Source organism: Bombyx mandarina, chromosome 19, assembly GCF_030267445.1.
Source record: "Bombyx mandarina strain Sakado chromosome 19, ASM3026744v2".
NCBI lineage: Eukaryota > Metazoa > Arthropoda > Insecta > Lepidoptera > Bombycidae > Bombyx > Bombyx mandarina.
Window position 1 is genome coordinate 1781123 of NC_143225.1, and position 121896 is coordinate 1903018.

The 121896-nt window shown below is 38.8% G+C and overlaps 5 protein-coding genes across 14 annotated transcripts; 3 read left to right on the forward strand and 2 right to left on the reverse strand.

Moving 5' to 3' along the window:
- The first annotated feature begins 16149 nt into the window (after positions 1 to 16149).
- Positions 16150 to 18585, forward strand: LOC149500792 (uncharacterized). Its single transcript, XM_089735494.1, has 2 exons — positions 16150 to 17926; positions 18305 to 18585. Exons 1-2 carry the CDS (start codon positions 16150 to 16152, stop codon positions 18583 to 18585), a joined length of 2058 nt encoding a protein of 685 aa, XP_089591620.1.
- Positions 18586 to 29484: 10899 nt separating this feature from the next.
- Positions 29485 to 72574, forward strand: LOC114244630 (alpha-2-macroglobulin-like protein 1). Its single transcript, XM_089735204.1, has 28 exons — positions 29485 to 29895; positions 35825 to 36000; positions 38380 to 38452; positions 38647 to 38809; positions 43313 to 43483; positions 44046 to 44161; positions 44612 to 44813; positions 45312 to 45437; positions 46172 to 46336; positions 47417 to 47596; positions 49145 to 49597; positions 51555 to 51780; positions 52727 to 52902; positions 53386 to 53532; positions 54395 to 54502; positions 55707 to 55897; positions 56413 to 56495; positions 57344 to 57462; positions 58157 to 58295; positions 58568 to 58692; positions 59411 to 59533; positions 60342 to 60699; positions 61200 to 61345; positions 62915 to 63098; positions 64705 to 64865; positions 65404 to 65521; positions 65988 to 66178; positions 66618 to 72574. Exons 1-28 carry the CDS (start codon positions 29789 to 29791, stop codon positions 67311 to 67313), a joined length of 5223 nt encoding a protein of 1740 aa, XP_089591330.1. The 5' UTR covers positions 29485 to 29788; the 3' UTR covers positions 67314 to 72574.
- A 3701-nt stretch (positions 72575 to 76275) lies between these two features.
- Positions 76276 to 78248, reverse strand: cpa (F-actin-capping protein subunit alpha). The gene has a single exon (XM_028176541.2). It carries the CDS (start codon positions 78155 to 78157, stop codon positions 77291 to 77293), a length of 867 nt encoding a protein of 288 aa, XP_028032342.2. The 5' UTR covers positions 78158 to 78248; the 3' UTR covers positions 76276 to 77290.
- A 943-nt stretch (positions 78249 to 79191) lies between these two features.
- ND-B14.7 (NADH dehydrogenase (ubiquinone) B14.7 subunit) lies at positions 79192 to 81159 on the forward strand. The gene is made up of 2 exons (XM_028176525.2): positions 79192 to 79771; positions 81034 to 81159. The coding sequence occupies exons 1-2, from the start codon at positions 79270 to 79272 to the stop codon at positions 81045 to 81047; spliced, it is 516 nt and encodes a 171-aa protein (XP_028032326.2). The 5' UTR covers positions 79192 to 79269; the 3' UTR covers positions 81048 to 81159.
- A 967-nt stretch (positions 81160 to 82126) lies between these two features.
- On the reverse strand, positions 82127 to 118799 carry RIC-3 (RIC3 acetylcholine receptor chaperone). 10 transcript variants are annotated; one of them, XM_028176479.2, is made up of 13 exons: positions 118215 to 118767; positions 116772 to 117086; positions 107610 to 107737; positions 97854 to 97991; positions 96848 to 96953; positions 96686 to 96706; positions 96302 to 96393; positions 90277 to 90909; positions 89877 to 89987; positions 87821 to 87940; positions 87098 to 87170; positions 85990 to 86045; positions 82127 to 85300 (listed from the first exon to the last, which is right to left on the reverse strand). In XM_028176479.2, the coding sequence occupies exons 1-13, from the start codon at positions 118369 to 118371 to the stop codon at positions 85154 to 85156; spliced, it is 2097 nt and encodes a 698-aa protein (XP_028032280.2). In that variant the 5' UTR covers positions 118372 to 118767; the 3' UTR covers positions 82127 to 85153. The 10 variants fall into 10 exon arrangements, with proteins under 10 accessions (XP_028032280.2, XP_089591331.1, XP_028032277.2 ...); XM_089735205.1 differs by lacking the exon at positions 96302 to 96393 and adding an exon at positions 94497 to 94576 and having other exon boundaries at positions 107568 to 107737; XM_028176476.2 differs by having other exon boundaries at positions 107568 to 107737.
- Between the last annotated feature and the right edge of the window lie 3097 nt (positions 118800 to 121896).

Sequence of the window (121896 nt, forward strand, 5' to 3'; positions counted from 1 at the left end):
TGTAAGAACTCAACAATTCAACAATTATTAGGTACTGTTTTACTTGTTAAAGTTGAATTTCAAAGTATGTTTTCATTAGGTATTCTTTTTATTTTTATTATTTTATTCCATCTTCGAGCCGATGAATTGCCAATGTTATGTACACCATTACTGTCACATGCATCAAGCCATAAATTAAATAGTTTAAGTTATTTTCAATGTTAAATTTATTTATTTTTATATTTAAAAACAATCTGGTGGGATCTGAGCTCGTCCACCCATCTAAGCAATAAAATATATATACATATATGTATGTATAACAAAACTGTTACAAGGAATTGGAATCGATGGATTGAGTTAAAGAAAAAGACGCCTTACTGTTCCCCCCAAGGTATTCATAGAAATAATTGTTTTGCGAAAACATAATCCGATTTCTGAAATGATAAGTGCGACGGTAATCACGTACGCCAAATAACGCTAAATATCTAACAAATACACTAAGTTTAAAACTGTTTCATTGCAATTACTATCTAGGTCATGCTAGAACGATTTCGTAGCTCGAGAAAACAGCTTTAAGCTAACATCGAACTAAACAAAGCGAGCACAATCGTTGAGAAACTTAAGTTCGTGTAGAAAAGCTGATCTTGCACTTTTAAACGGTTGCGGGAGTTTCGTGCTTCCTAATGTGTGTGCTATTGTGTTGCTTCAACACTAGATTTTATTATCTAATTTGTGATTACCAATAATGACGTGAAATCTTATTTAAATTTTAAAATCGAGGACTTTGCGTTTTAATCAGGGGTTCTTAGAGAAATCTTTAAAGATAATCTGTCCGGATTCAAAAGCTACAAATTAAACTACGCCAAAATTAAATTTATATAATAAAATATGTCGGCGCAACGTCATTATTTAGTTACCTAACAATAGTTAAAGATAACTGTTACGCATGCCAACAACTGTTTAAGACGGTATACAAGATGAATTTTTAGACTAAGCTACCCCCACTTTCTACTATAAATGCGAGTATTGTCGCACAAAACATTCCGACTCGAGTAGCCGACACAGGCGGAGCTCTCTGTTGTTATCATTGTACACTTCAAAAGTAATGAATGGAAAAGTGAATCTTAATTACTGTCACTATGGAAGGCAATGATAATGATGAAGAGAATGGAGTCAGCAACGCTGACGTCATCATTTTAAAAACACCATAGAACCCGCCTCTCGGCCATATATAAATTATGAAAAAAGATTTGTGCCTCAAGACGTGTTTAGTAAATAAATTCCTTAAGCGCCCAACACGACTGTTTATCATGTAATCCCGCAGAATTCTCGAAATCTTCGGACACATTGCCAAATAAAGCGACGGATTATATAACTGTGAAACGTGCCAAATAACAGGAGAGAAACATTGTGGCCGCGGTAACTTGAGACGCTGGAATCTAGCACATTGTAACGTGAAGTTATCCCCACCGCAGATGATAGAACTAGATAGAAGAATGTAGAACATGATAAAGTTATAGTTAAAAGCTATACCTTATTTAAACTGAAAACGAATTATCAAGTGGGAGGACTTGATAATTTCTTCATATTCTCCAATTACATTAAGTCAACAGGAAGTAATAAGCTAATTAAGAGCTACGTAAAACCGTGTTATCTGAAGTCTATAACGGAAAGAAGTCGGTTCAGAAATAATTGGTTGTGGGGTTTGTATGTGAAATAAGAGATGGGGAGACGAGCTCACAGCCCACCTGGTGCTAAGTGGTTACTGGAGCCTATAGACATCTACAACGTAAATGCGCCACCCACCTTGAGATATAAGTTCTAAGGTATCAGTATAGTTACAACGGCTGCCCCAACTATCAAATTGAAACGCATTACTGCTTCACGGCAGGAATAGATAAGGTGGTGGTACCTACCCGTGCAGACTCACAAGAGGTCCTACCACCAGTAAAAATGTACACAATGCTCATTACAATTAAAGGACAATCATTAATGCAGAAGCACGATAAGTGTAGCAATATGCACTACACACACTCTGCCAATTTAAAATATCAAAAAAAGCGCCATTTTGTAATGAATGTTAAAGCTATTTTCATAAAAGATTTATTAAAAAGTTATTAGCCTTTAGCTATAAAAGATGTTCAATATCTTCCTTATGAAGCATCCGTAATATCAAATCGCCTTTCGTTTTTAAATATTTATCCCTATTAAAGGGTTTTTCTTAGCTTGACCTGTTTTGTGTCTAACAAAATCTTTTAACGTAATTTTCACCTACATCAATACGTCCGATTAATTTGAAAAGTTGCGCATGAATCAAGGACCGATGACAGCACAATAATTTAACTTTGGCCCAAAACAACCAGGATAATAAAAACAACTGTTTGAATGTTTACTTAAGCCTGTCAATAAGCCTATTTGTTTAGTTTTGCGCCCAACTTTTATTTGTCATAAGCTGAAGAATTTATTAGAGTAAGAACATATGTATATAATATTCGATCACATTAACTGATTTCTCAGGGTTAAAAATATTAATTTGAGTCTATATAAGTGCTTTTCAGCAAATACATATCGACGCTTGAAAGGCAAACGTGACTAAGCGACAATAACTGCTTTGTACATAAATGATAGGCAATAACCATATTCGATGCGCAAAAAAAATATATTTCTAAGTCTATTAAAATCATTTCAATCCTACAGCTACTAGCTAGATTCTACTACAGCTAGATTCGTTAAAATAAATTTTGTTTTCAGGTATTTCAACTTTAAATTAGTCCATTGTAAAGTTCACGCATTGTCGCTTAAGGCAAATTTACATTACGAAATTAGCGGCATGAAATTAATTTCGTGACATTAGTTTTACCAACAGTTTCACGTGTAATTTAATACTTTCGTAATGCATGCATTAATTTCATGCATGCAAATTAGTTTCGTGCCCTGCGCGATTTTTTGGTGAAATTAGTGTCATGCAACTAATTTCATAGTGTAGACGCGACGTGAGTCAGGTTTGCCTTTCAAGCGTCGATATCTATTTTACAAGGACCTCATTTTTTTTCATACACTGGAAACAACTACAAATTAAAATAAAATTATATAATACGTGTCATCACGCTTATTTAACTAATGGAAAACTACGAGTAAACAACAATCAATTTTCGAGCTTATTTGCTTTCAATTTCCACGGATAATCCGACCAATATAACTTTAATCACGACATGTTCATATCTAGTTACTTTATAGAGCGGAAAGACTCGACCAACCTACGTATGTTGATTCAACGCAACTCGAAACACCTCTGAACACCAAGATTAAAACCAAAGGTTACAAGCGAATACTATTTAAGCACGTGTACAACTAAATTTTAGGTCAAGTCCGTCTGCGGTCGGATCAGTCAACTGCAAAGAGATTTCACCTTTGACACTCGGCCAGTAAGAACTAAATTACGATGCACATTGTAGCCCATTAAATTTTTAGATGCTTTCAACGAATGCGTGCTTAGACTTGCGTGGGCAATTTAAATTGAGGGGTCAATTTTAAATGTGATAGAAAACTTTATGGAAGCGAAATCTTTGTGTATTTGTTTGGCGCTCGGCTGCTGGTAATCAACTCAAGTAACCGTCATCGTCATCATCAGATGCGCTGTGTTAAACTTTATTTACGACTAGTAAATAAGTAGTGTAAGTCTTTGGAATGGACTCTTTAAAAACATATTATTTTATTTTAATACAAAGTACTATAGGAAAAAGGCCTCAGGGCCACAGCCCAAGACGTTGATCCGACCAGATCCGCACCGCCCTTGATTCCACAGCTCATAACGTCTTACACACAACCAGATACAGAAGCAGATGGAGAAAGATCGTCCGAAAGAAAGGTCACATTATCGATAATCCCATTCTCATGGACCGTTTAGAACCTCTGGATCTACTGAGAGACTTCGGCTCACTCTGTATTTTGTACCGTATGCTCTATGGGGAGTGCCCGGAGAAATTGTTTGAGATGATTCCATCAGCTCGTTTTTACCGTCGCACCGCCCGCCACCGGAGTAAAATTCATCCGCACTACCTAGAACCACTGCGTTCATAAGCTCCCCTCTACGGTGTTTTCTAAGCGCTATGACATGTCCTTATTCAAACGAGGCGTCGTGGCCTAAAGGATAAGACGTCCGGTGCATTCGTATGTAGCGATGCACCGGTGTTCGAATCCCGCAGGCGGGTACCAATTTTTCTAATGAAATACGTACTTAACAAATGTTCACGATTGACTTCCACGGTGAAGGAATAACATCGTGTAATAAAAATCAAACCCGCAAAATTATAATTTGCGTAATCACTGGTGGTAGGACCTCTTGTGAGTCCGCACGGGTAGGTACCACCACCCTGCCTATTTTCTGCCGTGAAGCAGTAATGCGTTTCAGTTTGAAGTAGGGTGGGGTAGCCGTTATAACTATACTGAGACCTTAGAACTTATATCTCAAGGTGGGTGGCGCATTTACATTGTAGATATCTATGGGCTCCAGTAACCACTTAACACCAGGTGGGCTGTGAGCTCGTCCACCCATCTAAGCAATAAAAATAAAATAAAAACAAGGCTTGTGAAGAGTATCAAACGGTAGGCAGCGGCGTGGCTCAGCCCCTGGCATGACTGACTTCCATTAGCGAGGGTAACCACTTACCATCAGGTTGGCCGTATGCTCCTCTGCCTACAAGGCATAAAAAAAAGCACTAGAAACAGGGTATACAGATTTGTTTGCTCCTAAGCTCAAAGTGCGATAATTTTAAAATAATTCGACAGCTTTTTTAAGCCTTTCCAGCGAATATCTTTGGAGTCACGTACAGAACGATGTTGAACATCAAACGATACGAAAACAAATGAATAACTAATTTCGAGCCAGAATAAATTTTGAAATATAAACATGAATTGGGAATAAATTAAAACAAACTCCTGATATTAGAATTAAAAGTTGGCAGCATTTTAAATCAAATTTGTCATGGAGAACATAATTCTTCGGACGCTTAGTTTAGGGTCTTAAATATCATCTTTGGGCCCGCTATCCACTCCCAAGATCTGCGGACCGTCCAGTCCCAAATACCTCTATATATATATATATATATATATATATATATATACCATATATACATACCAGATATTCCTTGTAAGAAGTTCGAACTAGGGATGGCGATTCTTTCCAAAAAAGATCGATTTTTAAATCGATTCGAATCGTAACCTGATAAATCGATTCATAAAAAAATCGAGGTCTAATAAATCGATTTCTAAAAAATCGATTTTTTTTCAAATTTGTATTTACAATGTAAATATAAATCCATTTTATGAAAAGCAAAATTAGATACCATAATAAACAATCTCTGGGATCTCTTATCAGTAAAATCAGGAATTTATTAGTTCAGGGAATTCGATAATTACAATTATTTTTATTACCATATCAAAATATGAGATCAGATAATATAAAAGAAGACATTTATTTTCTAAATGTATTTGTTACATTAAAAAGTTAAGAGAGTAGATAACAATAGCTTATAGTTCCCAATGCTTCATATCTAAGCTTTTTAAAAACAACAATTTGTCAAGTCTAATGGGATCCAAGCGGTTCGGCTCATCACTTGCGATGTTGCCGGCAATCGAAAAAAGGCGCTCACAGGGAACAGATGATCCTACGATACTCATATACATCACGGCTATTGAGTGAACATGGTAATAAATAGAGTTTTTTTTGTTCTTGCCAATAAAGTATAGGATCATACTTTAGGTGCACAACTGCCTGTGATAAATAGTGTTTAAACTCTTCGTTTAAGCCTTGACTTTCCAGTGCAAGTGTATTACATGTAGAGAGTTGCTTTTTGACAAGCAACTTATGAAAATCCCAAATTCCTTTTTCTAAATCAGTCCCTTCTATTGCGTCGAATTCTTCACTATTATTTTGTGGAAGTTGTTGCTGTGATTGAATATCTAAAATTGAAGTATTTATTCTATTTATTGCTCGAGAACAGGCTACATCGTCAGTAAAATGAATTTTTATTCCGTAACAAACACTACATAGAAATAAATATTTATTTCCCTAATCACAGTATGTATATTACAACAATCAGCCAATCAAGGCATATATATAAACAAATGAATGAATAATAACAAGACAAAACAATGACGCAATATCAATCAACAAAGTCAAAGATTACCAACGTAACTTTTTTTTTACTAAAGAGAAGCGACGAAAACTAAACATACCGCCATCTCGCGAGTTTTTAAGTAATTAAACATTTAACTGGCAATGCCGTAATATTGTGAGTACATTCAGCTAATTCTAAATATTTTTTTTTTTACCAAAACAGAAAAAATCGAAAGTCGATTTTCAAGGGTAAAATATCGATTCACTGAATCGATTCAGTACGACATATCGATTTAAAAAATCGATTTATTTGGTCCGAGAAATCGATTCTTCGATTAATCGATTTGAGATCGCCATCGCTAGTTCGAACCCCAGCACAGAAAAAAACCAGCTCTGTAGCCTGTATGTAACATTCTTCATCATTCCCTTGTCCTACATCATGTAGGGTCAGCGCAGTATGTCCTCTTCTCATATTGCATAGGGATTTGGTTTCAGTTTTTCAACCAGCTGTCTACCTGACTTCAACCCTTCTTGAAAAGCCTATTATTGGCATAAGATGGTAACCAGAAGAGTTCCTTGATCGCCTGTTGCGACACCCGCGGATAGATATGGATCAGTCCAATTCTAAGCCGGGAATCGCATGTCCCTGATGCCTATAAGAACACTTAATTAATTCCCAAATTCCCAAAAATATTAACAAACGTAGTGTAAGAGATACTTATTATGAATCAAAGTATATCGTGCTATTTCATTCGTATTAAAAGCTCCAAGCACGAAAGCACGATTGAAAGATACAACACGTAATGTAGGAACCAAGGAATCTCAGATTCTAATAGCACCATTGGACTCTCCGCGACTATTCTTTTTTTTTATTGCTTAGATGGGTGGACGAGTTCACAGCCCACCTGATGTTAAGTGGTTACTAGAGCCCATAGACATCCACAATGTAAATGCACCACCCACCTTGAGATATAAGTTCTAAGGTCTTAAGTATAGTTACAACGGCTGCCCCACCCTTCAAACCGAAACGCATTACTGCTTCACGGCAGAAATAGGCAGGGTGGTGGTACCCACCCGCGCGGACTCACACGAGGTCCTACCACCAGTAATTACGCAAATTATAATTTTGCGGGTTTCATTCATGTTCTTAAGGAATCACACTATAAATAATTATCGAAAGGCCAAAGGTCGCGACAAGAACCTAAGTGAGGGGGCTTAGCCCGGATCGATGATACGACCAAGTCTCAATCACTCTCCCAGTGCCCAGTCTCCAATCCTTTGCCAAAGATCGTGCGACTTGTCAATAAATAATTCTTTGTTTGCAATGAAACACGTGATCTTAATAAACTATGGATTTATTATATTTGACAAAGCCACAACACTAAGACGCGGTTGAGACCTAAAAATGTAACTTTTGATATATACTGTTGCCACAGAAATAATGACCAACTAAAAAAAATTTGTTTTCAAAATACTTCCATTAATAAAAAAATCACATTAAATTAACACAATTTATGTCAATGAACATTAAATTAAAACTTTTTTTTATTGCTTAGGTGGGTGGACGAGTGCAAGGCCCACCTGGTGTTAAGTGGTTACCGGAGCCCATAGACATCTACAACATAAATGCCGCCACTTACCAAAACCACCACCTTCAGAAGTGGGACACAAGTGCTCTTCAACACAATCCAAAGTTCCACCTATGGTATGGTAATCATTCTATACTATGTACATGAATAGTGATCTCATAAAAAATACTTTATTTCTCGAAAATCATGAACTTAAGGAAAAAACCGTAATGAATAGAAATAACGTTTTTGTTTTTTATTACCTTTGTCACCAGACAAGCAAACGGCCCAGCTGAAGATAAGTGACCTCTATCGCTTAAAGACATTAGCGATGCCATGGTCGCAGGCAAGTCGTTGCTAACAAAAATCAATTATCGTTTTATCAAGTAATTACTTTTTTTTATATATGTAAATAATGTATAATTTGATTCACATCAAAATAAAGTTTAGCCTAGTAAAACTATAGCACAAATTGATTTTCTCCATGAAGAGAAACCACATTTAAAGCTATTGCTTCACCAGTTTTTTATGTTTTTTATATTTCAATAGTCAAAAATCTATACTAATATTATAAAGAGGAAAGATTTGTTTGTTTGTTTGTTTGTTTCGAATAGGCTTCCAAACTACTGAACCGATTTGAAAAATTCGTTCACTGTTTAGGAGCTCCAGTATTTCCGAGTGACATAGGCTAAAATATTTTCTGAAAAAAGTTAGGGATCCTTACTAAAACTCCAATAATGTAACCCAAGATGTAAAAAAATCACCTAAAATATTCTTTACATCGCGTGCCCTGCGAAAACTATTGATGAAAGAATAAAGTAATCTATACTTCTATACTAATATTATAAAGAGGAAAGATTTGTTTGTTTGTTTGTTTCGAATAGGCTTCCAAACTACTGAACCGATTTGAAAAATTCTTTCACTGTTTAGGAGCTACAGTATTTCCGAGTGACATAGGCTATAATATTTTTTGAAAAAAGTTAGGGATCCCTACTAAAACTCCAATAATGTAACCCAAGGTGTAAAAAATCACCTAAAATATTCTTTACATCGCGTGCCCTGCGAAAAAAGTTAGGGATCCTTACTAAAACTCCAATAATGTAACCCAAGGTGTAAAAAAATCACCTAAAATATTCTTTACATCGCGTGCCCTGCGAAAACTATTGATGAAAGAATAAAGTAATCTATACTTCTTACTTCTATACTATATAATCTATAATAATATTATAAAGAGGAAAGATTTGTTTGTTTGTTTGTTTCGAATAGGCTCCGAAACTACTGGACCGATTTGAAAAATTCTTTTTCCATTAGAAGCCGAAATTGTCCCTGATGAACATAGGCTCCTTTTTTATTTATTTTTTGGTTTCATGTGTGTTTTAATGTTTCCGAAGCGAAGCGAGGGCGGGTCGCTAGTGTTTTAATATTTCTAATTGTTCCTTCTTCTAATGTTTCAATATTCAAATTATCATTTATGTCACCTTTATAACATATTAAACTCTTTTAAGATTTATGTCATAAATGATTTAGAGGTTACATATATTATATCTGAAATACATTATTATCGTTCAGACGACAAAATAAACAAACAAGTACATATCGCTCTCAATCAAATGTCTTTAAGAAAAATACAGTCGAGCAATCTCGTTTAATATTCTGGATAAAGATTCCGAAGCTGTACACGGAATAAAAGTTAAATACAAATTTATGACGAGCTAAAAACCCGGGTATGATAAAACAATTATGACCGAATAAACGGGCGTGACAACCGGTTCTTGTATTATAATTGTGCTCGCGCTGTGTTCAATGCCACTCAGCACGTAATTTGCGGCAACTCGCCCGAGCAATTATAACCTGAACCGGTTGAAAGTTGCCAGTTTAAATATTTTTGTAATTCTAAAAAGGTTTGTCGAAAATTAATTTAAACGTAATTTTTATTTCAAACGCCTTTTTATCTATAATAACTTAAGTATATGTACAAAACGGGATAATATTTTCTTTATACTGAAGTACAGAATTGATGTGTAAAAGCATATTTTGTTTTTTTAATATGTTTTTAGGTCGTTTTTAAAGGGGGAAGAGGTCGACCGAAGAAGACATGGATGGAGTGTGTGAATGACAATATGAGAGAGAAAGGAGTGAGTGTTGAGCTGATGGCTGACAGAAGAGAATGGAAGGGAAAAAGAAAAAGAAGAAGAATACGTTTTAGGAAATAAGCCACGGATTTGGTAATTTTTATTCTATATAATTTTAGACAAGTACACGGCTAACCTATGACTTAGTGCTTAGGTATAGGGGTTATAGACATCGCAATGGCAATTGGAAGATACCATAATTGTTATAAATTATATTAATTGTTTTTCAATTAAATTGCGTTTATATTTTGTCATGATTTTGTAAAGCCCGTTATATATTTGAGTAATAAAAAAACCATTATCTCGTAAACATGTGACTAGGAGATGTATGGAAATGGTAGTGCAAGGTAGAGGGGGAAGAGGTCGACCGAAGAAGACATGGATGGAGTGTGTGAATGACGATATGAGAGAGAGAGGAGTGAGTGTTGAGATGACGGCTGATAGAATAGAATGGAAGAGAAAAATTAACTGTGCCGGCCCCGCCTAGTGGGATAAGGTGGAGAAAAAGAAGAAGAATACGTTTTAGGAAATAAGCCACGGATTTGGTAATTTTTATTCTCTAGAAGTTTAGACAAGCACACGGCTAACCTGTATTTTTTTTTATTTCTTAGAAGGGTGGATGAGCTCACAGCCCACTTGGTGTTAAGTGGTTACTGGAGCCCAAAGACATCTACAACGTTAATGCGCCACCCATCTTGAGATATAATTTCTAAGTTCTCAGTATAGTTACAACGGCTGTCCCACCCTTCAAATCGAAACGCATTACTGCTTCACGGCAGAAATAGGCAGGGCGGTGGTACCTACCCGCGCGGACTCACAAGTGGTCCTACCACCAGTCCTACCATTAATACCATAATGTTTAATTTTAGCTATACAGACGGGACTGTGGTATAATAGTGGTTTATAATGGTGGTATATAATAGTGGTATAATAGACGGGACTGTGGTATCGAGTACGTGCCAGCTCTAATTAAAAATTATGCTACATATCTCCCTCAAAGTATTCACTTTCCGAGGCAAGTGGAATTTAATCAATGCGCTGAATTCCCTGATCCGATCTTAATCCCTCTCGACATCCTCCGCTCGTGAAAAACGTTGATACATTTAACATCAAAATTTCAATATTTATTTTAAAAAGGCTTAAACTGCCGTTCCTATTCTGAAATACCTCTGCCATTGCGGCTTAATAAAGAATTAATTAAAAAAAGAAAATTTAAAGCTGTAATATAAATGTAATGCTACAATGAAAAAAGGTAATGGTTAGTAAACGATAATAATCACTAAGTATGTACATATTTGCTAACTATAAAATATAGTTATAATCGCAATGAGATACTGAGTGAACCATGTCTTGTCTGCTGGCGAAAGAGCGCCATCTAGTTTAAAAGTAGGGTAATTAAATCGAATCATCGAGAACTTAACAGAAAAATAGCCTCGTGATAATAGACAGGTTGAAAAGATTCTGTATGCTGGAAGGGTTGCGCGTAACATCTTATATCTTTAAACGAGCAATTCTTGTATTTATATAATCTGAATCTCGGAAACGGCTCCAACGATTTTCATAAAATTTAGTATACAGGGGAATTCGGGGGCGATAAATCGATCTAGCTACGATTTATTTTCAGAACATGTTGTTTTATTCGTGTTTTCAATAATCAACTCTTCCCGACATCTATTGGCGAATAATAATACTATTTTTCTTAATTGAGGGCAACTAACCGCTTTAAAGACACAACAAGATGGCGTTATCAAAAAAAAAAAGTAGCAAAGCTCGGTCATCATCTAGTATAGAATTAAACGCGACCGAGATGTTTGATATTAAAACTTGAAGCGACATAAACAATGCGAAGCGAATATTTTTTATACCTATTCACTGGTAGACTAAGGGGCTATTCCAGGTTCTCGTGGGCGGGGGTAGGTGAGCTCATGGGCTCAATCTAAGAGAATTTGCTAACACTAGCCAGAGCAATGCTTCCCAGAATTTACCACCGGATCGGAAACGCGACCCACAGAGAAGATCCGGCGAGAAACTCAGTGGGCTGTGTCTATCGGGCGAAGCGATGGGACCAATCAGGAGTGCCGAAAATAAAGAAAGGATAATTTTCGATGCGGAAAATTAAATAAAACACATGAACGATTGAAACTATAAACGTATTTTTGATCTTATAGACACGCTGACAACGTCATTATTACATACAACCATAAACAGGAACCAAATCAAAATGCCTCATACTTAACTTCACCATCGACTCGGAATGCAATATCTGCACTGACAATAATAGGATAGGATTGAAAATGTCGTGAGCGAGATTCAGGCATCTGGCAAATACCTTGTGTTCTATGATGGCTACTTGCCACACTCATATGCCCTTATTACAAATAATACTAAAATAAATTAAAATATTATTCAGCGTTCGAGGTAATCATCCCCTCTTCTCATACCGGCAACCTCCGGGCTTAGTGAATTCAAAACTAAGTTACGAAACACAAGTCCAATTAATTATTTCGCTAAGAAACCTGACATATTGAGAAACATTATTAATTTCACGTCACCCGTGCGCAGAGGAGGAGCAAACACATTACTTGAACGTGGAAAAATCGAATTACACGCGCCGTGTGCGTTGGTAGCCTGAGACGCGAAGGCTAGGGTTGGTACGCGTTATCAAATAATATTTAATTCAAATGCAAGGTTTTTTTTTATTCCTTTGATGGATGGACGAGCTCACAGCCCACCTGGTGTTAAGTGGTTACTGGAGCTCATAGACATCTACGACGTAAATGCGCCACCCACCTTGAGATATCAGTTCTAAAGTATCAGTATAGTTACAACGGCTGCCCCGCCCTTCAAACCGAAACGCATGAAAGAAGAATAGAATGAATTCCGGTTTAGATGACGTTGAATTAATGTATCGAAAAAACAAACTAAAATAAACACGCGTTTCATTCGTGAACCAAATTTAAATAATAACTAAATAATCAACGAGGTAACGCAGCCGGTATCTTGGGAACTATGCCTCCTTTAAGCGCATTAGAAGATTTGTTCTACTGTATGAATTGATTTATGTTAAATTATTGAATAATATTATATTTTTTTAGTTAAAAAAAAAAATACAAATCTAATGTAATTATTTGGCTATAATTAATTCTAATAAAATTCAGTTACAGTTTAATAAAAAAAAACTAAATAATAATAAGCTTAAATTGCTCAGAGGCAGATTTGAGAAGGTAATCGAGAGGCTATTTAGCTTAAGCGACATTTCGCCTAATACTTAATACGTTTAATACGTTACTGGTGGTAGGACCTCTTGTGAGTCCGCGCGGGTAGATACCACCACCACCCTGCCTATTTTCTGCTGTGGAACAGTAATGCGTTTCGGTTTAAAGGGTGGGGCAGCCGCTGTAACTATACTTGAGACCTTACAACTTATATCTCAAGGTGGGGTGGCGCATTTGCGTCGTAGATGTCTATGGGTTCCAATAACCACTTAACACCAGGTGGGTTATGAGCTCGTCCACCCATCTAAGCAATAAAAATTTTTTATAATAATACACAACATTTATCTTTGTAATTTAAGATGCGTTTTATTTGGTATTAGCAACAACAGTTGGATATTTTTAATTGAGCTTCAATTAAGTTTACTCCTTTAAAATAGCCGAAGAAGTTTTTTGTTGTGATATTTTTTTTCCAAATATTAAACTTTAAATGGCCCTTCACTAAAGTTACAAAAATATCGCTTAAACTAATTTCTTTCAGCTCTCGTTATGTGCGTTGAACTATGAAAGTAAAACCTTCTTAAGCGCTTTACAATCATCACGACTATACCTCAAATACAGAATGCAGTTACACCACTGACAAGATACCACATAAGGGTTACACGTACACATAAACATACGTACGTACTTCTTAAATAATATACATTAATGGATGTAAGGCTATTTTGTATAAGCGACATTTTTACAGCTTTACAGGAGAGCCATTTAAAGTTTAAAATTTGGAAAAAAATATGCGAAATAAAACGCACCTTTAATTAAAAAGACAAACCAAAGAGCCTTTTTTAGCCCTCGATATTACGTTTTCCTATTGATATTGTTACGCCGGTACGAGTAACCCGCCATCTATCGCCGAATAGTCGAACGAATATCGACGAATTAGTAGCACCTAGAACGCTCGAGAAGTACAACGCCATCTATTGTCAGATAGCGGAAACACAATACTAGAAATGTGTGGAATATTATCGATAATTCTAGGCATGAGGTATCGACTACAAAAGCGTGGCAGGGATGGCACGCAGTCAGTCAGTAATCGGAACTACTCGAAGCGAAACACCGACCGGATCGCCTGAAGCGAAGCGAAAGACGCGAATTGAGAGTTTTAAAAGTATAGTGACTGTTTTAAGTGTTGAATACAGTTTTTAGTTGTACCTTGGTGGAATATTATTTATCCCGAACCGCAGCGCGTAACAATATTCTTACGACTGTACAGCCCTAGCCATATCGGCCCAGTGCAGGTGGTAAAGCGACCGTTCGGAAAATTTTCAGTAACACGGCGCTAGGATCCACACGGATTCGCACGTCGGAAATATTCCAGTGCTATTCCCGTCTACCATCTACTGAGTTGTAACGAGGCTATACAATAATAAAAACTAGTGGTCCCGCAGTAGTGGAGATTCCACTATAATTAATTGTAATTATAAGTACTAGAGGTCCCGCAGTAGTCGAAATTCGACTATAATTAATTAGAATTGTAAGTTTGTACACCATTATGACTGTATTTTATACTTCTATAATCGCAAATTTCTATTAAAAATATTAACCAAGACAAACAATATTTAATCTATTCTCAATTTGACCACAGATGTCAAGAACAAAAGTTTGACAATACATAGTATGCATGCGTGTGTGCGTCAAATACATGGTATGTAGTGTGTGTAATGTTTTTGATTTAATGTATCTTTTATGCATTATTTAAAAAAAAAATTAGCATTGTGCACTTCTTCTCTATATTCTCTATAAGTGTGGAAAATTTCATACTCCTCGGTCCGCGTAATTTTCGTAAAAAGGGATACAAAGTTTTTGCTTCACGTATTAATATATAGATTAACAGTATTAAGGTTCTATTGTCAAAGACTATCATAGACCTCTATACCTCTATACCCTGCCTATTTCTGCCGTGAAGTAGTAATGCGTTTCGGTTCGAAGGGTGGGGCAGCCGTTGTAACTATACTTGAGACCTTAGAACTTATATCTCATAGTGGGTGACGCATTTACGTTATAGATGTCTATGGGCTCCAGTAACCACTTAACACCAGGTGGGCTATAAGGTCGTTCACACATTAAGCATTAAAAAAAAATTCACCAAGCCTTTTTTTTTTTTTTACCAGACGTCAAATCCCGGATGAGGTAGGGGGGTTACCGCGGTCAACACTACAACCAGACGGCGCGGCTCACCCCAAGGACGCCCAGCCGACGGAGCCTTCAAGGCGACTACCTACAGATAAATAAAATTGAAGACGAACAATATTAATCTATTCTCAATTTAACCACAAACAATAAACAGAAAAGTATCTATGGTGTGTATTATTGTGTGTACATGAAAGTGTGTGTAATGTTTTTTTTATTCGATCGATCGATCTGGATCGAACGATCTCGATTTCGATCCGGCGAAGCACGGCTCTTGCTAGGGTTCGTGTCAGCAACATCGTCAGGTTTGAGCCCCGCGAGCTCACCTACTAGCCCGGCGACGACGACATGGCCTCTGTAGACCATAAGCTTAGGTAGGGAAAAAAAAGGTATAACTTCTTCTAACAATAAAAATAATACATATTGATTTGTTTTTCCAATACATATCAAATGATGCAACTGACATATGCGAATAGTGAATGTCGTTTTGCTATTATTACGATTCTTCTGAGCGTTTCATGCCTATCTACCTTTGGAAGCTACAGCTCTAACATATGGGTGCTTGTAATTCGTCACGTTTGCTGTAAATACGTAATTTTGTAAGTATGTATATATATGTGGGAATATTTAGGTGTAACCATTGGCCACACCGACCTGACAGATGACAGATGGTGCATGAAGTATAAGTGACAGATTGATGAAGACGAAATAAGAAAAGACGTATATTTTTGTGAACTGATGATTAAATAAAATTTAACAAATTCGCTAATTTCATTGTGCACCGCGATCCCACAAAACTTTGGGGGCTCGTCCGGGATCGAAATCGACATCAAGATCGGTGATCAGTGTACAAAAGTTGCGAACAAAGACTACGCACACGGGAAAAAGTGAGGGTATTTTCACATTTCAAATTTCACGTGAAGACGTTTACAAAGAATTCTATTGATAGTAAAATGCCTCGGAAGGGTGCTAAAGAAGACGAAGAATGCTTTGCTGAACCTGCTCCACAAATTTCCTTCTGCGAATTAGAAAAATCTATGACTGCATTTTCTGGTGACGATGCATACGGCGTGGATACGTTTATAAAGGATTTTGAAGATATCGCTAATCTCATGCAATGGACAGGCATTGAAAAACTGATCTACGCAAAAAGGCTTTTGAAGGGGACAGCAAAATTGTTCCTGAGATCTTTGACTGGTACGACTACATGGGAACTCTTGAAAACGGGATTAAAAGAGGAATTTGGACTACATCTGAACAGCGCAGCCATTCACAAGACCATATCAAATAGGAAGATGAAACCAGGTGAAACCTACCAACAATATTTTATGCAACTCAAAGAACTAGCAGTACTCGGAAATATTGAAGATGACGCCCTAATGGAATACATCATTGATGGCATCCCTGACAATGAAATGAATAAAACTATACTATATGGAGCTTCCAACATCAAAGAATTTAGGAAAAAACTTGATTTATATGCTGAAATAAAGAAGAAATGTCGAACGTCAAACAAAGCTTATAATCAATCAACAACATCCAAGCCTACAAGATCTGGATGGAAGAAACCATTACCTAAGAAGAGATGTTTCAACTGCGGAGACCTAGATCATGAATCTTCAGGCTGCTCTAAAGGAATAAAGTGCTTCCGTTGTAATGACTTTGGTCATAAGTCAACTGACTGTCCCAAAAATATAAAGAAGACTCTAGAAATAAAATGTAACAAGAAGAATGATAGCCAAACACCCTACAAAGAAGTTATGATCAATAATGTTATGGTAAAATCACTTATTGACACTGGCAGTGATGTGAACCTAATGAATGAATCTACATTTACTCAAATACATGGTGACACTTGTAACTACCACCCTGATTTAGTACAAAGTCTGACAGGCATTGGTGACTGTGAGGTGCATACAAGAGGCTCATGTACTCCGAGAATTGAGATTGATGGTTGCCAATGTGAAGCAACGTTCTATATAATTGAAGATGACAAAATACCAGTTGATGTAATAATAGGGAACCCAATATTACAGGACATAGAACTCAGTTTTAAGTCTGGTGTTATTTCTGCTAAAAGAATTTTACAACTCACAATGTTAGAGGATCAGACTGAGGAACCAATGATTATAGGAAATTTCAAATATAAAGATCAGATTGAGAAAATACTGACAGAATATGACCCTGGAAAATGTTGTAAAGAATCCAAAGTTGAATTAAAGGTATTAGAAAAAGAACATTATGATGACTTTATGATTGAAGCTGGAATATTATGGAAAATAAAAGATGGAAAAAAATTAATGGTGGTACCTAAGAAAATGCAGAATGAAATTGTTAGAAAAAATCATGACAAGGGACATTTTGGATTAATTAAAACAGAAGAGTTGATTTCCAGAAACTATTACTTTGAAAACATGAAAGATAAGATCAAATCAGTATTAGAAAACTGCATAGAGTGTATTTTAATTTCACATAAAAAGGGAAAATCCGAAGGTTTTCTGCATGCCATAGACAAAGGAGACATACCACTATCTACTTACCATATTGACCATTTGGGACCGTTGACATCAACAAATAAGAATTACAAGTACATATTCACAGTTGTAGATGGGTTCACAAAATTTACATGGATTTACCCAACAAAGACTTTGTCCACTGATGAAGTTATTGACAAACTGAAGATTCAACAACAGACTTTTGGTTCACCACAGAGGATTATTAGTGACAGAAGTACCTCCTTTACATCCAACACTTTTAAAGAATTGTGTGAAACTGAAGGAATCTTACATCACATTATTACTACTGGCCAACCTAGAGGCAATGGTCAGGTTGAGAGAGTCCATCAGATAATAATTGATGCTCTAAGTAAATTATCAGCAGATGATCCCACCAAGTGGTACAAACACATCAGTAATATCCAAAGATGCTTAAATGGTTCATTTCAAAGAAGCATTAAGATGTCACCCTTTGAATTACTGACAGGAGTCAAAATTAATAATAAAAATGAAGCTATCTACAATTTAATTAATGAAGAGAATCTTAAATTTTTCTGTGATGAAAGAGAAGACTTGAGAAAGAAAGCAAGGGAGAACATACAAAAAATTCAAGATGAGAATAGAAGAAATTTTAACCGAAGACGAAGAAAACCCAGGGAATATGAAGTAGGAAATCTTGTTGCTATCAAGAGGACACAATTTGTGCAAGGCTACAAACTGCATCCAAGATACTTAGGACCTTATGAAGTCATGAAAAAGAAGAGGAACGACCGTTATGATCTCCAGAGGATTGGTCAAGGTGAAGGACCCCATCACACCAGTAGCTCCGCTGATATGATGAAACCTTGGGTTGCTGATGCTGTCGAGTACGAGTCATCTGGGACAGACGACTGAGCAGGACGGCCGTGTGGGAATATTTAGGTGTAACCATTGGCCACACCGACCTGACAGATGACAGATGGTGCATGAAGTATAAGTGACAGATTGATGAAGACGAAATAAGAAAAGACGTATATTTTTGTGAACTGATGATTAAATAAAATTTAACAAATTCGCTAATTTCATTGTGCACCGCGATCCCACATATATATATTTTATTCCTTAGATGTGTGGACGAGCTCACAGCCCACTTGGTGTTAAGCGGTTACTGGAGCCCATATACATGTACAACGTAAATGCGCCACACACCTTGAGATATAGTTCTAAGGTCTCAGTATAGTCACAACGGCTGCCCCACCCTTCAAACCGAAACGCATTACTGCTTCACGGCAGAAATAGGCGGGGTGGTGGTACCAGTAAAAAATATTTATAGGTATTTAAACAGTCTAAGTTCTTAGATAACTTTAAAACAACTTGGGCAACTACCATCCTACTGTACGTAATATTATCTCTATTCACAAAGTTAACCGGAAGAGATTGCTCCTGGAGCAAAATTGAAATATTAATTTTGCCGCATTTGCTAATTTAACTCAATCATTTCAACTTACGAAATCTTTCCAAGTTAGTAAGTAGTACCATCAATAAAGTTTTCTTTGCAAAATGATGAATTACAATTTTACGTTAACCAAAAATAGCGTTTAATGGATTAGTTAAGAAATATATTTCTTTGTTTAAATCTGCTTAAAAGCCGTAGCGGCGGCTCGTCAAAGGCCCTGTCATTAACAGGTTCAGTTCCTTCGACACGGCTCGATTCATTTCCTGGTTGGGAGACGCTTAGCGAGCACAAAATGCACCTTGCGCAGGCAGCGCTGAAACAATTTCCTACGACTACTCAGCCGGGAAATGGCGACCGACACCGATACTACAGGCACGAAATGAGGCTGATATAAAATTAAAAAAAAACATGTGTGGCACTCGGGGACTGCCGAGGTAAAGTTATTGCATAGAATTTTTTATCAATTTATGCAATTTTAATTAGACGATAATAATTTAATATTAATACAATAATAACATAAGACCGCGCTGTATTTATAAATATTAAACAACGCAAAACATTAACTGTCCCTTTCACACTCATAAACTAGACCGCGCGAGAGAGATATGGGCAGACTTTTCATGATGCGCATGCAGTGCGACGTCACGCCGCGCGCTTATTCACAACCACTACACAAGCGCAATGAAGTGTGAATGTGTTGAACGGGAGGTACATGGTAGGCGGAGTGGGTGTGTTAGGTTTTATTTTCGTTACGGAATTTCTTGATTCGGTCGCCGCGCTCAAAGCCCGCGATAAAAGCTATGCAATAGCTTAAAATATTAAATTATGTCGTGTCTGAATGAATGAATTCTTTAAAGCGGAGCTGCGAAAAACGCAATCCGAAAAACTAATAAATAGTATGTTGTAGTAAATTTTGAATTAACTAAATTCGACCCTGTAAACAGGTTTACGGATATCTCCGAACCGATGCTACTAGCAAAACGTATCGACAAGACTCAGTAATTCTCAGATTAGTAAGCCTTTAATGCGCCAGGTCAACGGTCGACAACCTTGTCAACCAAAAGGCCCAAATATAGATTAAACGCAATTTAAATTTATTCAAAGAGACATTTTTTAACATATTATTATATATTTATAACCTTGTATTTCAAAACTTACTCGTCTTTACAAGGCAAGGTAATAAGTAATATTTTGTAGTAGGTCTTGCGTTGTAGTACGTCTCGCGTTGTAGTAGGCCTCGCGTTGTAGGAAGTCTCGCGTTGTAAGTAGGCCTCGCGTTGTAGGAGGTGTCGCGTTGTAGTAGGTCTCGCGTTGTGGTGGGCCTCGCGTTGTAGTAGGTCTCGCGTTGTAGTGGGTCTCGCGTTGTAGTGGGTCTCGCGTTGTAGTGGGCCTCGCGTTGTAGTGGGCCTCGCGTTATAGCAGACCTCGCGTTTTAGTAAGTCTAGCGTTGTAGTAGGTCTCACGTTGTAGTAGGTATCGCGTTGTAGTAGTTCTCGCGTTGTGGCAGGCCTCGCGTTGTAGGAGGCCTCCCGTTGTAGTAGGTCTCGCGTTGTAGTAGGCCCCGCGTTGTAGGAGGTCTCGCGTTGTAGGGGGTCTCGCGTTGTAGTAGGCCTTGCTTTGTAGGAGGTCTCGCGTTGTAATAGGCCTCGCGTTGTAGTAGGTCTCGCTTTGTAGTAGGTATCGCGTGGTAATCTCTCCCGCCGTACCACAACGAGAGCTGCTCCCAGAGGCCCGTTATCCGCCACCTACGGACGCGCCCGGTGGAAGTCCAGCAAAACTCTCCCACAGACGGAGCCCCCAGCCAGGCAGCGCGCCGGTGGGCCCGCCCGAATGTAATATTTTTGTAATTGGGTATTTTCAAAATGTCTCGCGAGCCAGATCATATCGTTCAGAAGGCCGGTTGTTGCCCATAATATATGGTGTATAACAACGTGTGATATCCTTATTATTTTTTTTTGGGGCAATGACCCCATCTTCTATGAGGTATCTGCGTCTAAGGGATATTTGGGGACTTGACAGTCTGCAGATATTAGGGATATCTTTAGTCTAACCGATCTAAACTCTAACGGGGAGACCGTTAGAGTTTAGATCGGTTAGACTGAAAAAATAAAAAAAGTCTACAAAAAAAAGGAAGCTCTCGATTACACATCTACCTATTTATTTTTAACGTACCTTTTCATGATGCAAATTGAATCGGTCTCATTGTTATTGGGTTTCATTCGATAGCGATCACATGAAATAAACATTGTTCTGGTAATTAATGAATCGGAATTGCTGGCGTGTACGTATTTCGCGCGGCATTGCTGCTCGTTACGAGTTTTTTTTTTTCGAACACAAAACCAGACCAGCTGTAATCGTATGAAATTTTCTATAATAAAAACAAACGTGTGGCACTCGGGAACTGCCGCGGTAAAGCTATTGCATAGCATTTATTATCAACTTATGCAATTATAATTAGACAATGATAATTTAATATTAAAACAATAATAAAACAAGACCACGCCATATTAAACATTAATAAAAGCAAAACCTTAACTGTCCCCTTCACACTCATAAGCTAGACCGCGCGAGAGAGAGATGGGCAGACTTTTCATGATGCGCATGCAGTGTGACGTCACGCCACGCGCTTATTCACAAACACTATACAAGCGCAACGTGTGAATGTGTAGAACGCGAGCTACATGGTAGGCGGAGTGAGGGGTGTTAGGTTTTTTTCGTTACGGAATTTCATGATTCGGTCGCCGCGCTCAAGGCCCGCGATAAAAGCTATGCAATAGCTTAATAATAATAATAAACAAAGGTAGATAGAGAACAAACGTCCCAGAGGACGCAGTCCTACGAGATGCTCGGACCATATCTGATCTTAACCGAACATCAAATTCCACGGAGCCACGGATCGCAGCAGATGGAGGGAAATTGTACATAAGAGAATTATGCAACGGGAGAGTCACGACCCTAAGAATTGAGGAAAGCCGTCGCTTCGCAAGGAGAACGAGAAGCAATTAATAAATACTAGAGGTCCCGCAGTAGTCGAAATTCGACTAGAATTAATTGGAATTGTATTTTGGAATTGGAGTTCGTACACTATTATGATTGTATTTTATACTTCTATAATCACAAATTTCGCCAAGACTACACTATAAAAAATATTAACAAAGACAAACAATATTTAATCTCAATTTGATAACAGACGTCAAGAACAAAAGTTTGACAATAAATAGTATGCATGCGTGTGTGCGTCAAATACATGGTATGTAGTGTGTGTAATGTTTTCTTTATTGATTTAATGTATCTTTTATGCTATATTTTAAAAAAATATTAGTATTGTGCACTTCTTCTCTATATTCTCTATAAGTGTGGAAAATTTCATACTCCTCCGTCCGCGCAATTTTCGTAAAAAGGGATACAAAGTTTTTACTTCACGTATTAATATATAGATTACCGATTCTATATCTTTTAGAACGGATTTCCTTAAAACGGCTTATGGCAGACTGATAGAAACCGTCACATAACGAAAAAGCGTCACGCCTCCGGTTACTGTCTTACCTATAAATATGACTTTTAAACTTAGAAGATATTGAGGTGCCGTATTATTATAAATAAATTATAATGTTAGGCCGTTAAGAGTAACGCCATCTATCGCCGAATAGTCGAACGAATATCGAAGGATCTAGTAGCATCTAGAACGCTCGAGAAGTACAACGCCATCTGTTGTCAGATAGCGGAAACACAATACTCGAAATGTGTGGAATATTCTCGATGATTCTACGGATGTGGTATCGGCTATAAAAGCGTTGCAGAGATGGTACGCAGTCAGTTAGTAATCGGAACTACTCGAAGCGAAACAGCGAACGGTTCACCTGAAGCGAAGCGGAAAAAGTGAACTGAAGACTTTAAAGTGTTTGTGGAGTGTTTTAAGTGTTCTAAGTGCTAATACAGTTTTAAGTGATAAATACACTGTTAACTTGTAATTCGGTAGAATTTTTATTTATCCCGAACTCCAGAGCATAACAATATAATTGAAAACAGATTTCTGATCACCTTTAAAATATCATTAACGACCAAATGAAAAAATGTAGTAGAAAAAATGCAATGCTTGAGATGGCAGTCAATACGGGCCATTGAGGAAGCACTAGTCTTTACAAAAATATCGATCTTATTTTAACATGCACTAAAGATGAAATTTTAAATTTGAGTGCAATTCAATACTTTGAAACTCAACATCCAACTTTCATACAATCATACAATGCGGAAATGCAATATCCTTGGGCCCGCGGCCTGCTCCCGACATCCGCAGATCGTCAAGTCCCACATACCTCACGTGTCTCCTAGCCTCGGATACCTCGTAAGAGGTTCAGCCCCCTGACCGAAAAAAAGTTCCCCTTGAATCTTTAGATCTTAACTGCTTCGTCTTAACTTCTTTCGAAAGACGGTTTGCCTAGTCTTCAACCAAAAAATTGCAAGGCGCGAAAACAACAACCCGTGACCAACACTTCATTTAGTGGTAGCGGAGATGTGTGAGAGAATCAAATAAGAAAACCGAAAACTGATTTAGTATTTGAATGAAAAAGTCGAGATCGGGATAGCACTTCCGTGTATTCCGTTCCGATCAATAGCCACACAGAATATTATCTTACATGAATAGGAAAATTAATTGGCAATCTGCGAAAAGTTCAAGAACACAAAATCATCTCAGTAAAACTTACGCACATGTAGCGACATCTATCCGCGACAGTTCTAAAATAGTACATTGAAATATAAAAACCTACATTTTAAAATATAAATTTATTCATGGTCAAAAAATAATATGTCTAGCATACAATAGAATTATTATTGTAATCAGGCCAATATTTTTGTTTCTAGCTACAACTTAGAATGTACTAAAATAATGTTGACCTGTTTTATGAAACATTCTTAAAAGATATCATAGTCATTAATCAAAAGTATTGGTTTCCTATTCAATAACTGAATGATTTTGTTATTATTTCGAACTCTTGTTACTAATTCTTCCACTTTTCAATTTTAGCTTTACTGCCCTCTATGTGTAAATCAATGAACTATGTCAAATGCTCTCGTAACAAATTTGCAATAATATACATTATAAGCTATAGATGTCACTGTATTCAATCTATGTATGTTTTGATTTTTTTTAAATAACAATTTTATTCGGAACGACGTCATTTTGAATTTGAAATACACAAAGAGTCTCCATAGATTAAAACCCCAAAAAAAACGTTAGATTATAAACATAGTATTCTGATTTTCCAGCCTGATTTATTATTATCAAATATAAAACATTTCACAACAAAAAGATTTTAATGATGTCTTTAATTTAAATATAACATTGATCAATACCATGTGGATTCTGTTATTGGTTTCCAGTTACATATTACGGAGCGGGGAAGCGCACAGGTCCTGTAGTTTAAAGTGTCATATAACACAACAACAATTACTTAGCGGTCGACGATCGACCTATTAACCCGCACAGAGGTCCTCAACATCTCGCTTAAACGAATTTTAATCTTTTATACGAAATACGACCTTTTGTTGGACGATTTCAATTATTTCTTCAACTCATATTTCCGACATAAAACCTTTTCAGGGATAATAGCACATATTATTATGAGTACGTTTTTTGTTTAAATAACTCTACGCTATGGCTATTTAGCCACATAGTATGTGGACTTCTTTTTTTTATATAAATATTCACTATTTTTGTTATTTTTTTTATTTATGAAATCTTTTTGAATATTAAATAAACACATTGCAATAAAGAACAAATTCAATGATTGTTTCTTGTAATTTAAAAAAAAAAATCTGAAGATGTTTGAGCAAAAAATCGTAAACCTATGTTACTACTCCTTTTAAAGTTGAAAAGCTCTTCAGGTCACCCATTTCTTTTTCATTCAAAAGTTTAACCAAATTTCGATTTCACCTTATACATAATATATTATAATATATTAACTAATATAATATTAAAAGAACTTAATAATATATAAATCTCTACTGAAAAACACACGTATCCCTATAAAATTCATTTTAACTGAAAGTAGATTCCAATTTAACAATACTGGATCCAGCGAACCTGAAGTACGACGGCGTATTGGAATGGCAAAGGGAGCCATGACCCAGCTCGGTAAAATCTGGAAGGACCGTAACATTACCCAGAAAACAAAGATAAAACTGGTGCTCACTCTGGTCTTTTCCATTTTTCTATACGGAGCGGAGACCTGGACCCTTAAAGCGGCTGATCGCAAACGCCTGGATGCTCTTGAAATGTGGTGCTGGAGAAGAATGCTCCGGATACCTTGGACAGCGAAGAGAAGCAATCTGTCTATCTTAGATCAACTGCAGATGAAGACTAGACTGTCCACACTCTGCCTTCGCCGCGCACTCGAGTACTTCGGTCATATTGCTCGGAAAACACCGGATAGCTTAGAAAGACTATTCGTGTCAGGGAAGATCGAGGAAAAGAGACCGCGCGGGCGCAGTCCGACAAGGTGGTCCGACCAAATCCGCACCACACTAGAGATCCCATTCCACGACGCCCTTCATGCGGCCAATGATCGGAGGCGCTAGCGGGACATCACAAGGAGTAAAATCATGTCGAATTAATTATAATTAACTACCATTAGGTCACGACCCTCAGCAGTGAGGAAACGACGCGAGGAGGAGGAGGAGGAGGAGATTCCAATTTATCTTTCAGATATTCTAAATACGTAAGTTATTGGTGGTAGGACCTCTTGTGAGACCGCACGGCTAGGTACCATCACCGTGCCTATTTCAGCCGTGAAGCAGTAATGCGTTTCGATTTGAATGGCGGGCAGCCGTTGCAACTATACATGAGACCTTAGAACTTATATCTCAAGGTGGGTGGTGCATTTACGTTGTCTGATGTCTATGAGCTCCAGTAACCACTTAACACCAGGTGGGATGTGAGTTCGTCCACCCATCTAAGAAATAAAATAAAATAAAAAAAGTTAATTTTATTACTAGTTTTCGTTCAATGATGGAAATTGGTCCATAATCACTTAGACTAGATTAGTTTAATTTTGGTTGTAGCTTAGAATGTAAAAGTAAACGGGTCAGCTCCAATTCGTCAGGGGTGTTTTGAGCTTTCATTATCTCATAATTAACTTGCCATCATTACAATTATCTCGGCAGTCTGTCACAGGTATTAGTTTATTTATTGGAAAAAAAAAATCTTTTCACCTATCTATCGGTGAAGCTAAACTAGCCTCGTAAAAAACAATTCCATATGTCTTACACGCCTAGCAAGACGTAAACGTAAAAGGTATTTTGTTTATTAAAAAGCTTTAATACAAAATGCATTTTTTTCTATAATTCTGGCCCTCCTCTAGAATTTCTTAAACTTTGTGGCCCGCCATTAAAAATGTTTGCCCACCACTCACTGGTCTAAGCCCTTCTCGGGAGTGTCTCTAAAGGGCATTATGAGATTCATTGGAGAATAGTCAACTTTGTTTTGTAGCCTACCTATCTGCCAGTAGCTTCAATTAATGGTAATTTTGGCTATTTGACGACATTTTTTTTCCTACCTAATCTGATGATCTGATGGCCTTGAGAGACAATTTTAGCGTAACCTTAACTAGTAGGTGAACTCACAGGACTCAAACCTGACGTCGTTGCTAACACTAATCCTAGCAAGAGTAGTGCTTCGCAGAATCTACCACCGGCTCGGAAACGCGACCCACTGAGAAGACCCGGCGAGAAACTCAGCGGGCTGTGTCTGAGGGTTAATTTACTCCCCGAGCTCTTCGTCGTAAGCGACGGGTTTGACGAGAACGATGACAGGTGCTTGAGGTACCTAAAAGCACCGTTAGTGGATCGGGAGAATTCGAAATGACGTGTATTTGACGACCCCACGATATCTACTTTTTATATTATTCTACTACTAATAGAGTTCAGTACGGTTAACTTACGGAACCTTAAAACGATTATTACTACGAAACAATAATTTCACCATTTTATTGTCGAATTATACGAGACGATGTAAAAATTAATTTATCGTAAACTCTTTATTGAATAATCGCTGTCCGTTTCTATGTTTGATGTTCACACGGCGCTCGACGTTAGAGATTGCGATAAACGTGTTATTAAATTTCACTGTTACTTTAATAATTTAATAATTCGTAATAAGAGTTCTACAACGACTGTTAAATTATGGAATTAAATATATGGAAATAATTAGAAAAACGTTTGTTGTAACTAAATTTATGTGTATTATCTATGGTTTGTTGTGGCCTAAAGGATAAGAGGACTTTTTGGCGGGAACGCGAGGAGTGAAGTTGTGTGATTTGTTTTATTTTATCTATTTAGTGTTTCTTCGGGTTTAAATGTGTTATAATGGTGGTTTATTAACTATTTAATATCTGTGAAAGTGCACAAATGTGGGAAAATGAAATAAAGCCGCTGGACGTAACTTCTCGGGATCCTCCAAAAAGTCCACTGAAAAAATCTTAGCAAATGACCACCATTTTACTGAGATTATATTTCATCTCATATCATCTCATTTATTTCATCCCAGTTGATTCATTAATTTAAAATTAATCATCTTCATTTCATTTCACTCCATAATGTCATTTTTCATAAAAATATGAATATACCTATACATTAAAATAAGACATGACTTAAAGGTCTCAGTTACCAGGTCATAAAATCACTTAAAAAAAAAAAAAGGATAAGAGACTTTTTGGCGGGAACGTGAGGAGTGAAGTCTGCCAGGTCATCTAGTTATTTAATAAATGTACCTATACCGACCTTAACCTCAACTATAGTCGGATTTTTTATTAAACGAAGTCAACTGACGTTTACTGTGTTGTCAGTTTTTGATGAAATAAAAATAGCGTTGTGACAAAGTGAATGCATGAAAAAACTCCTGAATTAATGAAATTGCCTCGATTGTCTAATGAATAGTTAGTGTGCCGAACTGCCGATATCGGGTACGGGATTCGAATTTTAGCCGTGCTTTGTACATACCAACGAGTTTTCGACGAAATATTATGTTCCTATAGTATCTACCTGTACTAAATACAGAGTGTTTTAAACATTAAGGAAAACATTGCGAGGAAGCTTGTAAGACTGTCCTATTTTCAATCCATCATTATGTAGTTGAAACTATAGATGTATAAAATATAACAATTATAGCTAGGTAATGAAAATAAAAAATACTACTAGTAACATATATTGGAGCACTTTAATACAATTTTATTGTAAAATATAAATAATATTCTTTTATAGTTTGAAATGATTAACTCTTCACACTCATTGTTCATTCATGTGATTGAACGAGAACTGAACGCATCACTATTACTTTAAATATAGCAACATTATTTTACGAAGTGACATTAGCTACTGTCAGCTGGCTTCGTCTAATTAAAAATCCGACTATAGTAAAAAATTTGGATGTAGGTATATAAGGGGTCGCGAATTTGTAAAGAGTATGCTAATGGATCGCTGCGTAAAAAAGTTTGAGTTTCGCTGGTCTTAAGATACATGAAATTATAAAACATAATTTAATGTTTCGGGTCGTTTATGGACTATATTGGCGATTAATATTACTTTGTTAAAACTATCGTTCGATCAATTAAAATATTTCCACAATTAATTGTCATTAATGTACCGACTTAGAAGTCAATGCTTTCACTTTAGTGTAGACATGATTAAAACACTTTTAATTGTCTATTGCTCGAAGAAGATTATCTAAATTTAAAAATCAAACTATAAATTAAAACTTAAATTATTTAAATCACTGACTCTCAAACTTCGTCCGTCACGTTAATTTTATCGGTGAAAAAATATTTCACCGCATCCTTTTGAAGTATTATTTTTCGACATTAAAGCGGTCTGGAGAAAACAAAAATAGGAAAAAAAATATAGGTATGTACTCATTTATCTTGCGATGAATGAAATTGCTTGTATGATTATTTTCATTATTTCCTTTAATTTAATGGGAAGTTTTGTTAATCACTAAACAAATATATTCATGCCTTCATAACAATTAAAAAAAATTGCCCATCTTTTCCTGACTATTCAGTTTGGGAACCTGTGCTCTAACGTGAAGTGAAGTAATTTATTCTCTAAATAACGCATTTAATGCTTGAACTGATAAAATTATAACTTTCTGTAAATAGCGAAGCAGAAGTGTTGTCAGGTGTAAAAAATAACGATCGGTGATTATAAAATAGCATAACGAACTAACCACATCCACCCAACCACAAAAAGACAATGTTCGATTCTCAGAAATTATAAAACTACAAACAAAAAAATTGTTCACATCTGTTTTTATACATAATACTTGATGAGCGACCTTTCCACAATACGGTCAGGCAGGCGGTTAGTCTGCGCGCGCGCATCCCGTTGGCACGTCGCTATTTTTATTTCTGCGTCCCTTTATTAATGATAAAAGAAAGTTTTTTGATACAATAAATATAGAAAGGTCAATAGCGTTAACTCTGATTTGACTTTTCCAATCTAATTGATTTGTTTTAAATGTGAATAAAATTTCTCGTAATTTAAAATTGTTTATCATTGTAACTTATTATTGAAAAACAATTTATGCTAACAATTTCTCAGAGAGTGTTCTGATTTATTAATTTAGCTAGTGATGTTCAATTCAGTGATAAAAACCGTAATCACAATAAGATGAGACATTCCAACGTAAATATGTTAAAGCTGTGTTTTTTTTATTCGTTTATCATTGCGTCAGTTCGGACGGAATTGTATGAGAACAATACAAATAAGAATTTAAGGTATTTAAGTACATAACTTTTCTGTCATTTTATATTGAAGTAGACCGGCAAATGGCCCAGTTTATGTGAATCGGATACAAGAGCTCATATCGTAATATCAAATGTTTCAACGTGAACACTCACGTCAAAAAACAATACAGCAGGATTTTTATCGAAAATACGCTGATTTTCGGAAGTTTTTGCATAAGAAACTCAAGCTTCACCATGGCGAGTGGACGAGCTTAGAAGCTCAGCTGGAAGTTTATCTGTTCCGGATCAATCGATTACTCCATGCCAATAGGAGCATCAACATCTTACTCCCTAATTAAACTGCATAAAATCATCATACTTTGTGTAATTACTGTATTTTTATTAATGTATAAAAATGAATTGTTTCCTCTGCTGATCCTGACGTCTGTGCGGACCGTCTTAAAGACGTGGTGCTCCAGGGGATGGAATTGTTTATTCCCTCCTCTAAAGTGCCCGTTGGGGGTCGCAGCAGACCCTGGTATAACAATGCCAGCAGGGATGCTGCACACCTCAAGCGGTCCGCATACGTGGCATGGGATAATGCCAGGAGACGTCTTGATCCTAACATCTCAGGGGAAAGGCGGAAATATAACGCCGCTTCCAGGTCCTACAAGAAGGTAATTGCCAAGGCAAAGTCGGAGCACGTCGCTAGAGTTGGCGAGCGATTGAAGAGCTATCCCTCCGGGAGCCGTGCTTTTTGGTCGCTCGCCAAAGCTGCAGAAGGAAACTTTTGCAGGTCAAGTCTCCCACCACTGCGCAAGTCCGATGACAATCTGGCCCACAGCGCGAAAGAGAAGGCTGACCTTCTGGTCAAACTCTTCGCCTCGAACTCGACTATGGACGACGGGGGTGCCACACCACCGAACATCCCCCGGTGTGATAGCTCCCTGCCGGATATCTGCTTCACACAGTGTGCAGTCAGGCGGGAGCTCCGACTCCTGGACGTCCATAAGTCGAGTGGGCCACACGGCATCCCCGCAGTGGTTTTGAAAACGTGCGCCCCTGAGCTGACACCTGCGCTAACGCGTTTGTATCGCCTCTCTTATTGCACTAACAGGGTTCCGTCTTCATGGAAGACCGCCCACGTCCACCCTATCCCCAAGAAGGGTGACCGGTCGGACCCATCGAGCTACAGGCCTATCGCGATAACTTCCTTGCTTTCCAAGGTGATGGAGCGAATAATAAATACACAACTCCTGAAGTATCTTGAGGATCGCCAGCTGATCAGTGACCGACAGTACGGTTTCCGTCACGGTCGCTCAGCTGGTGATCTTCTTGTATACCTTACTCACAGGTGGGCTGAAGCCTTGGAGAGCAAGGGCGAGGCTCTTGCTGTGAGCCTTGATATCGCGAAGGCCTTCGACAGGGTCTGGCATAGGGCACTTCTATCGAAGCTACCATCTTACGGAATCCCAGAGGGTCTCTGCAAGTGGATCGCTAGCTTTTTGGATGGGCGGAGCATCACGGTCGTTGTAGACGGTGACTGTTCTGATACCATGACCATTAACGCTGGCGTTCCACAGGGTTCGGTGCTCTCCCCCACGCTTTTCATCCTGTATATCAATGACATGCTGTCTATTGATGGCATGCATTGCTATGCGGATGACAGCACGGGGATGCGCGATATATCGGCCATCAGAGTCTTTCTCGGAGCGCGGTGCAAGAGAGACGATCAAAACTTGTGTCTGAAGTGGAGAACTCTCTGGGGCGAGTCTCCGAATGGGGTGAATTGAACTTGGTTCAATTCAACCCGATAAAGACACAAGTTTGCGCGTTCACTGCGAAGAAGGACCCCTTTGTCATGACGCCGCAATTCCAAGGAGTATCCCTGCAACCTTCCGAGAGTATCGGGATACTTGGGGTCGACATTTCGAGCGATGTCCAGTTTCGGAGTCATTTGGAAGGCAAAGCCAAGTTGGCGTCCAAAATGCTGGGAGTCCTCAACAGAGCGAAGCGGTGCTTCACGCCTGGACAAAGACTTTTGCTTTATAAAGCACAAGTCCGGCCTCGCATGGAGTACTGCTCCCATCTCTGGGCCGGGGCTCCCAAATACCAGCTTCTTCCATTTGACTCCATACAGAGGAGGGCCGTTCGGATTGTCGATAATCCCATTCTCTCGGATCGTTTGGAGCCTCTGGGTCTGCGGAGGGACTTCGGTTCCCTCTGTATTTTATACCGTATGTTCCATGGGGAGTGCTCTGAGGAATTGTTCGAGATGATACCAGCATCTCGTTTTTACCATCGCACCGCCCGCCACCGGAGTAGAGTTCATCCATACTACCTGGAGCCGCTGCGGTCATCCACAGTGCGTTTCCAGAGATCTTTTTTGCCACGTACCATCCGGCTATGGAATGAGCTCCCCTCCACGGTGTTTCCCGAGCGCTATGACATGTCCTTCTTCAAACGAGGCTTGTGGAGAGTATTAAGCGGTAGGCAGCGGCTTGGCTCTGCCCCTTGCATTGCTGAAGTCCATGGGCGACGGTAACCACTCACCATCAGGTGGGCCGTATGCCCGTCTGCCTACAAAGGCAATAAAAAAAAAAAAAAAAAAAGAATTGCGAGTACACCCGGGTGGATACCATAAACTTTTTCTGCCGCGGTAATGAATTCCGGTTCGAAGACTGAGACACTATACTCATTATACTATACAATTGAAACTTAAGCCTCATGTTTCAAGGTGTTACGGGCTAAGGTAACCACTTCACATCGTTGGACCGTGAGCTCGTACCAGCGCAGGTAAAACTTCGATAGTATGTTTTAAAATAAGCTTTGTCGATGGTTTCAATGGTTCCCGTAACATCGGGTAAGTCGTAAGCCCTCTCGGTAATAAAAATTTAGCAAAATATCCCTAGTTAAAATATGCACCAACTCCCAACACTCATACCCGATCCTGTAGACCGAATGATAAGCAGTCGACGTCGCCCAAAACACGTCACTCCCGATCCATATTTTTTTCCTACCTAAGCTAATAGCCTTGAGAGGCTACTTCAGCGGAACCTTAACTAGTAAGTGAGCTCACGGGGCTCAAACCTGACGACGTTGCTAACACGAACCCTAGCAAGAGCCGTGCTTCGCAGAATCTACCACCGGATCGGAATCGCGACCCACTGAGAAGATCCGGCGAGAAACTCAGTGGGCTCTGTCTGAGGGTAACGATCCATTAACAGTGCTTTTAGGTACCACAAGCACCGGTCACCGTCCTCGTCGAACCCGTCGCTTGCAACGAAGGGCTCGACGAGCGAATTAACCCATAGACAGCCCACTGAGTTTCTCGCCGGATCTGCTCAGTGGGTCGCGTTTCCGATCCGGTGGTAGATTCTGCGAAGCACTGTTCTTGCTAGGGTCAGTGTTAGCATCACTCCGGTTTGAGCCCCGTGAGCTTACTTACTAGTTAAGGTTACGCTGAAATAGCCTCTCAAGGCTATCAGCTTAGGTAGGATTTAAAAAAAAAACAACATATAACCATTTCCGTTCATCATCACTGGACCGATGTCGTCACCGACTTCTGCGTCCCACATGTGGGGTCGGGGCAGCGTGTCCTCTTTTTTCCCAACCCTCCCAAACCCAAACGTCGCGTCGGTAGCCTAAGGGGCTATTCTAACTACGCGCAGACAGGTAGGTGAGCTCACGGGCTCAACTTGAGAGTGTGGCGGGTAGCCATACTCTCAACGCAAGATATTTAACAGATGCCTGAATCTCGCTTACGACATTTGCAAGATAAGCTTGCATTAATACAAGTTCCGAACAACCGAGCAAATATCACCTGCTCGGTGGAAGATCTTCTCTTTGTCGTTTAAGCCTTCCCACAAGAGAATTGCTAACACTAGCCCTAGCAAGTGCAGTGCTTCGCTGAATCTACTACAGGAATCGCGACCCCCTGAAAAGATCCGACGAGAAACTCATTTCAAATAAATCAACTAATACAACAAAGTTGTACAGTTTCATTGATACTTCGAGCCCATAAATTAGGGTGGGGGCCAATTTTCTCATTGTGATGACGGGCTCCAATAACCACTCAATACTAGCTGGACCGTAAGTTAACCTACTTGTGAAGAGAAATATCAGAGGAGAACATACTGGATATCTTCTTGATGGCTAGGATTACTATGAGCTCCCACGGTTTGATCACGCATCTTTCACCTTATGTCTAGTTGAGTATAATATATTTATTTTGTCTATCAACTGTAGCAACCCCTGATAATCTCTAAAGTACCACCGCATTTTCCCTCTATCGAAGTCTACCGCAGCCTTGGTTAGAACCTATGATCCTATGTTTATTACTCCGCTTTTTTCATGCCTCCGTGCCACGAGAACACAACATCAATGATTACTAGGAAGCACTTAATGGTTGAATACATGTATTTATTCCGTTGTACTGTAATTAAAGATTGTTCTTCATAATTGTTCTTACACAAACTATGGTGTGTGTTACGTAAGTTCGTAATTTCATTATTATTATGTTTTTTTATTATTAACATCATCGATGGCCTCGCATACTAATTACGTACGAACCAATTCTTCTCAGTCGTACACTCCTGGCTTAGTGGCCGTGGTTATGTATGCCTTATTGCTTGGTTGCGGCTTTTGAGAGACTTCTCCATCTCTCTCTATTTGTGGCGGTACGTTTACGTTCAGTAAGGGAACACTCAGTAGATGACTTAAGTCTGTCCACCTTATGGATCCGTCTACTCTTCCTTGAACCATTAATCGTTCCAACGAGCTTTCATTACGGATGATATTCCCATATAAAGGATTCGCAATTGCACAATCGACGAAAGCCTTTGTTTGATTTGGAGCTCTTTCACGAACCAATTAAAGTGAATAATACTGAAATAGACAGAGGCTGTGAAGAAAATTCTAAAAGGAAAACTTGCAGTGAATTACATGCTAAGTGGTTACCATCGCTCAAGGACGCCAGCAATTCCAGGGGCAGAGCTAAGTCGCTGTCTACCATAATACCATGTTTACTAGCCAATGACTTTAGTTTATAATATCAATAAACAATAAATAGTTTTTTTTGTTTTTTCTAATAATATATAATCTAATAAGTAAATAAACTGTTTATTCAGAAAGACAAACCGATATTGGTCCAGAGGAATACATAAAATTAAACTAAATCTGGAGGCGTCAGTGATAACGGTCGAATTTCGATCATTGTAATTATAATACGGATTATGTTAGTAATTAGTAAATTCTCTAAGCGGCTCTTCTTTTGACTTATTCTGAATATATCACCTTAATAGTCAATTCCTAATCCATACATCAGCCCGCTGTGCTTCTAGCCGGATCTTGTCAGCGGTGCGCGAGTCCGATCCGGTACTAGATGTATTCACGAAGCAGCTGCCCTTTTTTTACATCTACGACGTAAATACGCCACCCACCTTGAGATATAAGTTCTAAGGTCTCAAGTATAAAGTTATAAGGGCTGCCCCACCCTTCAAACCGAAACGCATTACTGCTTCACGGCAGAAATAGGCAGGGTGGTGGTACCTACCCGCGCGGACTCACAAGAGGTCCTACCACCAGTAATTACGCAAATTATAATTTTGCGGGTTTCATTTTTATTACACGATCTTATTCCTTCACCGTGGAAGTCAATCGTGAACATTTGGTGAGTACGTATTTCATTAGAAAAATTGGTACCCGTCTGGGATTGGAACACTGATGCATCGCTCAACACGAATGCACCGGACGTCTTTATCCTTTAGACCACGACGACCCTTCAGCTGCTAAGTCTCCTTCGGCGGCGCTCGGGCAGCAGTTAGCAAATCCCACCCATCCTGGCTGGGCCAGTGCTCGCCCATCTGTCCTGGTGAAACAGAAAAGACCTTCGGTCCAACAGTGATCCTTCCTTCATAAAAAAAATTGTTAATCAGAGTGCTCGTCTAATATCTGAGTCTGTGTTTATACATTATTTCAGTACATACCCATGCACGGACAAAAACCATTTATTCCTGGCGCCAGGAGTCTTGACGGCTGGTGGTACGAACAGAGCCTGCATCTCCAGGTTCTACCCTGAAGGCCCAGCGACGCTGCTCCTGACTCTTAGAGGTGAAAACGACGAGACCACTACAGCATCAAGGGATTTACCGCCAGGTGAACTATATCTTCGTTAAATATACAAATATCGATATCTATCTCAAACGAGATCACTAGTATTTCAAATGACATCCATACTTATTACTTATTTACTTATAACTTATACTAATATTATTATAGTGAAAGTGTATTTGCTTGTTTTTGTGCGTTCTTCTTTAGCTTTGACATGAAGGTTATATAAGGCTTAACATGATTTTAAAATAGAATTAAGTCAAGAATGTAACATAGACTACCATTCATTCCCAAAAAATACCTCATTCCCGCACTAAATTACACTGACCCTTTCTTTTCTTATCAGACGAAGCTGCAGGTAACAGTTAGTATAAATATAAGTGCAAGTCCTTAAAACATCACGCTGTAGTTCAGGAATCGTTTTTTAAATTGAGAAACTTCCATAAAGGCCCGCTAGAATCGAAAAAAATAGATTAATGCAAAACAAAAATAAAACCCATAGACACAGCCCACTGAGTTTCTCGCCGGATCTTCTCAGTGGCTCGCTTTTCCGATCCGGTGGTAGATTCTGCTTTTTTTTTTTTCTCCCTACCTATGGTGATAGCCTTGAGAGGCTATTTCAGCTTCGCCCTAACGTTTGTAGGTGAGCTCGCGGGGCTCAAACCGGAGAGTTGCTTACACTGACCCTAGCAAGAGCAGTGCTTCGCAGAATCTACCACCGGATCGGAAACGCGACCCACTGAGAAGATCCGGCGAGAAACTCAGTGGGCTGTGTCTATGGGTTAGTTCGCTCGTGGAGCCCTTCGTCGCAAGCGACGGGTTCGACGAGAACGGTGATCGGTGCTTGTGGTGCCTAAAAGCACCGTTAATGGATCAGGAGGATCCGTAATGAGTAGATTCTGCGAAGCACTGCTCTTGCTGGGGTCAGTGTTAGCAACTCTCCGGTTGAGCCCCGCGAGCTCACCTACAACCGTTTGGGTGAAGCTGAAATAGCCTCTCAAGGCTATCAGCATAGGTAGGAAAAAAATAATTTAACACAAACAAAACGTATTAAATTTAATCGTCACGCGAATTTAATTATTACGTATAATTAATAAATATTACGTATTAATACTGAATCAATGTAAATATTATACATTTACGAATACCGTTACACAAACTACACATTCTGCACCTATAAACCGCCCGTGCAGGAGACGTCAATGACCTAGAGAAGCCTAGAAATAGCCACAAGACGTAGATGCAACATATTTTTTTTATTCAAACATTTTATCTTTTTCTTATTCCTACATTTTGCTAAATAGGTACGTCGGTTCGCTGAATCATTGTTATTATTATTTCGTACTGGTGAAGTTGTGAAGGGTAGATTCTTATTATTTTATAGATAGACTAGCGGCCCGCTCCGGCTCCGCTCGGGTCTTTAACAAAAATTTCAACGATATTTGACGTTGTTTTATTTTTTTAAATAAAAGAACACTTATTGCGGAATAACTATAATAGTTAGATATATGCTGTCGCGACACTTTTTGTAAATAATAATGTGTTCTACAAAGTCGTAGTACGTTATTTTATTCTACCATCAATCGTTTTCGCAGGGCACCCGGTGTAAAGAATATTTTAGGTATTCTTTTACACCTTGGGTTACATTATTGGAATTTTAGTAAGGATCCCTAATTTTTTGAAAAAGATTATAGCCTATGTCACTCCGGAATAGTGTAGCTTTCAAACGGTGAAAGAATTTTTCAAATCGGTTCAGTAGTTTCGGAGCCTATTCATACAATACAATACAAACAAACAAATCTTTCCACTTTATAATATTAGTATTAGTATAGATAGTATAGACAAATGAGTGTACTGTAACTATGGCTAGCACAGTTGGTGGCTCACTTGATGTTAAATGGCTACCGTAATCTACACAGCAATAATGCCGTCATCCACCTTAAGAAATGAGTACTAACTCACAGGGCGATGGGGCAATGCAAAGCCGACGTCGCCCGAAATACGTCTTGTACGCCGTGAAGAGATATATTATATGAAATAAATATCCACATTTATCATTATTTTTTTCTACCTATGCTGATAGCCTTGAGAGGCTATTTCGGCTTCTCCTTGACTTGTAGGTGAGCTCACGCGGCTCAAACCGGAGTGTTGCTAACACTGGCCCTAGCAAGAACAGTGCTTCGTAGAATCTACCACCGGACTGGAAACGCGACCCACTGAAAAGATCCGGCGAGAAACTTAGTGAGCTGTGTCTATGGGTTAATTTACTCGTCGAGCCCTTCGTCACAAGTGACGGGTTCGGCGAGGACGATCACCGGTGCTTGAGGTACCTAAAAGCACCGTTAATGGATCGGGACGATCGTTTAGGGCTTGTTTATAATACTTGACTTACAACAGCTTAGCGCTATAATAACTTTCTTTCAGGTGACGGAGGCTGTTTAGACTTCTCTGTACCTTTATTACTGAACACCAAAGCTGAACTCAACGTTAAAATAAAGTAAGTATCTTTATTATACACACTTTTTATTTTAATTAATACCATACTACTGCACCTTGGCTGGTATAACTAAGCACCAAGCACTTGTTTATCACAACAAGAAAGAAACCTAATAATTTGGCCCAAGCTGGGAGAGGAGGTTGGGATGCCATAGTAGCATCAGAGTGCAAAGCTACAAGCAAACTTCTTTCCAGGTACCCCGTAGTGCAATGCAGCTGGGAACGTCACGTGACACTGAGGATATCCAGCGGAAGGGTGTTGCTGATACACGCAGAGCGAGCCAGATACAGGCCCGGGGACATCGTGAAGTTCAGGATTTTCGGATTCAAAACTGATCTGACTCCTAACACTGATAACGTAAGTGGGCTTCAACGGAGATATAAACGAATGGTCCGAGGCAAGTTTATTATGTGGTTATGTTTCTAACAATCTGTTTTTTTTCCTACCTTGAGAGGCTATTTCAGCGTAACCTTAACTAGTAGGTGAGCTCACGGGGCTCAAACCGGAGTGATGCTAACACTGGCCCTAGCAAGAGTGGTGCTTCGCAGAATCTACCACCGGATCGGAAACGCAACCCACTGAGAAGATCCGGCGAGAAACTCAGTGGTCTGTTACTAATAGTCCGCTTTGACTACATGAGATCCTCTGGCTATTTATATAGGTATACAATAAAAAAAAAGTTCTGATTAACACAATATAAAGAACTCAACTTCGCTCAATCACGATCCTAATACATTATTTCAAACATAATACCAACAAACCCGGTACTTTATTAGGTGAAATAATTTATCTACGTACACACATTTGTTGCACACGATTAAATTATCAATTACGAAGCGCTTTTACAAATTAAAATTGCAATAACTAAGAGACAATATCGCCGAGTGCAGCGGAAGCTGAAACCGGTTCTTGGACACGCAAATGGAATCTTGTAACAAAAAGCGTGTAACATTGACACACATTCGAAACGAGATGCGTCTGCACAAATCTTTATAATTTCTTCTGTGCGTGCGTGTGTTTGTCACTGAACTCCTCCTAAACGGCTGGAGCGATTTTAATGATTTTTTATCGTGACAACGTCTTATAATTCGATGGAGCCGGCTGCACGCAGGACAAAACATGACTCATGCGGCGTTACCTCGCTCTGAGGCGTTCCATTTAAGGCTTGAAGTGCAAGCGAGAGCGCGCAACGAGCGACAAAGAGGCACAATCGGCCTCCGCGTTCGGCGGCGTTCGACATATTATGTCTCTCTCCTACTTGAGTGAGCGATGCATCCGCGTGGACAGCTGCTATACAATAATACATTTGCATGTTTTCGTCAAGTATGAAGTTCAGTAAAAGGTGAATGTGGTGTCAATTGTTTATAGCAACGATAATTGCGATAGTTGAAAAATGAAACTATTCCATCAGTATTTTCGTATGACGTTGTCACGTTCAACTATCGTCAGTAAACCGACTTTACAGACAACAGATTTTTTTTATATGCGTTTGGGTGGCAACCTAGATGGTTTAGACTCACAAATCAGCCCGGCAAATGGCGCTGCAGTCGGTATCTAGATTATTTATCTATACTGCAACTAAGCAGCTGAATCGACTTGAATGATTTTTGTGTATGCACAGGACAACCTCTGTCGGGTCCGTTATTAGATATATATCTATTTTATAGGTTTATCGACTACAGCTACTAGCCACTGGTGATAGGACGTTTAGTGAGTCCGCACCACCGCCCTGCATATTTCTGCCGTGAAGCAGTAATGCGTTTCGTTTTGAAGGGTGGGGCAGCAGTTTTAGTTTAAAACATCATACTTACATTAAGTTTTGACAATGCAATAAAAAAAATTGCTCTGATATCCTGTACCGGTATCAACAAGACAAAAAATAAGGATAAAGTTAATTTGTTGCTATTTAAACGTGTCTTTTTTGTTTGTTTTTAACGCTAGTGTAATACTCGGAGAACGCTGATACTCAATCTCCTGTGCATCCCTTAGATCTCATTCAATCCCACCCTATCCAAGTCCACGGCAAGAGATGTAGTGGTGCTATTCTATACCGACACCACATAAACATACAGACCTTAATCAAGTATAAATAAGTACAGTTACAAATTACAAATCAACTTTACATTTTTGTTGTAATCTATACTTCTATACTAATATTATAAAGAGGAAAGATTTGTTTGTTTGTTTGTATTAAATAGGCTGCGAAACTACTGAACCGGTTTGAAAAGGTCTTTCACTGTTTGGAAGCTACACTATTCTCGAGTGACATTGGATATAATCTTTTTTGAAAAAAATTAGGGATCCTTACTAAAACTCCAATAATGTAACCCAAGGTGTAAAAAAATTACCTAAAATATTCTTTACATCGCGTGCCCTGCGAAAACTATTGATGATAGAATAAAATAATGTACTACGACTTTGTAGAACACATTATTATTTACAAAAAGTGTCGTGACAGCATATGTCTAACTATTATAGTTATGTCGCAAAAAGTGTTCTTTTATTTAAAAAATAAAACAACGTCAAATATGATTGAAATGTTTGTTGACCCGAGCGGAGCTGGAGTGGGCCGCTAGTGATTCATAAAACTGTTATATTCTCGAGCGACCAAGTGCGATGGGCGCACTTCGAACAGTTATTCACTCGTGTTTAAAAATCGCCACTGTCATAAGGTCATTGGGTTAAGCCCGCGCGCACATTACGCGTTTTTTGCCTGTCCGGCACGTTTCTCCAAATCGGTCGAGTATTTTTATCGGTCAAGTTAATAGCTTCCGGAACTGAAGAAACATAACGCTAACCCACCCCGAGACTGGATTTCGAAGTACCAGTTTTAATAGACAACGGTTGTACCGCCTTTTAATGAGGTTGGAAAGAGAGTTTTAATTATGAATGTGGAAGGCTTTAGAGGAAGAGGTAGACCGAAGAAGAAATAAATGGATTATGTGAAAGACGATATGTGTAAGCGGGGAGTGAGCGAAGAAATGGTATGTGATAGAGAAGTATGGTAGGAGAAACAATGTTGCGCCGACCCCAGGTGACTGGGAGGACAGGAGGATGATGATGGTAGTACCTCCTTCGAAACCGGAAAGCATGGCTACTTCGTGGAAGAAATAAACTAGACGACAATATCAATTTCGAGTCGTCAAAATTCAACCAACTTACAAAACTCTACTATTACTCTAGATACATGCGCAGTACTTTCTGGTATGCGACCGGTCACAATTTTCGGACAGTATGCGCCCGAGATAATATAAACGGTGGTTTATTGTGCGGAGTGGTTTAGCGTTTTCACGTTTACTAAGTCTACTAAGCTCTTAATTAGTTCCTCGCCAGCCCGATGATGATGGAGAATGATGAAGGACGTGGCTTCAAATCCTGGCGGAGTCAGTGTTAGCGCTCCACTGGATGGAGGGGCTATCCTCATCCGCACATCCAGACGGTACTGGTGGTAGTTTGCACCGGTTGGTACCTGTATCTCGGTTGTGGCTACCGTGGGATAGATTTCGTTATTGCCATCGTATGCACTTACAATATACCCTACCATTATTCGATTTTGTGGGTTATTTTTTTTATTAATATTATAACTATGTGTTTCATTAGAAAAAAATGTACTACATATTTGCGAGATTTGAATTGTGGATTGGGAGAGGCGTATGACCCGCAGTGGACGACTTTGGGCTGATGATGATGATGATGATAGTCACACCTTTCGATACAAGTACACCGAGTATTTTAATTTTTTTAACAGACTTAAAAAAAGAAGTAGTTCTATTGATTATTATATGTTATGTGTGTTGTATGTTTAGTATTATAATATGTTTTTCTAAGTGAATCCCCCGGTCATCGTTCTCGTCGAACTCGTCGCTTGCGACGAAGGGCTCGGCGAGTAAATTAACCCACAGACACAGCCCACTGAGTTTCTCGCCGGATCTTCTCAGTGGGTCGCGTTTCCGATCTGGTGGTAGATTCTGCGAAGCACGGCTCTTGCTAGGGTTCGTGTTAGCAACGTCGTCAGGTTTGAGCCCCGTGAGCTCACCTAGTAGTTCGGCGAATCTAGAATGACCCCTCGAGGTTACAAGAATAGGTAGAAAATAAAAAACTAAGTGAACCGATGATTTCTCCAAATCTGATGATTTTTTATTAACTTATTTAAGAACTGATGCTTCTCATATAGACCTATTTAAATTTTATCAAGATCTAATGACCAATATGCATTCAGTTCTTCTCGGTAACGCATATTTAATCGACTTGGTCGAAATCGATTGACGTATACTCATTTAATTTTGATGTAGTCGGTTCCCTTTTTAATACGCTTTTATTAGCTTCAGACGTATGTATGTTTGTAACGGAATCTTTGAACATGATTTTGACCACTTTCAAAACGCCGGATTAACTCGAAATTTGGTATACTTATTAAGGACCGACGATAATTCAATATTAAAAAAAAAAAATTAAAAAGTTGAAATACTATACAAGGCAGGTTAAGAGACCTCTTTTGACACAAATACCGCAACGTGCAATCAACAATTTTCCCGTTCAGAAAATTTGGGTGCGTCTGTGAGTGACCTTTTGCGTGGAAACATTCGCATACAAACCCAACTGTTACGTTTATAGTATGTCGCTTGTGTATTTCTTTATGTGATTCTCGACAACGTAAAAGACGAAAATGAGGTTTACTTAAACTAGATCGCGTTTAAATTCCGGCAGACGAGCCTACGATTGCCAAAGAAGAACCAAACGGAATGAATACAATAAAGAGACATTGGAATGGTGACCATGGTTTGCCTTCAAGCCCTTAATTTGTCGTTATTTTTTTGACAAGGTCACGAAAATCCACCGGTTTACATACAAATCTTGCAGATTGATGAGGCGTGGATCGAAGGACCTCGTGGTGTCTGGGAAGGTACCCGCGTGGCGCAGTGGACGCGGGTTCGAACTAGGCTAGGACTTACTCAACTGCAGCATTCTTTGGATGAACTGGTGCCGACCGGGACGTACACCATCAGAGCTAGACTCGCTGATGGGTCACAGGTGGGTCTATTAGGTATTTATCTATAATTAGTGGTCCCGCAGTAATCGAAATTCGATTATAATTGAAATTATAAGTTTGTACACTACTGATTCTATTGTCAAAGACTATTAAACTTCTATAATTACATTTCGCCAAGACTACCTACACTTTAGACAAATATTAATAAAGACAAACAATATTTAATCTATTCTCAATTTGACCACAGACTATAAGCAATAAGAAAAGTTTGACAGTAAACAAATAGTATGCATGCGTGTGTGTGACAAATACATGGTAGTGTGTGTAATATTTTTATTTATTGACTTAATGTATTTTTTATGCATAATTTAAAAAAATATTAACTTACTCCTCCGTGCGCACAATTTTCGTAAAAAGGGATACAAAGTTTTTGCTTCACGTATTAATACATAGAAGAACATATAGATAGGTACCGCCAAACTGTCCATTTCATTACACATCTCAAAGATGATCTCGACAGCTGGTTTGAGCTCGTCTACCGAAGTAAATCAATTGGGACATACTAACACAACGCTTCGTAAATGATCAGTACATTGGTTGCAGGGTTCAACTACATTTTGGGTCGGCCATTACGACCTGCCCCCATTCCAGCTGACGGTTCGCCACGCACCTCGGGTCTTGCGCACCAGCGAGCGCCTTGTCTGGGTCGTTTGCGTGAGGTAACACCATATAGAAGCCTTGACGTTGAAATAAAAAAAGATGTGTGGTGTCGTGGGACACCGGATAGAAACGAAGTTTCTTATTATAAAATATTAATTTTAAGTTCTATTCGAGGTATAAAGAAAATAAAACTGGAGGCTTCGCAACAACTCACGGTCATTCGGTAACGTGCGAACTTATTGTGGTACACTTCATTCACGGTTGTTTGCATAAGAGTTAGTGTAATGCGCAAACGAACGCTCTGAGATCGTGGTCAATGAATGATAAAAATATGTTATTTTTTGTATGTTATTACAAAGTTAAGTCGTACACTGTGTGCATTACTAATAAAAATCTTACGATACGGGCGTTTTTTCCCGGTTAGGGTACCCATCCGCATCGTCCCATAAGGAACTTAGTTCCAAAACCATGCAATGGCTAGAAGTCTTTAAATTCTCCGACCTACCTAGGTACCCGTGGTCTGAAGCTGTGGAAGGCATGCTGGTGATCCGCCTGCGAGGAGCCGGTAACGCTGAGAGCAGTCCCGGGATCAGAACGGCGGTGAGGCTGCGAGCCCCGCGCGCGTGCCACCGCCACGCCGCCGCCGCCAAGAGGGTCGGGCTCGGCGGGGAACATTCCCCCGACGTGCTTGTAGCCGACTTCTCCTTCCAAGTAAGACTAAGCTGCTATTCCTCCTGTACCGCTTTCACTGGAACTTTTTGGCGGGAATGCGAGGAGTGAAGTTGTGTGATTTGTTTTATTTTGTCTATTTAGTGTTTCTTCAGGTTTAAATGTGTAATAACGGTGGTTTATTAACTGTTTAATATCTGTGAAAGTGCTTAAATGTGGGAAAATGAAACAAAGCCGCTGGACGTAACTTCTCGGAATCCTCCAAAAAGTCCACTGAAAAAATCTCTATGAATGACCACCATTTTACTGAGATTATATTTCATCCCATTTCATTTCATTTAATTTCATCCCAGTTGATTAATGTCTCAAATTAATCATCTTCATTTCATTTCACTCCATATTATCATCATTTTTCATAAAATTAAGAATATAAATTAAAGTAAGACTTTACCTAAAGGTCTTAGTTACCAAGTCATAAAATCCCTTAAAAAAATCGCTTTCACTTAAATAAATAGTAAATATATTGTGTACATTTCACAGGAAGAAGGTACTAGGGTTTGGCAGAACACCACCGTGGTCTCTCAAGTCGTGGACAAGCCAATATCTCTGGAGTTCTTGACGAAGCACCGCGCTGTCATATCGCCCGGTCTCCCTTACAAGTTGAAGGTGACGAGTTTTTTTTTCTTTTTTATTGCCTTTGTAGACGAGCATACGGCCCACCTGGTGGTAAGTGGTCACCGACGCCCATGGACGTCAGCAATACCAGGGGCAGAGCCAAGCCGCTGCCTACCAAAGTTGTATTAAATGACTTCAGTAACGCGTGACTCTTCGTTGCATGGTCTTGTGGATAGGGCATCTTGTGCTCACACTCTAGAGCTCTAGGGGTCATCTCTCAAGGTTGACGGCGGTCTACGTTGTAGATGTCTATGGACTCCGGTAACCTAATACCGGGTGGGCACTAAGTTCGTTCTCACGTATAAGGTATATAAAAAAAAGTCAAATTTAATATAATATAGAAATATAGTAGATAATAGAATATCAATATAGAATAAGGATCGTGGCACAAAATATTCAACTGCTGTACATTTATTGTGCTCTTTCAAAATCTTCTCTGTTATTATAATAAAAAAAAATACTGACATCTTTTTTACGCCATGCTCATTTAATCCTCTTCACCATCTATTTTTTTCTGACGTCCTTTTTTGACTTTCTTACCGATTTCTCTCACACGCATTTTAACGTTCCATTACACATAATTTTCATACGTTCCTTTCTTATCAATCCTACATCAAACTATTATTCTATTTTTTCATTGAATAGCTATCGATTAACTTTATTAGGGTTTATTAGGGATGGTTTTTCGTAAAATGGGTCATGATGTCAGTGATGTCGCTGTGCAGGTGAGGGCCGTGCAGTGGGACGACAAGCCGGCGCGCGGCGAGCGGGTGTCGGCGTGCCGCGGGCCCGGCGCCGCGCCCAGCTGCGTCAGCGCGCTCACCGACGACTCCGGCGTGGCCAGCCTCATGTTCCCCGTCGGAGACCCCAGCCCCTACTACAGGTTCGAGGTAAACACTTCCAGCCCCTACTACAGTACTAAAGATCAATGTGTGAATTAGATAAACGAGGGTATTTACGCGCAACTGTGTAACTCAATGCAAGCTAATTTCATTACAGCTATAGACAGTTACTTACACTAGCTTACTTTGAGCCTTCGGTCTTTAGAATTAAAACTGAACACCCTGTATAAGGCTATGCGACGAGGCTCCCCAGGCCTCATTGTCGTGGGACCCGAACATAACGGCCGAGCCGCTGGTGCTGCCGGTGCGGGCGGCCGCGCTGTTACTTTCATTACAGCTATAGACAGTTACTTACATAAGGCTACTTTAAGCCTTCGGTTTTTAGAAACTGAACACCCTGTATAAGGCTATGCGGTGCGACTCCCCGGGCCTCACTGTCGCGGGACCCGAACATAACGGCCGAGCCGCTGGTGCTGCCGGTGCGGGCGGCCGCGCTGTTACTTTCATTACAGCTATAGACAGTTACTTACATAAGGCTACTTTAAGCCTTCGGTTTTTAGAAACTGAACACCCTGTATAAGGCTATGCGGTGCGACTCCCCAGGCCTCACTGTCGCGGGACCCGAACATAACGGCCGAGCCGCTGGTGCTGCCGGTGCGGGCGGCCGCGCTGTTACTTTCATTACAGCTATAGACAGTTACTTACATAAGGCTACTTTAAGCCTTCGGTTTTTAGAAACTGAACACCCTGTATAAGGCTATGCGGTGCGACTCCCCAGGCCTCACTGTCGCGGGACCCGAACATAACGGCCGAGCCGCTGGTGCTGCCGGTGCGGGCGGCCGCGCTGTTACTTTCATTACAGCTATAGACAGTTACTTACATAAGGCTACTTTAAGCCTTCGGTTTTTAGAAACTGAACACCCTGTATAAGGCTATGCGGTGCGACTCCCCAGGCCTCACTGTCGCGGGACCCGAACATAACGGCCGAGCCGCTGGTGCTGCCGGTGCGGGCGGCCGCGCTGTTACTTTCATTACAGCTATAGACAGTTACTTACATAAGGCTACTTTAAGCCTTCGGTTTTTAGAAACTGAACACCCTGTATAAGGCTATGCGGTGCGACTCCCCAGGCCTCACTGTCGCGGGACCCGAACATAACGGCCGAGCCGCTGGTGCTGCCGGTGCGGGGGGCCGCGCTGCCGCAGGCTGAGCTGGGCCCGCTGCGAGCCGAGCCCGCGTCCAGCAGGACGTTCGTGCCGCTCTACCTCCACCTGCCCTCCGTTAACTACGCCATCACTGTGCACTTTGTCGTGAGTAAAACCAGATTAAACCGATTTTTAATTAAACTAGCGACCCGCCCTCGCTTCGCTTCGGAACATTAAATTTTATTATTGATAGCTCAGTCCCGCATTGTTACCCGCGGCTATTGTCGTACCGCGGGTGAAACCGCTGAAGCGCTGTGAAGCTAGACTAAAAAAAGTACTAAGTTACTCCTTATATCATCAGCTACCTATCAGTGAAAGTCCAGTCAAAATCGGTACAGCCGTTCCAGAGATTAGCTGAAACAAACAAACAGACAGGCAGACAGACAGACAGACAAAAATTGTAAAAAATGCTATTTTGGTGTATGTACCGCATATATATTCATACGCATGTAGTAAAAAGAGGCTATTTTAATATTACAAACAGACACCCCAATTTTATTTATATGTATAGATTATACTGGTAGAGAATAACTTAACGGACGCAACAGTCATCCTATCCGGTTACAGCGCCACCTGCTGAATTCACTTTTTGAAGTTATACTTCTTTAGGCGCGTTATGAAAAATTGATGAGAGTGAAATTTTACGATGCGCGCGCACCGTGACACAAAATTAACAGAATGAAGTTGCCCACTAAATCGCTCATTACAATACGATCGACGTAACTTGGCGAGTCTGAATATAGCCGCAGGTGAACTTCGCGCATGTACTCTCGTAAAAAAAATGGGTTATTAGCATTTACTTTTTAGTAATATAAATGACTAAATTATTATTTAATATAATTCATACTAAATATTATTAAATTATTAACGTTAAATATTTATTACTTAATATAAAAAAAAAGAAATAAATTAACAAAAATAAAGTATAGCTTCTTACGCGCGTACATAAGTACAAGCACCCTTTTTTTTATAGCTTAAATGGGTGGATGAGCTCACGGCCCACCTGGTGTTAAGTGGAGCCCATAGACATGATCTCACTTTTAACAGTACAACGGCTGCCCCACCCTTCAAACCGAAATGCATTACTGCTTCACGCCAGAAATAGGCAGGGTGGTGATACCCATCCCTGCGGACTCACAAGACGTCCTACCACCAGTAAAGTTATAAATCACTTATAAATGTTTCCACTCAAACACAAAGTTTCGTGAAAATCAGTCAAACCAATATCAATAACATAAAAAACCAAATTTCGAGATAAAAGTCCTGCAATTTTACTGGTGGTAGACCTCTTGTGAGTCCGCAAGGGGAGGTACCACCGCCCTGCCTATTTCTGCCGTGAAGCAGTAATGCGTTTCGGTTTGAAGGGCGGGGCAGCCGTTGTAACTATACTGAGACCTTAAAACTTATATCTCAAGGTGGGTGGCGCATTTGCGTTGTAAATGTCTATGGGCTCCAGTAACCACTTAACCACCAGGTGGGCTGTCAGCTCGTCCACCCATCTAAGCAATAAAAAAAAACATATAGCATCGTGGCTGTGCCGTCCTCGTGAGCTTACTGGACTTAAGTAGGACGGATATCTTAAACATAAGTGCCATTGATGGGTGATTTTGAACTCAGCACTCTCTGCGTTCATCACAAACTTATCTGTTCCAGGTAATCACAAGAGGAGGGATAATATACCGATGGGGCGCCACCACCCAATGTCCCGTATCGAACTCGATAGATCAAATACAAACCGCTTCCAGAAACACACAATGCCCTAACTATCTAACTCGAGAGAATTACAGTCGCACACTTCGTAACTTATACAACACTCTAAACACCCAATTCAGTTCTCAACGTAACTCACACAGCACTCAAAGTAACTCACAAAGCACTCAAAGTAACTCATTCAGTCCTCAACGTAGCGCGTCAACTCGTAATGACTCACTAACTCAGGACGTGTCGGACGCGCTCCTGGATCGACACCTGCTCAGGATCATGCTTCCGATCAAAATAAGTCACCAAATGTGCCCGGACAGCCATCTGGTAGCTTACTTCTACTACAACGGGGAGCTGATCAGCGCCAGCAAGCACTTCGAGATGGAGGAGTGCTTCGGGAACAAAGTAAGCGAAAGTCATATGGCTACTTCTTTGAGTCACTCATTTGTTCTAGATAATCGTCTATGGAGAAAGCTATGCTTGGAGTTTCTCTGAAAGATCGAATCCGGAACGAGGTGATCCGATAGAGAACCAAAGCTATAGACATAGCACAGCGAATTAGTAAGCTGAAGTGGCAATGGGCTGGCCATATTAGCCAGACAACCGATAACCGTTGCGGTAAACGGATGGAGACCGCGAACTGGAAAACGCAGTGCAGGACGCCTTCAGGCTCGCTGGAGTGATTATCTGTGCAGGGTGGCTGGCAGGAACTGGATGAGAGAAGCCGAGGGTCGTGCCCAGTGGCGCGCAATTGGAGAGGCTTATGTCCAGCAGTGGACTGCTATAGGCTGATGATGTATGTATGTATGTAATCGTCTCGGGTTGGGATTATCTTCGCAATCCGCGAACCGCATACATAGTTAAAACTAATTCTACTGTTTAATATCCCGTTTTTTTTTAAATATGAAACGATCTATTATATATATAGCCTCACGTAAAATCGGTTGCTGCCGTGGCGACGCGTCCTCGTGTTATATGATAGTTATATGAAAATTTACAGTCTACATGTAGTAGTGGGTATGGTGTGGCGACGCTTCCCCATGCGCATGCGCGACTGTTTCTTAATATTGTTACGAGCTGCGATTCGGGATAAATAAAAATTTTACCGAAGTACACATTAAAACTGTATTAAAAACTTAGAACACTCACAGAACACTTTACAATTCGTAATTCGCTTCTTCCGGTTCGCTTCAAATTACGAAATGCCTTTGTGTCATCTCTGCAACGCTTTTATAGTCGATACGACATCCCTAGAATTATCGAGAACATTCCTCACAAGTCGAGTATTTTCGATATGCGTTTCCGCCATTTGACAATACATGACGTTGTACCACTCGAGCGTTCTAGATTTCACTGGCTCTTTTGATACTCGTTTCTGCTATTCAACGACAGAGGCGTTGCTCTTACCGGCGTAACAATATGAATATTTTACTTTTTCATTACGCCACAAGTATTTCCTGTCGTAAATTATTTTAAGCATCTATACATGTACAAAAAAGTACATGTGTGCAATTCACACGTGGTAGAAGTGAAACCTTCAAAAATTAAAATACAATTATCCTAAATGTCTAAGTATATGTAAAATTTTGTCATTAGTAAATAATTGTATATGTTCCCAGAAGGCTGGCAGCATTTCCACGCTGGATAGCAATGCTAATTCTTTGTGCAAAATACGTACCGGCCTTCTGGTCTCCCGAGGCCTCAAAAAGTTTTTTTTTTTTGTTTTATTTTAACTTCACATATAATCCTAAATTAAAATTCACTACAAGAGGTTTCATACACACGTTAGTATTAAAAATTCTCATAGATGGCGCTGTACTAAAAAAACACTACGGACGTATTTTTTTGTTTCATCGAGTTTGAAATCACAATGATTCTAAAAAAGTCTCACTTCAATAATATCAATGTTTCACGTCTACCAGCGTTCCCGCGATGCCCCTGGCGTTGCTGACGTACATGGGCAACGGTAATCACTAGCCATCAGGTGGGCTTATCACGTAAAACCGATTTCTGGCGTGGCGACCCGTCGCCATGCGCAATCGACTGTGCTATTCTCTCCCACTCGATCCGACGTTAAGCCATCTCTCTCGCTACACTGAGCTCGGATACCTATACTGTATACTCCGTAGTGTATACAGTGTTGTTTACTACTATACACATAACCTGTGTTTTACTTGAAAACAAATTATTTTTTCGTAATATTTTATTTTATCATTATGACATATTTAGTTCCTATCACAATCTGTTCTTTTCTGCATATTACTTTTACAAAATAATGTCGATGTTTCACATCTGCCAGGCGTCCCGTGACGGCTCATATATATATATTTTTTAATAAAGCACATTGTTTAATTTGGGCCAGGCCGAAGCAACGTGGCTGACGCGGCAAGTCTTACCCGGCTCCACGGCGTCGCTGCGGGTGGAAACGCCCGGCCCGGCCCTCTGTGCCCTCTCGGTCCTCGACGCGGCTGCCAAGGGCCCCACACCCGCGCCCTCCATGAGGGACGTTCTCGTCTCGGAGCTGACCACACTAATCAATGGCCATCGGAATCTGACGGAGTACGACGCGTCCGGAGACTGCTTTTTAAGTAAGTATTAACTTTATAGTTCGAATGGACGTAATTGTCTTTTTTTTCCCTACCTATTCTAGTAACCTCGAGGGATTATTCTAGATTCATCGAACTAGTAAGTGAGCTCGCGGGGCCCGAACAGGGAGTGTTACTAAGACTGGCCCTAGCAAGAGCAGTGCTTCGCTGAATCTACCATCGGATCGGAAACGCGACCCACTGAGAAGATCCGGCGAGAAACTCAGTGGGCTGTGTCTGTGGGTTAATTTACTCATCGAGGCCTTCGTTGCAATCGACGGGTTCCGCGAGGACGGTGACGGGTGCTTGAGGTAACTAAGAGCACCGTTGATGGATCGGGAGGATCCGTAATGACGTGTTTAGGGCGACGTCGACTCTTTACCATTCGGTCCATAGGATCGGGTATGTAATTTCGGGCGGCCACGACAAGTGGGTTTTCGTGTCGTGCCGCCTCAAAGTGGCGCAATGATGCCGACTGTAGATACTTAGTGACTGAGTCAAGCTCCAGGTTATCATGGAGATCCACGTTCCTTAGGAACCATGGTGCTCCGACGGCTATTCTGCAAAAACGGGATTGAATGACTTGAAGGGGTTTCAAGTTAGTGCGGGCCGCGTGAGAGAACATTACAAGTTTTGTGGAGAGTTACCTTATTACGAAGAGACAATTTACTACGCTTCGTAATTGTCAATTTAAGACCTTAAAACCAATAAGCCTTTAATAGGAATTTATTATTTAAAGGAAATTCTAATCTCAGATGCACTAGTTTTTGCTGTCATAAATAAATGAACAAGTAACTAGAGTCCATGCACATCACAACGTGAATACCACCGCTCAGTTCAGTTGAGTTAAGAACTCAATCGTATCATAAGTAATAGAATAGAAATCACAATGCCAATTTGGGTAAATCTCAAAATTTCTATATTAATCAATTCCTTTTGTAACTCCAAGACGTGGACACCCCCGACCTCCCGGCCTCCAGCGCGGAGCTGGCGGCCGCGTGGCTGGCGGGGGCCGGTGTGAGGGTGGTGGGGGGCGCCCTCCCCGCGACCCGCCACTGCGCGCCCGCTCCCCTACCCCTCACCAACATGGACGACGGGACCAAACTGAGAAGCGACTTCTCTGAGGTAACTTTAGCTGTATTAACATGTCCTTCTTCAAAAGAGGCTTGTGGAGAGTATTAAGCGGTAGGCAGCGGCTTGGCTCTGTCGTCATACGACGCTAATGTTCGTCTTTCAAATTACAAAGACCAAAACGAGCTTATACAGCCTTAATAATTACATACAGGGTGCAATTTTTTTTTGATCGAGGTATTGCTTATTGCCTTCGTAAAGCACGATATAGAATATATTCACATTTATTACTTTAGGTAGCCCTCGTAGGTAGACGAGCACACGGCCCACCTGATGGTGAGTGGTTACCGTCGCCCATGGACTTCAGCAATGCCAGGGGCAGAGCCAAGCCGCTGCCTAGTTAGACGTGGATTCCAATCACCAACATCAGGGCATACACGTCATATGTGACTAGTTGTTCTTTGGGTAGTACCGTGGCTCGTAAGGAGTAGTCGAGGATCCAGTGAGGTAGCGTTGGGGACATTTTGAAATCTTCAGGCTTGGCTGTGGCGTCTATTGTCGGTCGGTCCCAACGGCACAGCGACAGCGAACGCCCGAGCACCAGACTCCATTACCAGGTTCGAAGCCAGCGCGTTCTGCGTCTCCAAAACTGGAGTCGCCATATCTCCGCCCGCCGTGTTGCAGGTGAGAATCATTCATTCATTCATTCAATCATTCATTATTATCATCTACGTACCAACAAACAAACCATTAACATTTAGTTACATTTAATTTGGAAGTCATATTTTAAGACATTGTTGGTTGCATCGCATGGGATAGCAGTGATAGCGCCCCATCCTTTTCAAATGCGTATTGGAGGGACAATTAAGAAATTCATCAGAGACGAACATCAGTCTTCTTTTGTTCGTGAAGCAGTAAACTGCGATCGCAAGCCGATTGTAGGATGTATTAAGTACTGGCTCAAATGACCACCACGAGTTGTTATGCGAAGTAGATAGCCAAAAGCTTGGACCTAACCCATAGACACAGCCTGTTGAGTTTCTCGCTCTTCTCAGTGCGTCGCGGTTCAGATCCGGTGGTAGATTCTGCGAAGCACTGCTCTTGCTAGGGACTGTGTTAGCAACACCTCCAGGTTAGAGCCCCGAGAGCTCACCTACTCATTAGGTTTTTTTATTGCTTAGATGGGTGGACGAGCTTACAGCCCACCTGCTGTTAAGTGGTTACTGGAGCCCATAAACATCTACGGCGTAAATGCGCCACTCATCTTGAGATATAAGTTCTAAGGTCTCAAGTATAACGCATTACTGCTTCACGGCAGAAATAGGCAGGGTGGTGGAACACCACCCGCGCGGACTCACAAGACCAGTAAATAGGTAAGGCTGGCATAGTCTCTCAAGGCTACCAGCTTAGGTGGGGAAAAAAAAACAGGCACGAATAGATATTTAAGACTTGGACATTATATCTTCATCCAAAAACGAGCCAAGCGTCGGTCGCGAACACGTTACCCCTTCTAGAACGTTCTGACCCGGCCGGTCGCCGTCGCCAGGTGTTCCGAGAGCTGTTCATCCACGCGGACTGCCCGCGGCGGCTGCGGCGCGGTGACGTCACCTTCATGAGATACCGGATATTCAACTACTTGTACGAACAAATCAGTGTAAGTACTACTAACTTAGAACTCACCGGCACTCTTCTTTTTCGGGTCTATGACAAACGCTGAAGACTGGAAATCAGCCCAGGATTTGGTGATAGAGTAAATATATAAATAAATAAATATTTACTAACAATCACGCCACGTTAACCGGTCCCGTTCTAAGTTCGTAAAGAATTTGTGTTACAGATACCAGATAACGGAAATAAATAGAAGACTTTTATTATACACATATGTATTTAAGATACATCCATAACCCTGGAAAAGATATTTTATATTTATCATACAAATATCTTCCTTGGCGGGATTCGAACCCGCGACCCCCCCGAGTAGTGGCCATGTCACTTACCACTACACCAGACAGCCGTCAAACATTAGACATGAGATCGAAGTTTAAGAAACAGACTTGTTCTGAATTTATCCACTAGTACTGCTGCTACGATATTTTCTTAATAACCACTGAGAATGCTTTTAAATTCCCCACTGTATGTATGAAGTGAAAAAAATAATAATAATATGTATATTATATGTATTAGTAAAGAAAACGAATGTTTTTGAACCGTTCGTATGTCTAATTCTTTGAGTCGGTCTACAATCTAAAATTTAATGAAGGATTCATCATAATGAAATGAGCCATAATATGACTCATAATATGAGGTATCATTAGGTTTGTTAAAATTGAATGACATATAGTATATCATTTTTATTTGGTGTCCATGAAGAAAAAATAAAAAATAATCGATTGACAATAACAAATTGAACCCGAGTTAATTGAAATACTAATTAATATATGTAGTAATAAATATGATTAGAAGTTAATATTGGATGCACAGAAACAGACAAATAAATAAAACATATAGGTTAGTTTTAAACCGATTCTCAATGGGTTTATTTAATATTGTATTGATATTTTTTTTTATTTCCCTTGTAGGCAGACGAGCATACGGCCCACCTGATGGTGAGTGGTTACCGTCGCCCATGGACTTCAGCAATGCCAGGGGCAGAGCCAAGCCGTTACCTACAAATTTATTTTATTACTATTTTTCATCAGTACCGGCGGTCTTTTGGGGTCCACGGCGATTGATTTTAAAATTTACTATTTTTGTCGCAATAATCAGTACCGGCGGTCTTTTGAGGTCCACGGCGATCGACTTTAAAATAACGGCACAGTTATCGTGCATTGAACCGACCACATATTGATCTCAAACAGATTGAAATCGCGATAACAGCAGACCTCAATATCGAGGTGTCTCCGAAAACGGAGACGGCCTGCGTCGCGGCGCGCTCGTCGTTCGCCGGGAGGGCGGAGCTTAAAGCTCGCCTCGCGGGAACCTCGCGCCTGCAAGTGCGCGCCAACGTGCGACCCGACCCGGGATGCGGGCGCGCCGCCGTGACCGCCAGGTACGTGCCCGCTTTTTTTTAAAGGATTTTATGACCTGGTAACTAAGACCTTTAGGTCAAGTCTTATTATAATTTATACTCTTAATTTTATGAATAAATATGAAGTGAAATGAAATTTATGAATCTCAGTAAAATTGTGGTCATTTACTGACACTTTTCCAGTGGATTTGTTTGATTTCCCCACATTTGTGCACTTTCACAGATACTAAACAGTTAATAAATCACCGTTATTACACAATTAAACCTGAAGAAATACTAAATAGACAAAATAAAACAAATCACACAACTTCACTCCTCGCGCTCCCGCCAAAAAGTCGTGCGTGCCCGTCGGGACTTCCTGAGCATAGATAATACACATAAATTGGTTATAGATAAGTAACTCAAGCACTCAACTAAAATTTTAACGGCACTAGACGGCTTCTCTTCGATTAGTTTCTCATTGCTCCGGTAGACGGCACTGACGACGACGGTGTTGAATATGAACATTGATGAATGTGTGACACGTCTCGTTACAGCGACGCGGTGCAGATACAGATATCGGTGGACCCCGAGGGGGCGCCCGTGCAGGACTACAAGTCGGCCCTGCTCTGCGGAAGCGGTGAATATCTTGATCATTATTACTATTTCCACTCTATTGTCGATATGTCGGAAGTAGACCTAAGAAGAAATGGATGGATTGCGTGAAAGACGATATGTGTAAGAGGGGAGTGAACGAAGAAATGATATATGATAGAGGAGTGTGGAAGGAGAAAACATGTTTCGCTGACCCTAGATGACTGGGAGAAAGGCAGGAGAATGATGACTGTAGTTTTGGTGGGGACGGAATCACTGCGCTGCCAACCAACACGACGCCCCCCACAATGCGTCTTAAATGAAATGGGGGGGGGGGGGTCGCCCGTCCTGCCCATATCTACCGCGACGCAACCATGCGCTCCGGTTCGAAGTATGTAACAACTGACTAACATTACTGTTGGTAGGACGTCTTGTGAGTCCGTCCAGGCTGGTGCCACCACCCTGCCTATATCTGCCGTGAAGCAATAATACGTTTCGGTTTGAAGGGCGAGGCAGCCGTTGTACTGTAAAAACTGAGACCTTACAACTCATGACTCAAGGTGGGTGGTGGCATTGAAGTTATAGATGTCTATGGGCTCCGGTAACCACTGAACTTCAGGTGGACCGTGAGCTCGTCCAGCCATCTAAGCAATAAATTGAAGCTTCGACTCATGTCCCGGGATAAGTAGCCAGGTTTTGATGTCTATAGACCCCAGTGGCCACTAAACATCAAGATGGCAGAGGCTTACAGTGGGACCTGAATGGGAAACGTCTGGTTTGGCTAGTAATGAATGTAATATAGACATTTACACACAATTTAACATGTCGAACCGGTTCATAGAAGCTCACATAAAATGTCATGGTTCCATGTTGATGTCATTTATGTTAAAACAGACAGCCGAGATTCGGGGAAGCCGTTAATCACGTGGCTGTGGCCCAAAGTGCGCGCCGTGCCCGGGACGGAACAGGTGACCGTGTGGGCGACTGCTGATCCCACCGGACCTTTGTTGGCTGTGAGTCAGAATTTTGAAACAGTATTTTGAATGTATCATTTCGCTTTTACCATCGCACCGCCCGCCACCGGAGTAGAGTTCATCCGTACTACCTGGAGCCACTGCGGTCATCCACAGTGCGTTTCCAGAGATCTTTTTTGCCACTTTTTTTTTAGATGTGTGGACGAGCTCACAACCCACCTGGTATTAAGTGGTTACTGGAGCCCATAGACATCTACAACGTAAATGCGCCACCCACCTTAAGATATAAGTTCTAAAGTCTCAAGTATAGCTACAACGGCTGCCCCACCCTTCAAACCGAAACGCATTACTGCTTCACGGCAGGAATAGGCAGGGTGGTGGTACCTACCCGCGCGGACTCACAAGAGGTCCTACCACCGGTAAAGAACGTACCATCCGGCTTTGGAATGAGCTCCCCTTCACGGTGTTTGCTGAGCGCTTTGACATGACCTTCTTCAAACGCAGCTTGTGGAGAGTATTAAGTAAAAGGCAGCGGCTTGGCTCTGCTCCTAGCATTGCTGAAGTCCATGGGCGACGGTAACCACTCACCATCAGGTGGCCCATAAGCTCGTCTGCCTACAAGGACATTAAAAAGCTTTTCGTATCGAATCGTAAAAGCTCGCAATTCATTATATATGTATTGACTCCCTGCAGACCAACAAAACGCACTAACCCTTGCTACTGTCGGATCCAGGATGCCGATGCATTAGTGCAGTTGCCCCGGGGATGTGGAGAGCAAAACATGGCCAGACTGGCCACCAACCTTCTGGCTCTGGAGCAGCTGGACCCCAGGTCCGGGGCGGCCACGGCAGCCCGGGAACACGTCCTCAGAGGTGATCTAATGTTTTCGATATTCACGTCGGTGCAATGATCTCTCCAGACTCAATGAGTCCATCACCTAGTGTTGCATTTTTGTCGGAGCCCACCACAGTATGAACGTCGCCACCATCCACCTTGAGATCGAAGTGTTAATTCTATAGTATAACTTCTGTTCCACCTTTGAAGAATTTTCACGTTGTGTTATGTGTGTTCCATCAACGGTCTGCCGCATGGGACGGGGGGGGGGGGTCCGTGGAGGGCGAGTGATTCACCAAAAACTTTTCAGGATTCAATCGCCAACTGCAGTATATCCATCCCAGTGGAGGGTTTAGTGCTTTCGGAGCTTCTGATTCAACGTCTTCGACGTGGCTCACGGCCTTCGCCTTGAGATACATGAAGAAAGCTCACAAGGTCAGTTGGTATCTTGTACACTCTGCACAACTCGGTCTATACATGTGAAAATTTGGTTTGTGTACTAACAGTAGACGTACTTAGACTTATCTTAAGCGGTCTTAAGACTTATCTTAAGTTAACGTTTTTATACCTAAACTTTTATACTGGATATATATGGAATTCCTCCATCGCCTAGTCTTCTATCTGTTTTCTTTTTAAATATCTCATTGACACCTAAGATCTTTTCTGAAAATATGACGAGACATCTAATAATATTTCAAACATGTAAGAGTGCGATAGTAATATCTAGATGTCTCTCTCGCACGCCTCATTATGGCCATGGTATCAGCAGTCTATTACCAATCCTTCAGTATTTTTCTGTTATAAATAGTATTGTGGATGAATGAATTTTAAAACAGCGACCCTAAGAAAAAAGCCCGTCTAGAGTATCAGTCTTCTTCTTCGTCGCTTCCTCATTACTGAGGGTCGTGACCACCTTGGTCTAGTTTTCGGGCCAGCTTCCTCCAATGTTGCCTGCATTCGGCCTGCTTAATGGCGCTCGGGACGCTGGTGTTTGTGGCCTCCTTGACAATGTCCGTCCAGCTGGCTGCCAATCTGCCTCGACTTCTCTTCCCTTCCACGTGACCTACAACTATGGATTTTTCCAAGTTGTCAGGATTTCGTTGGGCCATTAATTTATTTAATTAATGAAATGACCGCCTAATCTCACTCGTAGGTACTGTGGCCGAACCTGCCGCCTCCCCCCGCGCTGGACCGAGCCGAGCAGTGGCTCACTCACCAGCAAATGGAGAACGGCTGCTTCCGGAACGAAGGTCAGGTCTTCCACAGGGAACTCAAGGTAAACTAAAAATACACCAGCTCTATTTACGACCAGAAGTTTTTTATTTTATTGCTTAGATGGGTGGACGAGCTCACAGCCCACCTGGTGTTAAGTGGTTACTGGAGCCCATAGACATCCACAACGTAAATGCGTCACCCACCTTGAGATATAAGTTTTCAGTATAGTTACAACGGCTGCCCCACCCTTCAAACCGAAACGCATTACTGCTTTACTGCAGAAACAAGCAGGGCGGTGGTACCTACCCGTGCGGACTCACAAGAGGTCCTACCACTAGTAAAAAAAAGTTTTTTATTTATATTGCATAGATATATTGTCGAGCTCACAGCCCACCTGGTGTTAAGTGGTTACTAGAGCCCATAGACATCTACAACGCAAATGCCGCCACCCACTTTGAGATATGAGTTCTAACGTCTCAGTATAGTTTCAGAAGTTTCTTCTATCTCGTTATATTTGTGATTTAAAAGAAAAACGACGGTGCCCCTGGTATTGCTAATGTCCATGAGCGACAGTGACTACTCACCATCAGGCGCTCCATCTGTCTACAAGACTAATAAAAAAATATATGTTGCATTTTTTCGGGACCACAAGTCTGTTTGCAAATCCGTTAGTAAATGGCATCACGAGCTAATGTGCAGAATGGTGATACCGGTCCGTGCGGGCTCACAATGCTCTTTACTGTCAATCAAATCTGGTATGGACCGTAACCCCAGTATGCTAGTATACTATTCAAGAAACACTACTCTTGATGATGAATCCTGAAGTACTGTAAACCAAAAAAGTAAGACCCAAATGTTTTTGACTCCAGGGAGGTCTGAACGTTGAGGGAGAAATAGCCAACATAGCGTTAACAGCTTATGTCGTCACGTCTCTAGTGGAAATCAATTCCCCTCTCTCCTTCAAACTCCTCCGAAACTCCCTCTCCTGTCTCCGAGCTCTCCCCCCGCACAAATCCAAGAGCCCCAACAAGATATATGCCCACGCTTTGCTGTCCTACGCCTACATGAGGCTGAAGCGATATGAAGAGGACTTGAGGCAAACCAATGAGGCGTGGACTTGGGATGGAAGGAAAGCTGAGGGGCTGATGGAAGATGAAGAGTTGAGGGAGGTGTTGGAGTTGTTGAAGATGGCCAAGAGAAGTGGAGAGTTTATGTGGTGGGAGACCAGTAAGTATTGCTGACGGTCTCTGTACTGTCGTGATTAATGCTAGCAATGTTATTGTTTGCAATGGACTTAGAAATCGGTAGACTTGAAGATATCTAGGACAGCCACTGGTTCTTTTAATTGATCTCAAAATATGGGAGAACAATCTCCTGTTATTATTAATATCCATATATTTTATATTAAATTTTGTTCAACTCTCCCTCTCTCTCTTTTTCTCTTGGATTATTAATGCATCCACTGAACGAGAGAAACTTATCTTCGCTATAAATTTCAACTCCCTCTCTCTCTCTCTCTTTTGGAATGCATCCATAGAACAAGAGAAAATGTTCGGTATAAATTGCAACTTCAATAAGATTTTGTTTTCGTTGTGATACCATACGGGCATGTGCCCTACCGTCTTGCATATTTCTGCCGCAAGGTAACCATGAGATTCGATTGGATCTCCAGCCCCACGTGTAAGGGGGGTTGGCGGGGAGGGTCTGAGTGCGCGGTGTGTCCGCAGCCAGCCTGTCCAGCACGGTGGAGGCGACGGGGTACGCGCTGCTGGCGCTGCGGGACAGCCCGCCGGCGGTGCGGGAGCGGGGCCGCCCTGCGCTGGCCTGGCTCGCCGCGCAGCGCTCCGCCGCCGGGGGCTTCGTCTCCACGCAGGTCAGACTGCACTTGACTATTTGACCTACTTTTTTTCTTTTCCTACCTAAGCTAAGAGGCTATATCAGCGTAACCTTAACTAGCAGGTGAGTTCACGAGGCTCAAACCTGACGACGTTGCTAACACGAACACCCTAGCAAGAGACGTCCTTCGCAGAATCTACCACCGGATCGGAAACGTGACCCACTGAGAAGATCCGGCGAGAAACTCGGTGGGCTACTATTTGACTATGACGTGCATGTATACTGTATGCGCGCGAGTTCATGTCCATCGGGGCCAGAGGCGACGTGCGGGGGACAGCTCGCCTCACCTTCGCCCACCGCACCACATTTGTCTGACGTCGAGCGTTGTCCTTGACGGTTGTGACGCGCGCTTATCGATATCGAAAATTTACGCTAACGCTATTGTGTTATTTAACCATGACTACTCCGCTTCCAAAAAGTTCAGATAGAATAAAATCTACTGAAAGAAGATACATACTGATCTGTCGGTTGTCTTTTCATTTGATAGTAATTGAATTGGAATTTAAAAAATATTTTTCTCTATTCAAAATAAACAAGTAATTACTCATCACATTTATTTTATTTCATATGTGGCAAAAATACCTTAAGTTACATTAAACCAAATTGACAGCTGTTGACTAAATCGGTAGTTATTATCGACATTACCATACTTAACGAGGTCACAGCACTACCGCATTCCTTAGGATGGACATGAACTCGCGTGCCTACTGTACATGTCGGATGATCCTCCAGGTGCTAGAAAAGGAGGGAGGAGGGAAAAGTACAGATTGTATATTTTGTACCGAAGATAAGATTACTGGTGGTAGGACCTCTTGTGAGTCCGCACGGGTAGGTACCACCACCCCGCCTATTTCTGCCGTGAAGCAGTAATGCATTTCGGTTTGAAGGGTGGGGCAGACGTTGTAACTATATACTGAGACCTTAGAACTCATATCTCAAAGTGGTTTTTTTTTTATTGCCTAGATTTGTGGACGAGCTCACAGCCGACCTGATGTTAAGTGGTTACTGGAGCCCATAGACATCCACAACGTAAATGCGGCACCCACCTTGAGGTGGCGGCATTACTGTTGTAGATGTCTATGGGCTCCGGTAACCATTTAACACCAGGCGATGAGATCGTCCATCCATCTAAGCAAAACTTCTAGCTTGGAACCAGATGACAGAGTGTAATCTGTCCCCAGACTATTTATGCATCATTCCACTCTTGAAACTGGGATCTATAGATCATTTTTTACCAGGTACTATAGACAGGGCAGTGACACCTACCCATTTAGGCTCACAATACGCCATAATATCAGAAATTGCTTAAATAATTTGTCGGGCCTCATTTTATTTAACATTGCTATGCGTACATCGGTGAAGTCATTTGTGAAGGTTTTTTATATTTTATCCGAAAAGTTGGTACCTGTCTGTGGGATTCGAACCCTGGTATGGTTGGTTGCATAGTCTATACGAGTGCACAGGGCGTCTTATCCTTTAGGCCGCTAGGACTTCAGGCTTTCTCGTGAAAATCTCATTACAATTCAAACCCTAATTGATTTTGCAGGACACTTTAGTGGCGCTGGAAGCTCTGATAGCCTGGTCCTCTCTCTTGCCGAAGACGCAAACAAATTTGACAATAGTGGCACAAACCAACAAGATGAGTGCGAGCACGAGGCTGACGCCTGGCTCCAAGGTACCAGACCTCATGAAGCTGGGTCCGGCCGACAAACTCAGCGTTATCGTTGAAGGTCAGATATGTTGAGTCTAGCATATATACATATAATGCAGCGGTCGGGGAACCGGGGTAAATTACCCCAAATGGGGTAAAATGAAATTTTGGGGGGTAAAACCGAAAAAAATTATTTAAATAAACAAGCTTTTTTATGGGGGCTATATATAAAATTTAAACTAGTTTTTTCGTCTAATAATACAAGAAAAATATCATCTATATTATATATTATATTATATATTATAATATTATAAAGAGGAAAGATTTGTTTGTTTGTTTGTTTCGAATAGGCTCAGAAACTACTGGACCGATTTGAAAAATTCTTTTTACATTAGAAGCCGACACTGTCCCTGATGAACGTAGGCTACTTTTTTTAATTATTTTTTTTTGGTTTCATGTGTGTTTTAATGTTTCCGAAGCGAAGCGAGGGCGGGTCGCTAGTATGAATTATAAAATACAAAGAAATTATCTTTTACTTATATTTTCTGGGTGTGTGATTTTTTTCCCTCAACTGTATATTACATATATATTACTATTATTACCGTTATGTATTACTAGGTATTACATTGATAAATTGAATAAATTATGTATAAATTAAATTTTTAGTTATTGTTTTCTTTTCAAGATTATCATGGGGGCTATAATATGAAAGATGCTAAAAAGAATCGATTTCGTTTTTTTTTGTTCTTTGCCATGGGGTAATATCAACTTACACAAACAAAAATATTTTGGGGTAATAATTAAAAAAGTTCTCCGACCGCTGATATAATGATATAGAATATTCTAGAATAAATGAACAATAGAAGACCTAATTGCGTTTTCTGTAATGTCGGCATTACGCCCGGGTTTTCACACATAAAATCTATTACAATGAAAATACAATACAATTCTATAAAACGTTAACATTACTTGCTTATTACAAAAAGCCACGTCTTAATTTTTACACAATTCGCCATTTTTTGTTTGTTATAGCAACTAAAACTTCTTTTATACAAACAAATGTAATTAATTACCGCGAAACAATTCACAAAATATGGCTTAATATTCACAATACTTATTTTTACGTGATACTGACGTTAATTTATAATACGTAAATTACTTTTAACTAATATAAAGTAACATTATTATTATCCAGCCTAATAATAGATGGCGCCAACAACATGATTTGCTTATATAAAAAATATATATTTATAAATACTTTAAATACCAGTTATAAATATTTTTCTGACAGATATAAGTAGAAGAATTATTATTTTAATAATATATTAAAAAGCACCTCACGCACAATAAAATATTTTTTTTTTTCAATTTAAATTTATTAAAACTTATTTTCATTTTTTAGTTTAATGTTATATAAAGCGTGTTTTTTTTCTTTTTTTTAACTATTTTTTATTCTTTCATTTTTTAGTTGAATTTAAATTTTTCCATTTTTTCTTTAATTTTTTTTTAATATTGAGTTGTCATCTGTCCTCGATAAATCTACAAGGTTTGAATGAAATCTGGCCGTTCAAAGTGGGTCGCGTCTAAAGGAGTCAGTTACAAACATACAAACATACATACATACGTCTGTAGCTAATTTAAAAGCGTATTTAAAACATTCGTTGAGTAAAGCTCCGTGCATACAGGGTCGGGGTGCGCGCTGGTGCAGGCGACGCGCTCCCACAGCACGCTGCAGTCGGACGAGCTGCACGACAAGCGGCTGCTCGTGCAGGTGTCCGTGCGCACCGACGGACCCTTCGACTGCGACGCCAACACCACCTTCTGCTTCTGCGCCGCCGTCGTAGAGGTCGCCTATTGAATTTGATGAAAATTTAGAAACATTGTGATTTCAGACTCGATGAAACAAAAAAATAAGTCCATAGAGACAGTTTAATACAGCGCCATCTATGAGATTTTTTTACTAGTGGTAGGTTTACTTAGATGGGTAAACGAGCTCACAGCCCACCTGGTGTTAAGTGGTTACTGGAGCCCATAGACATCTATAACGTAAATGCGCCACACACCTCGAGATATAAGTTCTAAGGTCTCAGTATAGTTACAACGGCTGCCTCATTCTTCAAACCGAAACGCGTTACTGCTTCACGGCAGAAATAGGCAGGGTGGCGGTACCTACCCGTGCGGACTCGCAAGTGGTCCACGACGATACGAGAGAATAATTGTTTTAAATACAGAATTAAAAGATACGAAACCCATTCTTTTAATTCACACGAAATTTCGTCCTTGTAATGTCTTCATTTAGGTTATCCGCCCGTGGTCTCCATACAGCAGCGTGTGTCCGTTTGTCCGACTTAGGAAACAATAAACTACTTCTCTCTTCTCTCCAGGTCTGTGTGCTGTGGAGCGGCGACTTCCCCGAGATGGCGTTGCTGGAGGTCAGCTTACCCTCAGGGTTCGGAGCGGATGCTGCACGACTGTATTCGCAGCTTCACAAATCTGAGACGTGTAAGTTACTTGATGCTGTGGTGTTTGGTGTCGGTTTAAAATAGCACTACCATATCTTTTCAGTGGGTGATTATGAAGCCGACTAAAGGATTTGAAGCAGATGGGGCAGCAGAGTGTTGTGCGTGCGCGTGTGCGTGCTTGCGTGCGTGCGTGTGTGCGTGTCTTGGTGTGTGTTTGTGTGTGTGTGTAATACCAGTGTATTCACCAACCGGCACACGTTGGTGGCACCATACGGTAAACCAGCGTGGGTACGTATTGTAAAGTACGAGATCCTATTTCTAGCATGAACCAGCCTATTGTTCCAGTTAGGAAGGTGACCCAGCCTTTATACGATTGCGACTTCGACTTGTCTCGACATTCACAGTATGAGGCCTATAGACCTCATCTACGCAATAAAATATATATCTAAATACAAGTTGTAATACGTTTAGATCAGACACATTTGTAAGTTCGCGTGTTCCCTCAGTACTCCGTCGCATAGAGGTGTCTGCGGGCGGCGGGCGGGCGACGCTGTACCTGGGCGCGGCGGGCGGGTGGGGGGCCGGGGGGGCGCCGCGCCGCTGCTACCGGCTGCACGCGGTGGGGCCCGCCGCCCGGACCCGGCCCGGACACGCGCGCCTGCGGGACTACTACCGGCCCGCTGTCAACGACACCCAGGTAACTAACTGGTGGTACCTCTTGTATTACTGGTGGTAGGACCTCTTGTGAGTCCGCGCGGGTAGGTATACCACCCCGCCTGTTTCTGCCGTGAAGCAGTAATGCGTTTCTGCTTGAAGGGTGGGGCAGCCGTTGTAACTATACTTGAGACCTTAGAACTTATATCTCAAGGTGGGTGGCGCATTTACGTTGTGGATAGATAATATGGGCTCCAGTAACCACTTAATACCATGTGGGCTTTGAGCTCGTACAACCACCTCAGGAATAAATATAAAAAAAAAGGTGGTGCGATGATCTCCGATCGGTGGCCTCTCTATATCTGTATCTTCCTCTCTCTTGTGTGTGTCTCACTCTCTATCTATCTCTCTCTAAATTTTGAATAATATTTTGCTTTATTTAACTTAACAAAAACACGTTTTAAACCAAGTTCGTTCTGTAGATGTTCACAATACCCGAAGACTGTCCGCCGCCGGTCTCCCCGGAGACGAACGACTACCACAATTCGGACAACCTGTTCACCAAGGCCAAGTCTCCGGGGAGCGAGATCCTCATCACCGACGAGTACAGCTTCGAGGACATCCCCGACGGGATCCCGCTCGATGACCCGCTCTACGTCTACGAGAACCTCGTCAAGAGAACTGATGACGTAAGCGATAGTGTTGCCAGTAATTTCGAGTCCGTACCGAATAGTAGTAAAATAGATAATTTCAAAATTAATTGTAGCGGTAATTTTAATGACAGTAAGACGTTTGTAGATCACAAATTGGCCGCTTCAGAGTTGATTAAAGGTATATCCATGTTGAATAGGAGCATTGGACATTTTGATACTCATATCAAGAAAAATAATAACTCAAAATATACAGTAAAGGAAAGTAATATTGACAGTGATATTGGAAGTGACATGGCAACTTCGGTTGACAATCCGAATTTATCGCAATTCCATGTAATTGACAGCGAAAAAGATTTAGATGTACCCTCCGGTGTGGAAGGGCCGGTGCCAACGATAGTGCTGCCACCACAAAACTTTGTGTTGCCAACAAATAATTTTAATTCACCCCAAAGCATAGAAAGAAGAGAATACTACCTTAATAGTAATTCTAGACATTTAAAAAGACAAAATTACGGCTCTAATTGAAATTGAACTAAAATTATTGGACTTACTTAAAGATTTTAAGACTGTAGTATTTATATTAATCTATTTATAGTTATTGAATATTAAAAGACTAAGTGTAAAATAATTGGATGTTGGTAACATTTCGCTAGTGTTAGAGTCCTTGGTAGTGGAACCTTCTTTGCTATTTCTACCTACTTTTTCCTGTCACACGGATGGATATGATCATCCTTATGTCTACCGAAGATCATAAGTAGGACAACCTCCTCCTCCTCGCGTCGTTTCCTCACTGCTGAGGGTCGTGACCATTATAATTCGACATGATTTTACTCCTTGTGATGTCCCGCCAGCGCCTCCGATCATTGGCCGCATGAAGGGCGTCGTGGAATGGGATCTCTAGTGTGGTGCGGATTTGGTCGAACCACCTTGTCGGACTGCGCCCGCGCGGTCTCTTTCCCTCGATCTTCCCTGTCACGAATAGTCTTTCTAAGCTATCCGGTGTTTTCCGAGCAATATGACCGAAGTACTCGAGTGCGCGGCGAAGGCAGAGTGTGGACAGTCTAGTCTTGATCTGCAGTTGATCTAAGATAGACTGATTGCTTCTCTTCGCTGTCCAAGGTATCCGGAGCATTCTTCTCCAGCACCACATCTCAAAAGCATCCACGCGTTTGCGATCAGCTGCTTTAAGGGTCCAGGTCTCCGCTCCGTATATAAAAATGGAAAAGACCAAAGTGAGCACCAGTTTTGTCTTTGTTTTCTGGGTAATGTTATGGTCCTTCCAGATTTTACCGAGCTGGGTCATGGCTCCCTTTGCCATTCCAATACGCCGTCGTACTTCAAGTTCGCTGGATCCAGTGTTGTTAATGTTGGAGCCTAGGTAAATAAAGTTGTCAACAAGCTCAAGGTTTAGTGTTCCACTAAGCTCCAACTTTTTTGTGCGATCAACGACCATGATCTTAGTTTTGGATCTGTTGATGGCGAGTCCCATCTCCAACCCTATCTGCTCCATCCTGTTCAGAAGCTCTGTCATCTCTGCTTCTGTTGTGGCAAGCAGAGTGGTGTCATCTGCGTAGCGCAGGTTCGTCACTTTGACACCACCTATGGTTATGCCTCCATCCCAGTTTTCTAGGGTCTTGCGCATGATGTATTCGCCGTATATATTAAATAGAATGGGTGACAGAATACACCCCTGGCGAACTCCTCTTCTGAAATTAAACGGGTTTGACGTAGTGTTGTCGACCCTTACAGTGCCCTGACTGCCATAGTAAAGGGATTGGAGAAGAGCTATGAGGTGCATGGGTACTCCGAGTTCCTGAAGGACCCGCCATAAGCAGTTCCAGTCAACGCAGTCAAACGCCTTGCTGTAGTCAACGAAGCACAGGATAACAGGTGTATCGAATTCGTAGCATCTTTCTATTAATTGTCGGATGTTTAGGATCTGCTCACGAGTACCTCTGCCTTTGACAAAACCAGCCTGTTCCTGAGGGATTTGCCAATCCAGAAAGTGTCGGATTCTGGAATTGATAATATGCAGCAGGATTTTACTTGCATGTGAGATAAGAGCAAGGGTCCGATAGTTGTTACAGTCTTTCGTGGATCCTTTTTTGTGTAGAGGCAGTATTATGGAGCTCCTCCAATCATCCGGCCATTCACCATTCTGCCAGATATGATTGCAGATTTTATGCAGTACATCTATTCCTGCGTTGCTGAGTGCTTTAAGAGTCTCTGCTGTGATGTTATCATGTCCTGGCGCTTTATTATCCTTTAGTTTTGTCAAGGCCGCCTTAATTTCCGAATGCAATATGGATGGTTCTTGAACTATATCAGCCCAAACAAAATCCGGACTACAAGTGGTGTCATTAGTGGGGTTCTTGTAAAGGCTTTCACAATAACGACGCCATCTTTCTGTGATCAGCTGAAGGTCAGTGATGGGGTCGCCATCCTCGTCGCCGATAACCCAGGTCTTTGCTTTGAATTTCTTCGACAGCAGACGAACTTTCTTAAATAAATCAGAGGACTGTAACTTTAGGGAGTGCGACTCAATTTCTTTACAAATATTTTCAATGAAAAAATTCTTGTCACGTCGGCAGCGTTGTTTTATGTCTTTACTGAGTGCACTGTAGTTTTCAATTTTATCTGATCCTTGTAAGTTCTTTCTGCGTTCAATCAATTCCCGTGTATCGTTTGAAATCCACATAGATCTTTTTTGTTTTGCTTGTTTAGGCACTGTTTCTGAGACGGCCGATGCAATAGATGATTTCAGCCGCTGCCACAGCCCTTCGGCAGACTCACTGGCTGGTGGTGTTGTACCTAAAAGCTGTTTGTCGAGAGCATTGCGGAAGCTATCTTGCTTGTCCGGGTCTATAAATTGCAGACGTCTCGAGGATCTACGTTTTTGCGCTTTGAGGCGCAGGCGGAAGTTTGCAACCAGGAGCACATGGTCTGAACCACAGTCCGCCCCAGGATAGGTCTTGACATTTGATACGGTGGACCTCCAGCGAGAGTTGATCAATATGTAGTCAATCTGGTTCCTGAATCTGTCACCTGGTGATTTCCATGTATACAGTCGCCTCGCATGATGTTGAAAGCAGGTATTGAGAACCGTGAGATCTTTTTCCACGCAAAATTCTAAAAATCGTTCTCCACGGTCATTTCGTTTGCCCAAGCCAAAATTTCCTACAGTGCGTCTTATGTGTCCATCCGCTGTCGTTTCACCGACTTTTGCATTCCAGTCCCCAAGAATAAAGGTTATCTCTCGATTGGGTATTGATCCGAGTGTCGCGTCTAGTGAATTATAGAAGTCGTCGATATCCTCGTCCTTGGCCTGGGCTGTTGGGGCATATATTTGTATGACATTTGTTATGCATGGTTTTGTGTTGAGTTTCAAAGTCAGTATTCTATCAGATATCGGATGGTATCCGAGGACGTATTGGTTCAGGTAGGGTGGCAGCACAATTGCAACTCCATTTCTGCTTGAATTTTCATTACCTGAGAAGTACACAGTATTTCCAGTAGATGTTTTAAAATGGCCATTGTTTCTCATATGTGTCTCGCAGATGCCCAGAATTGACAAGTTGTGATTTTCCATTTCTTTTTCGACGATGGATAGTTTTCCCGCTTGAAGAAGCCCATTCACATTCCACGTGCCAATGCGCTGTTGTTTGCGTATTGAGATGGTCTTGGAGTCGCCAGTAACAATCCTTCCTTCTGAAACCTGACGAGTTACTTCATGGGAAGCTTCGGTAGCCAATTTCACACCACTCGCCCCGGGTAGCGGGTGGCGCCGGTGGTCAGTCGGGTCGCATGACAGAACATCAATTAATATATCTGTCGACATCATGAGGTTTTCTTGGGAGAAGTTCGTGGTGGGTTCCCAAGTCCTTCCACGTTAGTCTTTTAGAGGGGATTTAATTCCTCAAGGTCACTAAAAGCCTTCGAGTCGGGTTACTTAACCGCCGCCCGATGTTCGGCGTTGACTTTTTACAGTTGGTTATGTCATCTCCAGACTAACCCTCCTCCTTTTGCATCCGGGCTTGGGACCGGCATCGGCGGAGCGGAGGACAACCTATAGATACATAATTATGATTGCATTTTCGTAATGACTCAAAGAGGCGGTATTATTTATTTTGAGGTTTTAAGAGCTTCAGTAACTAATCCTAAAAGTAGCCAATAAACACCCACACATAATAGATTTAACATTTAGTTTATCTATTTATTTATTATAACGTATTTCAACCACACACACACACATGAATAGATTTAGCATTTGAGTTATCTATATAATATATATTGTCAATTCGTTTAGGCAAACGGGCTTTGATAAAATCCAAGAATATAATTATTATTAAAAACTACTTGTACGGATTAATCTCGAATTTTTTTTGACATTGTATTTATTTTACGACATTTCGAATCATTTACGTACATTAATGTAAAAGTAATATTAATTTCATGTTAAAGATTCACGATAAAATAAAAATAAAAACGGTCTAGAAAAATAAAAAATAAAAAGTTGGTGACATTTTCTCTCTATGCACCGTAGTTGCGATTAGCTTAATACAAACTGACGATCAGCGCACAATTTACTAGCGATAACGATTTTTAAAAAATTACACTATAGTATAAGATTGATTCGGACTAGACCTAGTGATTGTCGGTTAGCTAGGCTCGACAACGACATTGTATACACAGAAACCTCTATTCGCATTTATTTAGTTTTTAATACTATTAATAAATACATAGATAATAAATAAGCTGAAAAGCTATTTGATTTAAGCGACATTTCGCTTAATAAGCGACATTTATCTTTGTAATTATAGATTAGTTTTATTTATATACTAGCGACCCCCACGCTTCGCTTCGGAAACATTAAATTTTATTACTGATAGCTGAGTCCCGCGGTTATTGTCGTACCGCGGGTGACGCCACGGGGCAAAGCCAGTCTGAAAAAAGTTACTCCTTATATCATCAGCTACCTATCAGTGAAAATCTCGTCAAAATAGGTCCAGCCGTTCCACAGATTAGCCGGAACAAACAGACGGACCAAAATTGTAAAAAATGTTATTTTGGTGTATGTACGGTATATAATTATAAATATATTCATAATAATATGCATGTAGTAAAAAGCGGTTATTTCAATATTACAAACAGACACTCCAATTTTATTTATATGTATAGATTAGCATTAACAATTCGTTCATAATTGAACTTCAATTAAATTTACCCCACTCAAATACGTGGAGAACTTTTTTGCTACGATATTATTTTCCAAACTTTAAACTTTAAATGGCTCTCCTGTAAAGTTGCAAAAATGTCGCTTAAACAATACAAGCTTTCATCCATCGATATGATGAACTAAAAAATCCTTAATATTTATTTACACGGAGTGGGTAGGTTTAAATAAAATCAACATAAAGTATATTTCGGCACGACCCTTATATCGATTTACGAAGCGGTGTTATGTTATATAGTGTTATAATATAATGTTAGGTTATATATAATCTTACTCTATGCGTCAATGATTGAAAACGTGTTTAATTAAAGCAATAAACTCGTGACGTATCTAAATGCTACTAACTTCATGTCCGACTTATCGTGCGGTCGTCGCACTGTCGATAACTCCAAAAAATTTATCCTTAAGTTCCAATAAGGATAGATGGAAAACAACTTAACTATAATTTTACACTTATTTAAACCGATTACTTAATAAGGACGTATTTATTTTCATTGCAATTTAAAAAGAAAAATATAATATATAGGCTGTGAATAAAAAATTTTTACTAAAATTGTGTTGTTTTTTTTTAACCTACGGAAGCCTAGGCAAAGCAATGTTGACACGTGACTGCCACGTTTTGTAATTTTAAGACTTCATTATATTACCTTGGAACTTGGACGAGTATACAGCTCTGATGGATGAATAGAGGACATCAGCAATGCAAGCGAGAACGCGCTGCCCACCACTAAGAACGCTACTCAAATCACGTTTTTTGTAGAAGAACATATTAGTTCTCAGAAAACAACATGGCATTCCAGAGCCGTGTCGTCAGCGGTAAATTTTTTGTCAAAACGTACTGAGATTGTGCAACGTTGGAGGGTGATAATGCATTGGGAAAAATAAGCTGACTGAGTTATTTCAAACAAGTTCTCAGAGCACTCAGAAAGGCGGCGAGCTTCATGCTATTGTCTATGGCCTTGGTTGTCAAACTGCGGGCCGGGGGCGAGCAAACAATTTTAATAGAAATAAAAAATACTGATATTTACTATCTTTTTCATTACAGATATGTTTTCACGCCCATTTCTAATTAATAAGCTACCCACGTTGCATAAATAATAATTATAATTGATTTATTTTAGGAACAATCGCCTTTTGACACTTGATATTAAATATGTCAATTGACTGGTGGTCAACTAAACAGTCCAAAAATGTATGGCCCGCAGTGATACCTCACATTGTCCTATGTAGTCCTTGACCAGAAAAGTGTGACGACCACTGGTCTATAGAATCCGATAATAGGGAAAGTGTACCATGACGCTTGTCTGCCTATGACATGAAGAGAAATTTTAAACTTAAGTTCAGGAATTAGAGAGTCCTCTGAAGCTAGTCTCCCTAATTCTCTTCTTCTTTTTCTCCACCTTATCCCAGTAGGTGGGGTCGGCACACCTAATTTTTCTCTTCCATTCTCTTCTATCAGCCGTTATCTCAACACTTACTCCTCTCTCTCATATCGTCATTCACACACTCTGTCTTCTTTGGTCGACCTCTTCCGCCTCTACCTTGCCCTATCATTTCCATACATCTCCTAGTCACATACATCTTCTCTCCACGCATCACATGTCCATACCACGCTAACCGTCCGCTCTTTAATTTGTTGATTACCGGGGCTTCACACTTCCATTAGTATACTTACTTATACTTCTGCTAGTCTCCCTAATTATTGATAGCAAAACTTTTAAATAACCATATATTAACCTACTGCTAAATGGCCCTGATCATATTTTTTTGTCTTACATATTCACCGATAGCAAGGAGCTAGCTATACCGGCTTCGCGCGAACGGGTGAGACTTTGTTTGACAGTCTAGTACTTACACTCGCTATCTCAGGATTGAAGGTGCCCGCTCTATTGTTTTGAGCGGTAGGCAGCGGCTTGGCTCTGTTCCTGGCATTGGTGATGTCCATGGACGATGGTAACCACTCACTATCAGGCCGTACGCTCGTCTGCGTACTAGGGCAATAAAAAAAGTTTGCGACAGTAACCGCTCAGTACTGTTGACCCAGGTCCGGCATAGATTCTGTCCTCCGACGGCAACACACCGAGGCACTATGATACCTACACCGGCCCAAAACACCAAATAATACGTCGCATATTTATTTCATTGCACAACAATTATGGTTATACGAATTTCCCTTTAAACACACATCTAATAATAAGAATGGATAAACACAGAGGATGCTCTTATCTGACCCGAACTTCCTATTTCAAAACATTTTATGTAATACAAAAACGGAATGTATTAAACATTTTTATTTTATTGCTAAGATGGGTGGACGAACTCACGGCCCACCTTGTGTTAAGTGGTTACCGGAACCCATAGACATCTACAACGTAAATGCCGCCACCTGCCTTCAGATGTGAGTTTTTTTTTTTTTTGATAGAGTTTTAATTTTAATTTTAATTGAGTTCTAAGGTCTCAGTTTTTAGAGTACAACGGCTGCCCCACCCTTCAAACCAAACTGCATTACTGCTTCACGGCAGAAATAGGCAGGGTGGTGGTACCTACCTATCCTTAAGGACTCACAAGATACCCTATCACAAACAAATTCTTACAAAGTTACACACTTATTAGTTTTAAATATGTATACTATTCTATATATTTGTGTCATAATAACTACACTTTGGCCGTAAATCGAGATCTGTTCTGCCACACTAGAGGGCACTACGAATTAAATCTATTTTCTAGACCGTCCATAATTTTTTTTCCTACTTATGCTGATAGCCTTGAGAGGCTATTTCAGCTTTCCTTGTGTAGGTGAGCTCACGAGGTCAAGCCGGAAGTGTTGCTAACACTGGCCCTAGCAAGACTGAGAAGATCCGACGTGAAATCCAGCGGGCTAAGACCGTCCATTGACCGATCTTTACCATTAAAATTTATAATACCAATGAGTTTTGCAAAACAAGTTATATCAAAACTAGTTGCGGGACCTGTTTATGGAAAGTTTTAACACGCGTTTCGGATACAAGATTCCAAATTCAATATTAATTTATTCCTATTGTCTGCATTACCTACTATTTGTTTTTTCTCAAGAAGAGTTGTCTACCTCGATTCTCTTCTAGAGCCTAGTTTTCATCGCATGCATGAAGATAGAGCCTCGTATGTTAAAGATACAGAAGTCCAACGCCATGGCCACAAAGATGAATTCTCAGAATTATATAATAAATACTAATAAATATATGGCGAAAACGAATCGACCTATTTTCGTATTTTGGTCCAGTTACGTCAAATCTTGCAAGCCAAAATGTATTCATATCTTAGACACGCACATTGTAGCGTAACTAAAGTCACCGCCGCGCGCCAAGATAGGTGCTCGCCAAGCCCAATGACTCACTAACAGCTTTTATCATTACCTATCACCAAATACCACTACCGTTCATATTTTCATGATTTTTTTGGCATATGAATTCTATTTTGGTAAACGTAAGGCAGTGTAGTACCTATTTTTTTTAAGTAAAATCTTTATATACTTTATAAGGACATCCCATAAAAAAATATTTTTAATATTCACATTGAAATAGTTGAAAGTTCAATGACCTTTACAACTTCTGTGAAGTGAAGGCTGTTTAAAAATTTCCATATCATTTTAGACGTATTTAAGTATTTCTCAGAACGATATAATTGGCCTTTTCGCATTAAAAGTGTACAAAGTACAAACAGTGTAAAAAATTAAAAATAGTGGTTTTAAATATGATTAATATTTAAAAAGTTTTATGTTAAACCTTTAAAACACTCTCCTGTAAAATTAGTAAGTTTTGAGATTATACAATTTTAATGCTAGAAGACGATAATATTATTATGTGCACTAGACTTTTTTTAGTCATCCGTTGTGTAGAGTACCATCTCGATTGGAAATCATTCTAAATAGGTACACTTTTACATCATGTTTTACACTTGTGCAGATATTTTATGATTTTATCCGTGTCTGCAACTATATTCTAAGTTTCGATATCCTCTTTAACTAAATTATAATATATAGTTAACTAAATTATAATATAGTTTTTTAAGACATGACTTTTATGATTAAATCACCACAGCATTTAGAGAAAATCTAAAAACTCACATTTTATATATTATTATTATTAACTGGATTTAAATAATGAAATTATAGTATCTATTTGAAGTTAGGATAAAGATCAAAGTATTTTTAAAAATAGGTGAATGTCCTTGTATCCCAACATGTTCCATAAAAATTCATAAAAAAAAACCCAAATATTAGCAACATTTTAATATATATTTTTATTCAAATGAATTCAATTGTACATTACACAGAATAGTTAAATTTTAGTGTACATTCATCATTTTTAAAATAATCATATTAATTACAAAATAAACCTTATCGGCGTAATATAGTTGTTACACATTATATCATATAAAAGTATGCTTTCAAACTCTCAAAGCCATAATATGGACAATATTTTTTAAATCTTACCAATTCATTTGAAATAGCAAAGTTTGAGCAATACTTCGCATATTTATTTGAAGATGGAAAAATATTTACTATAATGTGATCTGTTTACGTAAAAGTTGCATTTAAAGCTACGTGGACAATTTGTTAAAAAATTAACTATGTTTTAAATGCACCATTCAAAGAACTTCCTCAACAACATCACCTGTAATTTTCACATACATTTGTCATGCAAGCAATATATGAATAATACTGATAACAAATAATAGGCTGAGAAACATGTGAAAATAATTTCAATCATTAAACAATTTGATGTTCTACTTTTCTCAAGACATTTTATAATTGACACGCATTTTAAAATATACCATTTTTTTAAAGCAACACCATGATTTTAAGCATATTGCTCACACAACAATTTGCCATTCTCAAGAAGCTAATAAATTAATTACGAATTATATTTGATGTCTTGATCAGAATATCTACAGACCTAGAGAGGAGTCCACACCTAAGTACAACTGTCATCTGTATAATCTCATCCCTAATGAAGATAATGGACAACACTTATTGAATCAATCAAATTAGAAGACTTAGCTTTTATATCCTTCATAATACTCAAACAAAACATGGACTGAGTTTTATGAATTTTAAGTAATTTAACAATCACATTATTAATTTGTCAAAATATTCATGAGAAAATGTTCACAGGGGTGCAACATATCACTGTCTAGAGCTCATAATTTTTTGAATTAGATTTTCTCTTACATGAATATTATGTACAAAGGTGTGGAGCGGCGCTGCGGCTCATAGCGCAGCGGCGAGACATCATTGGCTCTTGAGCTCCTTACCGATCGTGTAAGAAACAAGACGAGCCCAGTCAATCTTGCTGCGGGTCACAGGTAGTTGTCGTCTCAGTGCTTTGAACGTTGTGTCGCTCATGGTCTTGTAATTGTCTGAAATGGCAGTTTGATACGTATTTTCTGCATCAGAGACAAGCCGCACGAACTCTTTAGCAGTGGCGACTTCACCGCTAGCCACCAGAGGAGCCTTAATTTCCTTTGAGCTCACAAGTTGTACATTACCATCCTCATAATAATGAACTTGAACACGTAGAGTTCCACGTAACTCTGTGGCAGGCCCGCCGACCGTCAAAGACCACACCGAACGCCACCGACCGTTCCAATAGTTCTTGGGTTGAAACTGGTGATCTTCGATACAGGCGACCAGCTGTACCGTACCAGGGTCGACTGTGCGACCCACCACTAAACTAGCACCATGCTTGTAGTGTGCAGCCACGTACGCCGTTAGCTCCTCATCAAGTGCCGCCCGCCAAGGCTCAGCCGCTCGATCGGGCTCGTAGGGTTCATACTCGGACGCTTCTTTGCGTAGATGGTCATACCTGAAAGAACACTTGGAGCGAGGATCGAAAAACCTTCCGCCACCAAGTTCGTTGTGGTCGGTGATGAGTGTATACAGCTCGGAGCCTTCGAGACGTACGGGCGTGAGTTGATCCTTGTTGTATTGAGCGAAGGCTCCACTAGCACCTTCCTTGAGCAAGGTATCGTTATTCAGCAACACCCTCACATCATTGAAAACTTCGTTAAATTCCCCTGGCGGCGAATGCAAAATGAAATCTGAAACGATTCTAACTTTTTCTTGATCACTAATCACTTCGTCACCGTCCGCCGCCATTTTCACTAGTTTGACATGACAATGACGGACAAGTAACCAGAGCCATAGATTATACACTTAATATATACCCATAGATTATACACTTAATATATACCAGAGCTGTCTGTCCTAGCAATAAACTTATTCAATATGGCAATCGGTTTCAGAAACGATACCATTCTTGTCTAAACAGGGCTGCCAGGCTCGATAAAAATGAATTGACCAAATACGTACGTACGTACGTAGTACGTGTACAAAGTTTATAATATTTGTTTTCAAAATCATTAAATATGCATCACATTATTTTAATGCATTTAGAGAATTGGATAATCTAGTTGAAGTATCGCATTGGACCGCTGTAGATCATCCCTCCTAGTGAAGATGGCAAAAATATTTATTTTTAAAATGAAACTATGGTAAACATTTAGATTGAAAAGTAAGTAATGAAAATTTTCCTTAACTAAGAAAGTGCCTCAAGCCTTAAAATTGTAATTTAAAAAAATCTACCTTACAGTTAGTAAGCGCGTGTTACTACCGTACAGTTAGTAAGGGTGGCCACCATGGCGCCTCTATTTAAGAAACATAATATGTATATACATTGGCAGCACTAAGCACAAAGTAGTAACACTGCGATATGAACCATCCAATAAGTAACCTATTTACCGGAATATCAAAACTGCCAGTGCTTTGGTAGCATCGTGCAGAAATTTTAACAAAGATGCTGAGTGTGGTATCTCGATTCTCGGTTTTTTTTGAAAAATTCACTGTGGCCTCAGTAATTATTAACCACCGTTTTACTGAAAGTTTATTTTAAGCCGTCTCGTATTAACCACCGTTTTACTGAAAGTTTATTTTAAGCCATCTCATCTCGTTTCATTTAGTTTCATCCCAATTACAGTCATAAGCAAATCAACTTTACCAAACTTCCTCCAAATAATACTTTAGTATAAATTACTTTCTACCTAAAAGAATATAATATAATATAAAAAAATACGCTGTATGGTATGATACCTTTGCTTGTGTAGTTGAAAATGGAACTACTGTCAAATTGACAGATATTACAAAATTTGACATCTTTAAAGCCAGGAATAATTCGTGTTGTGTAACTCCTATTATTCTACAATCACAAAAAAATGAATAAACTATTAAATTACAAATACTACGATACGCCTGAGGGCCAAGACATATTCATGAAGACATTTGTAACCAGTAAATATGCTGCAGTAGCCGGTCTTGCTGGTGCTTCTTTTGATGTGCTTATGTTCTCTCATCCAAAAGGTTTTGTCAATACAATCGGTCGAATGGGCTATATTGTAGGCCCTCTAGTGGGTATGGCAGCTGCCTTCACGTTCACTACCAACGTTGCCCAAAATATTCGTGGGAAAAACGATAAACTCAATTACTTCTTGGGTGGTGCCACATCTGGCTTTGTGTTTAGTGCTTGGATGAAAAAGGGGATTATCGCGGTGCCTGCCGCCGTGGTACTAGGCGCAATAGCTGTGGTAAAGAAGACAGGCATCGATGAAGGCTGGACCTTTTTCCCAGATGCGGCACAATCAACTAAAACAATCAAATCAGTTAAACATGACTGGACTCTTCTCAAAGATATTGAAGAATTAAAGGGATGGACAGACGGTAAGCTAGTAAAAATATCAGCATTGTTCATCAATTAAAATATTTTAAATAGATATCTGTTGATAATGTTGTTAAAAAATGCAAAATATTACAGGTTTGATACTTAAATTATTTTATTAACATAGTTATCAATGTTTATGATTTCACACGTTATAAGAGAAGTTTTTTTTGTTGAATGAGGGGTTTAACTTAATAGCAACTTTTATCTAGTTTCTGAATTTTATTTTATTACTTAAAGTATCAAAATACCAGCTTCTTCCATTTGACTCCATACAGAAGAGAGCCGTTCGGATTGTCGATAATCCCATTCTCACGGATCACTTGGAGCCTCTGGGTCTGCGGAGAGACTTTGGTTCCCTCTGTATTTTGTACCGCATGTTCCATGGGGAGTGCTCGAGGAATTGTTCAAGATGATACCAACGTCTCGTTTTTACCATCGCACCGCCCGCCACCGGAGTAGAGTTCATCCATACTACCTGGAGCCACTGCGGTCATCCACAGTGCGTTTCCAGAGGTCTTTTTTGCCACATACCATCCGGCTATGGAATGAGCTTCCCTCCACGGTGTTTCCCGAACGCTATGACATGTCCTTCTTCAAATGAAGCTTGTGGAGAGTATTAGGCAGTAGGCAGTGGCTTGGCTCTGCTCCTGGCATTGCTGAAGTCCATGGGCGACGGTAACCACTTACCATCAGGTGGGCCGTACTCGCCTGCCTACAAAGGTAATAAAAAAAAATAAAAAAAATCAAGTAGTAAAGGAGTTAGCGTCATGGGCGTGACGTGGCAGGAGCTAGAACAGACTGCCCAAGACCGATGTAAATGGAAAAATTTCATTCGAAAAGTATGATATGCTAATAGGAAAGAATGGTGGATGATGATGATGATTCAAAGTATAAGATTCACGTTTGCTATTTTGAGTAAAATCAACTATAAACAATCTAGTCGTGTATTGATATATTTTTATGAATTTACGAGTAATGATGCGTGACTCTTCTTGTCAATTCTGCAATCTAATCATAACTATCTACTTTACACACAACACATACTAAACGAGAATTTAGGTATGAATCACAAATAACCATAATGATTTCTAAAGTGACATTAACATTGCCGATGTCGATGGGCTTTGATAACCATTTAACACTAGACAAGCCATGATACTGTTCAGATGCCTAACCAATAAATAAAAAACAACTCATTAGAATGAAAAACATAATAAAAGTTAAAAAATGTGTAACTAATTATATTTTATTTTATTTTCAGGTTCCAAGCAATAGAAAATCATGTAGAAAATGTAAATAAACTTTGAAAATAATTTATCTGTTAAGAGTTACAACTAAAAATTTTAAAAATTAATGGATTTTTTTAATAAAAACTAGTTCATTTAGATGGAAATGGAATTATTAGCATCCTCAGTGGTTTATACTTACTTACTAGAAAATCAACAATCCAAAGAGTGTCTGGTTTTTGACACAAAAAAAATCTGCTCAATAAATAACGATAGAATAAATTAAATTTTTTTTTATAAATATTTATTCAATTAGAATTATTAACATGTTCATTTTATATTGAGGTGTTTTTTTTATTGCTTAGATGGGTGGACGAGCTCAAAGCCCACCTAGTGTTAAGTGGTTACTGGAGCCCATAGACACCAACAACGTAAATGCGCTACCCACCTTGAGATATAAGTTCTAAGTATCTCACTATAGTTAAAACGACTGCCCCACCCTTCAAACCGAAACGCATTACTGCTTCACGGCAGAAATAGGCAGAGTGATGGTACCTATCCGCGCGGACTCACAAGAGGTCCTGCCACCAGTAATTACGCAAATTATAAAGGTAGTGGTGGAGGTAAATCAATTTTAAGCAGCTACTAGATTCCATATATAAACAATCCTTTTGAAGGAAATTTTTGAAGGATAAAGGGCAGACCAAAATAAAGCCGAAAAAATGGGGAGTTCATTCACAAATTTTTGGCTCTGGATTTGAATTGTTCAGAATCCCCTAAGAGTGAAGATCTGCAACCCATAGATGTTATATCGTGAAAGTCATCACTCATTAAAATCTACATCCTAATTATTGCATAGAGGGTGTGTCCTTTGCCAGTCAGAACGGATAGACTTCACGGCTGAAATATACAGGATAGTGGCATCACACAATCTTACAATACACCAGGAGTGGTCTGCGAAATCACTTCAGATTATACCTACCATCTTTATCAAATGATACTGTTTATTTTGAAAAATGGGTCCGACCACCACAGGAGCAGAATGTAATCACGCACTAAATAATGCAGAACTGAATTTGTTCTTCGTTGATTGTAATAAGAAGAAAAATTATATAAATGAAACACTGATTAATTCCACATTATTTATTAACTTAACAACTAAAAACAAAAACGTAAGCGTTAACAAAAATAAATGTTTTAACAAAAACCCTTGAATGAATTATTAAAGGAATGATATGATAATATAGTGAGTGTACACATTTACTGGTATGAATAATGTATATGGGAAACCGAAAACCGTCATCAGAGTTACTTACAAACATGGCGATAAATATTAAATTGTTTTTTACCGTATACGAATTTAACAATTACAACGGCCAACGCCCATGGTCAATGACCCATGGTGCGGCGGGACGCGATTTAACCCTTTGCTTTAGATTGCTTGTTAATGAGTCTCGATTTTAGAAGCAGAAAATCGAATCTGATCTTCTTTATTCTAGAGACATTATATTTCACTGATTCCAGTTTCCTTTTTTACGTTAATTTTTACAAAAAATATAAAAATATGTAAAATGTTCGCTTTTAAGTAAGACATGGATATACAAACTCAAATACAGTTTATAATGTGTTCAAATCCTGGATAGTGGTCATTAACGGATATGTAAATTAAAACACCGTTAGGTATGTACTTAATTTATTTTTTCATTGAAATAAATTCCATAAAAGTCGGACATTAGATATTGTGTCCATTTGAAATTACTCTAGGCTGTGAATCGTGATAATTTTAAAATGTTTCGTGTGTTCTATAAATATATGTGTTAATAGATGCATTATAAATAATAAAAAGCGGAAAGGTTCTCGGCAGCTTGGCGCGTAAGCTTTAAATTTTCAGATTTAATAATATCCTCCTTAAAATTTAGTACTGGGATGTTTAAGTGCTTTTAACTCACAGAACGGATGGTGATTGAATAAACTTTCGTTTTGATAAATCTATAATAAGAAAATAAAAAATCGGAAATGACAAAATAATAAAAACACTCGTCAACAATTACCTCAGCAACAATCTCGTAAATGTGTAACGATTAATAACTTAAATGCAATCAAACTACGAATGAATTAAGAAGCCTTTTACAGAGACATTCGGGGAAAGCAAATTTTTTTGTTGTTGCGTGAATGGTATAATCTATGCGCGCAGTTATGCTAACCTTGTAGGTAGTGTGTTATCTTTAAACGACTCGAAGGGATTCTCTTGATCGTTAAACTGAAGCAATTCAGGAGTTCCATAAATGACGTTCTTAAGAATACGAGATTTATGTCACAACGGAAACAATTTTATTTACTTATACCATTCATATTTAATTGTCTTTTTATATCTGCAGAGTTGAGAATAAAGATTGAATATTTTTGCCAAAAACTATTCTCTATTTGATTAGAAAAAAATTCAAAATGAAATTGACGCATCTTTTTTATTTTTATAAAAAAACCATCAAAACTTTCGAGTGATTTTGGCGCGAAATGGCTACTAGTTTAAAAAAAGTGCCTACCTTTATTTACGTGAAAAAATAAAAACATCTATGAGCTGTGGTATGTACCTACGTTTTCGATTAATTTTATTTAATTTTTGTCTTTTAAGTCCAAATTTCGCGTAGGAAATTTTTCTAAAGATACAAATCATACCAAGAACTTTCCAAAAAAATACAAAAGATTTATATGAAATTTAATATTTCACTTCGAACACCGATCAAATTACATTTCTCTGACATTGAGACATTTTATTAATCTAAATTTAAATGGACGCAAAAACTAGCTTTCATCTGTTCCACAATATTAATTCCATAACAAAGAATAGAAATATAAAAATTTGGCCAAACGTTTGGAAGAAATCGAGTAAAACATGGATAAAGGATCATTAAATGTACGATAATGTGTTTTAATTTAAAATTTTACTTATTAATTACCTACTTAAACAGAAGGTACCTTGCGCCTTGGGCCAAAACTTTCAGTAATAAAACGGGTCAACACTGAAAGTTGGACAAATATACTACTCGCATAGCAAAACGTCGGATGTGCCACTTTTAAACAAACAATCATAACTTTTATGTAGTTACGAGTACACGCTATATTCTTTGGGCATACTATTAAGTTTCCCATCTCGCAGATATAATCACAATATACTAAATTGAATCTAATGGGTATGTGCAAATTTAGAGCTTATTTTTTGAGAGATAAATCTGTTTATGGCGTAAATTTGGCACGAAAGTATCGAACAAACGTTTTAAGGAGGTTACTTGTTGAATTTCAAAAAAAAAACATTATTTTCCGTCATCAAATACCATCTTTCCCATAACAATATATGCGTATCAATGCTTAAATTATTTTAACCATTAAAATCAATCTGCAACATTTAAAAATAAATATGAAACCATAATGCGAATAAATTCCCATAGCATTGTTCTTTAGAATATTATGCACGAATAAAAAAATGGTACTGTTACAATAAAACTATTATCCGTTAAACAATTGATCTTATATATTTTAATCTTATAATATCTTCGTCTAAAAATACGTTCAAATCGAAAATAAAAAGTACACACACACACACACGATAATTAATTAAATTGTTTATGGAAATACTAGAGACTACAGAAAGACCATAGATAATCAATGTTACTTTAATGTTATCACAATATACGCATGTATCTTCTATTCAGTTCTTAAATTCTTTTCGAAACATTTGAGAATGAAATGAAAATAATATAGCTCAAGTAAAATTTTATTTAAATTAATATTCATAGGGATGTTTTATTATTTTTTGAGAGAGGCATTACGAAGAGCAAGAACATAGCTAATGTATTGGACAGGATTCTCTGTCGCTTTTTGGCTTGTCACATTTGTACATAAAAGAAGAAGACAGATTACTGTTTATTTGTTATTCAATTATGAACATTTTACAAAATTCCAACCCTTAAAACCGCTTCATTCTTTTCATTTTTGTAAATCAACAAATAGTTCCTTACGGCGTGATGCTTTTACTAAAAACAATAAACTTTCTCCATTTGGCTAATCTGTGCATCATCGCAATACCATAGCCAATATGATCAGATCGCAAAGAGAAACGACTTTAAGGATTCCAGATAAACATCGCTTACAACATCTTTATTCGGTATGTTTTGGCCCATTCTCCAATTTCGCCGGAACTAATTCGTTTTCATCCAACTCTTCCTCTTCCACTTCCTCCTCGATCTCTTCTATTTCTATCTCTTCTTCGATTTCTTCCTCTTCTGAATCTTCTTCGGCTTGGTTCTGTATTTATTTATTGTTAAATTTATTCCTTCCGATCTCATATGTACCAACAGTTGATTTTAGATTTAAAATAACGCCCTCGATCCTAAAGTTGAACGCTCATTACGTTTATTGCAAATGAAATATTTTATTTCGTTCAATATTTTCTAGTTTATTGATAGAAAATTACGATCGAATTATTTTAACTTTAATATACATCAATGAAAGCTATTTCATTTAATGTGCTTAGTGCGATTTTTTTAACTTCTCGATCGCGTAAAAGTTAACTCAGATTTGTATGGAGCTCAAACAGATTCTCTACATGTGCCGCTAGGAGCGCTTTTCCAACTTCCTTTGAGTAAACTTTTACGCAATCGAGACGTTAAAAAAAAACTCGAACTAAGCAAACTAATCTCGGCATATATGTTATGTATATATCAGATACAAATTTACTTATTATTTATATATTTACTAGCCGTACTCGCTTCACTGCGCATTTAAAATAAACATTATTATTTATTGTCTATATTATTACTTATTAGGGAGTCCAACACTCATATAAATATTAGCCTATCGATTAAGTACATGTGTATTTTCGACATGGATACCAAGTTTCAAGTCAATCGGATGCACGGTTCAGTAGTTATAACGGAACTTCCGTAAGAACCACTGTAGATTTATATATTAGTATAGACAATGTAGCTACTTACCTCGGGAGCCGGCTGCGTCACCGCGCTGGCCGTCGTGAACTCATCCACTGTTGATTCTGTACAAGAACAAATGCTACTTCCAGTGATGAACGTGGGCTATTCTAGTTCCCGACGATACCACGCGGATGGCGCAGATTCTTTACCATATAGAGGAAACCAGGGCCCATTTCCAGGGTGTTAGACGGTAGCCGGAGTTTGGGGAGATAATGCGGATGCCGCCACCCCGCTGAAGACATGATGTCGATATCTCTCATCATCATCATCAGCCTGCGGCAGTCCACTGCTAGACATAGGCTTCCCCCAAAGCTCGCCACTGAACCCGATCTTCGGTTCATATCGATATCTCTAATTTACAGTATTCCGGCTAACCCGTCCATCGGAACATCGACCGGAATGTAAGTCTGCTTGGCAGAACAGAAATGAGCAGGTTGGCGGTGTTTATCTGGCGCCACCTTTCCTCTGTGTAAGGGTCCAAATATTAAACGCAGTGTGGATTCCGTATGTACATCTATCAAATATTGGATTTTCGCCATACAAATAATGAACTCCCACAGACCGGCATTCTTTTTTGGTATTTTATATTAAAACTGTTCAAAATGAACAATGTATGAACTGTATGGAATTGAGTGAATGAGTCTAACTGGAATTTTACAAAACCCAATTAGATTTAGAGAAAATCAGGTGTATTATATATTATCCGTGTCTGTTTTAGCGTCCACACAGCCGTTTTACCGTCATTTGATCTGTCACACAATGCTTATGATTTTTTTTCTTTGAAATCTTATGACCACAGATTATTCTCGTTTCGGCTTCAACGTTTTCTTTAAGCTGATAGCCTTGAGAGACTATTAGTTCGAATGGACGAAATTAGACAATTTTCAATTTTCAAAATTAGACAAAAAATACTTTTTTCCTACCTATTCTAGTAACCTCTAGGGGTTATTCTAGATTCATCGAGCTAGCAAGTGAGCACTAGCACTGGCCCTAGAGCTCAAGAGCCGTGCTTCGCAGAATCTACCATCGAATCGGAAACGCGACCCACTGGTAGTATACACAGTACATTGCTTCTTAAGTACGGCGTTAAGATGATAAGTAAGCTATGATTTACCTGGATCCCTTTCCGGCGTCTCTCTCGGCTCGTCTTGTATCAGAGAGAGAGTCATTTTACCGCTCACCACCATCTGGAATTTTCACAATAAAAATACAAAAAATATATATATTATACGAAATTTGAGAGTACTGTCGTTAGATTATTACTTCACGATATTTTATTTTATCTCTTATTTGGTTTTGGTACTATGTCAATCATCAATGGTACGGAACGTCATTGGCGATGTCCGGCACCACTTCCCATTAGACGGGCACAGTGTTCAATATTTGGGACTGCAAACAAGAATCGAACTAATAGAAGCATTTAATGTGATTGATGACTTTAAAGTTTAAATTCCTTGCATATATTACAAAAGTTAACAGTGTTGTCATTTAGCAAAATTGTTAAGCTATTGCATAGATTTTATCGAGGGCTTTGAGCGCGGTGACCGAATCAAGAAATTCCATAACGAAAATTATCAACCCGTTCAACACATTCACGCGTTGCGCTTGTGTAGTGTTTGTGAAAAAGCGCGTGGCGTTAATGTTTATAAATATAGCGTGGTCTTATTTTAATATTGTATTAATATTAAACTCTAATTATAATTGCATAAGTTGATAAAAAATGCTATGCAATAGTTTTACCACGGCAGACCCCGAATGCCACACGTGTTTTTTATTTGTTTTAATCACGTGAACTTGTTTTAATCATATCGAGTTTCTTAAGCCGTGCTTCTCTTACCGTATCGCTGGCCGGCGTCTGTCCCTCCGGTCTATCCTCGCCAAAGTCAGCGACGAGCACTCGAGACTTCTGAGGAATCTCTGCCTCTAGATATATCGACTTGACCTCCTCTGCCTCATGCTGGACACACCATGCGAGGAATATTCGTCAAACATCGGGGTTTTTAGCACATATGAACAATCACACGAAATTTTTAAAGTCCTATAAACATAATAATATACCTATTAATTTTTTTTTTTTGCTTAGATGGGTGGACGAGCTCACAGCCCACCTGATGTTAAGTGGTTACTGGAGCCTATAGACATCTACAACGTAAATGCGCCACCCACCTTGAGATATCAGTTCTAAGGTCTCAGTATAGTTACAACGGCTGCCCCACGCTTCAAACCGAAACGCATTACTGCTTCACTACACGGCAGAAATAGGCAGGGTGGTGGTTACCTACCCGTGCGGATTCACAAGAGGTCCTACCACCAGTAATACCACTCAAACCTATACAAACTTTAAAATCATGTAACCAAATTTAGTGAGCCTATTTAGAAAACGAATACAGATGATTCTTACATTGCTCGCAATTTAACACCATTAGGAATGGGCTGGCGTAAGAGGTCAACGGCCTCGAACTATTTTTGCTTTAGATTACTGCTCCACAAAATGAGAACTTAAAATAAAATAAGTACTCGTACCGCCACACACAAATCTAAGGTTATCGTGTCATGTTATACATTGACTATGAATAAAAGTGATTCTACCCTCAGATCACCATAATTCGAACTTAAACATTCTGATAATAACAGGTATTTAATTGGAGCAGTATTAAAATAAAAATATTAAATTTGTTACATCACTATGATATTATTTGAAATAAAATAATAAATGCCATTAAGCATATTAATAATTATAATTAATATTAGGTAGGTATTAATAGTAGGTCTTGTAGGTTAGTAGAAGTAGTTATTCGAGACATTTTAGTAGAAGAAGAACTGCTCAAATTTGCAGGAACAAAAAACCAAATTTATTTTTATATTTATCTCAATTAACAAAATTAATAATAGTGTATATAAATACATCTCAAATGCAATGTAAGCAGGTTTTTTTTTAAATTCTACAAATATGTAAATGTCAGAAATTATTAAATAAAAAAATGACAATAATATTATTGAGCAACTAAGCAGGAATGAATTTTTAATAATTATCCCTAAATATAAAAATAAATAAAAACATTAAGCTTAGGTAATGAGACGTCTAATGTTATTTTATAAATAATGTTATCATATCACTTAAAACATAATTATTATAGTATGTTTCAGAAATATTGTTATATGTTTTAATACAAGAATCTAACAGAGATAAAGATCTAAGCATCTACTTAATGTAAATGATTTAAGGGACCAACTGTTAGAACTGAAATGAATATTACAAAGACATTCCAGTCAGCCATCATTCAAATTTATAATTTTTTTTTTTATATTGTAACACACTTCTAATGTATTAAAGAAATCTGTGCCACCATTTTAGACACAACTTTTTTTATGTAATTAATAATATGAAAATTATATTCGCAAATTTCAGAAATCAGGATTAAACCAAAAAATGAACATTCGACTTTATGTTTGTTGATCGTCTTGGTAATATACTCAAATACCATATCCAGATAGAGCATTACTGGACGATGACCGAGCTTTTCTCCGTTTTTTTTTATAACGCCATCTTGTTGTGTCTTTAAAGCGGTTAGTTGCCCTCAATTAAGAAAAATAGTATTATTATTCGCCAATAGATGTCGGGAAGAGTTGATTATTGAAAACACGAATAAAACAACATTTTCTGAAAATAAATCGTAGCTCGATTTATCGCCCCCGAAATCCCCTATATACTAAATTTTATGAAAATCGTTGGAGCCGTTTCCGAAATTCAGATTATATATATATTAATATACAAGAATTGCTCGTTTAAAGGTATAAGATATATGAAAGACTATTTAATTCTTTAGTTTGATTAGATCATTATCATTATCATATAAGGTTTGTACAATATGAATTGTACAGTATGGTCTCACCGGTCGAGCTTGCGTTAGGGGCGAAGGCGCTGGAGTCGGTGTCGCCGGAGGCGAAGGCCTATGCCACGCTCCACCGTCAGCTACGTGCGTTGTTAGCTCCATGCCTACCACCTTTGTTATTGACATGTGACATAAGGTTAGAAACATCGTGGAGAGGGTAATTGTAATAGTAAATAAGAATGCATTAGATTTGGTACAGTAAAAACAATAAAGATGCGGGATAATTGAAATGTATTTATTTTAATAAATGTATACTACCAGATGGACAAATGTCATCCATGCCATGAACACTCAATTTTCTAAGAAGATTCTATATCATTGTATTTTATAGTCACAGTAGAAAACTGAAATCGGACAAGTTATATCACATTGGAAAATAAAAATAAGATTTGAAACTCACCTTCACACTTCCGTTGTCTTGTTCCTCTTCCGATTCATCTCTGATGGCTTCCTCCAGAAGATCTTCCGTCTTTTTGTTTTCTTCTAAAGTTTTAGCTTCATTAAGAAAATCTTGTGTTATATTAGAAATATTATCTTTGACTACGTGACCATTTCCAGTCAATTTCAATAGATCATTCTCTTTCTGTTCCACTTCGATTTCTGGTCTCAGTTCTGTTTCGGCGGTTTGTACCTCATTAATCACTTCAGTTTTTCCATCATTAGCTGGCGTTTCAATGTCTTTATCAGTTTCATTTACGAGTGTCGTTGCTTCGTTTGATTTGTCGACTTCTTCTTGCACTGTATCATCTTTTTCCGGTGATGATTCTTTTGGCAGTGAACTTAATCTCAGATCATCTTCATCAGTGGCCGGTTTAGCTGATTGCTCATGTTCGGGAGTATCATCTGTCGGTTCGGATTTTGGAGGCTCCGACGGTGTCTGTGTTCTTTCAGGGCTGGCTTCTTTTAGTGGGGACGATTCTCGTTCCCTCTCTTCGGAAGCTTCGCGATATTCACTGGTCACGATATGAACTGGACCGACGTTATGCAAGACGGTGCCATTCGTATAAGACCGAGAGAGATTCTCTGCAGCTTCCTGTGGAGTAACTCTACATTGAAACTAGGCCTAATTCATAGTAATTATTCAAGATAAGTTTTTTTATACAAACGAACGCTAATCTGATAAAAAGATAAATTTTTTTTAATATTTCAATCAGATTGTGTCGATATTGTATTCAAACTGGCTATGTACTACGCGTCCCTTCCCTTCGTTATTTAATAATTTTCTCGAAATGCTTCTAAACTAATTTCTAAGGTTGCTAAAAGCCAAAATTACAGAAAAAATTAAGCAATAGCCTACAAAATACGATACTGCATTAAAGGAACAAGCACTATATGCTAAATCATTTAGCTTAATTATAATGCCATATTTCCAGATCTGTAAAATACTAGTAACAGTTATTTAAAATACATGTCTAATAGTTATGTGTTATAAACTACATCGAGTTTTTCTTTTCTAAATAATAAGTAGAGCGAATTACAACAAAATAAATAACTGTCGTAAGCTTCAGTCAAATGAAATTTAGAGTACAACTTTGGTAAATTTGTAACCTTAGTTTTTTGTACGCTTTACATCGATGGCCCTTTTTTTATAGATGGCTTAGAAATGTTAAAAAAAACAAGGTATATTAATATCGATTACTTTGTGAAATATATTTTTCTGGTAATGTTAAGTTTGAAGGAACTTAAAATAGTTCATTTTCAGAAGTCTCACTCTCACTCTCTTTCTTCCCTACTTATTCGCTGGTAGTCTAATGGGCTATTCCAGCTTCGCGCGGACGGGTAGATGAGCTCACAGGCTCAATCTCTGAGAATTTGCTAACAGCTAGCCCTATCAAGAGCAGTGTTTCGCAGAATCTACTACCGGATCGGAATCCCAACCCACTGAGAAGATCCGGCGGGAAACTCAATGGGTTGTGTCTGTGTGTGTTAAGTTGTACAACGAACCCTTCGTCGCATTCGACGGGTTCGACGAGGACGGCGACCGATGCTTGAGGAGCCTAAGAACACCAAGAGTGGATCCAGGGGTTCCGGCAAGACAATCATATAAATAATTCCTGTTATTTTAATTTAGTTAATAGAATTATACTAGAAACAAAGGGTAGAACTACGCACAATACATATTAAAAAAGCACACGACGAGAACACATTAGAAAATAAAATTAAATAAACTTGCAATTATTCTCTGATTATTTTTATAAGTTAGATTTATATATAATAATTAAAGATAATTTTTAGATGCTGTTCTTTAGGGTGGTAACATTAATAACTATTTGGTAACGGATGTGCTGGCAGATGTTGACGAGACAAAACAACTAAAATCCACTTTAAGCAGTATAAAAAAAAAGTAATTATTCATAGCAAAAAAAGATTTTACAAAACAAGCTCTTAATGGCGACGGCGCTTAGAATGAGTTATCAATTATTAAAGTAGGATTTAAGGAAAGAGTTCAAATTTAGTTTGCAAGATTTAACCTAAGCCAACGATAAAAACATAAGCCCCTAAAAATTAAGAAAGTACAGACAATATCCAAAGTTGCTGGTAATATGATAATAAGCCCAATGAGGTCAGGTCATATTTCAGAAAAGAAAGGCTTTTTCTAATAAGTTACGTTGGACTGAAACGCGGACGGAATTAATGAAAATACATGTGGCATAATTATATATATTCGGATATTTCTTAATTTAATCAGTTACAAATGTAGTAGTAATAATAGTCTATACTAATATTATAAAGAGGAAAGATTTGTTTGTTTGTTTGTTTCGAATAGGCTCCGAAGCTACTGGACCGATTTGAAAAATTCTTTTTCCATTAGAAGCCGACATTGTCCCGGATGAACATAGGCTACTTTTTTTTAATTTTTATTTTATTTTATTTTTTTGGTTTCATGTGTGTTTTAATGTTTCCGAAGCGAAGCGAGGGCGGGTCGCTAGTAAGTAATAATTTGGGACTGAAAACCTTGTATAGGTTTTGCCATTGACTTCTGCATTCTACATTTATCTACAAGGTGTACATAAGGCCTTTTAAGTTTAATTTTAGACTTAGACATTGGATCCTTTGATGGAAACATACCGACTGCAGGAGCATTATGAGTTATCAAACTTTTATTTTAAACGCAAGTGGGAAAAGCAAATACCATAATTTATTGTCCTTCGGGGATTTGGGCATTCGCGTGAACTCCTTTGTCCAAGCCACCACTTAAGCCCCATGTTCATATTATAATTCATTTTTATTTATTGCCTTCAAAGGCAGACGAGCATACAACAATTTTATAGCGATTGATGGCCGCCGTTATTTTGGGATTTCAGCAATGCCAGGGGCACCCTAGAAAACTCACTGAGAAAACTTGTGCGAAAGGCAATTTTACAGTGTACAGGGAAAACTGTGAAGGAATCGGATTCGACACGAATAGAACAACACAAAATCAGACCTATTATTTTCAAAAATAGTTACTATTCGAATTCAATACTTAAGTTTTTGTTCAAATTGTCTAATTAAATCATATCATAAACCCATAAAGCATCAATAGCTATTTATACAATCATAAATGTAAAATTTTAAAGAGGATTTGAAATCGAATATATTGGGAAAAAATAACACAGCCGTTTTTCTATCACATACATGTGCCAAATACCGAATTCTATTGAAAGCAGTTACGGCTTCTGTGCCAAATACGCGCCACTTGATATAATTTGATGCAAATTTATCTCATTTTCTCAATAGAAACTAAAACCGCTATTGTTGTAGCTTTATCATACAGTTTTTCTGCATTACGTTGAAGGAAAGCTCCAAATAAAGCAAAAAACACTGCAAATCCAAATTTAAAGCTGGTTTGGAAAGAAAATGTTATTAGTTAATATATTATTTTGGTCGGGAAATTAGGGGCCAAATAAATATTTAATTGCTAATTGCAAGGACTATTTTTGTTTAAAAAAATTAAATGACATGATTCATATTTTATAAAAAAAATCCCTAATCACTGGTACACTCTGATACGCCATCCTGCTTATTTCGGTGGCTAAACAGTGGTCTCGTTTGAAAGGTTTTTATTGCTTTCAATTGGGTAGGGGACAGTGACTACCGCAATTACGTGTCATGGAATATCTCAACTGTCTGGTTTCCGTAGCAGCTAAAAACAATTAGAATTATTGTAATATTAAAATTACAAAATATGTGACTGTATTTGAAATGACGTGGATGGAAGCAAAAAAAGAATAGGAAATGCAAAAAAAACCACAAAGATAAGTTGTAGATCAGCAATGAATCCATACATTAAATATGGCTTTTGAATATAAAAAAAACGACTTTTATAGATTCTTATATAACAGTATGATTGCATAGAAGCACTATCAGTCTACAAAATCGACTATTGTTTTAAACTAACTTTCATTAATTTCCAATAGTGAACTGGGCATAATTATAGTCACTACTGAATTCAGCCAGTCTTATGATTCTTATGAATCTGGGGTGACCATGTGCCTGCAGGGTCATGATCGAAAACCTCAGTTCGATAAATTCTATTCCAAATATAAAAAAACTATAATATTATAATGGTTGGAATGTTTTCGAAGCCATATTTAATGTATAGGATAAGCAAGATGTTCCACGAGACATGCTTTTGACCTGTCGCTGCTGATTGTTTGCTTCACTCGCCTCCATCTGGTCCTGCACTTCGGCTACCAATCCCGATATTGCCGTAACAACTGCGTCCGTAATTAATGCCATTAATATTTAAATTTTATAATAACTGATGGATATCGCAAAATTGATTTTTACAATTGTTACACTATTCAGATTAAGTAATCAAATAAATCTGTCATTTTTATTTGGGGTCAAATTTGAAACGAAAATCCTTTGTAATTTAATTTTTCGTACCTGACCGAGACCGCTATGTATTACAAATTTACAAAGCACAATTTCAATTACCAAAAAATATCCATAATATCTCTGTTCCCCAATTATTCCCACAAAATAGTGGCAATTCATCTTCAACATTTTGATTTGATTTCCTTAGTTTTATCTTGACCACATTAGCTACAGTTAGCTTCATTTTTGTAGTTTAATTACGCGGATTTAAGTTTGGATATCAATTTTACCTCTTTAAACTTTAAGCTATGCATTATAACTTTTTTCTTAACAAAAAAATGGTAAAACGTATATTCAATCAAAAATAGAAATTATCAAAACAAATAATGAAGGACGCGCACACTAAAATAGAATAGATGCATCAGACGGCATGCTCCAACAGTTGGAACTGGGCCAAGTGTCGGTTAGTTACGACTACATAATAATATGTACACTTTAAGGGTTTTAACATTATTTTAAATCTGTTAAGGTTCTATGATTAATTAATTTTTCATATGTACCTAGGTGCGATACATATTTCTTTGTTTAGAGTTGAGTACACTCAATTTAGAAGTAGGCCATGTTTTTTAATCATTATTATTACGTAAATACTTCGAATAAAAACACCGGATAACCCCTAGTATGTTATGTATTCTCAAAACTAAATACATATACACAAGTTTTACAAAAGTACTCGGGTATTTCTTTAGAGGAATATAGTAAAATATAATCTATACAATCTAATTCCAAACTAAGACGTTTTAATTTGGAATCCACATGAATATGTAATTCATTTGCATTAAATGTGCTTTTATAGTCGTTATAATTATTTTCTTGAGATGTATTTATAGATTCACTCTTAATAGGTTGTTAGCGATCACTAGTCACTCTAACCATCAACTATCTTTGAAAAAAAAAAACACGTAAAGTTAAATATGAACCAACTTCAAAATGGAGGAAACTTTTTAAATTAATTATATTATTATATAGTTCATTTATTCTTTCATTGTCATTCTCACTACTATAGCAGTAGATGAATCTATTTATTTGGTTCACATTTCAATATTTGTACCTCAAACTGTTTTGATATTAAAGAGGATTACGTGCAAATACTAATCGCAACCAAACCAAGAACAGAGAGCAACCGACACCATGCCACAAGCGGCTACGTACATCTATCACTCTATCACGGAACGCAAATGAATGACTTTGAGTGTCATAGCGAACATAATTCCGGGGACTGGAAATTCAAAGGTCATATTTTTAATGTATATCTAGACGATTTATTATTCATTCCCAAGAATTTTCTTTCCATTTATAAATCAGTGTTGCGAAATAGCAAAAGGCAAACAATAAGCAACGGGACCAATTTCCCTCGAGTCAACAAGTAAATGTGTTTTAGGAAAACTCAAATTCAATTATTTATATTAACGTAAAAAGCAACTATTTACCATCATGGCATATCACAGTCGAAATAATTCCTAGATTACGTTTCTAAATAGTATATAGTCTGTCATTAATCTAACTCTAAGCTAAATTTTTCCCAGTCCCCGTACAGTTCACCACCCACTACAGTCGAATACCGCATCGCGTTGCGCTAGTTGGCCGACAATCCTTTGCATCGTTCTTTCGGTTTCGGCCAAACGTGCACGGAGCGCCTCCAGTTCCACGTCCCCTAATGAATTTACAGATCACTACGTCTATATAAAGACCAATTTTGCTTATATTACTATTGACAATGACATCCTCAATAGTGAACTGATTTCTAATTATGCTTTGCAAAATTTAGTACACCCATTGTTTTTGATACGTAACCATTTATTGATCCTAACTAAACAGCTAGCTTATATTAATGAAATTAAAGAAACAGTACATATCTATTAAGACTTAATACTGAGAATTTTTTTTTTCCGAGTTTTTTCTTGTGGATTTTTTTATTTAAACTGAAAGTAATTTCAAAAACTTACTTGCGTCCCGTTCCTTTGGTCCTGCATGCGGTAAACATGCCAGTTAAATATTTCTATGTATTTAAATACGAGACCCTCATACATGACTATTGAATAGACAAAATAGAATAATTTTCAAAGTAACTACTGTTCATACCGTCATCGTGACGAATGAACTCTTACCAAGTTTATCGGGAGATGTTCTGGAATCGTCACGGAATACGCGCCGCCTGAAGCATGGGTCTGGGCGGACTGGCTCATAGGGGGTACCAGCTCGCTTGAATAAGATCTAAAAATATGAGAACATACGATACTTGAGGAAAATACGTAGCCTGCCAACCAAAAAGGCTAATGACAATTCGGGTTTACTTATTATTTATCTTGGGGTGACCATACGATGAACTCGCTTATATTCATTAGCATACAAAAAATGGGGTCGCAAAGAATTTGAGGATAACAGTATACATATTCTGTACAACATTTATAATTTCCGTAATTAGTTATTGTAGAGCATAGTGTAAGGGCAGGTACCACCAATTGGCTATATCATATAAATGATATATCGCCACATCGATATATATCGATGCATCGCCATCATGTCAATGATGGTATACACGCTGCGAAGTCTATGAGTTATGGTAATCACTGAACACTACAATTATACATATGTACACTCACACCTATAATGACCTAGTTAAATGATAACACGTAATGATCTCTCAACACTAGCCGACATATGTTCACGACATAACCAAATCTAATCAAAGATGGAGAGAGAGCCTGGAGATCAGCAATACAGGAGTTTGACCTAGTACAGATTTCAGCTCTTTTAAAGGCTAATAAATAAAGATAACCATACCTTTAAGAGGGAAATAAATATTATTATTATATTTTCAGTTCAGCTTTGATGAATAGCCAGATAATATAGTCATGACAGTCTGTCCGATTATTAGTAGCATACAACTATTCTGTAGTACCAGCCACCTCGAGCTACCCATCATTCCTTCGTCCTCCTCCATCATTCATCATCACCAAACTTTATTTTATTCAGCAGGATTGTTCAGCTTTGCCTATCTGCCAACAGTCTTGCTTATCTCTGTCGCGAAGCAAGCGTTCGTTCCGGTTTGAGTGGGATGCTCTTGTTCTATGGGCTGTGGGCCGAAATGTTGCTAGTATGCTATGACCTTACCTTACTCAGAGTGTAGACGAAGAAGACCACAATGCAAACCGTGTATATTGGCATTATAAAGCCCATCGAAGTCTTAGGAGCCGCGACGGGACCTCCCGGTGATCCCAATGGCGGGCGCATCCCTGGTATCGGCGGAGGCTGTGTTGTGAAAAAAGTATTATGTTAGTTATAAGCTTAAAACAAGCTTAAAGTTTTATCGAGACATTCCCGATTTGACCAAGTTTATTTTGCCATATTCTGAAATATCCAACATTTTACAACTTTTGATATCAAGAAGTATATAGGCATCACAGCGTGGTTATCTATTTTGAGACATACGATCGAAGTCTTGATTGTGTTGCCAATCTTCAAACTACGGCTTGTGACTGCTTTCCGCAGAAATAAACAGAGTGGTGCTTACCTCTACCAGAGTACCTAATCAAGTTTCAAGAAAAGTCTCTCCTAACGAAATAAAACCACCGAATCATTCTACAGCTTGATCGAGGTATTTGGGAAATTTATTTTCACCGGTTTTAATATTGTTTTAATACAATTTGTTTATATTAGTTATTTTTTATTCGAAGAGACCATATTTATGGAAACATAATGTCACTCACACATACAGAATCCAACTCTTGTAATGATATGTAAAACCCATCTATCCAGGCGTTTAGGACACTGATGGATATAATATAATTACACACATATGAGTTTAGAACATGTATGTAATAGTACAATGGTCGCCTCCTTAATTTATTGCATAGGGCTTCTATCTACAGTACCGTGGGATCTAGATTCTCTATCGAATTCAGTGCCTTTGTTAAATGTTTCAGTGGATAGGCTTACTGGCTCTTCCCCTCAAATACACTTGAGGCAAGAACTAGTAAACTCTAAGTCGTTGAATCTGGATTGTTTATTATTGGACATGCAATCGAAAAATATTACCTTCCTCTAGGGAGGTAGTTATAAATGAGTTGTTAATAAAACACTCCAATCAATGTATTAGTAATTCAAAACTCAAAAGAAATGTACACACAGGCTAGGTATATAAATGTTAAAATGATTATGCAAGTTTTTAATTATTATTCTCAAACTGGACGTTATGTGGTAAAGTTGATTTCAACATAACGGCATCTGTTTTCAGCAGGTATTTTTGTAATGGCGATATGTTAATATTTCGAGTTGGTTGCATTAGCATTAATTGACAAAAAAAATTAGGTACAAACTCGAGACCTCAGTTTCCTTATTAACAACATTGTCTGTTGATGAAACTATTGGATGGTTTCCCAAAAATAAATTTACTGGATAATTTGCAACAAGTTTTACGCCACTAATAAAATTAAATCGGTCTTATTACCTAAATACAAATTCACATATCTATTCTTTGCTCAAATAATTATACATGTCATCATATTAAATTACAAATCCTCTCTTGTCAAATTGATCTTAAGCTACACTTCTATTTTTCCTTTAACATTAACTAAAATTTTCTCTTTAATTGGCTACAAATTAAATCAATAAATATGAAGAATTTTCGTCAAAAAAAAAAAAACAATATTAGAATCTTTAACTTAATTTATAATTCATAAATTATTGTTTGGTACATCATCGAATAAATCGCGATAAAATTGATTCGCATCCCATACCTTAATGGATTTTCCTTTCATCTTCACGTATCAAAACTTTTTGTACAACTATAAATAATATATCAATTTCTGCATTCAATAATGAGACCAAAACATGTGGTGTAACGATGGTCCCAAACAAACTGAACGGAATCAGGCAGGGTATGACGGAGCTGTGCAGAGTCGCGGTTTGATCATTTCCTGTGTTTATACGCAGTTTAGACAGACGCACACGACTGTTTCGTTGGAAGAGATATTTTTATCGTGACGTCATTTGATACAGTATCATTCTTGCGCAGGTCGGCGTGGCCTAAAGGATAAGACGTCCGGTGCATTCGTATTGAGCGATGCAACGGTGTTCGAATCCCGCAGGCGGGTACCAATTTTTGTAATGAAATACGTGCTCGACAAATATTCACGATTGACTTCCACGGCGAAGGAATAACATCGTGTAATAAAAATTAAACCCGCAAATTTTAATTTGCGTAATTATTGGTGGTAGGACCTCTTGTGAGTGCGCGCGGGTAGGTACTACCACCCTGCCTGTTTCTACGGTGAAGCAGTAATACGTTTCGGTTTGAAGGGCGGGGCGGCCGTTGTAACTGTACTTGAGACCTTAGAACTTATATCTCAAGGTGGGTGGCGCATAAAAGTTGTAGATATCTCTGGGCTCCAGTAACTGCTTAACACCAGGCGGGCTGTGAGATCGTCGACACATCTAAGCAATATAAACAATGCACTTATATTTTTCCTACTTTTCAATTGGTTATTTATACCAAAATGTACCATAAAATAAATAAATAACTAACTAAAGGAACATTTCGAGAGGGGATAGGCTTTTTCGTTTAAGCTATATTTCGCTTAAGACGCGACATTTATCTTTGTAATTAAGGGTCACTTTTATTTGGTATCAACATCAACAATTCGATGTTGTTAATTAATTAATCTTCAATCAAATAGGTGAAGACGTTTCCTTGTTATGATATTTTTTCCAAAATTTTAAACTTTCAATGGGGCTCGCTGTAAAATTAATAAAATGTCACTTAAAACAAATAATAGGTTTTCAACGCTCGATATATGTACTTCCATCGCATTAATAAATAATACGCAACGAAATTTATATTATTATAACATTTCACAAAAAGTGATAAGTTTATCGACTATTTTACTTTGTTTAATTTTTTTATTACAAGTTGATTCTTCGAAAACAATTATAATTTGTAATGTACCTATGTTTGTAATCAAATATACGTATATACTTTCATAAGTCTCATCTAAGAGCGAGCGATCGAATGAGTGGGATAACTGTGCGCGCCGTGTCAAAAGTAATCCAGTTTATTATCAATCAGACAGTTTACTTTGGAATGGTATTAGATTTTAAAATATTAATGAATGAAATTGTTTAAAGCACAATTTAATTGTGAAATTAAACGGTAAAATGTGTTCTAATCACGTTTGGCAAAAACCTTACTATAGTTTTTTTTTATTATTTTACTATATTTTTATTGCTTTGAAATGAATCTGCCCTATTTTCAGTTTGTCACAATACGTAATAGGCAACGATTAAGATTAGAATAGTATTTGTATGAGAATCGATCTTCCAACATATCCTTAGTTCTCAAACTACATATATACATAACGTACATAATATGTACATATGTAACAAATGTGTTGCATTTTCAACTTTTTTTCTACCTAAGCCTTTAGAGGCCATTTCAGCGTAACCCTAACAAGTAGCTGAGGTCACGGGGCTCAAACCTGGCGACGTCGCTAACAATAACCCTAGCAAGAGCAGAACTTCGCAGTATCTACCACCGAATCGGAAAGGCGAACCACTGATAACATCCGGCGAGAAATTCAGTGGGCTGTGTCTGTGTGTTAATTTACTCGCCGAGCCCTTCGTCGCAAGCGACAGGTTCGACGAGCATGATAAGCACTGTTAGTGGATAGTTACAGGAAATTATATACTAATTTGATTTATATGTGGCATCAAATTGAGATTTCGTATTCACTATAGTTTATGTCGGAATCCACGTCTTCTATAAGCTAGGGCTATGATTCCATCGGCCTAATTGACGCAAATTAAAACTCTTAATAATAACTACGTTCTAACATTTTCCAGAATTTTTCTAAATTGAAACGGCTGTCTGGAAGAGATCGCTGTTAGCGATAAGACCACCTATTGTACAAATGTACTATCTGCTTTTTGACTATTTTTGAGTGTAAATTGCGTTTTGGTGTGCAATATAGTGTATTCTCTCTCTCTCTCTCTCTCTCTCTCTCTCTCTCTCTCTCTCTCTCTCTCTCTCTCTCTCTCTCTCACTCTCTACGTCAAAAGCGCTGTTTGCATCACGGACATGTGTTTGCACTGTGCAACGGACACGCGTTATTTCGGCACGCCGGTTCGTGTCTAGGCCGGCGTAACTGGGACGCGACTTCAATGCCAAAACGTTTGTTTATCTTTACATTTGACATCTGCTGTTGAATATGCATAAATGTTAAATTTACTTTCCTATGTAACTAAGAGAATCAAGTCGGTAATGACAACACCATTCACGTAGAGGGGAAATTCGTTAAGGATGCATCTTTCCCTCCAAGCAAAGGGAACGAGTAATGTTGGAATGGAATCTCTTATATTAGCTTCCTACTGACCCAAAAACGGCGTTTTATTCAAGAGTTTAAACATTTTATTGTCAATGAAAAAAATACAAGTGGGTAGCTTTTTTTTATTGCTTAGATGGGTGGACGAGCTCACAGCCCACTTGGTGTTAAGTGGTTACTGGAGCCCATAGACATCTACAGCGTAGACGCGCCACCCACCTAGAGATACAAGTTGTAAATTCTCAGTATAGTTACAACGGCTGCCCCACCCTTCAAACCGAAACGCATTACTGCTTCACGGCAGAAATAGGCAGGGCGGTGGTACCTATCCACGCGGACTCACAAGTGGTCCTACCACCAGTAGCTTCTGTACTCATTGGCGTTTCCAGTTAATTGTGCTTAAAAATAGCAATATAAGATTTTAGTCAGTTCTCAGGAGTGTTGTGCTCTGCAAAGCCAGTCTTTCCGTTCATCCGATTCATTGAATACCCGCATTATCCTTTAAACCGTAGACACGACCTCCCGCAGCGACATATGAATAAAGAATGCACATTACTGGTCTGGTTAGTGTCACACATAACGGTAAGTTTGTTCCGTCGTGCACATAGTCTCTAATGAGTACCTTGAGTGCGTTAATTATTAACGTTTACAAAGAATGCAGTAAAACATTTACTTTTAAGAGTATGCGGTAAAAAAAATCGATACAATTATAAATCTGACCAAATTTGTTTTTGACACGAAGCGATGCAAAATAGAATTTAAACTTGACCTTGACCTTTTAATGAAGGATTGCTGGTGTCCCGGGGGGGATCCAGGAGGGGATGGGATTTGCTAACAGCTGCCCGCACGCTTTCAAAGGAGATCTATCAACTCAAGGGCAACTGCTTCGCGATTGAATCTATTACCGGATCGGAATCACGATCCGCTGAGAAGATCCGGCGAGAAAATCAGCGGGCTGATGTTTGAGTTAGGTTGCTCGTCGAATATGGTTGAGAGACCGCTTGTCGTCAGTAGTGCTAATGGTACGGCCATAGAACTAGCTGACGCTGAAGTCTGTTAAAACATCCTCTGAAAAAGCACATGCCAAAGAGCTTTGCAAACGTCAATGAGGGAATTTAGAGCCTGATGGTCAATGAATTCAGAATACGTGGTATATCATCTCAAACACTTCAATTTTTCATTGCCCTTGTAGGCAGACGAGCATACGGCCCACCTGATGGAGAGTGGTTACCGTCGTCCTTGGACTTCAGCAATGCCAGGGGCAGAGCCAAGCCGCTGCCTACCGCAAATGCAGCATACATATAACTACCGAGAGACTTCCCTAATGAAAATAATTATCAAAAATATATTCTTTTTGTTAAAGTTAGAGACGATACGAAAATCAAACATTTTTATTTCGACTATGAACGGCAGCTTTAGCTTGGTGTGGAAAAAAATGTATAATGTACCACCGACCACGTGCCGCGGCGTGCCACCCGAAAATAATGTGTATGACATCATTGCGGCAACATTCTGCTGTACAAACACGCGCGAGTTACAAGCTAATAGCGGGCTTGCGAATGCTTCAACTACTCCAAGTATTCACGCATTCATAGGCCGTTACCTGTATGTATGGTAGTTTTCCAATCGCAGAGCATAATGCGACTCAGTGACGCACAATGCCGAATTATGCTCAAGCTTAGTTGAGCATTATGCCGCATAATGCGCTCTTGTGCTGTAATTGGAAAACGGCCATATGCGCCTAAAAGGTACCTCAAGCACCGGTCATCGATCTCGTTGAACCCGCTTGCGACGAAAGGCTCGACGAGTAAATTAACCCTCAGACACAGCCCACTGAGTTTCTCGCCGCATCTTCTCAGTGGGTCGCTTTTCCGATCCGGTGGTAGATTCTGCGAAGCACGGCTCTTGCTAGGGTTCGTGTTAGCAACGTCGTCAGGTTTGAGCCCCGTGAGCTCACCTACTAGTTAAGGTTACGCTGATATAGCCTCTCAAGGCTATCAGCTTAGGTAGGAAAAAAAAATCAATTTTAAGTCGCTTCGAGGTGCTTAAATAATCTGGATTAGTGAAGTGTTATTGAAATGAACGGACCACCTGGAGTTAAGTGGTTACCAGATCCCACAGACATCTACAGCGTGAATGCCGACACCCACCTCGAGACATGAGTTTTAAGGTCTCAATTTTTACAGTACAATGGCTGCCCCGCCCTTCAAACCGAAATGCATTACTGCTTCACGGCAGAAATAGGCAGCGTGGCGGTACCTACTCTTGCGGGCTCAACAAACATCCAGACAGACAGACTAGTAATTATAACTTCAACCCAAACTACAAACTGTTATGATTGGGTCAGATAATTTTCAGTCTCTGTCGGCAACTCCAGAGGAACAGCCGAGAAGCTATGTTAGAAATTTATAGAAATTATTTTCTAATTATAAAAATACACCTGTTTTCTAGTTTTCGCTATTTTAAAGATAGTAGCTTCGGAACCATTTTTTTTTTATTTATTTAATTTAATGAAAATAAAAGTAACAAAACTATGTAATTGAAAATAGAGACTAAATTAGATTAAAACATAAATCTTTATTCGCAAGGACGTGCACCAGTTCAATTGTATTTATCGATTAGTTTTTCACAATCTAATTAGCTCCAAGTACTACACGCGGATAAAAAGATTCATTTTGTAAAACAATAAAACATGAATTGAGTCGTCTATTATCAAAGGTGGCAATCTTGCACAGATTTTTTGGACAAAAAAATGTTATTGATATGTCAATACAGATTGATTTGAATATAATCGTTTCCTTCAAAGAATACGGTTCAAAACCTGCATTAAATAAAGGTTAATACTTAACCTGTTATTTATCTAAGATGTCGTTCAGAAGAGTTTTGTGACTGCCAATGGAATACAAAGTTAATAATTCGTTTTTCTGATTTACCAATAATTGTCCAAAAGTCACATTGCCGGCTTTGATAATAGTCGACTCAATTGTCTTATCGTCTCTGTTATTTTTTTGTCAAATTATCCAATTCTTATGCCTTGTACCAAACGTTAAAACATCGTCCGCTGCGTCCGAATTCGAAATATTAGACCGGAGTAGGGACATAAGTCATAACGCATTTAATTTACTTGTTCATTTTCTTAATTAGCTTTATATACCATATTATGATATAAAGATAGGGAGGTAGATAGAAATAAATAGAATAAAAAATACATCTCTGTTTTGAAATAGATGTTTTTCCCCTGCTGATTTCTGCCGTGAAGCAGTAATACGTTTCGGTTTGAAAGGTGGGGCAGCCGTTGTAACTATACTGAGACCTTAGAACTCTTATCTCAAAGTGGGTGGCGGCATTTGCGTTGTAGATATCTATGGGCTCCGATAACCACTTAAAACCAGGTGGATCGTGAGCTCGTCCACTAATCTAAGCAATAAAAAAAAACCTATTCGCTGGTAGCTGAAATACTAACACTACTAGCCCTAGTAAGAGTAGTGCTTCGCAGAATCTACCACCAGCGAGAAACTCAGTGGGTGAGTTTTTTCTAATTGTCTTACAGCGTACAGGAAAAATCTGGCGTGGATCATTTTTCAACAAATTCAACCTAATCATAATATCTGATCAAATGCAGTCAAGTGTTATTTCGATATTTTTTCTAATAGGTGTTAAATAGATATTAAAACTTTTGTTACTTTGTGAAAATTATTCTCGATTTCTTAAAATTATTCATTCATTTAACGGCCGTTTGGTGTAGTGGTAAGTGACATGGTCACACAAGGGGGTCGCGGGTTCGAATCCCGCCAAGGGAAGATATTTGTATGATAAATATAAATGTATTTTCCAGGGTTATGGATGTATATTAAATATATGTATGTGTATAATAAAAATATTACATTTATTTCCGTTATCTGGTACCTGTAACACAAGTTCTTTACGAACTTAGCACGGGACCAGTTAACGTGGCGTGATTGTTAGTAAATATTTATTATTATTATTGTATTTTTATTCAATTATTCTAACTTTTTTAATTTCAAGATGTTATCAAATATTGCACTGTCGATTGCACCTATAATTGAGGTGACATCTGTCATGTAATTCTTTTTAATTTGTCAATATAAGTAATTTTGATGATCGCTTTGTTGGTGTAACTAAATAAACTAGAGGTCCCGCAGAAGTCGAAATTCGACTATAATTAATTGGAATTGTAAGTTTGTACACTATTATGATTGTATTTTATACTTCTATAATCACAAATTTCGCCAAGACTACACTATTAAAAAATATTAATAAAAACAAACAATATTTAATCTATTCTCAATTTGACCACAGACGTCAAGAACAAAAGTTTGACAATAAATAGTATGCATGCGTGTGTGCGTCAAATACATGGTATGTAGTGTGTGTAATGTTTTCTTTATCGATTTAATGTATATTTTATGTATTATTTAAAAAAAATATTAGCATTGTGCACTTCTTCTCTATACATATTTTATTTATTTATTTTTTATTGCTTAGATGGATGGACGAGCTCACAGCCCACCTGGTGCTAAGTGGTTGCTGGAGCCCATAGACATCTACAACGTAAACCCACCTATAAGTGTGGATTCTCTATAAGTGTGGAAAATTTCATACTCCTCCGTCCGCGCAATTTTCTTAAAAAGGGATACAAAGTTTTTGCTTCACGTATTAATATATAGATAAATAAATGTCTCCAAAACAACAGTACTGATTCGATTGAACTTTTTAGCTAAAAACGTTATCTTTAAACTATTACAAATAAAGCAGCAGAGATCGCGTGTCACATCTAGTATTTCATAATTACCAAGGTCATATTATTATTGCAATTGTGAATCTACATTTGACGCTATTTTTGTAAAGACTATACGAACAGACACGGTCCGTCAGAACAAACTTATTAGAGTGCTTAGTGCGAGTTTTTTAACTTCTCGATCACGTAAAAGTTAACTCGAATTCGTAGGGAGTTGGAACAGCGCCCCTAGCGGCAAACGAAGGAAGTTCTAATTTAAGTGACCGCCATCTTGTCTCAACCTATCAGGACCACAACGGTATCGCTTTAAGAACAAGCTCCTGAAACCAATGATTAGAAACGATTTAGGGTCTCTTTTTCTGTTGGAGTAAAAGTCTGTTTAAATATCGAATCAAAATATAGTGCTCTTTTCTCTTTTGATTGATGATTTTAACCTATTAATCGATCAGCATCTAGTACAAAAGAGATTAGTGGATTATATACATTTAATTTACTTGTATACGTTAGTCCTAATTTTTCTGCTACTGCTCCTGAGGATATGTGATAATTATATTTGTAAAATAATGTGTTTTTGGCTCGAGGCAATCGAATCTATTAGGTAGTGTTACCATGGATAAAAATTTATTACGGCCCTGGGTACTATTAATTTAGCAGTACTCTATACGACAGCTGGTATCGATATTATACAGCCATATGAAATCAAACAGAAGCCAGAAAGCAGTTCACCGGAGAACTTCCAAACAGACTGACCTTGATTTCCGGTTCAAAGTACACAGATAGCGGTGACCGTACCCTTGCGTGCGGAGGCATCGTGATGGTCCGTGATGGGGCGGCGGTGCCCGGTGGGATCGCTCGACCACGCTCGCGGAGAGCCGGATGAGGACCTGCCCCGCGGATCAGAGGTCGCTCTTGTTTTATTGCTGTAGAAAGAAATGGGGTATAGGATTGTTAATCAAACCTCTAAATATTCCACCAATGACAGTTGATAGAGTGTCAACCGTTTTGAGATTTAAAAAAATGACATTGACAAGATTAAGACGTAACTATGAATTTGGAAGGCTTTAGAAGGACAGGTAAATAAAATGGAATGAAAAATGGATGGATTGCATGAAAGACGATACGTGTAAGAAAGGAGTGAGCGAGGAAACGGTATATGATAGCGGAGTATGAAAAGAGAAAACATGTTGCGCCGGCCCCAGATGACTGGAAGAAAGGCAGGATGATGATGATGATGATGATGATGATGATGGTGATGATGATATTGACAAGATTGAAGATTTAATTTCGCTTAATATCGAAAAATGTTGTGTGGGTACTGGGTAAGCCTCCAACAAGATGAACCGATAACTCGGGGCTGGTTGTGGAAATCCGAAGAATGCGGGCTGGACCGTTTGTGTTATCTCAAGAGACAAGATAGGTTATGACCACAGCGGCTGACATCGGATTCAGACGTTTACTCCGGTAACCACCAGCATCAAACAAACAGTGTATTCGTCTGCCCAACCTGCCCTTGAATTTCACCACTCGATTTCGACACTTCTTCAAAATTTAAACAGAAAACTCTAATGTAAAATATCGTGCATTCATTAGTCACTATTCGCTGTATTTACATAAGGCAGCTTTTGTTCGATTTGCCGTTGAAAATTCAAAATAGAAGCACGTGTTAATTTGGTTAAAGCAGAGTTTCATTATGTGAACCTAGCTTGGTTTAATAATATTCAACACTCAACATGCGATTATTTTAAGATTTGTTAATCTATTATCGAAGTGGTACCTATCATTTTTCGAACAATCAGACCTACTTCACGCTAAGCTATGCACTGAATTGCACTGCATACCTAAGCATCTAAATTTGTTTTAGCTCGTTGACAGATCCAGTTTTTTTTAATTGCAATCTCAAGCAGAGGATCATACGTACTAACTCATGATTAGTCAAAGTAACCCATGAAGATTAAAAATGCAAGTTTCATCTGTGACTGCTGGTATATTTTCCCTCACACGTCCTCTTCGTAAGCCGCCATAATATCTTATGATCTCAATCTTATGGTAATTTTTTTATTCAGTGTTCTTAATGTGCTGTTGACAGTGAGTCGCGCGGTACCGCTGCTTCCACTAACTTAGGTATCTGATCTCTAGGGGGATGTGAATGTGACGGTAGGTAGCAGTTACTACTATCCTCCGCTTCCTATTACTTCCGTAATAGTCACAACCTTCAGCACTGAGGAACACGACGCAAGGAGGGTGACCCGGAGGCCCAGAGGGGAAGGAGGGAGCACTAGCTAGGCCAGGAGGAAGGGGATTTGCTAACAGCCCCCCGTACGCTTCTGGAGGAGTTCTTACAACTCAAGAGCAGCTGCTTCATGAATGCATACTACCGGATGTAGAATTTTACTCAGCGTAACAAGCTTTATGCCTATAACACTCGTACAACTGAGACTACGCGTCTAAGTCATAAATAACTACTTTTTCACGCTATGCCGTTAGCATAGCAACGACAGATAGACGCTTACGTCAAATTGATTCCGGAATTTCAATAAATCTTCAACTATCGACTCAAAGTGGACAAAGAAATGGAATTAATCGATTTGAAACACTTTCGGGGTTTGCTTTGGAGATTTATTTGCATTCGCTTTGACATTTCGTCGCCAACCGAACAATGAATGGATGGAAGCGCACGATTAAACCGTAAAATTTGTTATTGCCACGCTTCTGTTAACGCTCTTTCTTGGCTGACGGTTCGAGTGGAAATTTTTGGTAGATTTTCAACATACTTCTCAATGACTTGCGAAATTTTGGGCACAGAACAAAATTTGTACGCTTTTTAGTTGTTTCTAAATGCTCTTTATAATCTTCTTGATAACCTCGGTTAATTAAAACTCGTTTGAAAAATCAAATTTCATAAATTTGAAGGAAAACTGTCGATAAACACGGCAGCATTAGGGAGAATTGTTTCGAAGGCGTCTGGTTCTGTGGCGAAAAGAGGATGACGGACTCATCTCAAGCAAGCAATAGCATGGAAAATACCGAACGAAACAGAGGACCGGTCTATCCATGAATAAAAATCCGTATTAAGCGGTAGGCAGCGGTAGGCAGCGGCTTGGCTCTGTCCCTGGCATTGAGAGTCCATGGGCGACGGTAAACACTCACTATCAGGTAGGCCGTATACTAGCCTGCCTGCAAGGGCAATCAAAAATAAAAATAAAAATTTTCTTCCTACCTATACTGATATCCTTGAGAGGCTATATCAGCGTTACCGAAGTGTGCTGTCGCAGAACCGACCTTTGGATAAACAGTTGTATAGCCGTTAAGTACCTATGCATTTCATTGAATAAATTTGTACCTGCCGGCGCGATTCGAACACCAATGCATCGCTACATACGAATGCACCAGACGTCTCATCCTTTAGACCACGACCACTTCAAAATTTTTTTTTTTTATCTAATATATAAAATTCTCGTGTCACGGTGTGCGTGATTGAACTCCACCGAAATGGCTCGACAGATTTTCGTGAATCTTAGCGTGCATATCGGCCTGGGTGGACAATCGGACAACATCTATTTTTCATCCTCCTAAACGTTAAGGATTGTCCACCCCTAACATTTATTTTTTATTTTTTGGACAATTTTTTTTTGTTATAATGAGGCATCATGTGGTTGAATGAGTTTTTTTTGTCTACACTAGAAATTCCTTAGAAATCTTATATATGGCAAAACAACGTTTGCCGGGTCAGCTAGTTATTATATGTAAGTACCCACACGGCTTAACTAGTGAATATCGATTTCCGTATGTTATTTTCGCCTTAGAAGACATATAAATTACGACATGCACCTACTTCACAATGCTAACCATGTACCAAATTCACAATGCTTAATTATTTACCTAAGCGCTTTGTAGGTTTGTAGTTTGCAAAACCATTAGGAATTCTTCATACGCTCTAACAATTACAAAATGTAGAATACGAAACGAAGATGCAACGTACCTACTGTATGTTTAGTTGCATACAAACCTCAATAGTGCGGTTGCATCCTTCAAATACCTGAATACAAACCCGTAAAGTTATGCTAAATACACTGCCCACATAACCCGCCTTGCGCTCTACTTAGGGTCGCCAACGGAGCAAAGTGATCGTTCGTTGTCTTAATATTGAAAAGAATACTTTTTTTATTGCCCTTGTAGGCAGACGAGCATACGGCCTGCCTGATGGTGAGTGGCTACCTTCGCCCAATGACGTCAGCAATGTCAGGGGCGGTACTAAGCCGCTGCGTACCGTAAATTCTATGTTTTTAAAACAATTTTATAAGTATTTTTTTATATTATGTTATATCTTTAAGAGTCCAAATTAAATATTTACAATTTGATTAAAAAAAAATTGTTTGCAATCCCTAATGTTCGATTTTCGAAACAATTATTGTCATAGAATGAAAGCTTGTTTATTGAACTTTGACGTCACAACGGATCGAAGAACACCGATAAATATGTTTAATTGAAAAATTAACAATACGATTTTATGAGAGAGAGATTATTAAACAACAACAAAAACGCGTTTTGTGATGATGATTATATTCATTCAGGGTGACTGCAGAATAGTATAAAATAGTTTTAAAAAAAACTTGGTCAAATAGGTACTATTAGTTGGGCTAATACCTGACCTAATAACCTAGTAAGACCTCGGCTCATCGACAACATATGGTCCAAGTTGTTTTATTATAATCAGCCCACCTAGACGTGTTTTTGTTGCAGGCTAACACCGGCTCCACACGTTGGCCCCAACGTTGCTACCAATGCTACCAAAGTTGAGGGGTTAAATTCGTGGAGTGTCCACACGTTGGCTGTTAAACTAGTTCCTCTCCGCCATACCGGTCACTCACATTCGCACGAAATCCACAAGTGTAAGACGACATTTGTAAATGATTATGCAAAGTTTTCTTCAATGTTCTATTGACGAATTAAAAAAGAAGATAAATTCGTGAGACATTCGTATACAAGTGTAGCAGGAAGCGCAAACGGGTTCGCAAATTGAATACCGAACCCATATGCACAGCCGTAGCCGCTAAGTTTGCGAATGAATGTCTGACGGCCCTTCACACATGTACATTGTACGAATGTTCGCGCGCATGTGAGTGGCCGGCATCAGAGCCAACGTGAAGATGTGCGATACCGAAATTGAAATTGCTCTAAGCGCTTTCACAGTTTTACTGATATGTATAGATTGCACTAGCTACTCATAAGACTTCCTGCATATTCCTTAGTATAGTCCATATAGAATATTATAACATCAAAGTCTATGGATTTCATTTATTTGTAGCTTTTGTATATTCCAGAAACGCAGTATGGAAAATATGATTTTTTTTAAATACGTAGTTTGGGTTATACTTGAGAATTTTTATTTTATTTTGTGTCCCTAATAGCTCTACTATGAGGTGTTTCGGGATTATCCATTATTTCTAGGACACCCTGTATATATTCAAAAGACAATAATACCAACATTTAATACCACCACACCGGCCCTAATTACACATGGGCGTACGCGAGAACTAGGCACTTCCTAATTTAGCGTAACTGCAGGGCGATTACTATGATTCACGTACATTGAGAGGCGTCAGTGAGTTTCATCATTGTTTAACCGATTGTGAGTCAAATCTATACATATAAATAAAATTGGAGTGTCTCTTTGTAATATTGAAATAACCGCTTTTTACTACATGCATATTATGAATATATATACGGTACATACACCAAAATAACATTTTTTACAATTTTTGTCTGTCCGCTTGTTGCGGCTAATTCTGGAACGGCTGGACCGATTTTGACGGGACTTTCACTGACAGATAGCTGATGATTTATAAGGAGTAAATTAGGCTACTTTTTTTAGACAAGCTTCGCCCCGCGGCGTCACCCGCGGTACGACAATAACCGCGGGTAGCATCGCGGGACTCAACTATCAATAATAAAATTTAATGTTTCCGAAGCGAAGCGAGGGCGGGTCGCTAGTTTTAAATATATTTCATTGTTTATAAAGACAACAAAAAGCCATCTACCAAACATTTTGTGGTTGTACGATGAGGGTAGAATTTAGGCAGCAGCTTGACGATGCCCTTGGAATTGACTGTGACCACTAATCAAGAAATGGACCGACTGCCAATAATAGCAATTAAAAAAGGAGGGCGCGAAGTCCTTCATTAAAACTCAATAATATTTATTTTCATTCAAAAGCATGTTTTAGTCAGGTAATTGTGTCAAAGGATAAATTTCTTGTGATACCTTGTCAACTTTTTACAGTCATTCTTTAAGTCCCTCCAGTTTACTCTTCAATATACCTTTAACCTAACTAAGTACATATTTATAAGAACTAGTGGTCCCCCAGTAGTCGAAATTCGACTACAATTAATTAAAATTATAAGTTTGTACACTATTAAGATTCTTTTGTCAAAGAATACTAATATACTTAGTCTGGCCATAAATACTATTACAATAAAAAATAAACAAAATATTACATTTGAATTTGGAATCTGTCATTTTTATATGATTGCTCATTGAGTTTTCTCATTTTGGCGTCAATACATTGTACAATATTTTGCGATATTAAAATGGAGTGGGGTGATAACTTAACAACACCATGTTCAATAATCAAGAATGGTCCTTCCAGCAAGACTCGGCGCCAGGTCATAAAGCTCGGTCTACGCAGTCTTGGTTGGAAACGAGCGTTTCGGACTTCATCAGAGCTGAAGATTGGCCGTCGTCTAGTCCCGATCTTAATCCGCTGGATTATGATTTATGGTCAGTTTTAGAGAGTACGGCTTGCTCTCAACGCCATGATAATTTGGAGTTCCTAAAATAATCCGTACGATTGGCAGTGAAAGTTTTCCCATGGAAAGAGTGCGTGCTTCTATTGATAACTGACCTCAGCGTTTAAAGGACTGTATTGCAGCCAATGGAGACCACTTCGAATAAGCTTTTTATACTTTAAATTGTTTTATATTTATGTATTAAACTAACACACTGTAAAAGTAATAAATGTTATTTGCAATGAATTTTTTTCTTTTGCCTTTGTCTCAGTATTTATGGCAAGACTAGGTACTTCTAAAATCACAAATTTCGCCAAGACTACACTATAGAAAAATATGAATAAAGACAAACAATATTTAATCTATTTTCAATTTGACCACAGACGTCAAGAACAAAAGTTTGACATAAATAAATAGTATGCATGCGTGATATATATATGGCACCATATGTGACTCGCACATCCCTCTTCCCCTAAAAGGGAAGATATATAAGACCTTAATAAGGCCTACCGTCTTGTATGGATCAGCTTGTTGGACAACGAAAGTGGCGGATGAAAGGCGATTGCATGCAGCAGAGATGCGAATGTTGCGATGGATGTGTGGAGTAACGAGAATGGATAGAATACGGAATGAATATGTTAGAGGAAGTCTGAAAGTGGCACCTGTGACAGAGAAGCTGAGGAGTGCACGTTTGGGATGGTATGGACATGTGATGAGACGGAATGAAAATGAGGTTGTTAAGAGAGTGTTAACTATGAATGTGGAAGGATTTAGAGGAAGAGGTAGACCTAAGAAGAAATGGATGGATTGTGTGAAAGACGATATGGGTAGGAGGGGAGTGAGCGAAGAAATGGTATATGATAGAAGAGTATGGAAGGAGAAAACATGTTGCGCCGACCCCAGGTGACTGGGAGAAGGGCAGGATAATGATGAAATAGTATGCATGCGTGTGTGTGTCAAATACATGGTAGTTTGTGTAACATATAGATAACCGCCAACTGCCGACTTGACTTGGTCGATCCATTGCATGGGCAACCTTCCACGCGGTCTGGTACCTTCTATTCTGCCCTGACCGACAAGGCGCTCTATGGAGTGATTTCAACGAAGAGAGACATGTCCAAATAGATGCATCGATTTGACCTATTGAACAAATCATTACAAATTGGTCCGTTAATTAGCCTCGCATATCGTACACGACAAGGCCTCGCCAGATATCTCGTCAACTCCGTCGCTCTTTGCAGCATGTGCTAATACGTTAGGCAATGTACCGCACATGTTCAAATTGAGCACATGTTACTTTATAATACTTCTGTGCGATATAGGAATTCGTGGGATTACGTAAGGCTGACTGACGGAAATTTATGTGAATTTTTAACGGTCCAAACTTTAGGAATCGTTGGCGTGATTATACCATGCGTTACCGTGCGATAAGAAACCCGATTTATTAACCTATCATTTCAATTGAAGTTGTGACGTCAAGTATTTTATATTCTCTCTCCGGGATTTGAAAAACAATAATTTTTATCCGTAATTTTTATCCATTGGCTGACTTTTTTGCGCCGAGGGTCGTGGATTCGATTCCCACATCAAGCAAATATTGTGTTACAGGTTTGTTTGTTCATTTTCTGTGTGTTTATTATCTAAATACGTATATATTTAAACGTATAGAAGTATTTTTGTCAATCTCTGGTACCCATAATAACTCAAGGAATCGTAAATTGGGGTGGAATAATCGTGCGTTATTTGTTACCAGTTATTTGGTTCTGTGGCTTGATAAAAATTATTCTTATGTTGAAAATTCATATTTGTACGCCTTGAAATTGCTTTGTTTTCTCGTAACATCCGTTTCGCCTATAAATTGACCCACCGGAACGACCTCAAGTGACAATACGTTAAGAACTTTTGTTCGCGCCTCGTCGCGGGACTAGAAACAAGTCTTACTTGAATATACGCCTTCGTACATGTGAAAGCTAACAACATCTTTATTTAAAGAAGCCAGAGTGCGAAATAACAAGGCATGCGACAATTTACATATACTTGTAGAAAACACGACCTTAGAAATTTATATTTTTTGTTTTAGATATCAGTTTTAACATTTTGTAAATGGGCAGCCAATTTTAATAACATAACACAAAACGGATTGTATCACACGCACTACCGATTAGATACCAAGGTCATAATAATACGTACGTAATACGTATCAAAAATATATTTGTCAGAAAGTTATGTCGTCAATATTTTCACTTGGGTTTCCGTACGTACTACCTATTAAATTAATTCACACATTTCGGTTCGCAAACCGCAAGCAATGTAGTTCTGTGATAATCGTTCTTATTCTAAAACAAGATAATTTCCAAAGGTGGTTTGTTGGTTGACCCCATGGTGTGACCATCATTAAAATCTGTTGTTCATTAGTTGTCTGATTTAACAGTCAAGATCTCACTCAATAAAATCTAGAAGAAAGAGAATAAAGAAAATAGAGTGAGAGAAAGAAAAAGAGAGAGAGAATAGAGAAAAGAAAATAAATCCACCAAATTCTGAATAAACTGGCACAAACTCTTCTAACACGATTTTCAAGTGAGAGTACCAACATGAGTTATCATTTGTTGGTTTCGTGTTAATATTTAAAATTTTGAGATTATCTCCATTTATAATGATTAATAATTTAAATTGTTTGATTTGTTTAATAAGTGTCGTTATCATGAAGATCGCATAAGAGGACTGACACATACTGCTCTAACATAATCTCTGCAATGACTGTGGTGAAATCACATAAAATACTGAGAATCATAATGCTTTTTTTTAATTAAATGGTAGAGGAGACGGGATGAGACTCAGCAGTCTGCTTAAGAGATTTAGATAAAATTATAAAAATTGATAATAAAATGAACAAATTGTCAAAGATTGGATACCGATAATGCTCTTGTGAACATATTAATACTATGACTACCAGAAACTGTTAAAATGTGTGTATTTACGTATCCAGGTTTCAAATATGATGAAAGTATTTAATTATGGTTCTAAGATTTGAATCTGCAAAATATTACTATTAGAAGGGCTATAGAAAGGTTGGAAATATAAAAACAATGAACATCATAAATATTAGTCCAAATAACAGATAAACACCATGCCTGTTAGTAAATGTTCACGAAAAACAAAAACAACTGACTGTCTTGTAAAGTCCATGAGTTGAGAGCTATGTGTGGTCCTAGATTCATCACCGGCACACCGAAATTCTCTTTCAGGCATGAACTGTTGCTATTCTTCATGGTTTCAACGAGGCTCTTAGAAGATTTTCCTATGTTGTCGCTGCGTTTGAGGAACGCTACTATATCAACACCACAGGTCTCGTTCACGGCTTTTCTACATTCAGCTGCAGCATTTGCAGAGAGCTTTCCGCTATGTAGATGGACTGCTGAGCTGCAAACCTCGTTTATCAGTTCCAGTACTGCCAGTTCAGTACCGAACATTACCTCACAGCATCCTGTTAGAGAACTTCATAATGTTAAAACTATATTGCATTATGTGTAACAAAATGCTTTGTCTACCTGACATATCTTGGTATCTTTTTATTAAAAAAAAATACTATAGATAATTGATAGCTTCACAAGAAATTGTACATTTATCAAAATCTTTTGAACTGCAACTTTTACATTCTAAATATAAAATAATTATTTTTTCTTCTAGAAGAGAAGGTTCTATGAGTGTAAATTTATAAGGCAATTAATACATATTATTTTTTATTTTTATTTAATTTAAATGTGATTTTTGCAGAAGCTCATTCATATAGGATTTGTACTTTTGTTATGTTTACAACATATTATTTTAGTTAACATCATTTTTATAATATGCCTTAAAATACTTTTTTTTATAATTCAGACATTTTTACTATTACAGGAAAAATGCATACTCCTTTTATAATAATGTACTTATCATACTGTGCTATATCACTCTTGTGATAAAGCACAGTTTTTTCCTTGCTAATTAATTATTTTTCCTGTTCCAGCCGAACTGGGTTGATTTTTATATTAATATGTTAAAAAACAAATGATGTTGCTGTTAGAGGTTTATGATCAAAACATTTTGTTTTATTAATATTTTTAAATTTCAAATTAAATTACTTAACACAGTGGACTATTTCCCTTTTTCGAAAACGCTTAATTTAGATTTAATTAAATTTTATAAAGGAATTTAACTATTTCTCAGTGCATCTAGATGATTTTACCTCATGGCTCTACAGCTCAAATAAATTAATTTGTTGATATCTGTGTCTTTAACGATATCAATTAAATTACCTAATAAATAAAATTCTCACTCAGTACATCACTACGATCGGGTCTTTAGCAAATATTACGAGCTGAGAATAAACAACTGGACAGACATGTATTTGCATAGCAATATTCATGACATCTGCAAACAAACTCATAAATTCTTCTCGCATTAGACATTTACATATTACGCAAACAATAATTCAAGTACGGAGATCATTTAACAACCCAAATCGGCGTATAATTAGATTAAAACGAAACGGGCGGGCCGTGAAAAGTAAATGTTCGGTCGTCGAAGACCAGCGGTATTGACATTGAGCTTGTGTTAAAAATACCGACGTTACCTGCCTCCCGGTCGAACTCGTTCGGCTTCAGCTGCTCCCGTGTGTGGCCCAAGATCAGCGGAGACAGGATCCTGGGCCACAACATAGCGAAACATCCCACAACAATCACTAGTATGAGCATTGTCTTCCGCGGACCCAACACCTCCTCGGTCGGCATTTTGTCGTGTTTTCGTATCGTTTTCGTCACGCACGTTCACAGCCGATCACACTCTACGGAAACATCGTCGTGTGTGATTAAAAATAAAAATCCTCCCACGTCCGGTTACGAAGAAAGTTTTCTTTGACAGCTGTCAGGTGCGCCCTCTCCCGGCGAAAACTCAGCGGGAGCGGGAGCGATCCGAATTTTCACGATATGGGAGCATCCGCAAATCTTGAAATTGAAGAAAGCCGGCGGATTGAGCTGGCTCGAAGTGACACAGCCGTGTATCTTATTCAAACAGCTATGCCGACTTCTTGCCTTCCCAGCCACCGGCTCGACTTCTTGTGGTGAAATCGCTGGTAGACCTTACTGCAGTTCCAATATTGACATAGTGAATTAACGTTTGGCAGACGAGCGTACGGCGCTCGGTGGGCAGAACTCGGAACAATATGCCTGGGCGCGGAGGCGGCGCCGGCTAATAACCCGTCCCCACCGCGAAGAGGACTACACGCGCTCAGATGAATACTAATTAGACACTTTGTGTTAGCACTCGTCATTTGGATGAGCCTTACGAAAAAGTTCCAATGGCTTCATGACAATTAGGCACTTTCCGGTCAAACCACTGATATTTACTACATCTGTCAGTACCTATAACTGTAAGGTGTATGATAATATACAAGTTCAATTTCTCCATAAAAGTGAGTTTGGCAATACGAGGTCAATAGTTTGACCCCAGTTCGCTTTAGAGCTGTCTTGTGTGGCAACGAGAAATTATTTACGCATGCTAAGTACAGTTTTACATTGATAAACATGGATGAATGGTTGTGTTAAGATAAAACGTATTCCTATTTATTTCATCTTATAAAACCAAATTTCGAGGATAGCTTTTTAGAGCATTACCTATACATAAACATCTTTTAATATAAATTAACTATTATTATTAATACGAATGAAAGTGTATGCCTACATAATTGTAAAAGATATTTTATTTGGGCGTTAATTTGTAGATATCTAATAAAATAATATTACCAGAATTTATTTTGGAATTTGAATTTGAATTCATATTCTCATTTTTCTACTTTACTGTCCATTTACATTTACTGTTAAATGTAAATGAAGCTTCTAGCGGAAGTTTCGATCATCTTAAGGAAAGGAATTAAAAGTCTGTTTGTGATTAATGCATTAATTCAGCAATGTATATGTAGGTATGCTATGAAAATTATGACGATGATAACTTGAAAAATAGAAATAACATACATTATGTGAAAGAGTTCATAAAAGTGTTACCTAATTGTTTGTTCTAAATGGGTAGTAGAGAACACTACCATCTTAGTATGAAGTTTTCATGATATAATTAGTCTGTCCATAAATACTGTTACCTACATAAAAACCTTTCTTGTTTTCAAGTTTTTAATTATTTGAATTTGGAACACATTAACGCAAAATCGACAGAAGTTTTAAAAAACTTCGATTTTGCGCCATTTCACATATTTTGTCGTGTTCATTATCAAATTATGAACTCACAGACACAGCCCACTGAGTTTCTCGCCGGATCTTCTCAGTGGATCGCATTTCCGATCCGGTGATAGATTCTGCGAAGCACTGCTCTTGCTAGGGCCAGTGTTGGCAATACTCCGGTTGAGCCCCGTGAGCTCACCTACACGTTAGGGCGAAGCTGCAATAGCCTCTCAAGGCTATCAGCATAGGTAAGAGAAAAAAATATTAAATTACAATATGGAATGGGGTGTTAAAGAAAATAGGATTGCAGTGATTGCCTTGCATAGAGTGGGTATGGACCCGTCGGTCATATTCCAGACACCAAAAGATTGGCCGTATGTAGGTATGTCGTACTATCAACAGATACAACAACATCTCGTCTGTCGAAGACCAGAAAAGATCGGGGCGGTCGCGTGCTGTTAGAACTACAAAGGCTGTTAATGCTGTTAAAGCCAGAATTCGTCGAAATCCCATTAGGAAGCAAAAAATCTTATCGCGAGAAATGAAGGTTCCTACTAGGACTCTGTCGCGTATTATAAAACAAGACCTGAAGTTCGGTGCTTATCGTCGATATACAGGACATGCTCTAAATCAATCTTTACAACTAAAGAGAGTGGATCGATCAAAACGCCTTCTGTCGCGATACGCAGGTGAAAGACACAGAAATATCCTCTTTACCGATGAAAAAATTTTCGCGATTGAAGAACACTACAATAAGCAAAATAAAAGAGTCACAAAACTACATTTTTGTCAAAAGGAGTGAAAACTTCAGCTAAAGTGTATCAAGATACAGTCTTGGATCATGTGAAACCTCTCAACAATATATTTTTTTAAATATATCGAGGACTTTCCAGCAGGACTGCACCTTGTCACAAGGCACGAACTACCCAAGCCTGGTTTGAAACCAACGTTCCGGACTTTATAAGAGCTGAGCTGAGCCTCATCTAGCCCAGGCCTCAACCCTTTAGACTTCAAATTATGGTCTATTTTAGAGGACATGGCCTGCTCTAAACGACACGGTGACATTGAGTCTCTTAAAAAATCTTTAGAACAAGCAGTGGCGAAATTTCCCTTGGAAACAGTGCGTCAGTCCATAGATTCGTGGCCAAACATATTAAAGCCTGTATAAAATTTTTATTACTTAAATGGCTGGACGAGCTCACAGTCCACCTGGTGTGAAGTGGTTACTGGAGCCCATAGACATCTACAACGTAAATGCGCCACCCATCTTGAGATATAAGTTCTAAGGTCTCAGTTAGTTACAACGGCTGCCCCATCCTTCAAACCGAAATGCAACGAATACAATCTATTTTATCTATATTTTTTGCTGAGACTAATAAATATTTCGGTATACATTTAATAATATGTAATAAATTACTTCATTTCAAAAAATGCATTTTCATTTGTAACAGAACTCATGGCTGTACTAGGTATAAAAATAATAGAACTATTTATCATTCATTCCAAGCTTGAATTACAAAAATTAAAGCAACAAAAAAGAAATGAAAATTATTACCGGAAAAGTTTACCGGCTCAGCAATGCCTAGCAACAGCGATTCGATCGGTACTGCGGCGCTGCTCTTCCACCGGCACCTGTGAAACGACGACCACACCAGCAGCATACCGTCCAACTATATTCCAATATAGCCATAGATTGTTTTTAATAAACATGCATAATCACAATAACGTATTAATAGAATAAGACAAACTCTAAGCCCTTTGCTTAGCTCTGCCCTTAGCTGATGTCCATGGGTGACGGTAACTACCCATAGACACAGCCCACTGAGTTTCTCGCCGGATCTTCTCTGTGGGTCGCGTTTCCCATCCGGTGGTAGATTCTGTGAAGCACTGCTCTTGCTAGGGCCAGTGTTAGCAACACTTCCGGCTTGAGCCCCGTGAGCTCACCTACACGTTAGGGTGAAGCTGAGATAGCCTCTCAAGACTATCAGCATAGGACGGGAAAAAAAACGGAACTATTCACCATCCGGTGGGCCGTATTATCGTCTGCCTACAAGGCTATAAAATAAATTAGAACAGCCCTGGCTT

Excerpts from the sequence above, each read along its gene's own strand:
- LOC149500792 (XM_089735494.1), top strand. The coding sequence starts at position 16,150 with ATGCCTCGGAAGGGTGCTAAAGAAGACGAAGAATGCTTTGCTGAACCT. Across the intron at positions 17,927-18,304 it reads GAGGATTATTAGTGACAGAA|ATGAGAATAGAAGAAATTTT; the intron begins GTACCTCCTTTA and ends AAAAAATTCAAG.
- cpa (XM_028176541.2), bottom strand. The coding sequence starts at position 78,157 with ATGGCGGCGGACGGTGACGAAGTGATTAGTGATCAAGAAAAAGTTAGA.
- ND-B14.7 (XM_028176525.2), top strand. The coding sequence starts at position 79,270 with ATGAATAAACTATTAAATTACAAATACTACGATACGCCTGAGGGCCAA.
- LOC114244630 (XM_089735204.1), top strand. The coding sequence starts at position 29,789 with ATGAGACATTCCAACGTAAATATGTTAAAGCTGTGTTTTTTTTATTCG. Across the intron at positions 46,337-47,416 it reads GCCCCTACTACAGGTTCGAG|GCCTCACTGTCGCGGGACCC; the intron begins GTAAACACTTCC and ends GCGACTCCCCAG. Across the intron at positions 57,463-58,156 it reads CCACCGGACCTTTGTTGGCT|GATGCCGATGCATTAGTGCA; the intron begins GTGAGTCAGAAT and ends TGTCGGATCCAG.
- RIC-3 (XM_028176476.2), bottom strand. The coding sequence starts at position 118,371 with ATGCCGACCGAGGAGGTGTTGGGTCCGCGGAAGACAATGCTCATACTA. Across the intron at positions 97,992-107,567 it reads ACTTTGAACCGGAAATCAAG|CCTCCGCCGATACCAGGGAT; the intron begins GTCAGTCTGTTT and ends TTCACAACACAG. Across the intron at positions 96,394-96,685 it reads ACCAAAGGAACGGGACGCAA|GGGACGTGGAACTGGAGGCG; the intron begins GTAAGTTTTTGA and ends TAAATTCATTAG.